At 49.5% G+C, this 136,140-nt stretch overlaps 2 protein-coding genes across 5 annotated transcripts; one reads left to right on the top strand and one right to left on the bottom strand.

Annotated features, from left to right (window-relative positions):
* Window positions 1-22,938: 22,938 nt before the first annotated feature.
* Window positions 22,939-87,763, top strand: WWP1 (WW domain containing E3 ubiquitin protein ligase 1; the record flags this gene model as incomplete). 3 transcript variants are annotated; one of them, XM_081111035.1, is made up of 23 exons in its annotated part: window positions 22,939-23,014; window positions 41,489-41,627; window positions 42,482-42,606; window positions 51,175-51,312; window positions 51,395-51,458; window positions 54,487-54,674; window positions 62,417-62,744; window positions 65,057-65,152; window positions 66,333-66,507; window positions 70,399-70,453; window positions 70,537-70,621; window positions 70,739-70,867; window positions 72,899-72,974; window positions 73,076-73,147; window positions 74,578-74,666; window positions 77,343-77,502; window positions 78,980-79,113; window positions 79,199-79,339; window positions 81,666-81,786; window positions 83,500-83,604; window positions 85,430-85,526; window positions 85,700-85,772; window positions 86,421-87,763. In XM_081111035.1, the coding sequence occupies 23 exons, from the start codon at window positions 22,939-22,941 to the stop codon at window positions 86,518-86,520; spliced, it is 2,766 nt and encodes a 921-aa protein (XP_080967161.1). In that variant the 3' UTR covers window positions 86,521-87,763. The 3 variants fall into 3 exon arrangements, with proteins under 3 accessions (XP_080967161.1, XP_080967160.1, XP_080967159.1); XM_081111034.1 differs by lacking the exon at window positions 22,939-23,014 and adding an exon at window positions 36,623-36,692; XM_081111033.1 differs by lacking the exon at window positions 22,939-23,014 and having other exon boundaries at window positions 41,495-41,627; window positions 86,421-87,762.
* A 1,333-nt stretch (window positions 87,764-89,096) lies between these two features.
* Window positions 89,097-121,512, bottom strand: RMDN1 (regulator of microtubule dynamics 1). Of its 2 annotated transcripts, none has more exons than XM_081111039.1 (10): window positions 121,340-121,512; window positions 113,359-113,476; window positions 106,971-107,067; window positions 104,201-104,360; window positions 97,822-97,911; window positions 95,628-95,683; window positions 94,977-95,064; window positions 93,702-93,732; window positions 91,096-91,229; window positions 89,097-90,716 (listed from the first exon to the last, which is right to left on the bottom strand). In XM_081111039.1, the coding sequence occupies exons 1-10, from the start codon at window positions 121,466-121,468 to the stop codon at window positions 90,666-90,668; spliced, it is 954 nt and encodes a 317-aa protein (XP_080967165.1). In that variant the 5' UTR covers window positions 121,469-121,512; the 3' UTR covers window positions 89,097-90,665. The 2 variants fall into 2 exon arrangements, with proteins under 2 accessions (XP_080967165.1, XP_080967166.1); XM_081111040.1 differs by having other exon boundaries at window positions 91,096-91,190; window positions 121,340-121,496.
* Between the last annotated feature and the right edge of the window lie 14,628 nt (window positions 121,513-136,140).

Below are 136,140 nucleotides of genomic sequence, written 5' to 3' on the forward strand. Positions count from 1 at the left end.
ATGCTCCATATCAGGGTACCCGCCAAGCTGGGCCCACCAGACTCCTGCACTGGACTCCTGCCATCTGAGCCCACCCCAATAAAGAACTGCTGGTATTGTATTCCTGTCCAATGGGAGCTGCACAGCTACATCCTTGTTTGCATTTTTACCAACCAATCAGAGTGTATCCATAACAACCAATGAGAACACATGATTCTGATATTTGAACCAATCAAATTGAGCAAATTTGGATTCTTCATTTGCATAAAAGTGGACCATTCAGAGCCCGGGCAGGAACTTTAGATAAGGGGTGTCGCCTTGGTCTGGAGGAGCACCTCACCTTTGGTTTCCTTCAGCGGCTGTGTCCCCTCAGTTGGCAAACTGTTCACCTGAATAAAGTCTCTCCTGGTACTGCACCCCAGACTGGGGACTTTTGTTGGCACTTGCTGGGTGGAGAGACCTTCTGCTGACAAGGTCAGCTGGTGAGTAACGTGGTCTCCACAGACTTCACTGCAGGGTGGCCTATGTCTAAAAGCAACACGGAACCTACAGCACCTGTGTTGTGTGCAGGTGGGGATGCCAGGCCCTGCCCCCAGGGCTGACCCGCGCCCTTGCTCCGTGTTTGTCATCCTACTCCTGCGGGCGGTGCAAGGCTTGGTGCCTAGCGACAGCCGGCGGGTGGTGCTCCGCTGATGCCGTCATTTACTCTGGCGATGTGTCCCCACGCCCCGCGGGTCACGGGTGTTTACTGCGAGCCTCTACCTGTGCTGTGGAGCGTCCAGGGGAGCGCCAGGCCAGGTCCTCCCTGGAGGTGACGCACTGTCCCGCCCCTGCCGGAAAGTCACGTCAGCGGCGCGCACCTCCGGCCTGCGGAGCCTCTCCCAGTTTCCGCCCTCCGCGGCTCTGGCCCCGCCCACGACCAAGACCACACCCACCACGCCCAGGCCCCGCCCCCACGGGCCGGGCCACGCCCCCACGTCCCATTGGCTGGCGGTCCGCGTCCACCGAGCGCCCCGAAGACCCGAGGAGCGGACTCCCCGGCGGCGTCGCGAGCCCTGGTGCGCATGCTCGGGCAGCGGGTCCGCTAGCGAGCGGCGGGTGGGCGGGCGGCGCGCTCCCGGAGGGGGTGCGGCCGGCGGGGCGGGACGGGGAGGAACCGGCGGCCGCAGCGCTTCCGAGCGGCTGCGGGCGGCCTGGCTGCGGGACGGCGCCTGCGGCGAGATGGCGGTCCTGGGCGCCGAGGGCTGAGCGCCGCGGGGACGCGCCGCTGCGAGGCCGGGAGCCGGTGAGGACAGCGGGGCGCGGGCGGGACTCCGAGGCCGCGCGCTCGGCCCGGGCGGACCTCTGCGGGCGGGGGCGCGGGGCCGCTGGGTGGCCTTGGCACAGGCCGAGCGGAGTGTCCCGGTGACTCCGCAGCGCGGCCGTCCGGCTGCTCACCTTGCCCCCTGCCCCCCGGAGAAGCCGGGTGCACTTCCTGCCTCCGCCCGGCCCCGCCACAGCGCGTCCCGGGGAGGGGGTGCCGGGCGCCGCGGGTGTCACCCGTCCCACTGGCTCTGCAGCCCCCGCGAACCCCACTCCACCCGTGACCCGCCAGGTCCCAGTGACCTTGCAGTTTTCGCTGATCCTCATCCCCGCCCCGGACCGTCTGCCGCCCTTTCCTAGACGTTAATTTCGTGGTTGGCCCATCGTTTTGCCACCGTGGAGGGATCCGCGTGTGCCGGTCCGTTGGGTCCAGTCTTTACCCGGTGGGCCGGAGTGGACCTGCCTTCGTCCCGTGGGGACCAGACGAGCCCGCGGTCTGTCCTGTGGACATTTTACTCTTCGGGGCTTGACGGGCTGGCTTGCTCTGTTGGGTGAGTGCTGTGTCCTCGTGCAGCCTGGTGTGCAGAGGACTTGAGTGTGTGCTGTAACCTGCTCTTGGTGGGAGTGGTGGCGGAGGGAGATCTAAAGTTGTCTCTCCCCCTTGGCGTTTTTGCCTGAAACACCTAGGGAGCAGTTTGCATGCAGGTTTTCGCAAGAGTTCACACTCGTGTGTAAATCCACCTTGTCTGTGGCACTGAGTCTCTGTGTGTGTTACACAAGCAAAAGGCACTTTTTAAAAAAGGCATTCTGCTGTGTGTGACTTGTTTGTAGCCATCGAGCAGTAAATTAGCTGTCACTGGAAATGACCACTTTTCATGAGTAGGTAATGTTTCTTCCAACTGACACCGCAGTGCCCGAGTGCTGGAGCTGCCAGAGTGGTTGCGGCCGTTCTTTCAGGTGGAGCTCACTGGCATTTTCTCGGAGTTCTTCCCGTTTTAGCAGAGAGTAAGGGCTCTGTGTCGTAAGCCTGGCGCGATAGAGGATAAAGTCCCAGGCACAGTCTGCTGTTCACTCCCCGGAAGTCTGACATTTCTTTTACTGCTGTGCAGTTATTGAGCACCTACTGCATGACTGTGTGGGGTGTTTGGGTAAAGATAAGGATGAGGGTGGGCACGGCCTTCATGGACTAGGTGGGTGGGTAAGACTGTACACCCATGCCTCATTGGTTCTAACAGACAGTTATGGGACTGCAGAATTCGAATTCACAGGCGGTAGAGCTCACATCTCACTTGGGAGGTGGGTTTCCTGGCTTCTGGAATCTTTGTTTTGAGGATGACTAAGAATCTTGACAGGCTGGGAAAGGTCATCCAAGCAGAGAAAGGGGACGAGGAGCACAGAGTTCATACATTGGGGGAGACACAAGTAATTGGATGGAACATCAAGTATTTGTACCCGTAGCGAGGATGATAAAGCTCTAAGTAAAAATGGACCAGTTTGTGATTGTTTTGAATGCAGGCCAGTGCCTTTGGCTTCGGTAGATGGTGACTTTGAGTTGGGAATGTAATGATTAAAGCTGTTTTCAGGGGTTAATCTGGCAGCTGTGCAGTGTGGATTGAAGTAGAGAGAACTTAGAGGCAGAGAGACCTTCTGGTTGCTGTGGTAATAGGTAGTGAGGGGCTGAGCTGTGGCCATAATTATAGGAAAGGAAAGGAGGAAGGCAGTGGATTAGACAGAATTGATGATGAGAGAAAATGAAGAGACTAAAAATAACTGAGGTTCCGATCCAGGCTGTTTGGGAGACTAGTGGTACCGGTTGGAGCACGTCCATAGAAGCTTTATCTTCGGCATGCCTGTTAACTTTGCAGTGGAGTTCTCAGTCTTTTAGAGCTGAGTAAACCTTGGTGAATTTAAAGAAGTCTGCCTGGAAAATTTCCATATGCACCTGTGTTTTCTGGTTGTAATTTTGGAGAATCTGTGGGCTACCTGAAGCTTATCCATGGAACCCATGGGCCAGGGGGTTGGCCTGGAAGCAGCTCTCAGAATCACTGGGGGCTTTAGAATAGAACCTTCAGATTCTTCCATTCACTGCTAGGAAGCCCTGCTGTCTACACATGCTCTGTATCCACTCAGGGACACGTCTGTTGTGGTTTACAGTGAATTTTGACTAACTTATGTTAGTTGCTACTATATTATAGAACAAACTAGCCCAAGAGGTTAAATGATTTGTCCTAAGTATTTCAATTAGCAAGTGGGTAAAATGGAATGAGGGGTTGATTTCCTTCTCGTATAAAGATGTTTGAAACTGAGTCACCATCACTGGGTGTAGTTACTGCCTTTAGTGACCTCATCAGTGAGAACTAGACAGGCCTGGGAGTTCCTTCCAGTTGCTAACAGTTTGTGACTCTTGGCTCTTAGGTTTTCCTTGGACTGTCTGCGGACCCGTCTCGGTTCCAGGTGCCGCAGCGCTGGTGAGGCTGAGGGATGAATTGGGTGCGTGGAGAGCAGGTATCAGGCCAGCCATTTCCTTATTTCCTTTGTATCTCTGTCTGGACTCGGGAGTGGGGGTGGGGAGGGACATAAGTGAAATTAGAAACTTTTAAAACCTTTATTTTCTCTATTCAGGTATGCCCTACATCACTCCTTCCTCCATCAGGAGAAAGCCTTTACCAACTAAAAATGTAAACTTGACAAAATAAACGGAGGGCTGGGACATAGTGCGTTTTCTCACCGGATGATGTCGTTAACGCTCCCCAGTATGGTTACAGCATAATTTGATTAGTAAACAGTTGACTTTTCTGCATCTATAGGAATGTCTTCTTGGTAGAATCAGAAAAAGTTATTAGTATCTTTTTTAGCTCTAGAAATTTTGATTCCATAATTATTAGAAAGAGGGGGGTCTTTTTTACTCTTTCTGTAAAAATATGTAATTATAACAAGCATTAGAAAAAACAATAAATTGGTGTTGATAGTGGTATGTATTCTGAAGTAACTGGTATAAAACTTAAAGGAGGAAAAGTATCTGAGAAAGCACTACCTACATGATTCTCTGCTCTGCTGGCATCAGAGCGATACACACACTATTGTTTGGTTCTCATGACCACGGAGCAGTAGGTGTGGCAGGAGGTAGTCATTGCTTTTCAGAAGACACCGAGGCTCAAATAAGTTAAAAAGGTTAAATTCCAGGGTATTGGCTAGTCAGTGCCAAACTAGAACTGGCATTATAACCTATGCTTTTGTTCCCAGGTCAGTATTCTTTTCCCACTGACTCGGTGCAGCGGTAACTGAAGGCTGTGGGCCAGGAGTGTAAACTTACCTGTTTGGAATCTGTTACACTTTTGTACTGTGTGGATCTGAACTTGTCTGTTTCCTCCTTCGTGTTAAAATGGTAATCTCATTGCAGTGGCTTTTGGTAGGTAATTCTGAAATTTGTAACAATTTATCACAAAATAGTTATCATCCTGTCAAGGAAAAAGCAAAAGTTGACCTCTCATCTGAAAATATATACTGGTGAAAAGTAGGTTTTAGTTTCCTTTTGAAAACTTATGGATTTTAATGCAGTTGCTACAGGTGAAGTTTGTTCTTTTATAAAGGCCTGAAAATTTGTAGTTTTGGAGCAAATAAATCAGGATCTGATTTCCAGAAGTCTATATCATGGTATTTCATGATTTTTACCATTACATAAAAAGCTTAATCATTAAAAAAAAATGATTTACCATTAAAACACTGTTAGCAGGGGTTAAGGGGGGGGGGGGGATAGGATACATCTGTAATATTATCAACAGTAAAAAAAATATTAAAAATAAAATTAAAAAGAAACCTGTTAGTATACACTCCAAATTCGTGTTTAAACAACTTTTGGGGAATAAATTATGTAAAACCATATGTTAAATAGTTCCTCGTGTGTAAGGAAGACTAGCCTTTGTCTCAACACTCCTAAGACCTATTAGTTCCCAGCACTGCCCGGTGCGGGCCCAGCGGCAGGCCCGCGGGGCCTGTCCTGGAGCTCGGGCTGGTGGAGCCACTGTCAGGAAGGACAGAGGGACAGACTTGATCTTCTGGGATTGTGTGACTGTTTGGAATTACAGAGACAGTACAGCTCGGAGATGCTGTGGGTTTGGTCCCAGACACCACAGTAAAGTGAGTTATAATCTTTTTGCTGGTCGAGGGTCTTGTTTTCAGCAGAAACAACACCTGTGAAGCGCAATGAAGCGAAGTGTGTCTGTAACTACACTCCTTTTCTCTGGGTTTTGAGAAAATTATGCAAAAACACAGGGAACCCAGCGAGCACTGTTTTGGCTCTTTATTGCTGTCTAGCAAAAACTCAATGACTTTAGACGGCGTTTGTTTGTTTTGTTTGTTTTGCATTTTGCTCACAGCTCTGCTATCCGGGCTGCCAGGCTGGGCTCATTTAAACAGTTCTGCTGTGGTCGCTCTGATGGACACATTCAGCTGGCAGCTCAGCCGGGTGCCAGTCTCTCTGTCTGTCTGTTTCTCTTCCTGTTGTACCATATAGTCTTTTTAAAAAAGATTTTTTATTGATTTTTAGAGATTGGAAGGGGGAGAGAGAGAGAGACACTCTCTATATGGATGTGAGAGTGGAACATCCATCAGCTACCTCCTGCACGTCCCTACGAGGGATTGAGCCTACAGCCCGGGCATGTGTCCTGACCGGGACATAAACAGTGACCTTTCAGTGCACGGGACGAGGCTTGTCCCATATGGTCTTGTTGTCTCAGCGCCCCTGTCTTTGCAGAAGGATTGCTGGCCTTCCTTGGCTGCTTAGGGCTCACAAGAGTGCAGAAGCAAAAGTAACCAGAACTCCTTACGCCAGAGGCTGGGACCAGCACAGCATCATTTCTGCCACATTCTGTTGGCTACAGCAAGTCACAGGTCAGCCCAGGTCCAGGAGACAGGACCAGATAAGAGTGTGCATCCAGGATTGCACCAGACAGCTGTATTCTGTATTACATAATGGGGCTGCTGGGAAACTCCGGGGAGCAAGACCTGAGCTGCCTGGTACTTCTAGTGCTTTGCACCTGGCCCTCCTTAGGGAACCCAAGGAATAGGTGATGCCCGTCCCGTTCTGCCTGCTGGGTTTTCTCCCTCATCTCCATCACTTGTCTTTATGTGACTATCCCTTTATTTTAGTCTCAGCAGCTTTTTTTTAGTTCAGGTTTTCTAAGTAATGTTAGGGCTAACTGGCATGAAGGGAATGAGTGTTTTGTTGTTGTCACATCATCACTCCTGAGTGCAGTAATGAAGCTACATACCTCATGTACAGAACACAGGTGCAGCTTCAGGGCCCTTTGGAAGCGCGTCATGCCCACTCTGCAGATCTGCACATTCTGAAACGAGCACACGGGCTGCTGTGGGAGGAGTCTGCTGCCTGAAGGACTGAGAAACATGACCTTGTAAATAGGAAGGGCTGGGTGCAGAGGAGGGGCAGATAGAGTTACCGGACGCAGTTCTGGAGGGCTCTCCTCTGCTTTAAGTTACTCCGCAGTTTAAAAACGTCCTGGCACTGACAGTCCCGGGCGTGAAGCTTTTACTTCTCTAAGGAATACAAGTCTTCTGAGAGCTGTTTGGTCTCCCGTGGTCATGAGTGAAGAGGCTGGCGGGAGCACACTGGTGAGTCCTGGCTGGAGACGTGTGCTGGCTGTGTAGCAGCCCCACGTGCCAGCAAGCCCTGCTCGCTCTCTGCATTTGGTTAGTGTGGGGAGGAAGGGGTAGTTCAGTGAACTTACTTTATACATTAGGACATACTTTCCCTAAAAGTAGATAAACTAATTGACCCTACTCTTACAGTTGAAGAATGAGAGCCGGCTGTCTTGTGGGGTAAGAGTGGTGGCTTGATCGTAAGGTGGTGCTGAGCCCTCAGCGCTGCCTCCTGGCCGGTGGCCTCACTTTCATCTTCTGGAAAATGTCAAAAGCATCTTTCCTGCTGGGTCTTTCTAAGGGTTAATTGAAATAATGTTGGAAAGCAGAAAGTGTGGTCCCTGGGACATAAGCAGCCCATAGACCATTTCTATTACTTATAACTCCTTATTATAAACTAGAGGCCTGTTGCACAAAAAGATTCGTGCAATAGGCCTTCCCTTCCCCTGGCTGCCGGCACTGGTTTTCCTCCGGCACCCGGGACCCAGGCCTTCGCTCTGGCTGGAGCTGCCTTTAGTCTACACTTTTCCGCTTCGTGCCTACGTACGCAAATTAACCGCCATCTTTGTTGGTGGTTAATTTGCATATCTCACTGATTAGCCTATGGGAGGTGTAGCAAAATTATGGTAAATTACCATGTTTGTCTATTATTAGATAGGATAAGGTGAAATTAAAATAAGTCCGCTTTTCTGGGATTCACTCATTTCTCATGCCGTTGTTTTGGCATGAGCAGAGCTGCATATTAAATCTCACCTCCTAAGAAGGAAGTTGCTGAAGTGAATCTGAGAAAGAAACCCCACGTGGCAGAAGAGGGGTGGGGTGGGGGGCTGTGCAGTCTGGGAAGGAGGCACTGTGGACCCCATCATCACAGTCCTCTGGGTGTGTGCAAGCATGGGGATGGCTGATTTCCCTGCGAGGTCTGCGGGCTGGTCCTTGACAGCAGGGCTCAAGAATTTCACGTTTAACAAGTAGCTCAGGTGCACGTTCGTTTGAGAAGTGCTGTTAGAAACTGAGTGTTAGCAGGGATTCTGGTGCTCCCTGAGACACTTTCTAAGCTATAGCCCATGAAGCACACATGTGACATGTAAATAGAAAGAGATCTTAACATCTAAACCTTCCAGATGTTTAAAGGGGCTTAAGGTAAGTGCCAGGAGCTATCCAAAGAGACTCCAGACCGATGCAGGGCGGTTTCAGTAAGAAGCTGGCAGGCGGCCCTGCTCCCGACAGACAGTGCCCCTGCAGGAGAAGACACTCCGTGGAATGCTGACATTCACTTTTAAAAATGCCTATGGAAACAGCTAAGTTAGATATTGGGATTAGATATCAGATCATCTGCTTTTATCTTTGCTAAGATAAGCTCCTCAAAAATGGAGACTCTGAGTGAAGTGTGTCTGATTAGAATGTGGTCTTCAGGTGGTAGAGGTGGGATGCCATGCTCCGTCTGCTGGGGGAAACACCACTGCATAGCGGAGGGCCTCGGCCTGGGAAGAAAGTCATGAGAAAGTCTCAATTCTATACCCATTAATGAAGGAACCCCACAACTTGAAACTGTTTTCTCTAAGTCTTGCTTAGGACAGTCTGTGTTGGTGTCACTTAAACCCTTTCCAGTCCCGTGATCACAGCTGTCATTGCAATGGCAGATCTTTCAGCTGGGGCTGTTAGTGGAAAAACTTAACCTACGTTTATAGCAACCATATTTTTATGGTGTTAGTACATTTTGTGGTAAAAAACAGCAACCAAAAACATCCAACCCTGACTCTGTCTCAACGTGAGTGGAAAGGATTAGTTGGCATTTGTTTGAGGAGCCTATTGTTTTGTGTGTGTACACTGACTTTGTGGCCAGTACTTTGAGGGGAAAACTATATAATAAACTCCTCTCTCTTTGCCCTATGAGTGGTGAAACGTTTGATATTTAAATGTGAATACCCAGAATGGAAAGTGTACGTGGTGCTCAGGAATTTAATTTTCCTAGGGTAAAAGTTTTGGTAATTATAACTTTTTAAAAACTTTCTTTGTGATCAATTTTCCTTTAAAGTGTTGGCTATCAAAAGAGCTTAGGTTTTACATCATCCCATGCACCGAAAGGTTGCCGGTTCCATTCCTGATCAGGGCACATACCTAGGTTTCTCTCTTTCTGCCTCTCTCTCTAAAAAAATCAACAAAAACATATTAAAAAATAAATAAAAGCGCTTAGGCTTTAAAGTAGACAAACCCAGCTGTGAATTCTGGCCCTCAGCTTAGCGAGCTCAGTCAAGTGCACTTTAGGAAAAGCCCTCGTTTTAGCGTTTGTAGACAGTATTCACATGTAAAGTGGTAGTAATATTCATCTGCTGTGTGCCTTAAACCTGGCGCTCAGTAGTCAGTAAATATTCACTTGGATGGGTTCATAATAGCTTGTCGTTGATGGCAGGCATGTTTCAGGATCATTATTTCCTAGTGTCAGAAAGGTAACACACTCCATGTGCTATGTTACTCAGCACCCCAGGGAAGTCGCGGCAGCATCCTGCGCTTTCCTTGGCAAATGTTCAAGTGTTGTAAATAAGGACACAGAATAACCACCTGTCTGCTCAGAGTTTGCCGCCAAATAAGTTATGAAGGAACTTGAGTTTTTATAGCTTTGGGGATTTTGTTGGATTTATGGATAAAGGATTGTGTTCTTGTATTTCTACTTTATTTTTTTAATATATATTTTTATTGATTTCAGAGAGGAAGGGAGAGGGAGAGAGAGAGAGAAACATCAGTGATGAGAGAAAATCTTTGATCAGCTGCCTCCTGCACGCCCCGCACTGGGGATTGAGCCTGCAAGACTGGCATGTACCCTGACCGGGAATCGAACGGTGACCTCCTGGTTCATAGGTCGACGCTCAACCATTGAGCCATGCTGGCTGGGCTCTACTGTATTTTAAACTTGAGAAGAAATGTTGTATTCTAGGAGTAAAATTTTAGCCGTTTAATTGATTTTCTCATTTTGGAAAGTTTGTTTTTTTAATTATAAATGTGCCTCTAAGTTGAAAGTTTATATTATACTTAGCAGCATGCTTTAAAGTTCTTAGGAAGAGTATTTGTAAATAATAAATTAACACTGTATGTCTGCTACTTGAAAAGCTTTAAAATACCTTGAAATTATCCTATCTAATAAAAGAGAAACATGGTAATTGGCGTATGACCACTACCCTTCCCATTGGCTAATCAGGGCAGTGTGCAAATTAACTGCCAGCCAAGATGGCGGCCGGCAGCCAGGCAGCTTGAAACTAACATGAGGCTTGCTTGCTTCAGTGACGGAGGACTCCAACGTTCCCCGCCTGCCGCTGCAGGCCTCTGAGCTGCAACTCTAAGCAACTATGTAACAAATATAGAAGCTAAACAAAACCCCAAAAACCTGCTTTAGTCCCGGGCTTCAGCCAGCAGAATCGTAACATTGTAAGCAAAGGCCAGAAACCTACTTTCAGCAGCAGAGGCCTAAGAGCTGGAGCCAAGCCTCAAAGCTAAAGCTGGCCCTGAATAAAAAATAAATAAGAGAAAAAAAGGAGCAGTTGGGAGCTTCAGTCACCCCCAGCCTGAAAATAGCCCTCAGCCCCTCACCCAGACTGGCCAAGCACCCCAGTGGGGACCCCCACCCTGAAGGGTGTGTGACCAGCTGCAAACAGCCATCATCCCTTCACCCAGGCTGGCCAGGCACCCCAGTGGGGACCCCCACCCTGAAGGATGTGTGACCAGCTACAAACAGCCATCATCCCCTCACCCAGGCTGGCCAGGCACCCCAGTGGGGACCCTAACCCTGATCCAGGACACCCTTCAGGGCAAACCAGCCGGCACCCACCTGTGCACCAGGCCTCTACCCTATATAGTAAAAGGGTAATATGCCTCCCAGCACCGGGATCAGTGGAGCCGCGAGGCCTCCCGGCACCGGGATCAGTGTGACAGGGGGCAGCGCCCAAATCCCCTGATCGCCCTGCGGCTCTGTGTGTGATGGGGCGGGGCCACAACCTCCCTATCCACCCTGCTCTGTTCGTGACAGGGTGCAGCGCCCCAACCCCCTGATGGGCCCTGCTCTGTTCGTGACAGGGTGCAGTGCCCCAACCCCCCTGATGGGCCCTGCTCTGTGAGTGACAGGGGGCAATGCCCCAACCCCCCTGATGGGCCCTGCTCTGTGCGTGATGGGGTGGTGCCCCAACCCCCCAATCGGCCCTACCCTGAGCGTGACTGAGAGTGGCATCACAACCTCTAGATCGCCCTGCCCTGTGCATGACAGGGGGCGGTGCCCCAACTCCCCAATCGGCCCTGCTCTGAGCCCAACCAGGGGCTGCACCTAGGGATTGGGCCTGCCCTCTGCCACCCGGGAGCAGGCCTAAGCCAGCAGGTCGTTATCTACTGAGGGGTCCCAGACTGCGAGAGGGCACAGGCCAGGCTGAGGAGCCCCCCTCCCCCTCCCCCCCGAGTGCACAAATTTTTGTGCACCGGGCCTCTAGTGTATTTATAACAAAAACTTCAGCAGTAGGGTATTCCTCTCAGGCGCTAGTGTAGCTTGGACCTGACTCTGCTGCAGAGGTGGGGCCGGCAGCGTGGCGGGGACTGCCGCCTCTGTGCGTGTGTGAGCGTGGCAGGGCTGTGGTGGAGCTCGGGCCAGAGCGGTGCCTGAGCCAGGGAATTCGCTGGTCCCGGTGCTGGAAGCAGTGCTGGTTTCCCCGCGTGGCAGCATCCTCGTGCTGCACACAGTGTGGTGTGCACTCAGCTGCTGGAGGTGGAGCCTGGACCCAGGGCCGAGGCCTCTGACAGCTGTCTCCGCGGCACCTCAAGCAGCGCGCTCTGCTCTTCCAGGGCGAGGAATTGGAGGGTTAGCAGGTCTCCATAGGCTACTTAATGCTGGCAGATTAGAATTCTTAATGTATTTGCAAACGCTAGGAAGTGTTGGGGTGGCCAGTGCCGTGCGGAGGACAGCGACTGGCCCGCAGGCCTGACGCGAGCGCTCCTGTCCCTGCGCAGGTGGCCCCCGCGCAGCGTCAGCCCGGCTGTGCGGCTGCCGGCTGCCATCCGGGGCGGTGTCTGAAGAATATCAAAACACTAAAAACTTGGAGTTTGAAGGGAAAAAGTCTGGTAAGCAAGTATTATGTTCTTAAAATACCAAACTTTGAAACAAATGGCCAATTACTTACGGAAATGTTTGTGTCATTTTGAAATATGAGATTGTACTGATGTAATTATGTGAAGTTTGATCTTCGCAAAGTAAGAATGTTATGTTGCCCCCATGTTTTTCCCAGAACACATGGACATGGTCTTAAACAGTCCCTGCTGCTGACCTCTCCCTGCTCATGCTCCACACTTGGACACATTATCTTTTTAAGAATACTTGTTCTTTCTCTCTCAGCCATAAGAAAAAGCGTTTCCAATAGCTAGGTCGAAAAGCCCCACAAAACCATCGTACTGTGAATCCTTAAGTGGAAAAAATAAGAGAATAGTAACATGTGACTGATGTGGCCAACAGTTCAGTTTAAGGCATGGGTTTAGCTCAGCATTTCTTGTTTTATAGTCTGTTTTGCAGTGCAATGCAGTGAAAAGGGTGTTGGCTTTGAGCCCAAGAATTCTGGGTTCAGAATCCTGTGTCACTAGTTTTGTGGCCCTGGGCTCATCCAGTTCCTGAAACCCAGTTTTCCTCTGTCAGGAAGAACTCTAAGGACTCTGAGGGTAACGGTTGACGTTAGAGGTGGTTTCTTCTGTGCAGTAGGCACCCAGTAAGTGCTCCCCATTGTTCTTGCTGTTTTTGGAGTCAGAGACCTGACTCGGATTCCAGGTGTAAGACTGGCTGTGTTTCTGCGTCACTTAGACACCCTGTGAGTGCAGGTGGTCTCAGAGAGGTGGGCTCCGGCGTCTGGGAGGAATCACACAGCTCTCCTACATGTTATCTCCAGTGGATTCCGTACGTTTGAAACCCACGTTTTAAGATGCTCAGTGTTACTTAAAACTTCTTAATTGTCATGCAGCACAAGAGTGGGAAACCTGCTGTCTACTGATCATCACTAAGGCCTGGTGAAAATTACAGTATTTGCTTGGAAAGTTTTGGTATTTTGCCATTGTAAACATAATGCTGCATATTATAAGAAATTGAGGAAATAATAGCAAATTAGAATGAAATGATCTGATTCTCATTGCTGATATCATTTTGGCATTCTCCTTTGTTGATGTAAAAAATTTTCGTATCCTTTTGAAACAAATAGCAATCACCTCCCTAAATTAACAATAATTACGAATAATAAAGTCCAATGCATGACAAGTAAAAACATATTTCATTTTTTTATTATGATCTGAGGAGGAAGGTGATGGAGCAGGGAATGAAGGAGAAATTAGTATGATAAAAGACAATAATAGTGTCAAGTCCTGTGTTTTTGTTTTGTATTTAGGGACCATTACTCTTTACCTTTAAAATTAGAGTAGTTGCTGCTAAAATTGATTAACATATTTCCCTCCTCACTAATGTTTTCTAGTAAAGTACAGACATTTTTGACAACCCTTACTTAGAGTGAAGGAAAACTTGTTTTTTGGAAAGTTGGTACGATGTATTTAATTACATTTTTTTAGCTGCATTTTTTGAGCAACATCACCATCTTGTGGCTTTCTAGAATATTGTTGCCAAACCTGTGTTTTACAACTGTAAGCCTAAATTGCTCTGATGTTGGCCAAGGGATCAATCAAGTTCATAATGGGCAGTTCTTACTGTAAATGGAGAGTAGGGAGTAGAAAATAAAATTATTGTACACTAGGGTTGCAACTTTGTAAGAAAAAATGTGTATTGAGGAAAATCATAGTATAAAATGAAAACAGTTGTGAGTTAGGTTGTGTGATTATGGATGATTGCCACTATTTCATGTTTTCATGAAACATGCAGTGATTTTAGTCAGCTAATCCTAAAGTAGAAAGTACCATGTACTTTGTGCTCCATTTATTCATTTTAAAAAATATATATTTCTTTATTGATTTCAGAGAGGAAGGGAGAGGGAGAGAGAGATAGAAACATCAATGATGAGAATCATTGATCAGCTACCTCGGCATGCCCCCTACTGAGGATCGAGTTTGCAACCTGGGTATGTACCCTTGACCAGAATTGAACCTGGGACCCTTCAGCCCTCAGGCCGATGCTCTATCCACTGAGCCAAACCGGCTAGGGCTCCATTCATTCCTTAATAAGGTTATCCAGGCCCGAGAATTCAGATGCCTTATCTCACCAGCCAGTTAACAAGGCTGCTTTTGCCTGGCAGTGTTATCTAAGCTGGTGGCTCTTGGAGGAGTATTTTCTATGTGGATATCTGTACCTTTTTCCCATCTTAATGACAATTTTAAAGAAAAAAGTCAATTTGAGAAGTATGGTAGTTCATTGAACAAACCACCTGAAACTAAATGAGGCTCTTTGGCTTAAAGCCTGCTTGTTGTTTTGAGATTCGATTGGCACTAGGGATCCTTCATTAGCAGACCCTCGTGGGCACCAGGCATGTGGATGCAGTGGTGAGGATGTGTGCTATACTTTCGGAATTTACAAGCAGTATGCAGTGATGAACACGAAAGTGGGATCGGGGATTCTGGATAAGAATAGGTATGTGTCAGGCACCGTGCCAAGTGCTTATTCTTTGTCATAAATTTCTTTTGGAATTTTGCTTGATTTTTGCGGGAGCAGTGCATATGCACATAAATAGTATTTGTGGCAGCCCTGAAACATCTCTGTGGAACAGTAGGTTTCCTCGTACTATACAAGTGATTCAGCTGGTATGGGTCTGGTAGGCTTTGCTAGCTCACCAGCGTTTACAGTGTTTCTATGGGATCATTTGTACTGTGTTCTAAGCAGCCATAGTTCCCCAAGACTTTTAGAAAAGTCCAGTTGATATAAAATTTGGGGATTAGTATATGACTTCTGAATTATTTTGAATAATTAGTGCTAGAGAATGTCTCATGTCTAATGAACTTTTCTCTTGTTTATATACTTTTGGCCATTTGAGTATTTAATAAGTCAAACAAGCATTTTATATAACATTTATCCTTTACTTTTTTACTGGACATTTTTGTTTGTTTATTTGTTTTAAATTTTTAAATCTTACTTGTTTAGAGTATTACAGATGTCCCCTGTTTTTCCCACCACTGCACCCTCCACCCAATTCCTGCCCCACCCCAGGCCTTCACCACCCTACTCTCTGTGTCCATAGGTGAGATCTTTGGTTAATCTCTTCCCACCTCCCCCCACCCCCTTCCCTCTGAGATTTGTCAGTCTTTTTCATGCTTCCATGCCTTTATTCACCAGTTTATTTTGTTCATTAGATTTCTTGTTCATTTATTTTGATATTTAGATTCAATTGTTGATAGATATGTATTTGTTGCCATTTTATTGTTCATATTTTTTATCTCTTCTTTTTCCTCTTTTTCTTCCTCTTCCTTGTCTTCCTTTTTTAAAGAATATCCTTCAACATTTCATGTAGTACTGGTTTAGTGGTAATGAATTCCTTTAGCTTTTTCTTGTCTGTGAAGCTCTTTATCTGACCCTCAATTCTAAATGATAGCTTTGCTGGGTAGAGTAATCGTGGTTGTAGGCCTTTGCTATTCATCACTTTGAATATTTCTTGCCACTCCCTTCTGACTTGCGAAGTTTCTGTTGACAAATCAGCTGACAGTCATATGGCACTTCCCTGTAAGTAACTAACTGCTTTCCTCTTGCTGCTTTTAAGATTCTTTGTCTTTAGCCCTTGGCCTTTTAATTATGATATATTATGGTGTGGGTCTCTTTAGGTTCCTCTTGTTTGGGACTCTCTGTATCTCCTGGACTTGTAAGTCTATTTCTTTCACCAGGTAGAAGAAGTTTTCTGTCATTATTTCTTCATATAGATTTTCAATATCTTGCTCTCTCTCTTCTCCTTCTGGTACCTCCATAATGTGAATGTTGGTATACTTGACGTTGTCCCAGAGGCTCCTTACACTATCTTCATATTTTTGTATTCTTTTTTCTTTTTGCTCTTCTGAATGGGTGTTTTTTGCTTCCTCATATTACAAACCATTGATTTGATTCTCGGAATCATCTACTCTACTGTTGGATCCCTGTAAACTATTCTTTATTTAGTGTATGCTTAATTTCTGACTGGCCTTTTTCATGTCTTTGGTATTCTTACTAAGATCCTTGAAAGTCTCATGAAGATCCTTGGGTAACCTTATAACTATGGTTTTGAACTCTGTATCCAGAGTTTGCTTGCTTCCATTTCTTTCATTTGTTTCTTTATCTCCACAGGTTGGCTGCTTTTCTGTGTTTGTTTCTATGTATTAGGCAGAACTACTATATCTCCTGGAATTGGTAGAGTGGCCTTGTGTAGTAGGTGTCCTGTAGGTGTCTGGTACCTCCATAATGGGAATGTTGATACACTTGAAGTTGTCCCAGAGGCTCCTTATACTATCTTCATATTTTTGTAAGTCACCTGAGTTGGGCACTCTAGGTGCGCCCCTGTGTGGGCTATATGCACAGTCTTGTAGTTGAGCCTTGATTGCTGTTGGCATCACTGGGAGGAGTTGATTGACCTCCAAGCCAATTGCTGTGAGGACCAGCTGTGACTACAGCTGCTATGCAGGAAACACCCCTGTAGAGCAGGACTTGCTTTAGTGGGGCTTTGGTGCTCACTGAGTGTGTCATTTATGGATGTGTAGAGTTGTAATCTGCTATGGTCTGAAGCTATCCACTGGGTCCACTGGCTCTAGGGCAGTGATGGCGAACGTATGACACGTGTCAGAGGTAACACGCAAACTCATTTTTTTGGTTGATTTTTCTTTGTTAAATGGCATTTAAATATATAAAATAAATATCAAAAATATGTCTTTGTTTTACTATGGTTGCAAATATCAAAAAATTTCTATATGTGACACGGCACCAGAGTTAAGTTAGGGTTTTTCAAAATGCTGACACGCCGAGCTCAAAAGGTTTGCCATCACTGTCTAGGGCCTCCAGGGAAGTGCAAAGTCAGCCACTGCCTGGGGCCACCCAGCAGGAGCTACAGGGGGATCTGTAGACGGCTGCTATTTGCTATTCGTTTTGGGCTTGGAAGTGCCCAGGAGAGGTCCAGCTATGAAGCAAGGCAGGTTGCTGCTAGTGCTGGGTCATGGGACTTTTATTGATAGGTTTGAGTCATGCTGTCACCAGCTGCAGCTTGTTTGAGAGATTTTAGCAAAGCCTGAAACCTGAGCCAGGACAGGCCATTCATATGGAAAAGCATCTGGAAACAGCTTGGGTGGGGCTGCAGATTGGATGGGGTGGGGTCTCAGGGAGTCCCCAGGGTTGAGCAAACAGTATATTACAGGCTGATGAAGTCTCAGATATGGCTATCAGTCAGCCCTGCAACAGGGGAGGTCAAAGCACAGGATCAATGATCCCTGGGAGCACCCCAGTTTGGGAGAAAGCCGCCCCCGTGTTCCTTCCCTGATGCCAGACAATCCAGTTCCTCCCTGAATGTGTCTGGGTCCCTGCCGAAGCTGGAGCTTGAAAGAAGCAGGACTGTGTAAGTTTGTGCGCGGGCCCTTTAAGAGGAACACTTGATGAGATTCCAGCAGCCTCCACAATCCACACTGGTTTTATAGCCTGTAGTTGCGGGAACTTCTCTTCCTAGCTCTGGAACCCTGGGGAGTGTCTGGTGAGGGGCTATACCCTTTGCTCCTCACAGGCAGCCTCTGCAGAGACTATCTCCCATCCGTGGGTGCCAGACCAGCCCATTCCATGCTTCTGCCCCTCCTATGAGTCTCAGTGTGCTTTCTTCTTTACTTCTCTAGTTGTAGGACATCCATTCAGCCAGCTTTCAGGTGGTTCTGCATGATGGCTGTTCTGTATTTTAGTTGTAATTTTGCTGTGGTTTTGGAGGTGGCGAGTACCAGTGTTTACCTATGCTACCATCTTGGTTCTCTTCCTAGAATCCATCAATCCATCTACTGGACATATTTTTATCGAGCGTTTATTTTGGGTTGTGGATATGAGATCGCATTGGTGAGGTGACTATGGACTTGGAGCTCAGAATCAGCAGGGCAAAGATGGGAAAGGGTATAGGTGGTTTATAGTCTCACTTGTGCAGGATTTTGTTTATACTATTTTAATTTTATTAAAGTTTTAGTTCTATGCTTTATACATACATTTTTTTTAAATCACCCTAATTTTACTGGGTTAATTGTTTTATTAATTGTGAATCTTCTTTTAATACCTTTATTGAATAGTTAGTAAAAACTGAAAACTAAGCTAGGGGCTGGAATTATAAAGATGACTTCTACCCCCATAGGTGGATTCAGCAGGCACCAGAGCCCCAGCACAGAGAATCCTGCTCCCTGGCATCAGCCTCTGCACAGCAGCTCCTCTGCTATAGTCACAGCCATCCCTCACAGCCAGTCAGCCTGAGGGGCCGTCCCTTTCATTGAGGTGCCAGCAGTAATCATGGCTCAGCTACAACAGGAGGGCACACACAACCCACACAGGGCACACACCTGGCGCACTAACTCAGTTGACAGGCAGACTACCACTGACCCCCCCAGGACACTTACTACATAAGGGCACACTGCCAAGACTGGGAGATGTAGCACATCTTCCTAATACATAGAAACAAACCCAAGAGTCCCCCAAAATGAGGAGACAAACATGTCCCAAATGAAAGAACAAAACAAAATTCCAGAAAAAGAACTAAACAAAATGGAGACAAGCAATCTACCAGATGCAGAGTTCAAAACACTGGCTATAAGGATGCTCAATGATCTCAGTGAGAACTTCAACAAAGAGATAGGAAATATACAAGTGGAGATAGAAAACATAAAAATGAACCAGTCAGAAATGAAGACAATAATTATTGAAGTGAAGAATACATTAACAGTATATTACATGAAGGAGAGGATCATATCTGCAATTTGGAAGACGAGGTAGAGAAAACACCCAGTCAGAACAGCAAAAAGAAAAAAGAATTAAAAAAAAAGAGGCCCTGGCTGGTTTGGCTCAGTGGATAGAGTGTCGGCCTGCGGACTACTGAAAGGTCCCAGGTTCGATTCCAGTCAAGGGCATGTACCTTAGTTGCGGGCACATACCCAGTGGGGAGTGTGTAGGAAGCAGCTGATCGATGTTTCTCTCTCATCGATGTTTCTAACTCTCTATCCCTCTCCCTTCCTCTCTGTAAAAAATCAATAAAATATATTTAATAAAAAAAAAAAGAAGATAGTTTAAGGGGCCTCTAAGACAACATGAAGCCTAACAACATTTACATCATGGGGGTGTCAGAAGGAGAAGAGAGAGCACAAGGGATTGAGAACCGATTTGAAGAAATAATGACTGAAAACTTCCCTAAACTGATGAAGGGAAAAGATATACAAGAATAGGAAGTGCAGAGAGCCCCAAACAAGGTGAACCTAAAGAGCCCACACCAGGGTACATAATGAAAATGGCAAAGGTTATAAACAAAGAACCTTAAAAACAAGAGAAAACCAGTTAGTTACCTGAGACTGTCCGTTGATTTCTCAACAGAAACTTTGCAGGCAGAAGAGAGTGGCAAGAAATATTCAAAGTGATGAAAAACAGAAACTTACTACCAAGATTACTCTATCCAGCATGGCTATCATTTAGAATCGAAGGTGAGATAAAGAGCTTCCCAGACAAGAAAAGGTTAAGGAGTTCACCACCACCAAACTAGTATTACAAGAAATGTTAAAAGGTGTTCTTTTAAGAAGAAAAAAAAGATCAAAAATATGAATAATAAAATGGCAACTACATATCAACAATTATTTTAAATGTAAATGTATTAAATGTTGCAATCAAAAGACATGGCTGAATGAATAAGAAAACAAAACCCTTACATATACTGCCTATAAGACCCACTTCATATCAAAAGACATATACAGACTGAAAGTAAGTAGATGGAAAAAGACATTTTATGCAAATGGAAATGAAAAAAAAAGGAGGAGTAGCAATACTTATATCAGACAAAATAGACTTTAAAACCAAGGCTATGACATGAGACAAAGAAGGACCCAGCAAGTTCACTTTTGGGCATTTAAAGAAACCCAAAACAGCCCTAACTGGTTTGGCTCAGTGGATAGAGCATCCGACTGCAAACTCAAGGGTCCCAGGTTCGAGTCCGGTCAAGGGTATGTACCTTGGTTGCGGGCATATCCCCAGTAGGGGGTGTGCAGGAGGCAGCTGATCGATGTTTCTCTCTCATCGATGTTTCTCACTCTCTATCCCTTTCCCTTCCTCTCTGTAAAAAATCAATAAAATATTTTTTTTAAAAAAAGAAACCCAAAACACTAACTCATAAAGGCCTGTGTACCCCTATGTTCATTGCAACATTTACAGTAGCCAAGATATGGAAGCAACCCAGGCATTCATCGATAAAGAAGATATGGAATATGACTCAGCCATAAAAAGGAGTGAAATCTTGCCATCTGCAATAACATGGATGGACCTAGAGATTATTATGCTGGGTGAAGTGGGTCAGAGAAAGAAAAGCCTTGCAATTCTTCTTATATATGGAATCTAAAGAACAAAACAAACGAACAAACAAAACAACAAACTTACAGATACAGAGAGCGTTTGGATGATTGCCAGATGGGAGAGGGTTAGGGGAACTGGGTGAAAAAGGTGAAGGGATTAAGGAGTACAAATTGGTGCTTACAAAATAGTCATGGGAATGTAAAATATAGCATAGGGAATTTAGTCAACAATATTGTAATAACTATGTATGGTGTCAGATGAGTACTAAACTTATTGGTGATCACGTTATAAGTTAAATATATGTATAATCATGATGTCATACACCTGCAACTAATATAATATTGTATGTCAACTGTAATCTAAAAGTTGAAAAATTATTAAAAGATGAGTCGCAATAAAAAATGTACAGTGTAATAGGGAGATAGAGAAATAAGCAGGGTTTCAGTGCTGTGAAACAGAGCCACTAAGGAGAGAAAAACTGGAAAGGGAGAGATGACACTTGAGCTGAATGTCAAAGGATGATGAGCAGTTGTGTTGAGGAGCAGTGAGGAAGTTAGCTTTAGGAAGTTAGTGGGCAGCAGTGACGAAGGTGGTACAAGCCATGGGTTATTTAAGGTGGCAAAAGGTTGAATTCAGCAAGTCTTTTAATTACTGCGGTGAAGAGCACACGATAATAATGCAGATGTTTGTTGATCTCATAAGGGCAAGGAATTTGTATTCATTATATCACTGATAGAGTAGAGTAATCTTGGGCTATAGAGTAATCTTGAGAGCAAGGAATTCACATAGTTTGGAAATGGTTGAAAATTGGCAGTGAAAAAGGAATCTAGAAACGGACCAAGATTTAGAACTGTTAAAAGAACGGGAGTATTAGAATTTTAAGGGCAGCGGCAGTGGGGCGCACTATGGAGCATGTGACAGAGGGGTTCTGGGAGTTGCTGCTGGTGCCCTGCTGAAGATGCCAAAGATGCCAGACTGAGAGGAAAGCAGTTCCCAGACTTCGTGCCTGTGGACGTCAACACAGACACCATTCCATTTAAAGATAAAACCAGAGAAAAGCAGAGGCTGAAACAGCTGGCAGCAGAGAAAAGAGAAAGCAGAAAATGAAGGGAGGAGAAAATTCGTAAAAAATGAAGCTTGGTCGAAGCAGAAGGCCAGAAGGGAAAAGAAAATTAATAAAAAAAGGAAAAAGGAGGTGGGTTCTGAAGTTGAGGATGAGGACATGGAGGAACTTCTGAATAACACGGCTACTGAAGAAGTGTAAAAACGGCAAAATCACTGAAGAAGAATTTGAGGAGGGGGTGCTGATGAGTGCCCAAGGGTCCATCAGGCAGCGGGTTTGGGGACCTGGGATGTGGAGGGGGACAGCTGATTCTGGAGCTTCAGGTGAGCAGCGGGAGTGCGCCCACACGTGGCAGCTGCCTGCAGCGCCTTTCTCTGCGAACAGGACCTCAGCCCACATGCTGTCCTTTCAGGCTGGGGACATAGGAGGGCTTGCACATGTATGAATGTTTTACTACAAGCATACCAGCCGTGAAGTCCAACAGAAGATGTAAATTATTTGGCATAAATAATAGATGGGTCGCCTATAATTAAAGAGCTCATTTTTGGGGGCTTATTTTATACATACACTAGAGGCCCAGTGCATGGAAATTCATGCACTGGAGGGGGATCCCTCAGCCCAGCCTGCCCCCTCTCACAGTCCAGGAGCCCTCAGGGGTGGGAAGCTACCCAGTGATCAGGGGAAGGCGACGCCCCATCACACCTCTGCTGCTGCCACTACCGGCAGCGCAAGCCTCGCCGGCCCTGGTTACCTGAACCTTGGGCAGCCCTGGGCAGCTGGGGGGCTGAGGGGACTGGGGGACTCTGGAGGCAGGCGCCCCGGCAGGGCTGAGGGGACTGGGGACCGCCATCTTTGAGGGCGGGGCAGCCAGTTAGCATATTCTCTCCTTATTGGCTGTGGGTGCCGCCATCTTTGAGGGCGGGGCAGTCAATTAGCATATTCCCTCCTTATTGGCTGTGGGTGCCACCATCTTTGAGGGCGGGGCAGTCAGTTAGCATATTCCCTCCTTATTGGCTGTGGGTGCCGCCATCTTTGGGACAGCGTGAGGGTCAATTAGCATATTCCCTCTTAGATAGGATATTAAATATCTTTTTATTAATTTCAGAGAGGAAGGGAGAGAGAAACATCAGTGGTTAGAGAGAATCATTAATTGGCTGCTTCCTGCACGCCCCACACTGGGGATCGAGCCCACAACCTGGGCATGTGCCCTGACTAGTTCATAGGTCGATGCTCAACCACTGAGCCACACCAGCTGGGCTATACTTATTTTTAATAGACATACTGGTGTGGGCTTGATTTCAGGCTTTTTCAAGTTCCCTAGAGCATTCCCTACTGCATTCTCTCTTCTTGTTCCTGCAGGTTGGATTACCCACTTCCCCGGGCACCCCCATGTGCTCCTTCATGTTCTCTCTGTTTCAGTAATGGTCACCTGAAAGCTCTTTCTTTGTTTGCAGGTTCATCTCTGCACTAGACTATGAGCCCCTTGGCAGGAGGAGTCGGGTCGTACTCATCTCTAGGTCCCCAGCATCCCGTGCAGTTCCTGGTGCAGAGTGAGTGAGTGGCAGCTCTTTAAACTGAGACCATGTTTAACCGTCAGATTCCATACGTATTGATGACTGACTATGCCTGTGTGGGCCCAGCAATGGCGTCATCATGGAAAACAGGGCTGTAGACTTGCACTGCTTCTGTGCTTGGGGTCGCCCTGGGTGAGACAGAGCCGCGCCCCCTCACAGGGCGCTGTCGTTGCGCTCAGATCCCAGAATGTCTACAGCAGCCGCTGTCGAAGGGCCACACCCCTTCGTGTGTGAATGAGGAGTGGGAACTGTGTTGACATTGACCATTTTAGTTGCGGTGTCTGTCCCCTTTCAAGGAAGACAGTGCCGTTTCCGAACCATGTCTGTCATGTCTCACAGTTTAAGACGACAGCTCCTGGTCATCGAGGCATGCACTTGGAGTGGGGGGTCTTGGGGGCCAAGTGAAGGCGGCAGCAGCCTGGGCGGGAGCTGGGGACCCAGCAGTAGAGGGAACGGTCCTTCACTCGCTGGCCCAGATTCCCAGTCTGCACAGTGTTTTCTTATTTTTGTTAATCCTCACCCGAGGATATTTTCCATTGGTTTTTGGAGAGAGTGGAAGGGAGCGGGAAAGACACAGAGAGAGAAGCAGTGATGTGAGAGACACAACGATTGGTTGCCGGGGATCAAGCCTGCAACCACGGTTTGCTCTTCACTGGAATCAAACCCAGACCCTTCAGTCCGTAGGCCGATTCTCTATCCACTGAGCCAGACAGGCTAGGGCCTGCAGTGTTTTAGACATCACAGTTCTTCTCGAAGAACTGCCCCTGTGCGTGTTTGTCTCTATTCTCTACAATGACCCTTCTGTCTGATTCACTAATCATGTCCCTCGGTTTTCTTCTGATCTCCTTCCACGCAGATGACTGTCTTCACCTGGCCGTGGGTCCTCAGTCCTGCGCAGGAAGGAGTGTCTTTTCCTTGGCAGACTGAGTGCACGCCTCCACGAAAGCTGTGCCTTTCTCTCCTTGCTGACCTCCCATCCCCCAAGGGTACTGACCCGCCCTGGCCTGCACCATCCTCGCCTTCTGTCATTCTTCAGATTTTTAAAGTTCGTAATTTGAGCATTCCGGTTCATATGTAATATATGGAAGTTAGTAATGAAAGCGAACATTTGGGAACTAACCACTCCCCTTAAGAGCGAGGTGAGTCCCCGCACAGTTAGAGTTGCCGTGAGTGCTGCTATGACCCCGCGAGCCTGTCTCTCCCCAGCCCGGAAGTGACTGCTGTTCTGAACTGTTTTCTTAAATCTCCTCTTTTTATAATAGTGTCCCCACAAATATGTTTCTTTGTTTCGAGTTTTATAATTTTTGTTTATAGGCTTTTTAAAACTTGCACAAATAGTATTTTATTATGGAGGGCAGTAAAATTTACAAATGTTTATACAATTTAAGAAAACACATTCAAACATCATAAAAGAATACATAGGAAAATCTCTTCCCCTCGTGTTGGTCTTCCTGGTCAGCTTGGCGGGCAGCACACTTACAGCCCTGACCTTGAGGGCTGCATTTTTCAGGTGTCGTTGGCTCAGGTGCAGGTTTGGAGTCCTGATCCTCTGCCACATTTCCTTTCAGACTCCTCCATAGTCCTTATCCCCCCCTCTGGGACCTGCAGGAGTTCCCACTTTGGGGACACGCCCCCACCTACTTGATTTTCATCTTCCCAGGTTGGTCCTTCCTGAGATGGTTGAGCCGGAGCCACTTCCCCACCACTCGGTGGATCTCTCCTCTGGCCTCAGGCAGGATGCACACATAACCCACCCACCCCCATCCACCCCCCTTGCTGGAGGGCCAGCCTTACTGTGAGCAGCCAGTCAGGTCTGGAAGGCTCAGGGGTGGAGAGGCCAGTCTTCTGCTTTCCTGAGGATTCACCTTCCGGGGACAGCTCACTCTGTCCTTCGAGCCCTCTGGTCTGACCTCTGACAGATGGGGCTGAGGTCCCGGTCTGAGATGACTCACTGGTGTCCAGGCCGCTCCTGAGCCCGAGTGTCTTCACTCTGCAGGCTGTGTTGCTGAGGCTGGCGTGCTGGTTTTGGTTCATCCAGCCGAGGCTGCGATTCTTCCTGGGCCTCTGCCGCTGCTCTTATATTTCCCGTCCTCCCCGAGCGGGTCGCAGACTCTGTCCTCCACAGATGAGCAGCCAGACCAGAGGCACCGGAGGAACAGTCCTCTTCCAGGAGAGCTCTGAGGCTCTGCTTAAACTCAGGGTGTGGGGGGGCCTCTGTCATCAGCCTGCGAGCATCTGGGAGTAGTCATCTTTGGAGCTACTTGACCAAACATCCCACCTGTCGTGTTGGTCTCTCTACCATTGGCTTTCTCGGTCGTCATCACCCCTGTGGTCCACTACACAGCCTGTCTGCCACCGTGTGTCCTAAGTCATCGCGTCTGCCACAGCCTCTGCAGCCTCACTGGTCAGAGTAGTCTTGGCACCCTGTTGTGTGGCTTAGTGGTTGAGCAAGGACCCTGGAACCAGGAGGTTGCCAGTTCATTTCCTGGTCAGGGCACATGCGGGCTCCATCCCTAGGGGCGTGCAAGAAGCAGCCGATTGATGATGTTCCTCTCTCATCATTGATATTTCTCTCTCTCTATCCCTCTCCCTTCCTCTCTTTCTAAAAACCAATAAAAAGATACTTTTTAAACAAAAATAGTCTTGGCCTCCATAACCATCTCCCTGCTTGTGTCAAAGGTGCCGTCCCCTCTCCCAGGTGCATACTCGTTAGAGCTGTCTGCGGCAGGGCGCTGCCTCCGCCTGTGTTTGGTCGGAATCCTGGTTTCTTGCTATGTTTTTTTCGGAATCCTGGTTTCTTTCTTGCTGTCTTTACTCAGCCATATCCACACGGTTCTGTTACCTGGAGACTCCGCATGAGGCTCAGGGCACTGCTCACGGTGCTGAGCGGGGGTCCAGGTTCTCAAACTCAGCGTCATTGGAACCTTTCAGGTTTTCTGAAGCAGCAGTCGCCAACTGGTGGTCCGCGAGGTCCAAAAGGTTGGCGACCGCTACTCTTCACTGGTGATCAGGCCACACGGATAGCTCGTCCTCCGAAGAGCCCCCCGGGCAGACTGTCATGCTGCAGGCAGGGTTCCTAGAAGAGCCATGCAGGATGGCTGTTTGGGAAGATGGCTCTGGTGGATCCTGGGTTCCCAGGCAGCCTGGGGAGCGGCGGGCAGCGTGCAGTGGGCAGGGAGCTGCCTTATGCTGGGTGTCATCGTTCTGTGCCAGGCAGTTGAAACACCTTCCTGTGACTGGTCGGGACATAGACGCTTCCTTTCCTCACAAGTGCGACCATCAGCCAGTCTGTGGGGAAGACAGGCGTCTGGAGTCTGTTGGAGCAGGGGGGCGGGGTGGAGCGCAAAAGGAGGCTGTTTTTAAGCCTGCAAATGGGGAGTGTTGTCTGCTTCCTGAATTGAACCTTGTATCATTTCCCTTGTTCTCCTTAGTAATGCTATCTGCTGTTGTAACTAATCCGAGTTCTTTTTCTGTTTATATCTGCCTGGTTTGTCCCTTTCATATTTTTGCCTTCATTCTATCAGTATCTTTATTTTGTAGGCGTCTCCTATCTCCTGAATTAGTCCCTGTGCCTGGTTCTGGTGGTTCTATATTTGGACCCTTACCTTGTGCTTTCTGATGGTGGCTATGTATTTATTCCTGTTTTCCCCCAGCCTATTTTGATGGATCGAGTTGGTTTCTTGTACTCTCTCCTTTGCTACTTGTTTGAAGGTGTTCCCCTCTTATTGCCGTCTTTTGTGCTTGCACAGTGTCAAGTTAGACCCTGTCCACCTGCTGAGCAGTGCTGGGTCCCCACCCAGCTTCCGCCCTCGCTCTGGCCTCCTCTGTGTGCTTCTGTTCCTGTTCCACGTTTTGATGGTGTAAACTCTTTGTTTAAACATTGTAATAAGATGTTGCAGTTGCTTGATTCCCACAATGTTTATTTAGATTTTCTTTTGTGCTACGAGTTTCTTCACTGTCTGTCCCTCCTGTATCTCAGATCATCTCCTGTGGGAAGTTTTACTCTGGGATGGTCCGTCTTAGATTGTCTTGAGTAAAGGTCTTGGCTTTTGGCTCCCCTGGCAAAGTCCAAGGAGTTTGGTGATGCAGCTTTGCCTCGGTCCCCTGTAAGTGCATGTCCTGCCGCCCGTGCTCCTCCTGCTGTCCCTGTGAGACTGCTGTCACATCACTCCTCCTCACTGCTTTTGCATGGTGTCTGTTTTGCTGTCCTGCAGTTTCAGCACTGTGTCCCAGGTGTGGATTTGTTTCTCTAGCCTCTTCTTTTTTAAAAAAATACGTTATTATTGATTTTTTTTAAAGAGAGGGAAGGGAAAGGGAAAGATGGAAACATTAATCGGCTGCCTCCTGAATGCCCCCTACTGGTGGATCAAGCCCACAACCTGAGCATCCAGGAATCGAACCAGAAACCTCTTGGTTCATGGATTGCCACTCAATCCACTGAGTCACACTAGCTGGGCTCCAGCCTCTTTTATATGTTGTGCTTCTTAGAATTGTGCATAAATGTCCATCATTAGTTCTGGAAAACTAAGTTATTTTTCTCTCTTAGTATGACCTCCTTTTTCTTCATTTTCTGGGACTATGACTAGACAATATATGTCAGATCTCATTTTTTTCTACCTATCTTTTACAATCTTTGGTACTTTCCATTTGTTTATTTTAGCACTCCTAAATGATTTTTTTCAGATTTATATTCAAGTTAATTGATTATCTTATGTTTTTATAATCTGAATAAACTATGGATTTTAGTTATTGATGATATGTTGATATTGACTCATTAATGAAAACAAATGTTGCATACCACTGAAAGATGTGATAATATGGGGAAGTAGGAATTGGCCCTATGAGGAGTCTACTATCTTCACAATTTTTCTGTAAATCTGGAACTATTCTAAAATCTAATAGCTCTGGATGGTGTGCTCAATGGTTAGAGCGTTAGCCCTCACACCAAAGTTCAATTCCTGGCCAAGGTTCACGTACCTGGTTACAGGTTTGATCCTCGACCCCAGTTGGGGCACCTGCAGAAGGCAACCAATCGATGTGTCTCTCTCCCCCTCCCTACCACTCTCTTTAAAAATCAATGGAAAAAAATATTCTCTGGTGAGGATTAACAAAAATAATAATAATAAATAAATAACAAGTAAATTCTATCTGGTTCTTTTTCAAATAATGCAATGCCATTATTCATAATCTCTTTATGCTTAACCATGTTTTAGTTGCTCTTTTATTGCTAAAACTAATTTTAAAAATTTATGTTTGATAATCATAATACTTAAAGTCCTTGTAGGGTTGGAAACTTATTTTTTTTTGTTTCTGTTGACTCACTCATGGTGGCTTCTTTCCTTCGAGCTTGATTTTCTAAATTATCCTATCTAATAATAGACAAACATGGTAATTAACCGTAGCTCCAACACGCTTCCCATTGGCTAATCAGGGCAATATGCAAATTAACTGCCAACCAAGATGGCGGCCGGCAGCCAGGCAGCAGAAGCGAACAGGAGGCTTGCTTGCTCCAGTGAAGGAGGAAGCCAAGGTTCCCCGCTTGCTACTGCTGGCCTCTCAGCTTGCACTCTAAGCAACTATGTTGCAATTATAGAAGCTAAACCATCCCCAGAAACCTGCTTTCAGCCAGCAGGACCACAACAGTGTTACAATTATAGAACCCAAACAAACCCAGATCCCTGCTTTCAGCAGCCGAGGTCTCAGAGCTGCTAAAGCCGGCTCTCAGCTCCAGTGACAACCATAGAAGGTAAATAAATCCCAGAATAAAAACAAAAAGAAAGAAAAAAAGGAGAAGTTGGGAGCTTCAGTCGCCCGCCAGCCTGAAAATGGCCCTCAGCCCCTCACCCAGACTGGCCAGGCACCCCAGTGGGGACCCACCCTGAAGGGGGTGTGACCTGATGCAAACAGCCATCATCCCCTCATCCAGGCTGGCCAGGCACCCCAGTGGGGACACCCACCCTGAAGCAACAAGATGGCGGCTAATTTGCATACTGAAGGTGGGCGGCAGGGGGCAAGGCTGTCCGCGGTCCGGGACCCGGATCCATGGCCTGGCGGGCGGGGAGCAGTGCTTGAGGCTGTCTGCGGTCTGGGACCCGGATCCATGACCTGGCGGGCGGGGGCAGCGATTGAGGCTGTCCATGGTCCCAGGACCCGGATCCGTGACCTGGCGGGCAGGGGGCAGTGCTTGAGGCTGTCCTCGGTCCTGGGACCCGGATCTGTGACCCTGCCGGGCGGGGGGCAGTGCTTGAAGCTGTCCGCGGTCCCAGGACCCGGATCTGTGACCCTTCCGGGCGGGGCGGCAGCTCGCACAGGGGCGGATCAGCCGGGGTTGGGCAGGGTAGGATGCTTGGCTACCACCCAGCCCCAGTCACTCTGGGCAGGTGAGCAGCACAGAGAGCCTCTGGACAGGGGAGGCAGGCCGGCAGAGGGCGGCCTGTACTCCCCACATGGCGGTGGTGATAGCTGTGAGCATGCCAAGCAGAGCCTGCAGGCTGAGCTGAAGTAGCGCCTGTAGGCCATCAGTGCCCAGGAGTGGCTGCGCAAGATCCGCCTCCTGGCCCAGAAGGTGCAGGATCGCAGGGACAGCCACCATGGCGGGCCAGACTGACGTCCTCCTGGCCGCACCATGGGGGTTTGCGGACCTGCAAAGCCAGAGGCCTCCGGTGTGCACATCCCCCCCTGGCGTGCGAACATCCCCCAGCACACTGTCACCCTCCCGCGCCTGCAACAGTTGCAACCCGAGGCGTGCACAAGTTCCCCCCCGGCTCTCCATCGCACTTCCATCAACCCGGCATGCCTAACACTCCCACAGGATGTGCACACATCCCCTCGGATGCGCTCATGTCCTTTGGAGAGTGTCTGGGTGTTCTGGGTGCTGAGAGTGGGCGCCTGTGAGATGACAGTAAGAGGGTGGAGTGGTGATGCCCTGTTCCCATGGAGGCCAGTGCAGCTACGAGATCACCTCTGGGGGGTTAATGCAGGTGCTGAGGCAGGAGCAGGTGCAGACAGACACACCTGGTGGGCATGGGCGGCCCTCGCTGAGATGCCTTCAGTCAGCATTCAAGATCAAGAACCCAGAGGTGGAGAGGAATTCCGTCCTCTCAGTGAAACAGTGGGATAGTCGGGGCGACTGTAGAGGAGGAATGTGCACTTTGGGTGCCAGCACCCATGAGTGAAGGCTGCCCTGACTGAGCCTCGCTTGCTTGGGGTCTAGAGCACTCCTGCCAGGCAGCGGGTGACAGGACGTGCTTTTCCGAATTAATGAGAGAAAACGTTGATTCTCCTGCTGCCCACGAAGGTGGAAAGTGAAGTGAGGAGACATGTGGGGAGTGAGCGAGGTTCCCTGTCTGGGGGTTCCAAATCTGCTGTTGGTTTCTTTCACTGCTGACTAGAGATATACAGGGTGTCCCCCCAAAATGTATACACACTTTGAATACCTACTAATTCCAATGGTTTTAAGCATAAGAAAGAAACAACAATGGAGCTGTTATCTGTTAAAAGTGTGGGCACAAACAGGTAGTTGGACATTCCCTGAGGGGTCTCAGATTGGAGAGGGTGAAGGCCAGACTGAGGGGCCCTTCCCCCCCCCCCCCAGCCCCAGTGCACGAATTTCGTGCACCAGGCTACTAGTCTATATATATAAAAAGGCAGTGACCATGACGACCGTGACGACTGTTCGACCGGTCACCATGTGGTGCTAGCATAGATGCATAGACACAGGTAAAGTCTATGAGTGAACTAAGAATGAACAAGACAAATGCTTGCCTTCATGGAGCTTGCACTGTAAGAAGGTTAGGTCAAGGATGAGAATTCAAAATTGCCACCAGCACAGACCTGAGGTGCCACTTCTCAGAGTGACCAGAGATACACCCGGTAGTGGACTGGGGGCATGACTGAAGGGCTGGTGCCGACATGAAGGCGGGCCATTCTGGAGCCAATGGCAGCCTGGGAGGTGGAGCTTTTGACGCCTACTGGCATAGAAACCAACCAATCAGAACCAAATCTGGATGAACTGCAAAGGCAGAACCTAAGGTGGGGGGTGGGCTGAGGAGGGGTTTTAAGGGCAACAGCTGTTTGGTGTAAGGTGTAAGAAAGTTCAATTTTTTAATAACAAATTTGGCAGTATAGTGCATAAGGCTGGCTATCAGTCTAGATAAAGGGGTTATGTAGTTTTGTCTGCCAAGAGCATCTCCTCCTGATGAAAAAGCCCCCCCCCCCAATTTAAGCAATCTTATCCTATATAATCTATCCTATCTAATAAAAGAGAAACATGATAATTGGCGTACGACCGCTACCCTTCCCATTGGCTAATCAGGGCAATATGCAAATTAACTGCCAGCCAAGATGGCGGCCGGCAGCCAGGCAGCTTGAAACTAACATGAGGCTTGCTTGTTTCAGTGACGGAGGACTCCAACGTTCCCTGCCTGCCTTGCCGGCCTCTGAGCATGCAGTTTAAGAGACATTGTAACAACTTTAGAAGCTAAACAAAACCCCAGAAACCTGCTTTCAGCAAGCCCAGGATCTCAGAGCTGGAGTTGATACAGAGTTTCGATTATAGAACGCAAATAAACCAGATACCTGCTTTCAGAGCTGGAGCCAGAGCTAAAGCTGGCCCAGAATAAAAAAGAAAAAGAAAAAAAAGGAGCAGTTGGGAGCTTCAGTCAGCCTGAAAACAGCCCTCAGCCCCTCACCCAGACTGGCCAGGCACCCCAGTGGGGACCCCCACCCTGAAGGATGTGTGGCCAGCTGCAAACAGCCATCATCCCCTCACCCAGACTGGCCAGGCACCCCAGTGGGGACCCCCACCCTGATCCAGGACACCCTTCAGGGAAAACCAGCCAGCCCCACCCATGCACCAGGCTTCTATCCTATATAGTAAAAGGGTAATATGCCTCCCAGCACCAGGATCAATGGAGCCGAGGGCCTCCTGGCACTGGGATCAGCGTGACAGGGGGCAGCGCCCAAACCCCCTGATCGCCCTGCGGCTCTGTGTGTGACAGGGGGAGGGGCCACAACCTCCCTATCCGCCCTGCTCTATTCATGACAGGGTGCGGCACCCCAACCCCCTGATCAGCCCTGCTCTGTGCCTCATAGGGGGGAGCTCCCCAACCCCCTGATAGCCCTGCGGCTCTGTGTGTGACAGGGTGCGGCATCCCAACCCCCTGATCAGCCCTGCTCTGTGTGTGACAAGGTGCGGCGCCCCAACCACCGCCCGCCCCCCCCACGGGCCCTGCTCTGTGTGTGACGGGGTAGAGCCATAACCTCCCCATTGGCCCTGCCCTGAGTGTGACAGTGGCGGTGCCCCAACCCCCTGATCGGCCCTGCTCTGTGGGTGATAGAGGGCGGCGCCCCACCCCCTGATTCGCCCTGCTCTGTGTGTGACGGGGCGGTGCCCCAACTCCCCTATCGGCCCTACTCTATGAGTGATAGGGGGGAGCTCCCCAACCCCCTGATGGGCCCTGCTCTGTGCGTGACAGGGTACGGAGCCCCAACCCCCCTGATGGGCCCTGCTCTGTGAGTGACAGGGGGCAGCGCCCCAACCCCCTGATTGGCCCTGCTCTGTGCGTGACAGGGTATGGAGCCCCAACCCCCCTGATAGGCCCTGCTCTGTGCGTGACGGGGTGGCGCCACAACCTCCCCATCGACCCTGCCTTGAGTGTGACAGGGGGTGGTGCCCCAATCCCCCAATCGGCCCTACCCTGAGTGTGACTGAGGGTGGCATCGCAACCTTCCAATCTGCCCTGCTCTGTGCATGACAGGGGAAGGTGCCCCAACTCCCCAATCGGCCCTGCTCTGAGCCCGACCAGGGGCTGCACCTAGGGATTGGGCCTGCCCTCTGTCACCCGGGAGCAGGCCTAAGCCAGCAGGTCATTATCTCCGGAGGGGTCCCAGACTGCAAGAGGGCACAGGCCAGGCTGAGGGGCCCCCCCTACCCCCCTCCGAGTGCACAAATTTTTGTGCACCGGGCCTCTAGTCTATACTAATAAAAGGGTAACATGCTAATTAGACTGGGTTGACTGGCCATCTTCTGGACGTCCGACTTCCTTCTGGACAAAGCCATGGCAGTTAGGGGCAATCAGGCCGGCAGGGGAGGGCAGTTGGTGACCAGGCCAGCAGGGGAGGGCAGTTGGAGGTGACCAGGCTGGCAGGGGAGGACAGTTGGGGGAGACCAGACCAGCAGGGGAGGGCAGTTGGGGGTGACCAGGCTGGCAGGGGAGGACAGTTGGGGGCGACCAGGCCAGCAGGGGAGGGAAGTTGGGGGCAATAGACAGGCTTGCAGGTGGTGGTTAGGAGCCAGTGGTCCTGGATTACGAGTGGGGTCCTGGATTGGAGAGGGTGCAGGCCAGGCTGAGGGACACCCCCCCTGCACACGAATTTTGTGCTCCAGGCCTGTAGTCTATATATATAAAAGCCTAAGCAACTGAACAACTGTTTGGTTGCTATGACGTGCAGTGACCACCGGGGGGCAGATGCTCAACCCAGGAGCTGCCCCCTGGTGGTCAGTGTGCTCCCACAGTGGGAGCCCTGCTCAGCTGACTGACGGGTGCCAGACACCGGGCTCATGGCTAGTGAGCGCAGCTGCGGAGGCACGAGCGGCTCCCACCTCTGTGGCAGCATGCTACTGAGCTGCAACAGCAGCAGGCACAGTGGGGCCATGATGTGTGGGAGCAGCGGGACACTCGGCCCAGGCTCGGGCTCCTCCCCGGCTGCCTGCTGCTTCGCGCACTACTACATCCCTCAGGAGATGTCGGACAGCCGGATTCAACCCGATCCCCACAGGCCTGTGGGGATTGGGCCAAAATTGGCAGTCCAACATCCCCTGGGGGTTCCCATATTGCAAGAGGGCACAGGCCAGGCTGAGGGACCCCACCGGTGCACAAACCCTTGCACCAGGCCTCTAGTAGGATCATAATTGGTTTTCTTCATTGTGGGCGATACCAGTGGCTTACTGGGGTGCCTTCCTGCAAGCATGTGCCTGAGCCACTGCTGTATTTGGAGTTCTAGTGGACCTGGCTGGCTTCCTGGGGCTCAGCCCTCACCCCATGGCATGCCCAGGGCTCTGTCTCCCATCCCAGTGCTCCTGTCAGCGTACACATGCAGGCCAACGCTCTGATTTAAATATTTTTTGCTCAGTGCTCACCATTTCCTCTGTTACTTCAACTCACTTTTAAGAAGTTTTGGGTTTTTTTGGGTTTTTTTAATTGGCTACTATAATATGGGTGAGAGCAGGCTTGATAATTTCTTGAGAACATAATAGTGTTAGAAAAGTGCATTGGTTTTAATTTATCCAGGATTGATTGCATTAAAGCAGAAAGACCTTTCAAAATATCTATCTACCAGACTGCTGGAAATAGAAACCTTCACTGTCCATTCTTTCCTCATGTTCATGGCCTCCCCTTGGGGTTCTCCCGTGAACGTGCAGCTGGTGCACCTGCAGGAGGTGTCATCCTGGAGCCCATTGGCTCAGCTGCAGGAGGAGTGGGCCTGATGCAGCTCCAGAACTGCAACTCTTAATTAAATCAGTTTCTCAAATAGTGAGCAGCTGTTTCTCTTATCCTTTTACACACACAAGCATGCATGTGCACATACGCAGATCACATAACATGTGCTACTTTGAATGAGTGAAGAGAGTATAATGATTTTAGAGTGTTGTCTCCTTGAATTTGGAGAAGGCTATAAATGGAGCATGGAAAAAGCTACAAATGGAAAAACAAGATAGACATTAATATTTCTCAATCTTGCCCAGTACCTTCCACTTTATCTTCAGTAATTAAGAGTAGATAAAAGGTTAGCCTTAAAATATTTGTCATGCACTATGCATATCCTACATAATAAAGAGCTAATATGCTAATGGTCGTGACACCCTCACACCGTAATGACCATTCAGCAGGAGACTGTGTGCGCAGCTGGGCGGAGCCACCACCTTGCTCTGGAGACAGGGTGGAAGCGGGGAGGCGCCCGAAGGAGGCGGGACCAGCCCAAGGCGACTCACGGGACCGAGGGCAGGGTTTGAAGCACCCAGAGAAGGCCAGAGGGATCAGGGGCAGGGCCAGGTGCGCTCGAGCTCTGGATGGAGAGGTTAGGGTGTCAAGGCGGGTGGGCGGGGCCACATGATTTCGCACGCTGGGTCACTAGTAAGTATATAAGTTCTTTGGTTTATCTCTTCTTGTCCTGCCAACCCCATATCAAGGTATGTCAGTCTGTTCCATGCCTCCATGCTTCAAGTCTTATTTTGCTTGTCACTTCATTTTGTTCATTAGATTCCACAAATAAGTGAGAGCCTGTGATATTTGTCTTTCTCAGATTGTCTTATTTCACTTAGCATATTTTTCCAGGTCCATCCATGTTAGTGAAGATGTGGGGGTGGGGGCACCAAGGGGCTGGGAGGAGGGGGGTAAAGGGGGGGAAATGGGAGACATCTGTAATACTATCAACTATAAGAAAATATACTAATGACCAAAAAAAATAAAATAAATGTGTTAAAAAACATTTGTCATGCGGAAGAAAGATGAGGTAGCTCTGCTTTGTATTTATTTAAAAAATAAAAATTGGGATGGAGGAGTGAAGTAGAACTTGCAGAAGAGTATCTCCAAAGAGAAACATGCAAGCCCTGGCTAGCGTGGCTCAGTGGCTGAGCGTAGTCCTGTACACCCAAGGTCACCGGTTCAATTCTAGTCAGAACACATGCTTAGGTTTCAGATTCCATCCCCAGGCAGGGTGCATGTAGGAGGCAAATGATGTTTCTCTCTCTCCCTTTCCCTTCCTCTCTAAAATCAATAAAAACATATTTTTAAAAAAAGAAAGATGCAAGATTGACTGGGGACATGACAATTAATGCAGCATATAGACTTGAACTCAACCCTGTGTTTGAAAATTACAATAAACGGCATTGCCCTAACCAGTTTGGCTCAGTGGATAGAGCGTTGGCCTGCGGACTAAAGGGTCCCAGGTTCGATTCCGGTCAAGGGCACGTACCTTGGTTGCGGGCACATTCCCGGTGGTAGGTGTGCAAGAGGCAGCTGATCGATGTTTCTCTCTCATCTATGTTTCTAACTCTCTATCCCTTACCCTTCCTCTCTGTAAAAAAAATATATTAAAACAAACAACACGGCATTGTTGGGACGGTTGATGCAATACAATATATATTAGGTAATAATAACATACTAGTTACATTCCTGAATTTGATCATTGTCCTATCATTATTTGAGAGGATATTTTTATTCTTAGGAAATGCACACTAAATATTAAAGGGTATCGAGCAAACTACTGAGGTGGTTCAGGAATACATACATGCATAAATAGTAGAATATGTCATAAATGGGCAAATGAACACGTGACCCAGGATCCTCTCTCATAGTGATTCAGACATGGCTCATGGCCGTACTCACCTGTAATCCTTATAGTACTAAGTCTCAGTTCTAAATGGTGGACAGCTGACTGTATCAGCATGTGATGGGTTGACAGTATTGTATCAGTGTGTTTTCTTAATTGATTGACTAGTTTTAATCATATGGAAAATTACAATCTCTTGTTTAACACATGAATAAATTGAATTTTTTATAGGTTTAAGCTGAATTTTGGGACATGGCCACTGCTTCCCCAAGGTCTGACACTAGTAATAACCACAGTGGAAGGTTGCAGTTACAGGTAACTGGTAAGTTACTTCCATAATAGTGTAAAATAGTGGTTCCCAGGAAAATCTTTCTTTCCATCTGAATTCAGCAGATTTATTCCGTAAGGATCTCTTCCTTTAGATTCATGCTATAGTGTATTTGTTGCAACAGGCCTCCATGGTAGACACCCTCTAAAGGTGTTTTATTTGTCCAGTAATTATTTATGGGACCTATGCTGGGTGTGGAGAAGATAGGTCCCCTTTGGTAGGAGAATTTGGGTACTGCAACTAGCATCATCGAGTTGGCCCTTAAATGATTATTTGGATAGAGAAGGAAGCTGAAGGCCTTTTTCATCCATTTAGCCATCCATTCAGTCATTGCGTAAATGTTTGTTAAGTAGAGTTACCCATGTGGAAACATAAGCCCTAGTTCTCCAGGGATTTGTGGTGGGACAGTTACCATGCAGAGTGGTCGTTAACTGCATGCAGTGAGGACCTAGAAGAAGGTGTCTTAGGTCCGCTTGGGATTGCAGGGGCCTATGGACATACAGAATGTATAAGAGAAGGACTCAGAGAGGGTAACACTTGAATTTGCGCAGGAGTAATCGGAGTTCATCTCCAATTAGGTTAGCAGGAGAGAGCATTAGAGGGAACAGCATTTGCAAGAGCATGGAAGAGCCTTGGTTAGGGGACTTTAGATAATTCATTCTTGTTAGTTGGAATGCATGATCCAAGGAAGAATGGTCCTTAAGCCAACAGTTTTACTTCTAGAAATTTATTTTGGAGAATTGATATTGCTTACATAATTATAAACATTAGTTTATGGTTTAGAAAGTATTATATAATTTTCATAATTATAAATAATGTATAATTTATGTAATTAAGTATATTTATATTTGTTTATATAAATAATATAAATTTCTGCAAGGTAATTTCCTATGAGTAATGTATATATGTTTTGTAATATACGTGTTATATATAAATATGTGTAGAATTTTTAGTATGTGTTATGCAAATATATATATATATAAATTATTATAAATGTGTATGTGTATATATATACACACGTACACACTCAGTGGAATTCTAGGTAGACAATGAAATGAAAGAAATGAGTATGTGTACCAGTAGGAGCCATGTTCTAAGAGAATATTGTTAATTGAAAGAGCAGGGCATGGAATAGTGTGTAATGAGCTACCACATGGATGTAAAACAGGAGTGGGTGTGTATGCAGCTCTATGCCTCGACCACTAGAAGATTTGCCTCAGGAGCGGGGAAGTCAGGCAGGGTAAGAAGGAGATGCCCTGTGGTTCCCATGGCACTCATCACTGTGAGGTCAGTGGTTTCTAGTTTAAAATGAACAGGTAAGGAATGCTTCTTGTCTTAGAAAGCAAAGCACAAATCCTGAGTTTGTGCTGACATCAAGTTAGCAGAAAACACCCAATCAGAACAGGGGAAAAAAATAAGAATCTAAGAAAATGAGGATAGTTCAAGGAGCCTCTGGGACAACATCAGGCATAACTACATCTGCAACAGAAGGAGAAGAGAGAGAGCAAGGACTTGAGAACTTATTTGAAGAAATAATGACTGAAAAATTCTACCACCTGGTAAAGGAAAAAGGAAGTGCAGAGACTCCTAAACAGGATGAACCCAAAGAGACCTAGATACATAATGATAAAATTCCAAAGATTAAGACAAAGAAAGAATCTTAAAAGCAGCAAGAAAAAAAGCAGTTAGTTACCTACAAAGGAGCTCCCATAAGATTCACCTGATTTCTCAGCAGAACCTTGCAGGCCAGAAGCGAGTGGCAAGACATATTCAAACTGATGAATAGCTAGCCAGGGCTTACAACCAAGACTACTCTACCCAGCAAGGCTGTCATTTAGAATCAAAGGACAGATACATAGCTTCCCAGACAAGAAAAGCTAAAGGAGTTCACCGGCACCAAACAAGTATTATAAGTGTTAAAGTCTTGAAAAAGAAGGAGGGGTGAAGGGAGGAAGGGGAAGAAGAAAGATAAAAAATGTGAATAATAAAATGGTGAAGCTGCACACCTATCAACAATTACTTAAATGTAAATAGAATGAATGCCCCAGTCAAAAAAACATACCGTGGCTGAAGGGATAAGAGAACAAGACCCTTATCTATGCTGCCTGCAAGAAACCCACTCCAGATCCAGACACACACAGACTGAAAGTAAAGAGATGGAAAAAGGTATTTCATGTAAATGGAATGAGAAAAAAAACAAACTTGAGGTAGCAGTACTTCTGTCAGACAAAATAGACTGGAAAGCAAAGGCTGTGGGGCAGAAGGACCCAGCAGTTCCACTTCTGGGTATTTATCCGAGGAATCCCAAAACACGAATTCAAAACACCTGTGCACCCCTGTGTTCATTGCAACATTGACAATAGCCAAGATATGGCAGCCACGTAAGTGCCCATCAGTAGATGAATGGATAAGGAAGAGGTGCCACATGTATACAATGGAATGTGACTCAGCTATAAAGAATGAAATTTTGCATCTGTAACAACATGGATGGATCTAGAGCAGCGGTTCTCAACCTGTGAGTTGCGACCCCTTTCGGGGTCGAAAGACCCTTTCACAGGGGTCGCCTAAGACCATCGGAAAACACATATATAATTACATATTGTTTTTGTGATTAATCACTATGCTTTAATTATGTTTAATTTGTAACAATGAAATTGGGGTCACCACAACATGAGGAACTGTATTAAAGGGTCGCGGCATTAGGAAGGTTGAGAACCACTGATCTAGAGGATATTATGCTGAGTGAAATGGGTCAGACACAGAAAGGTAAAAGCCATGTAATTTCACTTATGTATGGACTCTAAAAAACAAAATGAACAAACAAACTCAGACACAGGTAGTATTTTGATGGTTGCCAGAATTCAGGCTCATTGGGGGCTGGATGAAAAGGGGGAAGGAATTAAGATGTGCAGATTGCCAGTTATAAAAAGTCATGGGGATGTAAAATATAGGAAATATGTCAATAATATTGTAATAACTATGTCTGGTGTCAGATCGGGTGATCACATAGTGTAATTGCTATGTTGTACACCTGAAACTAATATATTGTGTGTAAACTGTAACTGAAAATAAATTATTTTTTAAAAAGAAAGTAGGTTACTACAGTTAACTCTTGAACAATTTGAGGGTTAGGGGCGCAAATCTCCTAAGTAGCTAAAAATCCAAGTATAACTGGGTTGTTGTTTGTTTGTTTTTAAGAGATAAAGAGAAACAGAGACATCAGTTTTTATTGTTTAACTTATTTTTGTATAATTGGTTGATTCTTTTTTTAATATATTTTTATTGATCTCAGAGAGGAAGGGAGAGGGAGAGAGAAACGTCAATGATGAGAGTGAATCATTGATTGGCTGCCTCCTGCACACCACCTACTGGGGATCGAGCCCGCCACCCAGGCATGTTGTCCTTCACCGGAATCAAACCCGGGACCCTTCAGTCCTCAGGCCGACACTCTATCCACTGAGCCAAACTGGCCTTTGGTTGATTCTTGTATGTGCCTTGACTAGGGCTCAAACCCACAACCTTGCTGTATTGGGACAATGCTCTAAGTCAGAGTTGAGGAATCTTTTTTCTGCTAAGGGCTATTTGGATATTTATAGCATAATTTGAGGGCCATACAAAAGCATCAACTTAAAAAATTAGCTTGCTATATTTGGTCAAACATTTACAAGTAATTAACTCACCCCTAATGCCTTGGCAGGGCCATATCAAATGATTTTTTAAAAATATGTCTTTATTGATTTTAGAGAAAGGGGAAGAGCGACATAGAAACATGGATGATGGAGAGACATTGATCGGCTGCCCCCCACTGGGGATTGAGCCCACAACCCAGGCATGTGTCCTGACTGGGAATCGAACTAGTGACCTCTTTGTCCATGGGTGGATGCTCAGTCACTGAGCCACATCAGCTGGGCCTATGTATAACTGTTGACTCCCCCAAAACTTAACTACTAATAGCCAACTGTAGACCTGCAGGTTAACACATATTTTGTATGTTATTTGTATGTATACTGTATTCTCACAATAAAGTAAGCTAGAGAGCTTAAGGTCTAGCGTGCTCTGTCTTAAAGACAACTAAGAAAACCATAAGGAAGAAAAAATACATATACAATACTGTATATGTTTATTGAAAACAAACTAAGTGAACCACACGGTTTAAACCTGTATTGGTGAAGGGGCAACTATAGTTGCTCAGGGCTGGGGAAAGGGGAGTTGAGAAGAAAGGGGTGTTTTTTGGGGTGGTGACTATTTTTAAAAATTGATTATGGTGGTGGTTGCACAACCACCATGAATTATATACTTGAAGTGAGTAAACTATATGGGTATGTGCAATATATTTTAATAATACTGTCAAAATTCAAATGGTTCTCAGGCATTATCACATTCATGTTTTGGGTTTTTTTTGTTTGTGTGTTTTTTTCTTTTTTAAAATATATTTTATTGATTTTTTTCAGAGAGGAAGGGAGAGGGATAGAGAGTTAGAAACATTGATAAGAGAGAAACATCGATCAGCTGCCTTTCGCACACTTCCTACTGGGGATGTGCCCACAACCAAGGCACATGCCCTTGACCGGAATCAAACCTGGGACCTTTCAGTCCACAGGCCGGCGCTCTATCCACTGAGCCAAACCGGCTAGGGCTATCATATTCTTGTTGTAGTGGGGTTTTTTTCATTCTGTCAATGAAAAGAGTTTGAGTTGCACAAGTAGCACCGTTTCATTTTTACTGATTTGTTAGTATAAATACTGCTTTCTGGCTACATATATTCACAGTGATTGTCATGTTTCTGTTAGTTTCTAGTGCCAAACTAAAAAGAAAAAAGAACTGGTTTGGAACAGCAATCTATACAGAAGTAGTTGTAGATGGAGAAATTAAGAAAACAGCAAAATCCAACAGTTCTTCTAATCCCAAGTGGGACGAGCAGCTGACCATGTGAGTACCGCAGAGGGGACACGGCCTTCAGAGGGAAGTGCGCTGCTTGGAATCTTAAAAATTAGGATCTCGTAGGAAAGCTTCATGGTAATGACTGCTGTGTTCCAGTATGAATAGTCAATTCAAAGTGAAAAAATTGTGGGTTTATTTCCTTTCCTTTACAGAAGAGGCGAAATAATCCTTGCTTTAGCTTCATAAAGTATTTTCATGTAGCCATATTTTCTCTTCCTGTCTTGCAAAAAGAAATAAAGCAGAAATCAATTATTCTTAATTTTGGCATTTCTGAAGTACAGTGTTATAAATTTGTGTATTAGAACCAGTGCCATCAATTGTCTTAAATGTTGAGAAATTTGTTCAAATAGAAATAGTTATTGTGAAGCCTTAGACTCTTTTTTTAAAAAATATATTTGTATTGATTTCAGAGGGGAAGGGAGACAGAAAGAGAGACAGAAACATCAATGATGAGAGAGAATTATTGATTGGCTGCCTTCTGCACGTCCCCTATTGGGGATCGAGCCTGCAACCCAGGCATGTGTCCTTGACTAGAATTGAACCTGGGAATCCTCAATCTGCAGGCCGATGCTCTATCCACTGAGCCAAACCAGCTAGGGCAAGCCTCAGACTCTTGATGTATAGGTGGTATTTTGGTTTGCTAAGTACAAAAATCCTTATTTAGCTTTTAAAGTGCTGATGTACTTGAAAGTAAGTATTGTTTTTGTAATTCAAGTAGTTTACTGTTTCATACAGTATTTTTCCCTCAAACTGAATCCTGGCTTTAAAAAGTAATTGAGGTAAGTGATGTAATAGCCATGGGCACTTGAGTGATGCATGTCCTTGCTTTGCTCATCCCGCAGGAGTGTGAGCGCACAGAGCACGCTAGAGTTCCGGGTGTGGAGCCATCACACCCTGCGAACGGATGCTCTGTTAGGAAGAGCAGCTGTGGACCTGAGGCAGGCTCTGTTAACACACAACCGAAAGTGTAAGTTTGTTCTAACATTTGCTTCTGTAAAGTCTCTCTAGACACTTTGAACGTATCTTGGAACCCAAAGGCTAACAGGTAGCTTGTGTTTCTGAGGGAGAAGTCGTCATGCCTGGGAGTGGTGTCGCTGACCCGGGAAATGCTGCCCCAGGTCACAGGTGTGTGGGTGCTGGCCTGCTCAGCACGGGGGCCTGCGGAGCTGTGACTGCAGCACAGCCTCTGAGTCCAAGGGGCTTGATTTTGATTAGAAGTCACAGGAAATTAATAGGACCCTAGACAACCTGACGAATTTTAAAAATACACTTATGATTGATTACATTCTTGGCTGCCTTTCATTCAGCCTCTTGGCTTAGCACGTGGCTTGGGTTTTTGATAGGCATCAGTTGAGTGAGCTCTAGTTCAATTTGGGGGGTATTGTGAGATTAATTTTTATTATCATTTTTAGACATTTTTATTGATTTCAGAGAGGAAGGGAAAGGGAGAGAGAGAAAAAATGAGAAAGAATCATTGTTTGGCTGCCTCCTACACGCCCCATACTGGGTATCGAGCCCGCAACCTGGGCATGTGCCCTGACGGAATTGAACCATGACTTCCTGGTTCGTAGGTTGACGCTCAACCACTGAGCCATGCTGGCCGGACAGACTTATTTTTAAAAAGAAAACTAACAAAAACTGCTTATGAACCAAATAATCCAACAAAGATATTCCTGTCACCACAGTCAAACGAGAATTCACTCACTGGCCTAGGGGAACAGGTTATTAATAAAAGGGTCTTATGTTTTGGAGGTGTGTTATATCCAGAAAGTGTTTGATGATCGGCACCTGTGTGAGTGGAGTCTGCATGTCCCGAGGCTCAGGTGCAGGGCTGTGCGGCACTGCTTTCACTTGCCACAGAGAACAGGTGTTCAGGGTGCGGTCGGAGGGGAGGGAGCTGAGAGAAGGAGCAGAGAACAGACTGGTGCCGGGCACCCACGGACGAGCCCTGGGCCCACGTGTCTGCAGAGCCCCGGGGCTTCCGGCAGGACCCTGGAAACTGGTGTGAGCGAGGGGCAGCCGGGATGTGGTCCTCGGCGGCAGGCTGCCCTGGGGGGGTGGTCACTGGAGCCAGAGGAAGCACTGTGGGCCGAGATGTTCTAGAGCAGCGGTTCTCAACCTGTGGGTCGCGACCCCTTTGGGGGTCGAATGACCCTTTCACAGGGTCGCCTAAGACCATCAGAAAACACATATATAATTACATATTGTTTTTGTGATTAATCACTATGCTTTAATTATGTTCAATTTGTAACAATGAAAATACATCCTGCATATCAGATATTTAAATTACGATTCACAACAGTAGCAAAATTGCAGTTATGAAGTAGCAACAAAAATAATTTTATGGTGGGGTCACAACAACGTGAGGAGCTGTATTAAAGGGCCGCGGCGTTAGGAAGGTTGAGAACCACGGTTCTAGAGTAATTTTAGGGACAGAGGGACACGGTATGTCCTCGTGGGGAATATTGTGAGAGCGATTGGAGATGACATTTATAAAACTGTAAATCACAGACTTAATAGGATTTGTAAGCAGCTTGAAAGGTCTCTCTGTTCATCTGGGTTTGCACTGCTTTCCACTGTCCACAGCCAGAGGTCAGAGTTCAGTAGAGCCTCACATGCAGCCTGGCTACACGTGAAGCTGGAGCAGCACTGGACACGTGAGCACACACAGGCTCACTCATGCCCTTGTCCCCAGCAGCTCCCGACTTAACCGCTGGGGAACCTGTTTCTTACACATCTGAGTTCATATCCCCTGTGCTCCCCGGTGTTTCATGGCACTGAATTTCTGATCATGGATGAGTGTGGCTGTTCCACTTACTCAGCAGCGCCCCCTAGTCTTGACAATGAAGCAGGCTGTGGGCTGGACTCAGTATTTTTGTCTAAATGCTATTGGAATGTAACTTTTTCTAAACTACCCTTATCTTTCAACATAAATTTATTTAAACATGCCCTAAAGCCTTTTTGGTACAGGGTGTAATACACAGTTCCCAAATAAAAACATAAAGTGTAGTAACCCCTGTAACTGAAGAGGCTCCGACTGTCACTCTGGTGTAGGGATGACCAGTTTTCTGTAGATCGTGGTCCACCTCTCTCATCCTGAACTGTTTTTGTGTGTGTTGTATGGAGCTGAAACGACTCTCCTCACCTCATTCTTTCATTAGTAATGGTGCTCTCTGTTAGCTCTTTGTCTTTCCTTGGACAGATATTTATAGTAGAATCGCCTAAAAAAGGATGAGCTACAAAGACTCTCTCAGAGAAGGCAGAGGAGGAGCAGAGGGACCGGGTGATAACAGGTTGCACTTCCTGTTGCCCCCCGTCCTGAGCAGAACTCACGCTTCTCATCTCCGCTCCCAGGGCCGGGTTATGGCCATGCTGGTCTGCTGGGGGGAGTATGTCGTTCTCTCCTGGCTTCAGAGTGCAGAGTCCGCCTGGCTCACTCACACGGCTCTCCGGAAGCTGTTGTGGCCCATGGTCGTGCTGTGCCGTGTCTGTGCTGCGCAGGGGGCGGCACTAGGCACAGACACAGTGAGCACTGAGCGAGGCTGGTGCAGCTGAGGAGCCGGCTCTGCATTTCACCGCATTTAATTCATGTCCATGTCTGCAGCCCATGGGCCGCTCCTGCCTGCTCTGTGGGCCTGCAGCCCGCACTGTTTTTATTATGTTGTGTTTCAAAACCAGAGTCCATTCCTGTTTGTTTTTTAAAAATAGCTTTCCTTTATTTTTGGTTGTTTACTTTGCGTGTTTCTTTTGTAGCATTTTAATTTTTCAGAGTCGGTATCAGATTGGCTTTCTTGTAAGGGTCGATTCTGGAAGCTGCTTAATTCATTTTCTTAAGTGCTCGTCTGAAATCTGTGTTTTGCTTTAGGAAAATTCCCAAATGTAGCTGCTTCTAAGTTCCTCTCACATTGGGATCCCTGCCATTCGCTGCGCCGTATTCCTATGATCGTCCTTGTTTGTGGGCGTCATCTCGATTCTGCTCGCGTGGCCTCCCTTCTGTTGGTAACTCCTGCTTTGCTGCCTCCACTGTTGTTTTTTACGTTTGATGTTTACCATTGTTTCTAGCTTTCCTCATAGCATATGCGAATCAATGTGTCTTATTGCCTTTACTTTAGATCTTAGAAATATTCCATACAACTTAAGGATTTATTCTTTTGACCTCTGCAGTCTTTTAAATCAGACCTTAGTTGCTCTTTATTTTTCCATTCACTAGCTGCTTATCCTCCTATTCCTAGTTATTTGTGATTTTTAAAAATAAAACTGCCTGTGTTGTTTTGATGTTCTTGATATGCTTGGTGCAAAGCTTTCCATCTTCCCAGAAGTGGCATATTCTACCTGTGGGCTCTGATAACTTGAGGAAAGTTAGAAACCCATAAATTAATTATATTCTTACTTTCTTAGATCTAGGACTTTCCTTTGTTAAATAAGCATTTATTGAATGTAAGGGAGAAACAGAACAAACGGAGTACACTGTTTCTGACCCCCGCCCCTCCTCCGCTGTGATGTGAACCCAGCAGTCTCCACATCAGGATGTGTTTGTCCTTGTCAAGGTCATCGACCCACTTTAGGTTTATGAGGCGAGTTCCTTCCTGTCCTCGAGGCCCTGACATTTTGTTCTCAAACATTTCTATTTCCACATATCCTTTCTCCTGATGTATTTGGGGGAGGGGAGGAGGGTGGATTGATTTGAGTAGGTCATCTCCTGCTTTTGAGGACGTTCACCTCTTCAGTCTTCATGGTGTAGTGTGAACACCGCCACCCACAGCCTTCCTGAAGCCCACAGCCAAGCCAGCGTCGGATCTGTGTGTCCCACGAGGATCCCTGCAGCTTCACCTCAACCCCAGGGGCTCCAGGCCCAGGCCTCCTGGCTTCAGGAGGAGCCTGGGCGGCGTGTCCAAGGCCGTGGCCCAGACAGCCCTCTCAGACACGGAACGCTTATGGTCTAAGCCTCGTTTTTGCCCCAATTAACCTTCAGTTGCGTGTGCAGATCACGTGAACACCAGGCTGAATGATGGACGTTCTTTCACTGGCTCTGCGGATACACGTGGTGGTGTAGCTTTCTTTTCTCTGTGTCATCAGGATTAGACACCTATGTCTGAGGTGATTTCTCCCTCTCAGCCCCACCGGTTCTTAAATTGCGAAGGAAAATGCCTCTGTTGTCAGCGATGACCAGAGCCAGAGGGAGGTTCCCATCAGCACTGCACTGCACAGGCAGGGCCAGCCTACCTGCCTGCCGTGCACACAGATGTGCTGTCTTCAGAGGGAACGAGGGAGCGGGGGAGGAGTGTGGCTCAGTGAGGTCGGGGAGGTGGGTGCAGGAGGCAGCTGGTCAATGATTCTCTCTCATCATTGATGTTCCTCTCTCTCTCTCTACCTTCCTCTCTGAAATCAATAAAAATATTTTTTTAAAAGATTTTGCTTTTAGCCTTATTTACCAGCTGATACTAGTTATTTGTTTAGGTTACTAAGTCTTAAGTTCTCTTTTTAGAAATTTACTTAGCGTCAACACAAACGAAGATACTTTAAAGCCGAGGTATAGAACAGACAGTGTTTTATATCTGGTGATATGAGTGCATTTCTTTGTTAGATTCATAGGATTGAAATGATCAGGTCAGGGGGAACGGGTGGTTGTCAGGCTCGGGCTGTGGCTTGTCCTTCCTGCCAGGCCGTCCTCACCTTGCACGGGCGGGAGGCCCCCACGAGTGTGTGCACCCTGACCGACACGAGGAAGAGCTTTCTTCTCAGCACTGCTCAGCATCAGTGAATCCAGGCCCTTGTTGGTCATTTCTCTTTCATCGTGCATGACTGTCTTACTCTTTGCACATTTTTCTGTTGGTTTGCTGCTTTTCATTCACTAACTTAGAAGAACTCTTACTTTTTACCTCCTAGTTAATCATTTGCCTCTTTTTTTATCCTGTTTTAATTTATAGAAGTTTAATATTTTGATCATAAAAGTTAATTCATCTTCCATTATGTTTATTCTCAGAGAACCCTTCTAATCCTGTATTTGATAGTTCTGTTTTCCTCTTGCACACTCATTACTTTGTTTTTTCTGTAAGGTCTTTTATAGATTCTGAGATTTATCTTGGTACCTGATGGGCAGGGAGCCCGACGGGCTGTGAGTTGGGGCGCACTGGCTAGGTCTGTGCTGGCAGGGCCTGGAGTCACAGCCCGCTTTGTTCTAGGGCCCTGCTGACTGCCTCGCTCATTCTGGGTGTGCATCGGTTGCCCTCACATTTACGTGTGTCGGCCAGCCTCCTGCTTCGGTGTCCCTCCTGCGTGTGGTCTGTGTGATGAGTGGAATGTGGCCACGAGGCACGGAGCCCCCTGGGGCTGGGCTGGACGACAGTGCAGCTTCTGCCTGGGTCTGAGGCTCCTCACAGGCGCTGTGAAGCCGGAGAGGCTGTGCCTGCAGCACCCACGGCCCTCCCCAGCCCCTGAGCACAGAAACTGAGCAATAAGAGGCGGCGGTGTTATTTTCAGTGACTGTATTTTAGGATAATGTAATACTTAGCAGTAAGTAATACAGTGTGCAAGCATTTTTAAAAATAGGTTCAGATGTGACTCTGAGCTAAATTTGAAGGGTGAAATGCCTTAAAAACGATTTTTGAAGACACTTTTGTCTTCTGTGGGGACAGAGTGTGCGTTTTCGACAACTCCAGGATTCCGGGATACTGCCCTGGTCTGTGCCCGGCTCTCAGAGACCTCGACTGTTCCGTCCTGTGAGCACTGAGGAGGGGTTTCTGGGAGAGTCGCTCCCAGTTCCCTGAGGAAGCACTGCCTTCTTCATCAAGCACCTGTCTGTGTCAGAGTCTGCGATGCGCCATTGACGGCGAAGACAGGGTCTCTGTGCTGTCCTGGGGGCTGCTATGTAGTTGAGAGGGTAGGACCTGCACCCCCAGGCAGAGCCCCTGCCCGTGGCCCCTAGGGCTGGTGTTCAGTGCAGGGAGGGAGGGATGAGTGGGAGTGAAAGGGGGAGCCCACACCCCCCCCAGGGCTGGTGTTCAGTGCAGGGAGGGAGGGATGAGTGGGAGTGAAAGGGGGAGCCCCCCCCCAGGGCTGGTGTTCAGTGCAGGGAGGGAGGGATGAGTGGGAGTGAAAGGGGGAGCCCACACCCCCCCCCAGGGCTGGTGTTCAGTGCAGGGAGGGAGGGATGAGTGGGAGTGAAAGGGGGAGCCCCCCCCCCAGGGCTGGTGTTCAGTGCAGGGAGGGAGGGATGAGTGGGAGTGAAAGGCGGAGACCACGCCAGGCGGCCAGGGCGCATCTGCTCCCACAGCCCCTGCACACAGCAGGAGCTTGCTGTCCATGGATGGAGAGATCTGAGCTGGCAGATTGCACTGTAATAGATTCCCCCCACACATACAGTGTAGATGAGAATTGTCATGTGATTGCCCCAATTGTATGATTCAAAAATGGTAGAGCCCAGTGTTCCATGTTCAGAGTTGTGAGAGAGCAGAGGATGTAACACACATGCATACACACTTACACACACACACCACACCACACCACACCAACCCGGCAGAGCAGTCAGGTGTTTGTAGCAGTGGTGATATTTGCGGAGGCCAGGTGATTTCCAAGGCCCCCTTTCTTTAAAAAGGGGGCCAAAGACAATGAAATGCTAAGCAGCTGTGTAAAAGAAGGATCTCTTACCCTATGAGACAGCACAGAGGGACCTGGAGAGCACCATGCTAAGTGAAATAAGCCAGTCAGATAGGGACAAGTATCACATGGTCTCACTTGTATTTGAAAACTAATGAACAAAATGAATCAACCAACAAAATAAGACCCCAGACATGGAACAGATGGACAGATCTCAGAGGGGGGTGAGAAGAGATTAACCAAAGGACTTACCTGCTTACATGCATAGACCATGGACACAGACAGTAGTGCGGTGAAGGCTTGGAGGGGGAGGGTAAAGGGGAGAAAATTGGGAGAGGACATCAGTAATACTGTGAACAATAAAATACACATGTTAAAAAGCAAAGGGCAAAGCAAAGCTTACACACTGAGGGAGAACTGTGAACGATGCTGGTAGCAGCTTCAGGGCACTGAGCTGGGTCCGGGCTGTCCTCACGCAGCCAGACGAGCACGCCTAGGTGATGGTCAGCATGCACTCGCCACCAGGGATGGTGGTACAGGCACCAGCCGGGCCAGCAGGGTGGCAGCCTTCCTGGGAAGGCAAGAGTCTGCTGCTCCCATGCGGCTCTGCCTGGGCGGGTGGAGAGGAGTGAGTGTGGCTGGCCACTCACAGGCAGTGGTGAACCATGGAGTGGAGGGTGGAGCCGAGGAGACAGCTGAAGAGATGGTGGCCAGGGAGTGACTGTCCCAGGCCATGTGGTCGAGAGAGGTGCCTGGTCACGTGCAGGGACAAGCATGACACCAAAGGCAGAGGCAGCTCCAGAGGAAAAGGCATCTGCAGAGGCGTATCAGCTAGAGTTTGGAACTGGCTGTGCCAGGAGCAGACGGTGGGGAACACCTTCACGCTGGGAGGTGCGGTGGCAGTGTGAACTGCAGGCCAGCGAGTCTGGGGATGGGCCAGCAAACACACACGCAGACCCGCACAGAGGCCTGCACTGAGTGCCGCCTGCAGGGACTCCGAGCCTACGCCTCGCACGGCGGTGCAAACGGCTAAGTGTGTTAGGACAAGAAGCTAAGTCACCAAATTGCAGGTACTTTGAATGGAGAGAGGGTAAGTGAAGTAGAATGGAGCCAGTCTGGGTTCTTCAGGTCTGCACCGTTAGCCTAGGTAAAGCCGGATGCCTGCTTTGTAGGGTTCTTGTGTGTGTGTTTTAGCTTTTGTATTTTCTCAAGTTTCTCGAGTCATGTTTGTTGTTGTTTGTGATGTGGAGTGGAAATGCGATCTATGTTGGTACAGATGTTTGGGGTGGGTTTTCTGCAAGATTTTCTTTGATCATGAGGTTTACATATTCTGTGGGATAGAAGAAGGTGCAGCGAAATGACCTCGGGTTCAGGAAGAACTAGGTACCCTCATGCAGGAAGGACACAGTCGGCCTTGTTTAGAGGAGAAGTGTTGTCACAGAGGGACCACTCACTGAGCGCGTGTGTCAGGCATGGGCCATGTGTGTTGTGTGCCCTTGCATTTGGACCTGTGACAGTCCCTTTGGTGTGATGCTCTTACTATCTCCATTTTGCCTGGAGGAGACGGAGGCTCGAAGCAGCCTAATTGCTCACTCACCACCCAGCTGGGTGCACAGCTGAATCAGGCCACACTGTCCGACTTGGCAGGAATGTGCTGCGGGCACAGGTCTGAGCAGCCTGGGCCAGGAGCCTGTCCGGGCGAGGCTGGGCCTGTCCGCCACATGTCTCTGAGGTTCATGCTGAGCAAAGGGCGCTGACGTGCTGTGGAAGCCTGTGGTGGGGCAAGCGGGCGGGAAGGAGCGGCCTGGGTGGAGGGCCGGACGCAAAGGACCCTCCCCGCGCAGCCAGGGGCCGTCAGTCATGCTGCACGTGCAGTTCTGGTTTCTGAAACATTTTTGTATACAGCAAAAGCTTTCAAATTAGGATTTTCTTTTTCTAGTGGAAAGAGTGAAAGAACAATTAAAACTTTCCTTGGAGAACAAGAACGGCGTAGTGCAAACTGGCGAGTTAACGGTGGTGCTGGACGGATTGGCGATTGAGCCAGAAAATCTGACGAGCTGCAGCTCGGCCCCAACCAGTAAGCTCCTGTGTGTCTGCAAAATTCAGGGAAACATCAGCAGGAGGTATCAAATCCAATTTCTCTCTTTCTCATTGTTCAGTAGAAATACAGCAGAATGGTGATGCCGTACGTGAGAACGGAGAGCCTTCCTCCAGGACGAGCAGGTAGAAAGCGTCTTCACGCTTGCGGTAAAGTACTGGGCCGTCCCCCTGACTGAAGGCTTCCTGGAGCCTCAGCTTAGCGTTTGCCTTAGAACTTAGAACGTCATGTTGATTGACTTCCTGAGAAAGCAGTTTGAAAACCCGCTGTATTGAGGTATAATGCACATCCCCCAGTAGCCCTCAGGGGGACACCAGCGGTGGGCTGCAGAGCTGGGGCCGTCTGTCCGTCTGATTTCACAGCGCACATCACCCGCAGGGAGCGCGCATCTCCACCCGGCCCGGCAGCCTCTGGTCTGCTTTGCGTCCCCGGGGTTGTCCTGTGTGGACGTACAACATGGGACCCTCGGTGTCTGGCTCGCCCGTGTTGTAGCTTGTCAGAGCTTCATTCTTTCTTACTGCAAGTGGGCTTTTACCGCCTGCCTGTAGACCGAGTCATCAGGAAGCAGGCTGGCTGGGCGGGGACTGGGGACCTTCCTGCTGTGGGAACCACAGCTCCCTGTGGACCATGGAAGAAAACACGGGGTCTTTCCCCAGAAACCAGCCTGCCATTTCTCATCCTCGCCTGCATTTACATTAGATGGTAATTAAGAGAGGCTTTCGGTGTGCAGTCATCAAATAGGAATAAAAGCATGTAATAAGTGAAATATAATGGAACAACCAGAACACCTGAAGGTAGACTGATTGCTGTGAATGGGCCTGCTGGGTGAGAGGCACGTTCCAGCACAGGGTCACCTCACTAGTCGCAGTCACAGCTCTCCCTGCTCCTGCAGGGCCCTGAGCAGCGAGAGTTGGCTTAAGTAAATGTATTTAGTGTCCATGTTATAATTTACTTGGACAAAATTAAGGACTGAAAGAGCACCACAGTTAGGTTCATTAAAATGTATTTGTGTGGTTATGGTGAGAAGTCTAGATCTCACTCCTGGTACAATGGCTTTTAAGGGGAGGGGTGGGATCTGACTTACATTTAAAAAGAAAACCTAGCTGAGGCTGTTAGAGGCACCTCTCAGGGACACCAGAGAGGTGATACCAGACAGGAGCGCCCCTGAGCCAGTGGGAGAGCTGCCCCAACCTCATCCTTGTCTTCTCATGTAAATGGATTTATACAGAGACCTTGACTGCACTGTGAGCGCCTATTGTTAAAGCAGTTAGACATGTGCCTTTATTGAAAAAGCAAAGCCAGCAAACCTATGCGTCTGGCTTAGGAAGCACAGATGGGCTCTCAGCTCATCTGAAGAGCAGGTGGGGTGCGGGGTTGAGGCGTTATACACCCTCCTGTCTATAAAACTCCTTCTGACTCTTTGGGTGCAGATGAATTCTCAAGGTCCCTTTTACTTTTACTTTGTGTGGCCTTCCCAGACTTCAGGAGAAGCCCCTGGCAGCCTTATCTTGTCAAGCCTGAGGCTGCAGGCTTCTCTGCCTAGGGGTAAAATGGCCCCTTTTCCTTTCCCCTCCCCTCCCTCTCCATCCTCCCCTCAGGGAGGTTTTTCACCACTTGCTGTGTCCTTGGCTGGGGGAGATAATGGCTTGTTAGTTATAGGCTGGCTGCCCATTGCCTCCCCTGTCTGGCCCTGTTTTAACTTTCCTGCCTCAGTGTCCCTGTCCTCCTGTCCTGGGATAGCAGCCAGGCTGCTCTGTGGGAGCGGACGGAGGGGAGGTGTGGTGGGACTGCTCTCCCTCCAGGACTCACAGTGTCACCCACGCCGGCCACTGGCCACTACCAGGGAGGGTCTCAGTATCTGCTTTCGTGGGTGTGGTTTCTGTTTGTTTCTAGTTTCTGTTTATTTGCAGTTTTCAAATGTGGATTGTAAATTATTATTACTAAGCACTACAATTATGAGCTTCTTCTGATCAATAGAATTACAATAGTTTGAAATTGACTTTTTTCCACAAGCATTTTGAAGATATTTCAGAGCATCTCTCTCTCTCTCTCTCTCTCTCTCTCTCTCTCTCTCTCTCTCTATATATATATATATATATATATATATATATATATATATATGTATATATATATATATATGGCTAATATGCTAAGTGTCCATCTGGGTAATGATGTCACGTAGCAACACGCAGCTTCCTCTCCCTAGCAACTTGCCTCCTTGCAGTTTCTTCAGCCCAGGAACATGACTTGCTTTATAGCCAGATGGAAACATTTCACACTGTAACCAAGTGTCTGTGAAGTGTTTTCCCGTGCCTCATCTCGTGTGATCCTCACAGAAGTCCTGGAGTAGGTAGATAGGAGACTCGGTAGAATCCTATTTTCTTTTCATTAGCTGGAAAACAGAGATTGAGAAAGCTTAGAAACTTGACCCAACTGAAAAGAAGAAATGGTGGGTCTTGAAAATGACTTCAGGTTTTCTTACTGCACAGAATATAATCAAACACTGCTGCTGTTAAATATTTCACCCTTTGTTCTCCCTGTGTGATCTACAATAATAATCTGCTTCATGTTGATATTTACTGTTGTGTTGCTGACAATTACCTGAAAGAGAAGTTGGGGTGCTTCACTGGGCTGCAAAAAGTTTAGCTACATCAGAAAGCAGGTCTAATTAAGCGAGTTTATCTATATATGTAAACCTCTCGCTGGCGCCAATAGCACGCATGTGTTTCCATGTCATTGTCGATCATGAATTTGGTTGACACTTCTATTATAGAGAAAGTGATATTAAAATATTTCTTCTAATTAATTTCCTTTCAATGTGCACGAATTCGTGCACCGGTCCACTAGTTTAAAATAAAGATTTGTATTCTTAGGCTTAAGTGTTTAAAATGTACAATTTGAACATTATTTTGAGGGACAGAACTTATTTTGATTTAGTATAGTTGTATAGATTTGTCTGGTAGTATGGGATATGCTTAGAACCAAAAGTAATTTAAATCTTTACGTAAGAAAGCATGCCCTGTATTTGTTCATTGCTCTCTCTGTCATTTTCTTTAAATGTGAAGAACTCGGTAGCTGTTTCTTATGGACATTTTGAGGAGAAGTTGTTGAATTGTACTGAGCTCATTGAAGTCAGGCATCTTGCTTCTAAAGGTTGGCTGCTGAAGGTGCAGGTGGAGCAGACAGCCGAGCGCCCACCCACGCTGTGGTGCAGAACTGCTATTCCCGTGTGGCGAACGGAGGCAGCGCACCTTCCTCTCCGGCTCCGGCTCCGGCTGCTGCCAGACCAGGAAACACACCAGCTCCCAGACCGCGCACGGCTGAGCCCGCCGGTGACACTGGTAAGCTTGTGAATGGGCGCGAGTGCGCGGAGACTCGGGGACACTGCCTGTGCCCGCTCTCCCTGGTTGCAGTATTTCCTGTCCTCAGCTCCACGGTAGCCATTCAGATTACAAGGCCTGAGCTTTTTGATCATAATTTTGAATTTTCTAGATTACTTAGGGAAATACGCCAAAAGTATATTAATTTAGCAATCACAGCACATTTCACTAAGCAGGTACTATGTGATAGCTAGATTTTTAGACTTTATAAAAATACGATGTAATTCATAATACGAAATATATTTCAAAAGAACCTAAGTGACTTTATGGACCTGTCAGTAATGAATGGTTCCTGTAACTATAGTCTACAAATATTTATTTCTTGGCATGTAAACTAGTAGGAAAGTGTGCTGTCAGAGAGTTTTATATTTTTCAAGAGTAAGTGTTATGTTATAGAAGGAAGATTTCTCTGATCCTGTTTTTCAGTGGAATCAGCTGTAAATTCCATGAATTCTTTTTTTTATTATTATCTTTATACATTAACTCTTCCAGACAAATCTCTTAAAACGCGAACATTTTAGGACTTGCTTAGATGGCTATTGTGTGCTGGGCTGGAGTCGGGTCTCTTGGTCCCAGAGCCTGTGTTTCCCCTGTGATTTCTGTTTATGGCAAGTTATTCAAAAGTAGAAGCACGTAGAGAAGCCACTCAGTGATTAAATGAAAACAGGTAGCTTGATAGATGAGACAGTCTGCATTTACACTCACGGTTCGGGGGTACTCACCATGTGTTATCCTGAAAGTTTTTGTAAACATGAATTTTTAAAAACTTAATTGGCCTATGAATGCTTCTCCCTTAAAAATATATAAACTTGTCCTGTCAGTGGCTCAGTCTGTTGGAGCATCCTCCCGTGCACCAAAAGGTTTCAGGTTCAATCTGGTCGGGCCCAGTACAGGAGGCAACGGATCGATGTTTCTCTCCCACACCGATGTTTCTCTCTCCCCCACCCCCCCCTTCCTCTCTCTCTAAAATCAATAAAAACATCCTCAGGTGAGCATTTAAAATATCTGTATGAATGAATGGACTTAAAGATCCTAGGTACCAAAATAGGTAGAACTTTTTAGTCATTAATTTCAGGTGGCTGGAAATGAAGAGACAATATATATACCCAGGGTAAAGGCAGTGAGTAGACACATTCATTTTCTGATTCTGGCAGACTACGTAGTAAAAACATTTGTCTTGGGTTTCTGCTAGCAGAGGAGGAAAGGAAACGTCATCTTAGATTATCCAGAATTGTCTGTAAGTGAAGGACAGCTCAGTTAAACAGCTGTTCCTGGGATTCCAGCTGTGGACCTGAGTGAAGCCACCAGGGTGAGCGGCACCCTCGCTAATTCCAAGAGTAAGTGCAGCAGAAAGCCTCCTAGACTCCGCCCTGTGTTACCTACCCTGATTCAAATATTGCAGGTTCTGTTTGTTTTATTTTGTTAATTCTAACCCGAGGATATTTTTTCCATTATTTTTTAGAGAGAGTGGGAAGGAGATAGGGAGAGAGGGAGGGAGAGAGAGAGAGAGAAAGAGAGAGAGAGAGAGAGAGAGAGAGAGAGAGAGAGAGAGAGAGAAACGTGGAGATCGGACCTACAACTCAACTACAAGCCCTTGACCCGGAATCAAACCTGCAACCCTGGTGTGCAGGCCGACACACACCAGCTAGGGCAAATATTAATCTTTTTAAAATTGCCTGAGGACATAGCTATAGGAAGGACCAAAATTTTGTTTTTGAAAATTATCAGCACATGGAAAAATGGTTTATCTGAATACCAGAGTCCTTCACAGTAAAGCATGAATCCAGGGCTTTGTGGCTAGAGGGGTTTTTGAGTTAGGTATCCATACTAAAAACCATGATGAAAAACACCTAGCTACCCACCCATTAAAAATTATATCTTAAACAATGTAACTCCCTTGCAAACTCTCCAAAGAGGCTGTAAAAATGACAATAATGCCTGTGTAGGTCCACCCATTGTTTCCGGGCGTAATTGGATGGCAGGACCACGCCTGCGTCCTGAAGGGAGGAGGATGTGAGCGCTCGCTGGGAAGGCCTGCCTTGCCCTCACCTGGTGCTGAGTGTGGCAGCACCGTGCTTCCTGCTGCTGCACTTGGCCTGAGCACAGCGCTGCAGGGACCACTGGCCTCGGCACTGGCACGTGTTGTGTGGGTGCATTCAGGTGTGGGTGCCAAAGGGGGAGTCTCTTCTTTACACCCACAGCTCGTCGGCTACTTTAGAGATCTTCCCATTGGGAATAATTCCCCTTGATTGTCCTTGTGGGAAATCCCAAGGTGAAACTCAGACACACATGTGAGAACTGGAATGAAGGCTCCAACTTCAGTGACCCATTCCCAGGACATTCAATAAAGAGAGGAGCCCAAGGCCGTCCGAGGTGCCTGTTCTGGACGTGTGCCCTGTTTCCCCACAGAACCGGCACCGTAGCTGCAGCGATACCAGTGCTGGAAGAGTGCACGGCTAGGGAGGGGTGCAGGGCAGCCCCCAGCTCTGCCTCCACCTGTCCTCAGGTCCCCTCACCACAGAGTTGTGCGGTTTGTCTTCTATGCCTTGATGGCCTCAAAACAACTTTCCTCCAACCGGCGCAGTGACGATCTCACCTCTGATTATTGTTGGTGGCATCTGACGGAACAGTGCACTGCGTCGTTCCATTGGCCAGTCTGCAAAGCTTCCGGAACCTGCTCTGTGGTGGCCGCCACTGCCCATGTCTTTCCTGCTGTCTGTTATCCCTTCGTGGGAGGATGGATTCACGTATTTTTTCAGGGAATGGTCATCTCTTTTAAGGTATTAGTGCAAAACTTGTATTCCTCTTGAATGAAGGACTTGGAAAATCAGTTTCACTACTGGAGTGGGGGCAGGAGTGTGCATGTTCTGTGTCCATCACATGACAGGTTTTAATCCCTTACCTGCAACAACCTCAGTCCTTAAACCTTTAAAGCCAAAAGGTGTGTGTTTTCACAAGCTCATTTGCTGGCAGAATGGCTAGCACTGGTTGGAGCGTGTTCTGAGTTTGCCGTGCTTAGGATGAGTACCCTGTGTTTTGTGGCAGTGTGGGCCCCAGGTGTGCTTGGTGTGAGTGTGGTGTGCGTGGGTCATGTCACCATCCGGAGTCCACAGAGGTGTGAGGCGTGGACACCAAGGGACTGGCCTGTGCTAAGAAGGAGCTCGAGACAAAGGGTTTCCCAGACAGAAGGTGCATGCCGGCTCCCGCCTTGGCTCTGCGCCTTGAGTGAGCGATCGTTCGATACGTTTAGCTGCTGTGAACATTGGTCGTTGTTTTAAGCTAAATGGTAGGAGTCATGATGTGGTGAAGATTAGACCTGGCTTCTCACAGGACGAGGGTCAGATCCCAGCTCTGCCGCTTAACACAGTGACCAGTGTGTGTGTGACCGTGGACAAATTAACTTGCCAAAATTCAGCGCCTCTGTTTCTGAAAGAGGGTACACTCAAGTCACTTCTTACAGGATTCCTTCAAACGCAGTCTAAAACCTCTCCCATAGTCCCTGGACAGTGGGAGACTTTAAGAGAAATACTGTTTTCTACTTCTTCCCTCTGTCCCTAGCCTGTAGTGGCAGATCACTTTTTCTAATATAGAATTACTAGAGACCCGGTGGAATCCCTTGGCCTGGCCTGCGGGGATCAGGCCGAAACCGGCAGTCTGACATCCCCTGAGGGGTCCTGGAGTTCGAGAGGGCGCTCTGCAAAGTTGCTGTCACTCAGCAGCTGCTGCATTGAGCATCTGCCCCCTGGTGGTCAGTTGCATTATAGCTACCGGACAGTTAGCCTGTCAGCCGGTCGCTTAGGCTTTTATATATATAGACTAGAGGCCCGGTGCACAAAAATTTGTGCACTCGGGGGGGGGGGGGGTAGGGGCGGTCCCTCAGCGCAGCCTGTGCCCTCTCGCAGTCTGGGACACTTCGGGAGATAATGACCTGTTGACTTAGGCACGCTCCCGGGTGGCAGAGGGCAGGCCCAATCTCTAGGTGCAGCCCCTGGTTGGGCTCAGAGCAGGGCCTATTGGGGAGTTGGGGCACCGCCCCCGTCATGCACAGAGAAGGGCGGATCGGGAGGTTGCGATGCCACCCTCAGTCACGCTCAGGGTAGGGCCAATTGGGGCGTTGGGGCACCGCCCCCTGTCACACACAGAGCAGGGTGGATCAGGGGATTGGGGCGCCGCCCTCTATCACCCACAGAGCAGGGCTGATCAGGCGGTTCGGGCGCCGCCACTGTCACACTCAGGGCAGGGCCAATGGGGAGGTTATGGCTCTACCCCGTCACACACAGAGCAGGGCCCGTGGGTGGGGGGGAGGGGTTGGGGCGCCGCACCCTGTCACACACAGAGCAGGGCCCATCAGGGGGTTGGGGCGCCGCACCCTGTCACACACAGAGCCGCAGGGTGATCAGGGGGTTGGGGAGCTCCCCCCTATGAGGCACAGAGCAGGGCTGATCAGGGGGTTGGGGCGCCGCACCCTGTCACAAACAGAGCAGGGTGGATAGGGAGGTTGTGGCCCAGCCCCCTGTCACACACAGAGCCGCAGGGCGATCAGGGGGTTTGGGCGCTGCCCCCTGTCACGCTGATCCCGGTGCCAGGAGGCCTCGTGGCTCCGCTGATCCCGGTGCTGGGAGGCATATTACCCTTTTACTATATAGGATAGAGGCCTGGTGCACAGGTGGGTGCCGGCTGGTTTGCCCTGAAGGGTGTCCTGGATCAGGGTGGGGGTCCCCACTGGGGTGCCTGGCCAGCCTGGGTGAGGGGATGATGGCTGTTTGCAGCTGGTCACACACCCTTCAGGGTGGGGGTCCCTACTGGGGTACCTGGCCAGTCTGGGTGAGGGGCTGAGGGCTGTTTTCAGGCTGGCGTGTGACTGAAGCTCCCAACTGCTCCTTTTTTTCTTTTTCTTTTTTTTATTCTGGGCCAGCTTTAGCTCTGGCTTCAGCTCTGAGGCCTCTGCTGCTGAAAGCAGGTATCTGGTTTGTTTGGGTTCTATAATCGAAACACTGTATCAACTCCAGCTCTGAGATCCCGGCTGGCTGAAAGCAGGTTTCTGGGGTTTTGTTTAGCTTCTATATTTGTAACAATGTTTCAAACTGCAGGCTCAGAGGCCGGTGGGGAACATTGGTTTCCTCCGTCACTGAAGCAAGCAAGTCTCATGTTAGCTTCAAGCTGCCTGGCTGCCGGCCACCATCTTGGCTGGCAGTTAATTTGCATATCTCCCTGATTAGCCAATGGGAAGGGTAGCGGACGTACGCTAATTACCATGTTTCTCTTTTATTAGATAGGACTAGAGGCCCACTGCACGAAATTCATGCATGGGTAGTGTCCCTCACAGTTGCCGGCTGCCGGCTGGGGCCTTCCTTTGTTCCACACTGCCCCCTGGTGGTCAGCACATGTCATAGTGAGTGATCAAACTCCTGGTTGGTTGAATTCCTGAGAGGACACTTTGCATATTGGGCTTTTGTATATAGAGATTGTTTTATTACTAAAACAGACCATAGTTCAGCATGGTAAGTTTTAGGCATGACTAACTGGTTTCACAAGTTTATTGGACTTCTGTTTTTAGCATTTTGTTTTGTTTTGCAATAATTATCGATTCACAGGAAGTCGCAGTGATGCCCAGGAAGGTCTCCCACTCCTTCCCCCACCTCTCCATGGAGCTTCTCGCAGGACTGGTGCAGCGCTGGGCACGAGGGCATGACGAAAAGTCCGGTGCCAGGCTTCCAGGAAACACAGCGGTGCCTTTTGTTCTTTTTTTTTTTTTTTTTTTTAAATATATTTTATTGATTTTTTGCAGAGAGGAAGGGAGAGAGATAGAGAGCTAGAAACATCGATGAGAGAAAAACATCGATCAGCTGCCTCCTGCACACTCCCCACTGGGGATGTGCCCGCAACCCAGGTACATGCCCTTGACCGGAATCGAACCTGGGACCTTTCAGTCCGCAAGCCGACGCTCTATCCACTGAGCCAAACCGGTTTCGGCAGCCTTTTGTTCTTTTCGTTCTATTCTTATTGAATCATGGTCAGAATGTCGCCTCCTGATTGTAGAATTGGGGACTTTGTTTTGGCCTTTACAAATGTCAGATTTTCCAAAAATTCTTAGTGTGTTTGGGTGGAATATATATATAGTAGAAACTCAAAACTACCTCTCTACCTCTGTAATTTAGGTCAGGGGTATTGATTGTGTTATTAAATCCTTCATATATGAATTATATTAGTATTTCAAAATTATTATTTCTAATTACATTTTAAATATTATATTTCTACTAATGGTTTGTTATCTGCATAGTTTTGAAAGAGGTATGGTTAGTTCTTTTTTGATTTGTCTTTAACTTATTGGTTCAACAAGTATTTTTTGTTTTCATGTGCCATGCACTTTGTAGCTGTTGGGAATACATAAGTGAGAAAATCTGACCAATTTTTTGCACTTTAATGAAAAATAAATAAACACTAAGAAATAGAATATTCACAACCGAGAAACCCACATGTAACAGGGAGGCGGTGGGGCAGCAGGGACAGCGCTGGCTTAGATGCTCCAGACGCCGTCCTGACGGCGCCACTGAGCAGGCCTCTCCTTGTGGGGAAGCAGGCTCCTCTGAGACTTGGAGACCCACAGTGCAGGCACAGCCCTGGGTGGGAGGGCAGAAAGACCACTGTGCGGTCAGGTGTGGCCATGGGACAGGTGTGGAAGGGACCCTGGCTGGAGGGAGTGAAGGTGGGCTAGTCTGCGTCTGGAGAGTGGGCCGTGGTGGGATAAGGCAGGAGCTGTTGCTGTCACCTAAGCAGGAGTGGCGGCCGGGGGAGGTGGCACGCTGAGCACACTCGCTGTGGCTCTTGCAGGGCTGCTGTCTGCTCCACAGGTCCCAGGCCCGGGCGGTTCTTGTTCTGGTTCCCATTTCATCTTGTTCTGCTGGGAAGATGCTGCCGCGTTTTCTGTGTGAAGGAGGGCTCACTGCTGAGGAGCACACATTGAGGAGGAGGCTCCTGAGAGCACAGGGGGAGGGGGGGTTGGCGGGGGGAGCAGGGGTGTCTCTGGGCATGTCCTGTCTCCATCCTCTCGGACATTGTCGAAACACTGACTGTGAGGGTTGTTCCTTGTCCTATGCTGCCTGTATCTTCCCCAAAGCCATTCTCTCCCACACCTGGCGCAGGACGCACTGACCTGCGATATGCACTTAGGTCTGACCACTGGGGAGCCCGCTCGCCCCACTCCTCCTGTCTGCAGGCCGGCCTGGCACCCGTCAGAGCTGTGGTGTGTGATCTTCTCATCGTTTTGTTCAGCAGTCTGTTCTCTGCAGTTTTTCTTATGTGCCTATGGTTGAAATGGACCCAGTGCTGGGCTGGGTCTCCAGAACTGGTGGGGGGGGCCCGGGCACTGGGCAGTCCCTGCAGCACTGGCTGAGTCCGGGCCCTGTGTGCCCTCCCCAGCACCTGCAGCAGAGGGTCACCCTAAAGTTGATGCCCAGGCAGACTTTCAGAATTGATCATTTGGAGGAAAAATATTATCCTAACGGTTTCTCTTTCCTTAAGGTTTTTTGTATATAAGTACTTTTTTTCTTAAATTTTTATTGTTCACATGTTTACCTCTAAAATGTGAGCAACAGAAGATGGAGTCTGTCCTGTTTTATTTTTGTCCGTCCCTGAGGCCCCACTGTGTGCGCTGGGCTCTGCCTTGTCATTCGAGTCACATGGCCTATTCGTTGCCTTTGCAGCTAATGGAGAGTCGTCCTCACCGGCAAGGGCACCGCAGGAGGATGCTCCGGCCCCGGAGCAGGCGGGGGTCCCTGAAGATGGTGCCTGGGCCTCAACTTGCCCTGGACCCACTGGGGAGCAGGCCCCGGGCCCAGAAGCACTGGCGCCCTCAGAGCGCAATGGCTGCGTCCCCCCTGATGGCACGGCACTCGGGGCCGGGACCTGCGACCTGGATGCTGCAGCCTCTGCCTCTGGAAGCAGCTCGGCCTTGGAAGCAGCCAAGTTGCGGCAGCCAGGTGGGAGTGTGGAGCCTGGGAGGAACACCAGCCCAGAAAGCCTGCCCTCGGGGTACGTCCCGTCCCCTCCCCTCCCCTTCCCTCCCCTCCTCTTCCCTCATGTGATGGCCTCTGATGCTGACCGAGTGTCAGACTTCCCAGTGATGGCTCTGCAGGTGTGATTCAGGCTGTTCATTTGTGCAAAGCCAGTGCCTGGCGGGTCAGAGCACACAGTCCCCTCCCTGAAGCACAGACAGAGGGCAGAGAGGCAGCTGCATCACCTGGCAGGCCCTCCTGACCCCTCTGCATGGAGTTCCCTTTTCCTGAGCTTGACCGTGGCTACCGAGCGTGGCCTCGTCTCCGCACCCTCTGAGGTCCGCCCCTGCACCCCAGCTCGAGAACAAGCAGCCTTTCCTCTGAATCCTGAGTTGGGGGGTCCCCCAGCACTGACGGTGGTCAGCTCCAGACCCGGTTCTCGCAGCTGCTCCGTGGTTTTTGATACCTGCTTTTCCCACAGTCACACTGTGCAGGGAAGAGTCTGCCTCCACCTGTGTCTCCCTCCCGTGTCCTACAGCTGCTCACAGGGCTGCTGGCTCTGAGACACTAACACGAACAGGTCCTGCCTTTGCTTTTGTGAGAATTTGAGTGCATTTGGGGCTGAAGAAAAAACCCCAAGCATTTCCAGGGGTTAGATTAGAAAGGGGCAAGCAGGTGTCAGCGGCTCCGAGTGGCATCGGCCACTCAGAGGCCACACACAAAGCTGGAGGCGGCGGCCAGTGCCCCCACTACTGCGGGGCCTGGGTTGCACCTCGAGTTCTGTCCAGCGTCCTGCAGAGGCGGCCCCTGAGTTCTGTCCAGTGCCCTGCGGAGGCAGCCCCGAGTTCTGTCCAGTGCCCTGCGGAGGTGGCCCCTGAGTTCTGTCCAGTGCCCCACGGAGGCAGCCCCCAAGTTCTGTCCAGTGCCCCGCGGAGGCAGCCCCCGAGTTCTGTCCAGTGCCCCGCGGAGGCAGCCCCAAGTTCTGTCCAGTGCCCCGCGGAGGCGGCCCCGAGTTCTGTCCAGTGCCCCGCGGAGGTGACCCCTGAGTTCTGTCCAGCACCCCACGGAGGCGACCCTGAGCTCACCGAGTTTCTGCCATGTCCTTCCTTGGCAACCCCAGGATCTTGTTCTCCAAAACCAGGTGGACGAGTCCCCACAGTTACTGAGGACAAGGAGGAGAGGTGGGAGGCAGGCCTGCTCCTGGCTCAGCTGCCAGGAGGGTCTTCAGAGTCTTGTAAGGAAGGGCCCTGCCCGCCTGTGTGTGCGGCAGCTGGGAGGAGGGCGAGTGTTAGAGTGTGTGCGTGTGCACGTGTGTGTGTCTGTGCACTCATCAGGGAGCAGCTTCAGTAAGTGTGGGCCTTGCATGGGGAAATCAGCAAGGCCTCCCTAATCAAAAAGAAACCAAATTTACTGGATCCTTGTGTTTTAGACAAAGAAAACTACTTTCTGTTCTTTCAGATTGTAAACAAGCATGTTAAACTCAGGAATGCCAGGTCTTTATTTTGTATGTTTAAAATGTGTCTTATCTGCCATTACGGAAAGACGAGAGGAAGAAGCAGGGAGCACGGAGGAGAGCATGCGATGGGGAGTAGAGTCTCGAGTGGAACAGGGAAGACACAGTGGGGTGTCTGCAGGCCAGAGCGGGACAGCTGTGCACAGAGGCGACCCTGGTGCCCAGGAGGGAGGCCTGCAGGGAGCAGGGGTCCTGGCTTCTGCAGGCGGCACCTGCTGGCAGCTTTCAGATGCGTGGTTTTGAAATCGCGGGCAAAACTGGCTGTCACTGCCCTGACATTTGTGCCTCGGGCTTGCTAGACTGAAAGTTCCTCTGCCCTTGATTAAATGTCTCCTCTGATGATTTGGAACTCTGTCAATCAGTGTCTTTTTAAAAACATTACATATTCTGCCCTAGCTGGTTTGGCTCAGTGGATAGAGCATCGGCCTGCGTTCTGAAGGGTCCCAGGTTCGATTCTGGTTGAGGGCACATGCCTGGGTTGCGGGCTTGATCCCCAGTAGGGACTGTGCAGGAGTCAGCCAATCAATTATTCTCTCTCATCATTGATGTTTCTCTCTCTCCCTCTCCCTTCCTCTCTGAAATCAATTAAAAATATACACTTAAAAAATAATAAAAATAAAAACATTACATATTCTGTCTTCTGCTGACTATACTTACAGGTTTATGAGAAAGGAAAAACTTAAGAAAGGCACTAGGAACTGAGAAAAGAAATAACAATATGATATATATATTTAGACTTTTAAAGGGAAACCTGTAATTCCTTGGTTATAACGGGGAGTCATGTTTCAGATTGTCTCATTTGTGGTCTTATACTTATACTTTTGTGTTTTTTAAAGGTGGGAACAGAGGAAAGACCCTCATGGGAGAACCTATTATGTGGATCATAACACTCGAACAACCACGTGGGAGAGGCCACAGCCTTTACCCCCAGGGTAAGGTGCAGCTTACCGTCTCCAGCTGCTTCTCACACACCTGCCTTCACGTTTTCTTCCTGCGACAGAACTTGACTCTCATTCTGCAAATGGTTTCCTTTCGTTGGCTTAAAGGGCTTCCTATGAGATTGTCAAACACTGTCTTGAGTTACTGAGGGTCCGATGTCAGTCCCTGTCTAACTGTTTAAGGAATGTTCTCATAGATAGTGATCTGAACTCCGTTACTCATGGGGTTTATTGGCAGGTAGAGGCGTGGCTCCCAGTGATGGCCCAGAGGTGGTCACAGTGGCCTGCATCATGTGGGGTGGGCATCAGAGATATTTCGGTCGCCCCGTCCCCAAAGGCCATTCACACTCACGCCCCCGTCCTTGGTTTTGTGTCTTCATCTCGTGAGCACGCTGTCCACTAGCCAGCTCGGGTACTATTCAGTGTCCACACTCGGCCTGCAACCTACACTTCTCCTCGTTCTTGCCACTGGGAGCTCTGGCCACCAGTACAAAGCGCATCCCAGATCCCAAAAGCTCACGGCCAGGCATGCTCTTTGTGTGAGACTGGTTGCTGCGAGCATTCGAGATTGTCCTGTAATTAATGCCTACAGCGGGTTGCAGGTGACTTGGGGACGGGTGTGTCCAGGTGTGAGATGGGGAAGGGCATTCTTTTCTGAGGGGCCAGGCGGGAGTGCACATGGCTCCATGTGGGTCCCCGGAAGGAGCATCGGGGTGTCGGGCACTGAGGCTGGAATCGGGACGGGTTCGTGCTGAGCTGCACCTGAGAACTTGGCAGGTGGGTGGCGTGACTGCCTGCAGCGCAGGTTGGCGGGCAGAGCGCCCTCAGAAGCCTGGCGTCCACGCCCTGATGTGGCAGTGGCTGTGGGCGGTTGCCAGGTGCGCAGTCAGCACTCGGGAGGTGAGCGCTTCCCAGAAAAGGGCCTGGATCCCGGGACAGTCCGTCCGTGGCCCCTTTTTGAGGCCGTGCTTAGAAATCACGGAGGTATTTATCCAAAATAAACAGCAAGTTCCATGTGAACCGTTTTTCTGAGGAATATAACTCACAGTGCTAGAGTTATTTTATCATGGCTTGGACTTGACCTTTCAGTCATTTGCTTGAAGTAAAATGACTGCTTCCCAGTGCCTTCTGCTGAGAGGCTCTGTCTGTTTTATTGTTGCTGTCCTGGCGGTAGCTGGGAGAGAAGAGTGGACGACCGGGGCCGGGTCTACTACGTGGACCACAACACCAGGACCACCACGTGGCAGCGGCCGACCCTGGAGTCCGTGCGGGACTTTGAGCAGTGGCAGTCCCAGCGCAGCCAGCTGCAAGGCGCCCTGCAGCAGTTCAACCAGCGCTACCTCTACTCGGTGAGCAGCCCCGGCCGCCGCCCGCCCTCCTTCCGTTCTACCGCCTTCCCTCCCACCATGTTCTGTTCCGCCCAGTTAGAGGGCACTTAGGATTCGACCTTTGACCTAGTGTTTCTGCTATATATAACCACTTTGAGCCATTTAAAAAAAAACTCCAGCTTACTAACATAACTTACAGGCTCAGCATTTGTCCTTATTAAATGGTAGCTTCATGAATGCAGTTTCTTCCTAAAATACTGTCTTTACATGTTCCCAGCCTTCGGCCTTTCCTATGATCGTTTGGCTTTAAGTAAAAGCCCGGAGCCCCTGGTTTCACTGAAGGCCAGCCTCGCCCACGCGAGTCCTCTGGCCCCTTGCCCGGTTCTGCAATAGCCCGTGGCTCTCTTTGGCCCCTCAGAGATAGATTTTCCTGGGGTTGGGGACACTTTTGTCCCCAAACTCTAATGCACCTGAAAATTTGGTGATTTATTTATTACTTATGGAGTCCCTGCTCCTCACCCCTGGCTCCCCCCACATCAAGTCCTGCTCCTCACCCCTGGCTCCCCCCCCCATCAAGTCCTCCTCACCCCTGGCTCCCCCCCCATCAAGTCCTGCTCCTCACCCCTGGCTCCCCCCCCCATCAAGTCCTCCTCACCCCTGGCTCCCCCCCCCATCAAGTCCTCCTCACCCCTGGCTCCCCCCCCATCAAGTCCTCCTCACCCCTGGCTCCCCCCCCATCAAGTCCTGCTCCTCACCCCTGGCTCCCCCCCCCCCATCAAGTCCTGCTCCTCACCCCTGGCTCTCCCCCCCAATCAAGTCCTCCTCACCCCTGGCTCCCCACCCCCATCAAGTCCTGCTCCGCACCCCTGGCTTCTCCTCCCCCCCCCCCCACCCCCCGCCCCATCAAGTCCTGCTCCTCACCCCTGGCTTCTCCTCCCCATGGAGTCCCTGCTCTCACCCCTGGCTCCTCTCCCACCCCCCACCCCCCCATGGAGTCCTGCTCCTCACCTTCATCCTGTGCCACTGCTGCCCTGGGCCTCACTCCCCAGTCGAGGAAGGAGGACAGGACTGAGAGGGACGTGGCGTGGAAGGGAGATGGCTCTTTCTAGCAAGCGCTCGCTCTTTTACTTGGAAAGGGAGGCCCTTGACAGGCCTCTGCCCACCCCTCCTTGGCCAAGGGCCATCCCACCAGCCCTGCTGCTCAGGGTCGGGATGGAGAACTTGTAGCCACTCAGCGCTGCCCCACAGAGCAGCGGCTTGCTGAGAGGGGGCGCCGAGTCCCTGTGGTGGCGCCTGCTTGGAGCGCCCACGTGTTCACCAGGACGCGCACACGCCATCACTGGGAAACAGCTTCTCCCGTCACGGTTTCATGTTTGTCCTTCTTTTCGAACTGAGGGTGGAATGTTTACTTACGTTTGCTCTCGATACATTTCTGGGCTGTAATGGGGCAGCACAGTACGTTATATGTGTGCGAGTGTATGAAAGATCGAATGTTCACATAGTTTATTTGCATAATGATGATACTGGGGTCTACTGGACCTTGTTTTATTTTATTTTTAATTAAATCTTTATTGTTCAGATTATTACATTTGTTCCTCTTTTTTCCCCCCATAACTCCCCTCCTCCCAGTTCCCGCCCCACCCTCCGCCCTCACTCCCCACCCACTGTCCTCATCCATAGGTGCACGATTTTTGTCCAGTCTCTTCCCGCATCTCCCACACCCCTTTCCTCCCCCAAGAATAGTCAGTCCTTTCCCTTTTATGTCCCTGATTCTATTATAATCACCAGTTCATTCTGTTCATCGGATTATTTATTCACTTGATTCTTAGATTCACTTGTTGATAGGTGCATGTTTGTTGTTCATAATTTGTATCTTTACCTTTTTCTTCTTCTTCCTCTTCTTAAAGGATACCTTTCAGCATTTCATATAATCCTGGTTTGGTGGTGATGAACTCCTTTAGCTTTTCCTTATCTGTGAAGCTCTTTATCTGACCTTCAGTTCTGAATGATAGCTTTGCTGGATAAAGTAATCTTGGTTGTAGGTTCTTGGTATTCATCACTTTGAATATTTCTTGCCATTCCCTTCTGGCCAGCTGTTGAGAAATCAGCTGACAGTCATATGGGTATTCCCTTGTAGGTAACTGAGTTTCTTTCTCTTGCTGCTTTTAAGATTCTCTCTTTGTCTTTTGCTCTTGGCATTTTAATTATGATGTGTCTTGGTGTGGTCCTCTTTGGATTCCTTTTGTTTGGGGTTCTCTGCGCTTCCTGGACCTGTAAGTCTATTTCTTTCACCAGGTGGGGGAAGTTTTCTGTCATTATTTCTTCAAGTAGGTTTTCAATATCTTGCTCTCTCTCTCATCTTCTGGCACCCCTATAATTCTGATGTTGGTACGCTTGAAGCTGTCCCAGAGGCTCCTTACACTATCTTCGTATTTTCGGATTCTTTTTTCATTTTGCTTTTCTGGTTGGGTGTTTTTTGCTTCTTCGCATTTCAAATCTTTGCCTTGATCCTTGTGCTCCTCTGGTCTGCTGTTGGGAGTCTGTATAGTATTCGTTATTTCAGTCCGTGTATGCTTAATTTCTAGTTGGTTCTTTATCATAACATCAAGAGTCTCATTAGATTTCTTGAGGATCTCACTACATTTATCGGCGGCTTCTAGACAGTTCTTAAGAGACCTTAAAAGTGTGGTTCTGAACTCAATATCCTCCACTGACAGTTTTGTCCTGTTTCTTTGTCTCCGCATTTTTTATGCTTTCTTGGTGCACCCCCTAGTGGTCTTTGTGCGCAGTCTTGTTGTAGTTAAGCCTTGATTGTTGTCGGCAATACCGGGGGTGATTTGACCTCCAGGCTAACTGGCTATGAGAGTCAGCTGTGTCTGCAGTGGGAGAGCTTCTGTGCTGGATCTCTAGGGTGGTGCTAATCTAGCGTTTGCCTGAGGCTATCTGGCAAATGGCTCTGCACAGGGCTTGGGCGGGGAGGGTCCCAGGGGATCTACAGGGCTGGTGGAGTGAGCAGTTATGGCTGCTCTCAGTTCCGTCCCTAGGGGCTCTGCCTCACAGAGTCCCAGCAACCGCTGCAAACCTCAGAGAGAAAGCTGCCTTCGAGTTCCGACCGAAGCCAGACAGTCCCGCTTCTCCCGTTTGAGTCTGGGTCCCTATAGACTCGCCCGATTGAAAACAACAACTGCGCCCTCCGCCGCCAGCCCGCTCCGCGCGCACTCCGCACCTGAGTATTTCACTTCAGCACTGCGCCTCCTCTGAGTCTGGGTATGATATTCTCTTTCCTCCTAGTTGTAGAATTTCCACTCAGCCAGCCTTCCTGTGGTTCTGGATGATGTCCGTTCCGTCGTCTAGTTGTTTTTTGAAGTGGTTGTTCGAGGCAGCAGTCTCCGGCGTTAACCTATGCCGCCATCTTGGTTTCCCCCATCTCGTCCTTTTCTCTTTATCTCAAAGCCTACATCCAAGCCAACAGAAAACCCTGTTGGTTCTGTTTGTGTGAAATATATTTCAAATCTGACTGCTATTTGCCACCTTCACATCTACCACTGTGCTCCAAACTGTCTTTCTCTTCTCCCTGGACCTTGTTTTAAAGATAACTGGTAATCGTTCTGTTTTTTAACAAATCCTGCCGCCCCGCCTAACATCACAGCTCTGGTGCGCCGTCTCCTCTGGTGCCTCTGGCCAATTGCGGGGGGGGTGAGGGGGGTTGGGGGGGTGACAGTGCTGAGACCTGGAGGAAAGTCCTAGCCAAGCGACCCCTAAGCCATGGCCTTTCAGCGCGCAGAATCCTGCCTGACTGCATTCACACTCCATCATGGCGGCTTCAGAAAAGGGTTAGAAACGTGGTTCTGCCAGTGCCTGGTCATCTCTGCTTCTGTGTTAAGACCTGCTGTCTTATTTCTCTCCCATCAGGCTTCAGTGTTAGCTGCAGAAAGCGACCCGTATGGGCCTTTGCCGCCAGGCTGGGGTAAGCTAATGCGCTGTCGGTAAAAATATCTGCAAAGTATGTATAGAAATGGTTATTAAATGCTGTGTTCACTCTGTTTTTAGAAAAAAGAGTAGATTCAACAGACAGAGTTTACTTCGTGAATCACAACACAAAAACCACGCAATGGGAAGACCCGAGAACTCAAGGGTACGTCGTATCCCAACCTGGCCTCCGTCATCTGCACCCTGTATAGCTAGAATTGGGGGACCCTTGACCCATGTCCTCAGTGCCTGGAGGGGTTGCCTGATGGTCCCCGTCTTTCAGCTTACAGAACGAGGAGCCCCTGCCGGAGGGCTGGGAGATCAGGTACACGCGGGAAGGCGTGCGGTACTTCGTGGACCATAACACCCGAACCACGACATTCAAAGATCCACGCAATGGGAAGTCGTCTGTGTGAGTGACAGCCTCAGGCTCTGAATGCTGTTTCCTCAGGACGTAGGTTAGCCGCCAGCTTAGCCTCAGATTGTACCTTTGGATCAAGAAAACCTACTGAGGAGCGCCCCAGTGCAGCTGTGCTCGCGCGGCCTTCCCCCCGCACGGCAGCCACAGCTCGGTTTGCTGCTGCCTCCCTCTTCCGGAGCAGACAGCCCAGGAGCCCTGGCTCGTGCCGTCAGGCAGGCCGGCTGGTTTCAGAACCAGGCAGTCTGTCCCCGTGTCCGTGCTCGTCGGGGCTGCGGCCTCGGGGGAGATGCTCAGCAGGACTGAGTCCTGCAGATGAAGCGTCTGACAGGCCTGCTCCAGGCGCTCCTTCCTCCTCCTGAGGGCGAGGGCTCAGAACAGAAGCTGCCATGAAAGGCCTTTAGCAAATTCCTACCATCACAGGAATTGTCTCCCCCCCCCCCCTCGCACCCCGACCCTGCCAGTGACCTGTCCCTGCTCCTTTGCGGGGGGGGGGCACACCCCTCCTCCCGCTCAGGTGCCCCGCAGTGCCCTCCTCCTGTGCCACAGCACCAGCTTTCCATCTCCTCCACGTTGTTCTCTTCAGCTAGGTCTTCTGGATGAAAAACAAACCAGATCCACTCTTCACCTTACAGCTCCATTCAGTACACATCTGTTTTTATTGCTGCTCTGTCAAGGAAAAGTACCGGGAGTTGTCTTTGTATTGTTTCTCATTTCGGTCTAGACCAGCTCTGGGACGCCCCGCTCCTGTACCTGCTGAGGGCAGCCTGCTGCCCGTGTGGGCGGGCTGTGTCCTGTCTCAGGGCTCCCAGAGCACTTGACCCAGCACGTGTCGGGCAGGAGCAGGTGGGACTGGACATCCTGGGAGCCTGTGCCACCCTGGCCTCCTCTCCCCGGCCTCCTAATGGCCAAGGCCCCGCGCTCCGACCTCCACTGCCCGCACTCCTCCTCCTGTGGCCTCTCCCACTGCCCTGCTTTTCAAAAGTGCCTGTGCCTCACACACCTTCCTCTCCACGTTTGCTGCCTCTGCTCAGCGGCTGCCTGTTATCTCTGCTGTCGCCCCTTCCTGACATTCCTGCAGCGCCTGCTCCTCCAGGGGTGCTGCCGGCGGCGCCATGTCGGGGTGTGTGGGCTGGCACCTCGGGGTCCTGAGTCCTCTGTCCTTCCCCGGCCCTCAGCCCATGGCACCTGCAGCTCCTGCCCTCGCTGCTCCCAGACCCCGCCTCAGGCCACCGCATGCAGCTGTCCCTGCGACCAAGCCCTCTGCTCGGGCGCCCGTTCCCCTGTCCCCACGGCTGTGCCTCGTGTCTCTGGTCAGAGGTTTCTCAGCAGGAGACGCTCTGCTGCCTCCTGCCCTTCCCACACCCGCAGGGAGCCCTGCCCCCTCTGGAGACACGCACGTAGTCTCCGGGTCACCTCTCAGCTCCAGAGCAGCCCCGTCTGTGTGCTCAGCACATGGCGCTCTCCCTGCCCAGGAGGGGCCGGCGTGCCTGCTTCTCATCCTGCGGGCTCAGTGAACGCCCTTGGACCCGGCTGCGCGAGAAAACCTCTGTCCCAGGTGTCCCCTCCAGCAGGCGGGAAGCTCTCTGTGCTGGTCTCAGGCTCACTCAGCAACTGGAGAGCCAGGCGCGCCCCCGCCTGCTCTCCACTCGGCCCCCCTCCCTGGCCCCTGAGCCACCCGTCCAGGCTCCCGTCTGGCTGTGCTTACGTCTGTTTTCATCTCGGCTCTGGGCTCAGATGCAGAATTGCCTCCGTGTCCCTCTGCCCAGGCCTCTGTCCCTCAGGGTTAAGGTTACCAGAGGCTCCTTTGGAACCGTCTGCAGTGGACGTGGGTGTGTCACTCACCGCGTCCCTAGCGCAGCCTCGGTCCGTGTGCAGGGTCGGGGTCCTCTCTGCTCGAGCCCCTGCCGGCCCAGCAAGCTCCCCCTTGCTCTCCCGGCCAGTGCTGTCCTGTCCCTCCTCGCCTCGCTGAGCGTACAGAGCCCACCCTGGCCCGCGAGCTGACCCCTGCTGTTCTCTCTCTAGAGCTAAAGGTGGCCCGCAGATCGCCTACGAGCGCAGCTTTCGGTGGAAGCTTGCTCACTTCCGATACCTGTGCCAGGTACGAGGTGCTGACTGGGGCTCCCGTCTAGCATGTAGTCCCTCCGCACACGGTGCTGCTTCCGAGCTTACGTGACGCCACGGTGTTGTTTCTGTTTTCAGTCCAACGCGCTCCCCAGTCACGTAAAGATCAACGTGTCCCGGCAGACGCTGTTCGAAGATTCCTTCCAGCAGGTAAGGCTCCATCAGAAGCCCCAGCAGGCCTGACCCTTGTGAGGAACGGCAGGCTGTAGACACCATCGCCACGCAGAAGGCAGCTGGCCGTGACCATTGCCCTGAGCCGGGCGCTGGCATTTCACTCGCCCCACGCACCCTCCACCTGACGGGCGAGGTGCGGGCTGACAACCATTCATTCGGCCGCGGGCGAGGTGGCGGAGGGAAGCCTCAACGGCTTCTGGGACATTTTGACACTTAGCTAAGACCTCCTAACTCAACAAAAGTCTTGGTAATCCTACCAAGTTAAAATTGACTAGGCAAAGCTACGCAGCTATTTGCATACGCCTTTCCTAACGCTGCGGCCAGTCCGGTGTAAATGCCATGCTCCCAGGGGCCCCCCAGCCCTGAGGCACTGGCTTCTGCCCGGTGGATGGGACTGCCACTGGGTGGGAGCACAGCTGCTCGGCCACTGCCACGGCCGGCGCATAGCAGGTGTGCAGAAGTACGTGGTGGATGGGTAAGCGAGGGGAACATGTCTCCTCCCCCAAGTCCCCCACAGAATATGTAAGGACAAAGTCAGAGTCTTGTCAGCTCTCTGTCTGTGATGAGGTGGAGAGCTCCTCACATACGTCTGTCCTGTCCCCGCAGAGCACTCCCGCCAGGACCCAGGGGCCTGTGCGCCAGATGCCCTTGTCCCGGCTCTCTGACCGCTGTGCGTGGGGCAGGGCTCTCCCTGCAGCTGCCACAGGTGGTAAACGAGTGGCAGAGGGCCCCGTCCAAGCTCTGTCTGAGCTTTATTTCGGGGAGTGTGCCTCCACACTCAGGCTGCCTTGCTCTGGGCTCGCCTGAGGCAGCCATGGCCTATGTGACGTGCAGCCGTGGCTCGGTGCCCGCCTGTGCTGGGCCTGACCACGCGTGCAGCCACGGCTCAGATTCTGACGTGGGACGGAACTCACTGCTCCCCAGAAGGCAAGCCTGTTCCCTGGGGACTGTATCGTAAGCCAGAGATTGTTACGCAGGCGGTTGGCGGTGGTGATTAAGACTCACCGTGGTGAATGCACGTCTTCCACGCCCTCCTGCTCCAGCTGAGCCCTCCTCCTGGGAATGGAGTAGGCGCTGGACAGAGCAGGGCTCAGCTTCTCCCTCCGTGGCTCCGCCCCTCCTCCAGGCCTGGGTGGGGCTGGCGGGATGTGAGGGAGGAATGGTCTCCAGCCTCCAGGCGCTCTGGGTCAGGCTGACCCGGGTAGAGCACCTCAGCGCGGGGAGGGGACCCCGAGGAGAGAGCTGAGCTGCACTCTGAGCCGGCCGCTTGGTCTGCAGAGCGCAGGGCATTGCTGGGTGACATAAGGAAGGGTGTGATTTTGAAAATACAGATGAAATTTACATTGAATTGTTTATAGAAGAAACGTGCTACATGTTTGTGTTTAAATGTCCCTGCTTCTTTTTAGATTATGGCATTAAAACCCTATGACCTGAGGAGGCGACTCTACGTAATATTTAGAGGAGAGGAAGGACTTGATTATGGCGGTTTAGCAAGGTAAGCTAAGGCGTCTGCTTTTAGATAGTGTGTCTGCACTTATGCAAGGGGTGTGTTCTTGAAAAGATGTGTTTTTAATAGCAATCCAGTATTTTTATAAATCAAAATGAAATGTGTGCACAGTTCTAGCGGTAACCACTACTGTTGCTCCCGTTGCCAATTGGTTTCTCCGCACACGTGTACGTTGTGTCTGCATGTGTGCCTGTGCCTGCTGTGTTTACCTAGTGGACATCTCTCCTCGTCCCTGTGGAGCCGATCCTCTCCTGTGGCACTGCCCTGCCCACGCTCCCTCCTGCACATGTGCCATGACTCACGGGTCAGCGTGCAAGGCTGTTCCATAGCGTTCACTGTTGTAGCAGTCGGTTGGTTTGTGTTGCTAATCCAGTCTGAGTCCTGCTGAGAATTCAGCTGTCCACATTCACTCTACATACTATGAACAGTAGACACTTGGGAAGCTGTGACTGAGCCATCCTGTCAGTGTTTTTCCCTCGATTGCTCTGTGTACCTAATTTGACAGTGATTTCGTTTTTAGCAAATACTTCCATTAAGTCTTTCCAAAGAATTAAACTTGCTCTCATAAAAACAGCTCTCTTTCTGACCGCAAGTCCACGGGGCCAGGACCACCAGTCACAGCAGGAGATGGGCCTGGGTGCCCGGGGGCGGGGGGGTGTTAGAGAGGGGGGCATCAGCTTTGGTTGAATTAGCCTATTTTCTCAGTAAGGTTTTTCGGAAAAGAAACACTACCTATCACAATAAGTGTCTGTGTTACGTCTATTGTGTTTCCCAATGTCAGAAACGCTGACACGGAAAAGGATGGCGCGGCTCAGAAATGAAATGGGGAGTGGTTTTTACAGGGTCCGACTGCATGGCAGTGTCTGAGCCTTCTTTACCGCAACTCGGTTGGTTTAGTTTTACATTTTGACAGCGTTACTGCGTGTAGTCCGTCCCTCTGTACATACTTTTCTTATTCCCTGATTCCTTGTTTTGACTGGTGTGTTGCTTTGGCTTATTCAGCATTCACAGGGTGGTTGATTCCTGCGGTTTTCAGAATGTGCCTTCTGTTGCTCTGGTACACAAATGGCAGCCTGGCCAGAGGTGGCTTTCTCGCACGAAGGTCGTGTGCACGTGCCTCCTGTCCCTGGCGTGGAGGTGAGGGCCGCCAGCACGGGCCCTCCGCGGAAACGGTAGTCCTTGTGCTTGGGGTTCAGTGACGTCTGGCTCAGTTTTATAGAGAAAGATGGCTCAGGAGCACAGGCAGGTCTTCCTTCCTGTCAGGGACATTTTCTCCATTACGTGTTTGAACCTTCTTTCTGTCCCTGTGTCCTGGGCGTGTGGCGTCTCCTCTGGTCTCGGGCGCTTTCTCGTGTTCTTTTCCATGTTCTTGGTGTTCCCACCTGTCCCCACGCCGTTCGCAGTGCTGCCTGCTGCTGCCTCTGCTGTGATTTCCTTCTCTGGGCTCCGCTGGCCGGTCTGCGGCTCGTGGTTTTCAGCCTCTGTGTCCTCAGTTGTTGGGCGGGGGGAGGGGTGTGCTGTATGCCCGCTCTCGCTAGCCTCCCTCCTCCCTGCTGTCCAGCTGCCAGCTGCCAGCCCTCCTGGTGGAGGCCCTGTTCTCCAAGCTGTGTTTGCTGACAGTGACGCACAGCAGCCGGGACCTGGCTGCTCGGTTCTGGGGCCGAGCCCTTCTCAGCTTGGCCCCTCCTGGTGCCGCGGGAAGTCGCTGGGCGCAGTTGGTCAGGAATGGGCTCCTATCACTTCTGAGCTGATTTCGTCAGGGCTCCTTCTCTGTCCTAAAAACATTTGTAAACGGGCTGCCAGGTTGGGTCTAGCCTGCATCGGGGTAGCCCCATTTTTATTTTAAATTTTTAAAATTACTTGATAGCATTAAAAAAAATTACTAGAGTATGCTTAAGAATCAAGATTTCTGGCTTCTTTTTTAAAAGCACTAGACTCACGATTTGACGTTATCACGTATCGATTGGCTGAATCAGAGGCGCTGCGGGAATTATAGCGGGCACTCACTCCCGTGCCCACTCTGCCTGTCATAGGACTGATTATATGCCCAGAAATCATTGTTCTTTAAACTGATAAAACTTCGATGAGGGATACAGTGGGGAGGGGGGGTTGTGGCCCCCTGTGCCCACTCACCAGCCACTGCGGTTGGAGCTGCTTTAGAAGAAATTGAGCTTGCTTTGTCATATAAGTTATTAATCTTTTATGTAGCTGCATTTCACCTATTAGACTTTTATAAATGAGGCAAAACAGAAGGTAATAAGTTAGAGAATGTTTATCACATTTAAAGATTCTGCCTTTTAATTTTAGTTCCATTTTTAATGCATTGGCGGTGAACTAAGTGTCCCACGGCAGCCAGGCTGTCTCAGTGCCACAGCATATGGCCCGCCCTCCACTATCTGTGAGTGAGGGTCACGGAGGCGGCCTTCCTGGCGAGGAGCTTACGGTCTGGTAGGGGCAGGTCACCTGCTGCAAAGACCTGCAGGCTGCCGGGCGGGACCGAGGGAACGCGGGCTCTGCCGAGGCGGAGCTGGACGGCCGGCAGACAGGGAGCGTGCAGGTGGCGGCACGGCCCTGTGCTCGCAGCCGCTGGCACGCTGTGCGTGTGTGGTGTGTTTCGAGCCCCGTGCGTGTGGACGCTGGCAGGGACTCACCTTGTCTCCCTAGGGAATGGTTTTTCTTGCTCTCCCACGAAGTCCTGAACCCCATGTACTGCCTGTTCGAGTACGCGGGCAAGAACAACTACTGCCTGCAGATCAACCCCGCGTCCACCATCAACCCGGACCACCTCTCCTACTTCTGCTTCATCGGCCGCTTCATCGCCATGGTGAGCCTGCGCCGACTCCGTCGCTGAAACTGCTTCAGAGGCAGCAGACGGCATTGCTGTCCTTGCTTGTGTCTGCTCATCCGAGCACAACTTGTAGCACGAACTTCGGGGCAGAGGGAGCCGCAGGGCAGGGCTGCGGAGTGCAGTTCTGACCCCTGTGGCCTGGCTGGTGGCCTGGCTGGCACCCAGCGGTGTGGGTGTGGTGGGAGCCTGTGGTTGGGGAGGCGGGGCACCAGGCGAAGTGGGCAGTGCGGGGCAGGGAGGCCGAGTGGCCTGTGGGTGGGAGGGAGGGCGTCGCTGTGTCCCCTTGCAGTCGGCTTCCTAAGGGGACTGGGTCCTGGCAAGAGCAAGCCTGGGAGCTGGGGCATCAGATGCGGGTTGGTTTGCTGGGTGTCAGACACCAGTGGACCTCCAGGGGTGAACGGGTAGCGGCAGGCCGATGGCAGGAGGGGAGGCTGCGTGCACATCCAGGGAGCAGGTGTGGCCAATGGGAAGCCCGAGGACCTGTGTCAGGGAGACGAGCTGAGAAGGAGCCAGGAAAGCGCCAAGGAGGAGGGGCCAAGTCCAGTAGGACTGGTGCCCAGGGAACAGGGAGCGGGAGGACTGTCCCCCGGCTGCGCGGCAGGTCTGAGCAGGGCCGTGAGAGCAGACAGGGGCGAGGAAGTTTGCTGCAGGGTCAGAGAGGCAGGCAGTGACAGAGCTGATGTGGGGTCGAGAATGAGGGTGCCAGCATCCCTCTGCTGCTGCCGATGGAGCAGAGTGCGAGGAGAGACCTAGGGGGCTCGTGGGCGCAGAGGAGCCTTGCGGAGCTGGGCGCGAGCTGTGGGGACCTGGCACCCTCTGAGGCTGGTCCCGGGCAGCAGAGCCACCGCCGGCCCCATGCGAGGCAGCTCCAGGCAGGCGCTCTGCGTGGCCCAGCACCATTCTGGCCTGTTCCTCGCCGGCCACAGGCTGGAGGCTGAGCTGGGTTTCCCAGGCGTGGGGTTTGGAGGTGTGGTGTCTAACTAAGGTGAGAGAAGGCTGCAGTTCTGGGGCTTACGGCTCCGGGCAGAGGTCTTGCTGTGACCGCCATAGGTTCTGAGCCCTGTGCAGGCAGGGGGCACCAAGATGACTCAGGAACCACGGGAGCCACGACCACAGCAGCCCTGGCAGGTGCTGATCGCGTCACTGAGTTCAAGTCCCTGGAAGGGCCGAGAGCCAGGCTTGGGAAGCTCCCCGTGTGGTGCTGGGACCCGCAGGGCCTGGGTCGGGTACAGACCCAGCTCTGGGCCCAGACAGCTGGGCCACCGCCAGGTGCAGGGGCGCCGAGCAGGGAAGGCAGGATGTGCGGGCGCCCCGGCTTAGAAAGTGCGTTAGTGGGGGTGGGCGCCCTGGCCCCCCTCTGAGCAGGTGCAGCCTCGGGATCCCGGTTCCTGGGTGCTTCTCAGTGAGAAAGCCGTTTGTAAACCTTCAAATCAATGCTTTGTTTTCTCGGCAGGCGCTTTTCCACGGAAAGTTCATCGACACTGGCTTCTCCTTGCCCTTCTACAAGCGCATGCTCAGTAAAAAGCTGACGATCAAGGATTTGGAGTCCATTGACCCTGAGTTCTACAACTCCCTCATCTGGATAAGGTTGGAAGGGTTATCTTCTCAAGGCCTTTTCTGGAAACCAGTTTGTCTGTCTTGTTAGTCAGAGTGTATGTGTTTTTACCACCAGAGACAACAACATTGAAGAATGTGGCTTGGAAATGTACTTTTCCGTGGACATGGAGATCTTGGGAAAAGTGACCTCGCACGACCTGAAGCTGGGAGGGGCCAGCATCCTGGTGACCGAGGACAACAAGGACGAGTACATTGGGTGAGGCTCCCACAGCACCCGACCGCACTGGCACTAACCTGTCTGCGCCGCTCCCCCCGGCTCCTCGGGGAGCACCCGATCACCCGCGTTTTCCTTCCCTTCCCTCTCTCCGTGGCACCGGTAGGAGTTCCCGCCCTGCAATCACTCCCGCCTCCTGTGTCCCTCCCCATGGCCCCTGGCTGTGCCCCTGCCAGTCAGTGCTCAGCCCATGGCCTCCGCCTTCCCCACAGGAGAGCGAGGCTTTGTGGGGGTGACGTGTCCGCCCTGACTGACCAGCAGGGCTCATCTCCCGGGGCATCTCACCTGCCCTCGTGCTCTGTCCTGTCAGGTGCTCCCGCGCCGTTTCAGGCTGTCCTCTTGAACTCTGACCCCACAGCTCCCCCTGCTGCCCTCCCTCCCCTGTGCCGCGTCCCACCACAGCTTCTGTCCCAGCGTTGTCCTTCCAGCTGCTCTCGAGGCGTCACCTCCCGCCCCCCTTGTTCTGTGCGAGTCCTCGCTGAGCCCCAGAAACGGTGCCGTTTGCAGCCAGGTGAACGCAGACTCTTCAGGCTCAGCCCACACAGCCCGCCCGCCACGGCCCCGCGGGGGCACAGGCAGCCGGACAGGAGGCAGGAGGTGCCAAGTGCGCTCAGCAGCTGGCTTTTGTCGGGTTTCAGATCATGGACTATTATTCTTTTCAAATTTTCACCATTTTTTAAATTAAAAATGTAAAGACTGTTGAGCTCACACGCTGTACAAAAGCAGCGCACAGGCCGATGGCCCGCGGCCCCTGCACCGCTCCTGCCCTCCCACCGCCTCCTGGGCCTGTTTCTAGTCCGGGCCCGGGCCCTCCTTCCGGACTTGGGTTCTCGGTGTCCTCCTTGCTCCTCCTTTGAGATCTTTCGTGTTTGCTTTTTCTTCTTATATATTTTTATTTGTATTGATTTCAGAGAGAAAGGGAGAGGTAGACACTTCAGTGATGAGAGAGAATCATGGATCAGCTGCCTTCTGCACCCCCCCCCCCCCCCCACTGGGGATGGAGTCCACAACCCGGGCATGTGCCCTGACCGCGAATCAAACCCTGACCTCCTGGTTCATAGGTTGACCACTGAGCCACGCCTGCCAGGCCATTTTTGCTTTTTATAATTGTTTCCAAAATGGGATCCTAGAGTATACATTATTCTGTAGCTTGCTTTTTCCACCTCAGGAGAGCTGGATTCACTCACTTTTTTTTTTAATCCTCACCCGAGGAATGTTTTTATTAATTTGAGAGAGAAAGGGGGAGGGAGAGAGAAACATTGACTGCCTCCTATATGTGCCCCGATGGGATCAAAACCACGACCTGCACATGTGCCTGGACCAGGATCGAACCCGCAGCCTTGTGGTGCATGGGACGATGCTCAACTAACTGAGCCCCTGGCCAGGCTGCATCGCTTTCTGACCGCGAGGGAAATCACAGTTGTCCACGCTGCATTCCTCGGTGTCACTCCAATCAGGTCTAGCTCGGGCCCCTGCAGACCAGCGCATAGGCGCAAGCCCAGCCCTGCCGCTCTGTCCCCCAGGGGAGCGTTCCCCAGGGAGTTCCTCGTCCAGGACTGGAACAGACATGCCGTGGGCTCTCGTCTTACCCTGCGGTCATTAAGGTCCTGTGCCCCCTCCTCCTATCCCAGTGCCTGTCCCAGGTCACTCACAGCCTCACTTCCTCTGAGTGGGTGTCCCCTGAGGCGACTGCTGTCCCTGTGCTGGGCCTGGGAGCGTCGTCACTCTGAGAAGAGCAGTCGGAGCCCTGTGGGTGCAGCTGGGCAGAGTTGAGGGCCTAGGCACAGAGGAAGGGAAGTTTGGAAGCAGCTGAAACGTTGCCTTGGAAACGAGTCAGCCCTCCTCCAGCAGCAGGGGAGGTGAGAAGCGGGGCCAGGGTGCTGCTTCCCGCCCTGGCCAGTGTGCCTCCTCTTGCCACCCTCCACAGCTGCCTGTCTCCTCCAGCACTCTGTTCCTCCTCCAGGCTTTCTCCTCTGGATGTTAGGAAACCTCCAGGAAATCAGCGTGGGGCTCTAACAGGGACACAGGGTCTGTCCCAGCACGTGCCCTGCTGTCTCTGCGGAGAGCTGAGTCAGGAGGAGGGGCCCTCTGGTGGCCACACCTTGTATTCCCCCCATCCCACCCCGCCCTCCATGCTCATGCCTCCTGAAAGGCACCCTTTACAGCTGCACATGTGCTGGTCCTGATGTCCTCAAGGAGTGGACGTGTTAACTCAAAAACTGCCCACGTACACGTGTGTGGAGGCTGTAGAAGTGCTGGTGTTCTAAGCCGCTCCCCACACTGCGGCCCGTCTGACCCGTCTCTCCAGGCTGATGACCGAGTGGCGCTTCTCGCGTGGCGTGCAGGAGCAGACGCAGGCCTTCCTGGACGGCTTCAACGAGGTGGTGCCCCTGCAGTGGCTGCAGTACTTCGATGAGAAGGAGCTGGAGGTGAGGCTCCGGGATTGTGTCCTGGGAACGGGAAGGGTCTTGGCCTCCACAGAAGCACGTCCACAGGTTCTAGATGCTGCGGCACAGCCGGACCCGTCTCCCCCGCAGGCGGCCCTGCCAGGGTCTCCCGCTCTCCAAGCCGAGAGGGCTGGGCAGTCAGCAGCCAGGCGCAAGGGGCCTCCCCGGTGTAGCCGCGTGCCTCGTGGGGGGCCTCCTGAAGGCCTGGTGTAGCAGCGAGTGATCAGATTTTATTTTATTTTTATTGGTTTCAGAGAGGGAGAGGGAGAGGGATACCTAGAAACATCAATGATGAGAGAGAATCATTAATTGGCTGCCTGGAGCCTGCAACCCAGGCATGTGCCCTTGACTGGAATCGAACCCGAGACCCTTCAGTCCGCAGACCAACGCTCTCTCCACTGAGCCAAAGTGGCGAGGGCCATAGGCATTCTTCTGTCAGCTGCATGCCAGACTTTTGTCAGAGTAACTTTCCAATGACGTATGTGCCCACGGTTCTTTGCTCTTCCTTAAAGAGGCGGAGGCCGTGTGTATTCTCTTTGTTGCTGGACTGCTGCCCTCAGATACTGAGGCCTCCTTCAGTCACTGTCCCAAAGGCCCTTGTGAGCTGGTCCTGACACATCCCGTTTGAAAGAGGCGCCCCTTCTGCCTTCTCTGCACGGCACTCCCCAGAGGCAGCTGTTTGTTTACTGTCTCCCTGTGTGCAGAGTAGTTCTGAGCAAGATGAGCCCAGCCGTAAAGAACAAGCAGCACAGCCTGCTGGGACTGCCGCATACATTCAGGGACGACACCACGTTTCCGAGCCTGGTACCTGAAGAGGGTGATTTCATTCCTGTAGTCAGGGTCTCCTACCCAAAGCCAAGCTCCGAGCGTGGTCCCCTCTAGATCCTCCCTAAATGGCCGCACCGAGAGCAAGGAGGAAACAGTCCCACTTGCCCCAAAAAAGAACTATTGAATCTCAACCAGCAGAGACGTGTCGAGTTCATCTCGGCCAATGCTTTGCACAGGAACGAAGTGGTGATGTCTCGTCCAAGACCCAGCAAGGGTTAGGGACACAGCTGAGACTCGCACCCAGCCCTCGCCTCCGACCCGCGGACCCTTTCAGCCCCCCTCGCCAGAAGTGACTGACAGACGGAGCCTCGGCTCTCCTTCCCGTCCACTGACGGGCCTCGAGCTGGGGAAGGAAGGTCTGCGGAGGGCCCAAGGATCTGATTTTAAAGTCATGAGTTCCTAGCGGCCTCAGCTGCACTTAGACTTGTTAGAAGCCTGCCAGCACATAACTCACACTTGCCATCTCGGCCACTGGTCAGTGTTCACATGCTCACAGTATGACACAGCAGATGGCCAGAACTTCCATCCTGAAAAACCGACGCCCATTGAACACCTCCATACTCACGCTCCCCAGCCCTAGCACCCTCTGCTTCCTGTCTGCCGGCTCTTGCCTGCATAAACGAATAAGTGTGTTTTTAAGGAAATAAGAGCATAAATTTAAGAAAGCAGAAATTTGTTTGAAACTCAATAACTTGGGCCCCTCCTTTAGGGTGTTTACAGTAGTGGAGGTGCCCTTGCAGCATAGCTGACTGTTTTCTTGAAGTTGCCCTGGTTCAGTAAGCATGGCTAAGCTAGTGCAGACCCTGCCGGATAAAACGCCGCGAGGCTGCGGGGCGTCCCTGTGGCCTGACGGAGCCTCGCCCCCAGGTGATGCTGTGCGGCATGCAGGAGGTGGACCTGTCCGACTGGCAGCGGAACACCGTGTACCGGCACTACACGCGCAACAGCAAGCAGATCGTCTGGTTTTGGCAGGTGACCGCTTATTTTCCTAAAACGGTACTCGGGGTGCTTTCTAGTGAAACTGGTGTAACTGCAGCTGGCTTCAGACGTGACCAGTGCGACCATGCGGTCAAGCTGGCTGGCTGTGTCCTGGGTGAGAATGAGTGAGTCGCAGGCCCAGTGTCTCTGTGACGGTGCTGGAGCCCGTCAGACTTCAGTCTCCTCCAGGTTCTGTGAGTGCAGGAGGAGGTGGTTATGAGACAGTCTGGGGACACTTAGGCTCGGAGTAGAGCGCCCACAGGGCAGGGGGCTCTCCCCTCTGCCCTCGGCTCCGGGCATCCACGTCCCACGTCCTGATCTTGAATAGACTTTTGCTTTGTGTGTATTTCAAAATATAAAGCGTCTGCACCGGGACAGACTTCACCGAGCCCCGGGCTGGGCTGGTGTCCTGCTCCGTCCCCGGCGCTTGTGTTACTAGAGAAAGACTGTCCTAAGGGCTCGGGTCACGTGTTTACCGCTTAATACTTTGCAGACGTGGACACTTGTAGAAATCGATCTTAAAGATACATTTTGACTGCACAATGGCACCTCCCAGAGCATTTGTTGCAGCGTGATTGGCACACTCCGCAGAGGTGACCCTGAGGGTGTGGGGAGGGGGCTGAGCAAATTAACTTGCCCGTTCTCAGCGCTCTGCCCTGGAGCGGCTCCTCAGTGCAGGGGGACGGGACACTGGAGACAGTGTGCAGAGCCTGGGGGGAGGGGGAGGAGCCTCGGGGGATGGGAGCAGGCAGCTGAGGCTAAGGGGCAACTGCCCTTGCCCCCTGTGACCCTTGCCCTGAGTGCCAGGCGGCCTTTGTCATCCCTCAGGCTCATTCCAGCCCGTTGGTTTGCGCCTGTCCTGTCTAGGCCTGAGGAGCTGAGCCCAGACTTCCTAAGGCCCCGTGACCGTTTCCTGGATGGGGCTGGTGTTGGGGACAGTGCGAGGTTTACACCAGAGCTGCTCACGGCGGTTCCTTGTCTGATGAGTATGTCGGCCACACAGCTGTGCACAGCCACAGTGGCTGGATTGACACGCGTCTGCTCCCACCGCTGGCGAGACCAGCTCAGAGGTGGCCGTACCTTGCCGCTCTGTGGTTGGTGAACTAGATCACTCCGGGTTTCCAAGTCTGAAGGACAAAGGGGATCGGTGTTGGGAGGAAGTGGTTCCGAACCGGCAGGCCATGGTTCAGAGGTTACTCCTGTCCCTTCCTGGTGTTGGAGGACACATCATTTTGCCTCTGGGCCTTGTCTGGCGAGTGCAGTGGAGATGCTAACGGGAGGACCGCCTCCCAGTATTGAGGGCCGCACTCCCCAGAAGCACATGGCGCTGTGCGGCAGGACCTCCCCTCCGGAGGGGGAAAAACCTGGGTCCCGTGGCGGCGTTTCTAAGCTGCCACGTCTCTGTAGTGTTGCTAGCACAGCGCCAGCCCTAATAAGCGGTAAATGCTGCAACCACTTTTATCACTTATCTTTTGAACCAACTTGAGTTAAATTTTCTTCTTGGAGTTCATTTTTTAAAAATACTTTGAAATATATTTTTATTGATTTCAGAGAGGGAGAGGGAGAGAAACATCCATGAGAGAATCACTGATCGGCTGCCTCCTGCACACCCCACACTGGGCCTGCAGTCAGGGATGTGCCCTGACCAGGAACCAAACCATGACCTCCTAGTTATAGGTCCACATTCAACCACTGAGTGCCGGGCTGGGCTTGAAGTTCACTCTTAATTCTCTGGAAGAAATTCGGGAATAATTTTTAAGTATCTACTACGTTCATTACTTAAGATAATCTGGAATTTACTTTAACTCTGACCTGTTAGTTTGTGAAGGAGACAGACAATGAGGTGAGGATGCGTCTGCTGCAGTTCGTCACGGGGACCTGCCGCCTGCCCCTGGGAGGCTTCGCCGAGCTCATGGGTGAGTGCGGGCGCGGGCGGGGGAGGGAGCAGGCCTCTAGATCCTGGTCTTTGTGCGGATGTGACGCTTGCTCCATCACCCGCGTGACCACGTGACATGTTCTGTAGGTAACTAGTTCCAACACCGAAAGGTTTGAAGGACCAGACAAATTTTGTCTTATTTTTCTGGTTTAGGAAGTAATGGGCCTCAAAAATTTTGCATTGAAAAAGTTGGGAAAGACACCTGGTTACCAAGAAGCCATACGTGGTAAGTTGAATCCTAAATGGAAGGTGGAAGCCAGTGTTTTGCCTTTTTACATGTAAGACCCATTAGCATTGCTGACTCATTAGCGTAGGCGGAGTTCCGTTTTGAGAACAGACCAGGACGCAGCACCCTGCAGAGAGCACAGCTCGGCCTCTGGCTGAGCGCCTGGGAAGCATGGCCCTGCCTGAGCCCGCGGGCCAGCAGCCACTGCGCGCACACAGGCCGCCGGGCTCCTCCCGCTCCTGTCCGCTCCTGGGAAAGGCGCACAGACAACAGCCAGGCAGCAGTGCTAGGAGGCGGTGACAGCCGGCAGGGCCTTGCCAGAGTTTGATGGACAGTGGGCTGTGGAGACGCAGGAAGCACATGTTTTGTGCAGGGCTGTTTGCAAACCCTGATGTAAGCAACTGCAAACATGAGGGGACTCGGGAGCGGAGCAGGGCAGAGGGGGAAGGGGGCGGAAACGCAGGCAGGGCCACTGCAGGGCCAGCCTGTGGGGACCGGAAGGGAACAGACCGCTGTCAGAACGGTGTCTGTTAATGCATGAGGTCCGTGTCGGACACTTGGCCACCCTGTCCTTTCCTAATGTGCTTCAAGGACACTGTGCTAGACCCTCAGCCCACTTGACTGAATACTCTGATTCTGTCTGTCCAGTTTCAATCGCTTGGACCTGCCACCGTATAAGAGTTACGAGCAACTGAAGGAAAAGCTGCTTTTTGCCATAGAAGAGACCGAGGGGTTTGGACAAGAATAGAGCTGTGGCCGGAGGCTCTGCGTCCGCACCTCCGCAGACATAAGGGTCCGTTCTCACACAGAACACGCAAAAGGACTCTTCCTTTTCTACTTTATTTATTGTTCCCTTGAACTGACAGACAGGAAAACGATCTCCCTTAAATTTGGAAGTGAGAGACTTTACTAGAAATGAGTATCTCCGTCAGCGGGCTGCAGCGGCTCTAGTTTTATAGAGCTGCTCGGCGACACGCCAGCTCCTGCCCATGTCTGGACGCTCCTCCTCAGCTCTGCCCCCCGTGACATCTCCGCACGGTGTGGGGTTCAGGAAGGTGCCGAGGCCGAGGCCAGATCTGAGGACATAAACTGCGCTGCTGGCTGTTCTGAAGACGGTGCTGGAGCCCGTCCGTCCGTCCGTTCCCATTCAATGCGAGTGGAGAGTGCTCACCGCGCCACAACGCAGTGACTGACACCACACTTACCCGCGTCCCCTGACCAGACCCAGCGACGCCTGGAGGTGTGTGCGTACTCCTCCAGGTGCTAGGATCTGTGGGACTCAAGGAGCTGGCACGCCTGCACTATTTTTAAAAATGTGATGGGCTTTAAGTTTAATTCATAATAAATTGATGCAATTTGATCCTAAGGGACATATAAAGGGTAATGTGAACTTTCCCACTTTTATTTGTGCTCATAGTTTTGGTTCCTAAAACCATACGGATGGAAGAGTTTGTGAGCATCTGACTTCAAACTAATGAGTCTAATGATTTCCTATTAGTGTCTTAATATCTCCATTCCTTGAAAATTGATGAAAATTCTATGTATCTGAATTACATAAGCAGATAAAAAAGTCTTTTGTCCTTCCCCCCTTTCTATATAGATCATTATTTTTGTCCTAAGTAAATACTTTTTAATTATTTTTCATTATCAAGGGCATTTGCTGAACTACAAACATGTATAACAAATTAAAATCTGATGTGAATGACATTAATGCTACTTTAGCAAACGGGGGCTTCCTTATTAATACAAAAATTTAAATTTGTATTATTTCAATATGCACTGTAAATTAACTTAAAATTTTTTATAACCACGGAAGTGACATCTTAGAATGTTAATATATTTCACTGCTGAGTACATATGAAAAATATTAGTATACAATTTAATTTCCCTAAAGTTTGTGTTGCCAAAATTTTATTTTTCTATATATTAGATTGTGTTCTGCATTTTTTCAAAACTCACAGTAAAGATGCAATAAAGGCAGTGATCCACATGGCTGCTTAGACTCCTTTCCCCGCCCTCACCATGACCGTGTACACGACAGAGGGCCTGTCCTCAAGCGCTGCTCCTTACGCCACCCACTGTGCCCACTGCTCTCACTGCACCCAACTCACAGCCAACCCTGAGGCCCCTGGGGAGGTGGCCTGTCCAGACCCCGCAGAGCCCCCTCCCCAGGCTCCTCTGGACAAGCTGCCCCCTCTTGTCAGACAGCCCTGCCGAGCAAAGGACATTTGTCACATGAACCCATGGCCCTCGCCAAAGGCCAGTGAGGCCCAGGCACACAGCCAACACGGGGCTAAAGTGAGCACCACACGAAAGCAAAAAATGCCACCGAAAAACTGTCCAAACGCGGCATCTCCTACATGGCAACACTCCTCGCCCGATGTTAGCCAGGGGCACAGGCCGACAGGCAACACTGGCGCTGCAGTGCTCACTGGGCCCAGCGCCCTCCTCGGCTCCATGGTGGGCTTTCCTGTTTCCCTTGCTGTGATGACGCACTTGCTTTCGAGAGAGGAGAGGGAGTCGGACAGATTCCCACAGAATTCCACCCACGTCAACAGGAGGGAAACTGCCAACAAGAAGTTGAGACGTTCAGGTTCTCCCAGAACAGCAGGCCCTTTGCAAGTTCAGATTCTTGTCAGCCTCAAAAGGGAATGTGTCTGCAGGGAGGTCGCTAACCACCCGCCCCGACAGAACGCGCACTCCTGCGCCCACGAGGGGAAGGAAGGGGCCCGAGGCAGGGCCACCAGGGAGGACATCTGGGTCCGGAAGCAGGTAGAGGTCTGACCTGAGGGAAGGGTGGGCATCAGTCTCCTCAGAGTCAAAAGAGACAGAAGGTGTACAGGACGGAGCCGGGAAGTGCCTCGTCCTGGGGGAGGGAGCCCCCTTAGTCCCGAGGGAGGAGACAGCTCTGGCTCCCCTTCGGCCCAGCAACCAGCTCAGCACCAAAGCCCCCCATGGCCTGATGCCTTCAAGGGATTAGGCTACATGAACGGGAACAACCAAACAATGAAATACAGTCAATGAAAGGAAAGGAAGCACTGGCTGGATTTAGGCGGATCTCAAAGAAATTCTGTGAGTGAACAAAGCCACTCTCCTGAAATGACAAAACGAGAGGCACAAGTCAGGGAGGGGGCGCGGAGTGGGACTCGGACACACCAGGGAGCAGGGAGCTCTGGGAGTGCAGGCAGGCGTCTCCCTGTGCCCAGCTGGCGGGCAGACTCGCCGTTACACTGGGCACGCGAGGCAGACGCACAGCCTCTGCACTAGTTTGCACAAAGAAAACCATAGCTGACAGCTCTACAGAACATCAGCAGACAGACGTCTCCGCAGCAAAAGGCTTTATTACCGAGCAATACCTCACTTCCCAGAGACCCCTCGGCAGAGGGCGGTCTGCCCAGGCCTCACCTCCCACGCTCACCTGCTAATCCCACACAAGGGCTCGCTTCAGAAAGCAGCCTCAGAGCCACTGCAACGAAAGCGTAAATAACGTTGGACGGAGAAGATCCAACATACACAACCAACCGGGCGTGAAGGGCACGGGACCCCTGGTTCTCAAAGTAGGTTCCGTAAGGTCCATTGAACGAGGGACAATCTAAGACTGCTGGCCCGGCCACTTGACACAGTCACTGCTAAGAAAAAAGATGGGAGTGTTTCCGATTTCACAAAACGTAGGTGGGAAAGCAAATGCAAGTGTGACATTTGCATCCCGGCTTTAAAAACTGTAAGACATTGTGACATCTGAGGAAACTTAAAGGTCCGGGTATCAGATGAGGGGGGATGGGGTTAAGGTTCTAGCTGTGGTAATGGACTGTGAAGGGGGTCTGCATGATGCAGTGTTCGGGATGAACTACATCGTGTGCACTTAATTCAAGGTTGAGGAATATATATGAACCCCCCCACACACACACACACACACACACGGAGGCAGAATCTGTGTGTGACCACACACACACACACACACACACACACACACACGGAGGCAGAATCTATGTGTGACCACACACACACACACACACACACACACACGGAGGCAGAATCTGTGTGTGACCACACACACACACACACACACACACACTGAGGCAGAATCTATGTGTGACCACACACACACACACACACACACACACACGGAGGCAGAATCTATGTGTGACCACACACACACACACACACACACACACACGGAGGCAGAATCTATGTGTGACCACACACACATAGGGAGAATCTACATGTGATCACATAGACACAGAGGCAGAATCTACATGTGACTGCACATGGAGAGACACAGTCCACTGTTTCCCTTCGTGTTTGAAAGCACATGCGACACCGCGTGCCCCAGTCACAGGGGCACCACCCCTAACCCTCGGGGAGTCACCCATGGACCCTCATTCAAGATGCTCCTTCTCACAAACAGCGGCAGTGCCGGGCACCAGCCCGAGGGCACAGCATCGCCTGCCTCTGGTTAAACATGTCCCATTCCTCCCTGGCCTGGCTCTGTCCTGTCACAGACCACCCCTGTGAGACCAAGTCCCAGCATGCACAGAGGCTGATGCCCAGCACCCCAGCTCCCAACCTCCTCGCCCACTGCCCCTTCTCTGCAGGGTCTCAGCTGGAGCCACCAACCGGAAACGTGCCCCTCCATCCCATGTGATTGGTCCTCAGATGCCACGCCTGGAGCGCCGGTGCCCCAGACGCACAGTAACGGGCCCCCCGCCCCGGGACACCGCCACCCCTCACAGCAGTTACTGCTTCTGCCTTGTTATTTGTGAAGAATCTGTGTATTTCAGTTGTCACATGGTCACGTCATTGGCACTGAGAGCCAAGACCAGTCGTGTTCACACGCGTACAGTTGGTGGGAGGGCGACACCCTAGGTGCCGTGCGCTGCGTCTCTGAAACGCTCAGTTCCTGCCACTGAACTCTGCGAGCAGCTGTGCGGCTTCTCTCTGTATCTGAAACGAAAAGACAGACGGCACGGCAGAGATCAGCTTGTGGAATTCAGGGTCACCGTGGGCTGCAGTTTCTGTGTCCACACCCAGGACGGCAGGTCGTCGGGACAGAATGTCGGGCAGTGCCTGGGGAGGCGTTCAGACTTCCACAGAACACCCCCTCCTCCCGCCTGCTTGTCACACAGGAGTGACTCAGGATTGCAGCAAGGAATTCATAACATGCCGACAGTAACTAAGCATTTGCTGTGCAGAACTCAGCACAAATGTCAGTGCTTCACGTCTGAAACGTGCACCACTGCTTCCAACAAGCTGCATCACACAGCGTGGCTGGGCCTCCCGCCTCCCGCCTCCCGCCTCCCGCCTCCCGCCGCTGCGGGCACACCTGCTTGTCCTCCTCGGTGCGGGCCGGATAGTCCTTGGCCTTCAGCAGCCAGAACGCAGCGAGCTTTTTGTTCTGTAGCTTCAAGTATGTCTTTCCTAAGAGAAGCAAGTTTTTGCTGTAGAAGTTTGGATCCACTGTTCACAAGAAAGAAAAATTTATCTCAGGCACAATTGTATTGCTCTTATTTTTACCACACGCCCCTGACAGGCTTCCTGTTGGGGGTCTGAATTCCAGTTACCTGTGGTGAATAAATGACTATCCAACTGGGAACCTCCTGTTCACCTGCTCCTCCCTCCAGACAATGTCACAGCCAATCCGGAGCACCTCCGGGTGCGGCTCCCGCTGCGCACTCCCTCGCGGCCTTTTCTCTGCAGGCGCTGGTCCAGGCTCCCAGCACAGGGCCTTCTCCCAGCGCCTGCTCCCTGCTCACCTTACAAGCTAGAACCTAACATGCACTCAGCACGCGTGAAGTCATGACAACACACACACACAGTACATGCCAGACCAGCTTGTGCTGGGTGGGGCTACCCCTAAGCACAGATCAAACACAAGCTCTGCTCTCTGGGAATTTATAATGAAAAGGCAAGAGAAACAGGAGCACGATGAATGTGCTGAGCAGGGAAGAAGGCGCCAACAGGTGTGAGCTGTAAAGTGCGAGGAGACAGGAAGAGCCGCTCCCTCGCGGGGCTGCACGGGCTGCGGCGGAGCAGGGCTGCGCAGGAAAAGGAGACCCATCCGGCTGAGGGAACCCCCAGCACAACGCCTACCAGTGAAAGCTGGGATTCCCTGCAGGTTCCCTCTGACCTGGGCCCGCGGGGCTCACATCCCACTTCTTCCTGGTGGCTGACCTCCCTCTGCTCCTTACCCCATTGTCCTACTTCCTTCGCACAGACTAGGGGCCTCTGCCCGCGGCTGTGCTCACTTCCTCCCGTGACCCCCACTCCTTCCTTCCTCTCTCGCTCAGCAAAGCGGCCCAGAACAGGCCGGCCAGCCCCACCTTCCCTGCAGGTCGCCTCAGAGGCACCGGGCACTCCGCAGCCGCAGGGCCCTGGCGGGGAAGGTAAAGCACGAAGAGGGAGGAGGCTTCCAGCCCGACATGGCCCGCAGGAAAGGCCGCCTCACGGGCCTTCAAGGTAAAACGCGGAGACGGCCACTCCCGGGGATTATTTTAGCTCCGGAGAGTAAGCCCACGGTTTCCTCAGTCCCAGCAAACCTCCCCACTAACGCCCTCCAGGAAACTTCACTCCTAGGCCCCATTCAGAGACGGAAAACCCCATGAGGAGGTGGACAGAGGCCGCAGCGAGCCAGAGCAGCTGTGTGACAGACGGAGACATTCCGACAACTGTTCCGAAAAGCTGCTTCTCTGCTCTGCTGTCCTGAGAACCTTGAACAAGTCCTCCGAGCAGGCCCGCAAACCTAATTTTCTGAGTAAGTTTTGTAGAAATACACTTGCATTTTTTTGGTGTATCTGGTAACATGCTGTGTGTCCCTGACTGCTGTGGTTTTAACTTAGAAGGCCTGGGAGGGGAAGAGAGGGGGGTGGAGGGCCAATGGGGGCACAGAAAGGGGGCCATCTGTAATACTTTCAACAAAAAGACACATTAACAAAAAGGATAAACAGAGGGCAGCGGGGCAGTGTGCGTGTGGAGGCTGCCATTTCCTCAGAGCGAGAGGCACGGAAGGCCGGGCGGCCGGGAAGAAACTCCGGTGAACCAGGCGCCAAGTCAGGCGTGCGGCCAGAGCCTCGGAACCAGCAGCAGGCCCGCTCCAGAGAGCGGCGAGGCCCGCTCCTTATTTCATTTTTAAATCCTCACTCAAGGATTTGTTTCTTATTGACTTTAGAGAAAGGGGAGGGGGGAGGGGGATATCGATCGGTTACCTCCCTTACACGCCCCGATCAGGAAATTAAACCAGCAACCTGGGCATGAGCCCTGACTGGGAATGCAAGCTGCCACCTTTTGGTGCACGGAGCATGTTCCAGCCAGCTGAGCACACGCCAGGGCAGCGGGGCCTACACCTTACTCACGTGAATAAAACCTTTAAAGACTGTCTGATAAAGCCCAGTACAAAGGTGTGTCAGGATAAACTATCTTTGTTTTGAAATTCCTAACTATATAATAAAAGCCTAAGCGACCATTACAGCAGAATGACCAGAACAACCAGTTGCTATGATGCACACTGACCACCAGGGGGCAGACATTCAACGCAGGGGCTCTTCTCTGGTGGTCAGTGTGCTCCCACAGGGGGAGCGCCGCTCAGCCAGAAGCTGGGCTCACAGCTGGCAAGCGCAGCGGCGGTGGCAGTGGCAGGAGCCTCTCCCACTTCCGTAGCAGTGCTAAGGAGCAGCGAGCAGGCAGGCGGTAAGGAGCAAGGATTCCTGGACTGCGAGAGGGATGCCCAACTGCTGGCTTAGGCCTAATCCTCGTGGGGAGCCTAAGCCGCAGGGCAGACATCCCCTGAGGGGTCCCAGACTGCAAGAGGATGCAGGCCGGGCTGAGAGACGCCTCCCCCTCCATGCACAAATTTCATGTACTGGGCCTCTAGTTACATATAAAGCATTCACATAATTTTAACTATATTAGTATCTGAAATAAAAAATATCTTACCTTGCTCTGCCTTTTGGAAGTAGCCTAAGGCCTGTAAAAACACAAAGAATGCAAACATAATGAAAAGGATTAAAATAGATTTAATATTTAAAAATCTTCTCAAACGCTATTCCTATTTTACATACAAGCGAGGAAGTAGATGAAAACCCTTTAAAATAACAGCCCAATCACCAACAGTAAGCGTAACATAGCACTCAAGGCCCTGAGCACAGAGCACATGGGCCCTCGAGCCCCAAGGTCCCGGCACAGCCTCACGCAGAGAAAGGAGGCCGCGGGCAGCTCGCTCTCCTCTCTCTTCTTCAGTCCCAGCAGGGAACACCCTGAAAACTAGACAAAGTGGAAAGCTGCGTTTCCTCAGTGACACACTGGTTGTACCAGGGAGTTTTTAAAGTTCTTTATTATTGAAATTCCTACATAAAATGCTACTGTGAGTCTAAAAGGGTTAATTCTTTATGACTCACTTAAACGGTTTTTATAATACACTACCTACCAACTGATTCTTAAAAACCGATGTGTTAGAGCAGAGCTATCTTTTCTCTTAGAATGCACTGTTTTTAATAGCAATAGGTATTTCCCAGCTGTGTAATTTACACCTCAGTGCACCTTACATCGGATTCCACTATAGCTTTCCAGAAAGAAACAGGCTCTCACTATGACACTAGTATTCAGAAAGCCATTTCAATGGCCTGTTTCCTCACTCTGCACATTTTTTGACAAGCAAACCAAAACGTTTGCCCATAAATCCCCCTCAACATTCTTTCAACAGCACTTAAAAAAGTTATGGAGCCCAGGTAGTGTGGCTCAGTGGGTTAAGCATCGACCTATGAGCCAGGAGGTCATGGTTTGGTTCCCGGTCAGGGCACATGCCCGGGTTGTGGGCTCGATCCCCAGTTGGGGGCAGGCAGGAGGCAGCTGATCAAGCACTGATGTTTCTCTCTCTCTCCCTATCCCTTCCTCTCTGAAATCAATAAAAAAAAATGTTTTTAAAAAAAGTTATCGATGCCAAGTCACGCTTTCTTTGGCATGGCAGGGAAATGACGTACAGAGAGTATGTCCAAACAGCTTGCTAGGAGCAGGTGCTGTGCTTCCTGCCCTACTTGGCATTCACGTGGCACAAGTTTCAAACAGAAAATGGAGGCAGCTGTTTGCCGCGGGCGTCACAAGCCTCCACTAGAGAAATCGACCCAGAGTCACGGACACAGTGAAGGCCGAGTGGCTGCCTGGACAAGTCCCGAGGGAGCCCTGCGAGTGCCACCCCGGGAGGTCAGCACTCACCTCCTCGTAGGTGGAGCTGGGAGGGGCTGCAAACAGCATGTTGGCAATTCTTCTCTGATACCAAGGCATTTCAGCAAACGTGTAGCACCTGGGGAAGTCAAGAAACGTTCATGCATCGAACTGACTGACTTTCTCTTCAAGACAATCAAGCTTCTTAACAGACACACAGGACGCTGGTGCTGCCTGTTTAAGCAGCGTGTGCTGGACATAACCTCAGAGGCTCACTTCCACCCCGAGTTATGCAGGGACTGACTGACACTGCTCCATCGAGGGGGGCTTGTGATCACATGTAAACGGGTGACTACTGGGAACAGCGCTGAGAGGCCGTGTGCAGGGAAGAAGGGCGCATACTCAGGGCTGGGCACCACCTGCGGCGTCAGGCAGCCGCTGGGGCCCTGGGCGTGCGCCCTCGGATGAGAGGGGACCACTGCACCTGTTGCTGAATGATCTGAATAACGACGTCTGACAAGATCACAATCACATTTGTACTGCCTAACTAAAGGCACAGCTGCTGGTTGATTTAATGGTTAAGCAAGCACTCCTGACTGCCAAGCAGCATTTTAAAATAGCTGACATCTTGCTTTTTTAAACACTACAAAATAATATCACACTACGTACCACTGAAATATTTATTCAAAGAAATTTTCTTACCAAATACCCATTAGGTGAATCGAAGTCGCATCTTTAGGGTTCAATTCAATTGCTTTCTAACAAGAAATGAGAAAATCAAGCAGAATTTTACTTGTTTACTGAGGAAGCACAAGGTAAAACAGGTCAGGAAAGCGTCCCTCATTTCTATTTACCATGTGACAGCCCTGTGTGAATTAATGTAAAGTATAAATGGCAATAACTTTAACAAAATCACTCCTTTGATACATTATTTTGTTGAAAACTGCTAAGGAAATTTCAGAGGTTAATGTAGTGCCATTAAAAATAAAAGACCCTTTTTAAAACTGGGACTCCCTAGCGTCTGCTTTTCTGCGCACCCACACTATCGCTTCCAGTCAGGAGTGTGTGCGGCACACACTTTCAAATCTCTGCACTGTTACTAGTGTGGGCTCTGAAGCCAGACTACTGGGTCGCAATCACAGCTCATGCCTCCTAACGTCTTGGCCTTGGGATGTGTCTCTTTTCTGCCTGGGTTTGCTCTTTCAGAGAATTGAGACCGTCACACACCTCCCAATAAGTTCTGGTGACAATGAAATGAGCAAGTCACAGAAGGTGCTTGGCACAGCAGTGTCTCCCGTCACCACTGTTTCCCTTTCTTAGGTCCTGGCATCATCTCTCACAGCGCGGTCAGTGGCAGCGGCAGTCGCAGAAGGAGGCTAACGAGTGTGACTGGCGGAACTCCGGCTCAATAGTACGGGGAAGACGCAGCGCGGATTGAAAATGTGCTTTTCCATAAACATGGTTGCATGAGTTATAGCAAAACACAACTGGAAGTATTTACAACCTCTACTCTAAGCTCCTTCCCTGCTGGAGTCCCGCTGGAAACCACGCCCTGCCAACGCCATGTAAGTCACTGTTTTCTCACCCCGCCAAGGGCAGGGCAGGTCTAGAGAGAAGTTAGCCTCCCGATTCCTGGGCACTAGAGCTCAACCTCTCACAGCAAACCCTCCAGTTTAATCTAAGTCCAGTTAAATAAAGACAGGCACTCCTCTGACTTAGGTAAAAAGGATCTGAAACAATAGTATAAATGGTAAACACTGTCATTTTAAAACACACTGAACACATATACATTTGAAAGCTTATAAAAAACATTGAATTTTAAAATATTATAGCCTTCATGTTCGAAGTTTAGATTAATATACATTAATATATTTTCTGCGATTTTTCACTATTTACGTTGGCAGTTACCTGTCATGTATTTCTGCACACCAAGGCACAGAGTAACTGAGATGCAGCATTAGGCAGGATGCCATAGTCACTGAATCTAAGACACCACAACGTTATCTTACGTACCCTAAGACTACAAAGGAAGTATAAGATACCACTGACTACACAATGCTGTCTGATTTCTAAGACTTACAATGTGAAAAAGACCTATTAAATTGAAATGGATAGACAAGTGTGTCTATACACATGTGTGCACACGTATTACTGAGCCTGAAGAAGCAGCTAGGTCTCCTGACTTGCCATCCAATGTTCTGGTCAACTAGTCATTAAAAAATCTAGAAGCTGAGTCTATGACCATAAAATTCAGACATCTGTTGCCCAGCCTACCTAACATTATCCCTGCCCGTGCTTTCCCCGCCTGTGCCTCCTTGGTAGCTCCGAGATGGTCTAGAATACCACGCGAGAGACGAACATGCTGCAACAGGGCCAGTGTCGGGTGGAACAGATGCGTGGAGAGCCCGGGGCAGCCGAGGGAGCACTTCCGGTGATGCGAGCACTAACTTCAGGGAGATGTGAGCACACCCAGAGGCCACAGCGTACCCAGTGCTGTCCCCAGGCAGGGGCTGCGATGCTGGCCTGTCAGCCTGTGAGCCCCACAGACTCTGGCTTCGCCACATGACTTGTGTGGGCTGACGGGGTATTACCAGGTGTGAGGCAGGTTTGCACACCGAACTTTCTCCCTGGGCCGCCCACTCTTGGAAGCCAGCAATCATGCAATAAAGGAACAGAAACCAATGGAGACGAGAGGCCCCTGTGCACCCATCCCTGCGTGGAGCAGGTGAGCACAGCCCGCAGGAGCTTAGCTGCACCCCCAGAACAGAGCACGGGTGCTGCCACAGACCTGAGACCACCGCCTCTCCAAGGCCAGAAAGTCTGAGGCAGTCTGATCAGCTGCCGGAACAGTGAACCAACCACCCAGAAAGCCCACGCCTGCCCAGTTCACTGGTACCTCAAAATGCTCCTTGATAACGTAGGCATTTGCGATTTTAGCCTTGATGCCTTCGTAATCGCCGACGTCACTAATGCAGATGGCACACCACTAAAAACAGAAAACAGATGTAAGAATAACAACGCTTAATACTGGTCCATTCAACACAGGTAAAACGGAGTATTTATTCCTCATTCAACAAAAGTTACTGCGCATAAACACCGTACCCAATACACTGGGACAGACGGAGAAGTGGACGGCCTCAGGAGCTCAAGGAGAAGCTGGCCCTGTGTGCTCCTAGGCCAGTGGTCGGCAAACTGCGGCCCCTCGAGTGTGGCTCTTCCACAAAATACCACATGCGGGCGCGCACGTACAGTGCGATTGAAACTTCGTGGCCACACTCAAGGGGCCAAAGAGCCGCATGTGGCTCGCGAGCCGCAGTTTGCCGACCACCGTCCTAGACGAAGGTACAAGGCAGAGAACAGCGAGTCTCTAGGATGGTCATCAACACAACACTGTAGTGATTCATGGTGAGGGGCTGAGTATGAATTTAGAAAAATCCGAGATCAGCTATCATCTTACTTCCTCGTCCTTTGTTCTGGGAGTTGCCTCCTCCTCCTCCCACATCTGCACGGTCCTGCTTCCAGTCACTGGCAATTTGAAACTTTGGAAGCTTGCTGAATTAAAAAATAAAATAATATATCTAGATATTTTTGAAATGACGAAATACTGAAATATTAATCTAAATTTGCCTCATGAAAAATCTAGAAGACAAAATTAAATCTATTAATTGATTGTGTCTAGTATTTTTAAAGTTTATTCTTAAAAATATAAGTTGTTGCCCTGGCCGGTTTGGCTCAGTGGATAGTGTTGGCCTGCAGACTGAAGGGTCCCGGGTTCGATTCTGGTCAGGGGCATGTGCCTTGGTTGCGGGCACATTACCAGTGGGGGGTGTGCAGGATGCGGCTGATCAATGTTTCTCTCTCAATGATGTTTCTGACTATCCTTCTCCTTTCCTCTCTGTAAAAAAATCAATAAAACATATTTAAAAATATATATATAAGGTGTTTTTAATTTAAAGAAATGTTAAATATTTGACTTGCCAGCTAAGAGTTTAAAGTTCAAGTTAAATTAAATTGGGAAAAATCATATAGTTGTGGTAAAATTTCAACATTGGTCTAATTAAAAAAGAGGATTAATTCTGTGATCTCAACCAAATTTTTAATAAAAAAACCAGTTAAAATTTAATTGATACCTTTTAATAATTATAAAAAATATATATAATCTTCAAATCATACATACATATATATTTGATGGTCTTTCCAGTTAAATTTCAAGGCTATAACCGAGGGATGATTTTTTGGAAAACTCCAAGGGCCCGGGGTGATTCAAAAAGTTTGTTCTCTCCTCTTAAAGGAAATATTTTTTAATTAAGCCGATCTAATATACTTAAAACCACATGGAAAGCTTTATCAAATAAAAATTAATAAATATATTTTACATACATATATCTTAAATGTTATGAAGGTTTTGGCCTCTAAGGAGGACAAAATAAAGTAGCTTAAATATTTCTTAAAATCCAACAGCAGGATTTTAAGACAGAATAAAGCAAACAAAAGCCCCTAGCCGCCTGCATTTTAAATTAGGCTGAAGGTGGGGCAGTGTTTGTGCCTTGTGAATCAGACGTATAAGTTTACTAAATTTACTTGCTTTGCTTTTTTAATAAAAATACCTACTTAAATTACTTAATAAATTAGCTTTTAAAATATAATCAAGGTCTCATATAAATTAAGTTATATGAGAAGCCAGTATTTTTATAAACAATTTAATCCTAGTAAAGTTTTCTAATTACTGAGGCTTCCCATAATCCCTCTGTATATGCAAATGAGCCCAAAAGGGATACTCTTAAAAATATAATTATAAATATAATAAAAAGGCAAAATTTTAAAATTCTGAAATCTCTTCCACTAATATTTATAGGATAATCTAAAGATTGTTGTTAAAATACCAAATCTAACTATAGTAGTAGTCACCATGATTGTAAGGGAAGTTGTTTAATGTGACATGGCCTGGCACTATCAATCAACATACGAAAAACAACCATATCTGTTTCATTTGTTGTTCGTTGTAAAAAAGAAAGACCAACGCTTGTTTTAAACTCTCTAAGTATAGTCTAGAAATTGTTCTGGAAGAAAATTAGAAAACATTTCCTTCAAATATCTGGAAAACTGCAATTGAAAGTCAATCATTTGTAGTTTTGTTGTTCCTGACAAAGTTTATGTAAAATTACTCAAAAACTAATGACAGAAGTTTAGTTACTATCATGTATTGTCCATAACCTAGGACAAGTAAAGGTAACAATAATAAAAAAAATAAACCTTATTTCAAATTAATTTAAATTAGCTAATTGCTAGAAGTAAACTTTTAAGAAAACTTAATTGTACTGTACAGGAAACTGTTCCTGAAGCATTAACTAATTTTTATTGATGGTTCATCTCCTAGTAAAATTGCTTAACATACAATGAATCATATTTCTATAAAAAAAATTGAAGTTAAAAGTTACCAAAACTGCATTGCAAAATTTCCAAAAAGTCTCCTAATATTTAAATCAAAAAAGGGGGGATAGTGGAATAATGCCCTGTAAGTAAAAGCCTTAATTCTTTTAAATTTTTACTTTGAAAATTATTTTTCACTTGTAATGCTAATAGCAAGACACCCATATAAACACTCATGGTGTCAAAATAAGTCAAAGGAAAATTGGGAAAAATTAAAAGTATCCCAAGTCTAATTTATAAAATGATTCCTTTATTAACCTTTGGTCGAGAATATGTTTGTATATTTCCAGAAAACTCCTCCAAGCCCATGTGGATTCCTGCAACAACGGATCCCAGAGAGGAACTGACGGGACTGCTCCAGCCACAGAATAGCAGTGGCCCCAGAACAGAACAGTAACAGTCCAGAAATGGAGATGGTGAAAACGCCTTGCCATGCTAGCAGTCAGCAGCTGTGTGTAGCTGCAGGTTGCCCAGGACCAAACTAGAGAGGGTCAGACCTGCATTGCCACTGTCTGTCCACCATCCAGAACTGAAATATCATTGCTGACATGTACACTTAAGAACTGTTGGACATTGAAATTGGGACTCTAAGAACTGTCGGCCCAGAAAGAAACTCACTGCAAACTGATTCCTTTAATGCTTGGAAACAATTTAAAGGGACAGGATAGAACTCCGTCCTTCCCATTGAATTTAAAAATCTTAAAACATACATTCTTGTTAAATTTTAAATAATCAAAAAGGGGGAGATGTGGAGACCAATTCTAGAATGACAGCAGGGCTGAATCTGGGAATGGCTGATGGCATTTCCCCAAACCTGAATAGGATGCATTAAATTGATTGTTTGCTGCCACACAGCTCGGGGCATTTTAATCTACATGTTATTGCCTCCTACTGGCCAAACACCTGAATAGCCATAGGCTAATTCTCCCCATTCTGACAATGCCTCTGTATGAAACCCTGACCCTTTGAAGTGTATATTTCTGCCTCGCCTCAGGACAATTTGTGTTAATAAAAAGCATGGGTTCCAGAGATGAGGAGATCTTAAGTTTCCTTTAAACTAGGTTCCTCTGACCCCCAAATGCCTTTCAAAATTATGCTTTGTCTCTGGACTCCTATTTAATCAGCCTTCTCCAGATTTCCTGAACCCTTCTTAATGCTGGAACAAGAACCCCGGCAATTTTGTATTTTTCAATGCTTATTAAGAATAAAAAAGTGTTGTTTAACCCTTTGCGGTCGTATTAAATTTGGACATGGGTGTCGTACTGGTCGGAATTAATTTCCATTGAAAGAGCAGTGATACATAACATGCAAGATTATGAAGGATAAACAAGATTTATTAATTCTTTTCTGGTACTACGTCACTACTAGGAGAATCACTACAAACGTTATCACTTTCTACGTCAGTATTCAAGGTGCCAAAATAAAACTCTTCATCGTTACTTTCAGATTCGCAGTACACTTCTTTCGGTAACTTTCTTTTTGCCATTTTGGAGTATTATTTTGAAATATCTTAACAAGCAAGAATGCCTAATTACAGTTAAACGTAATTTGTAAAGCTTTATTTGAAATTCTGCGAAGTATCTCCGAAGCTTGTCGATTTCTTCACTCTCAAAAGGCGACTGACTCGCCACGGTGTTTTGCATGGCGAGTGTGGAATGACCGCGTTTGTTTATATTGAGTTTCGATATCTCCGATTTGTCAGGGTAATGTTTTGGTTTGTGACAAAGTCGCTTAGACACTTAAGAGCTTTCAGAGAAATTATGAACTGATACATGAATGAATAGAGTTAAGATTCGTACGGTTCCTTGCTGTGGTGGCTGAGAGCAGACATACGACCAGAACGGGGAAAAAAGCTTTGGTGGCTGAGAGTAGACAAACGACCGCAAAGGGTTAAAACACACACACACACACACACACATACACACACACCCCTCTACACACAATAGACAGACTCGAATCAGGTGACTGGAGGATCACGCGGGATCTCACCCGCTGTTCTGACCTGCTCCCAGGTCTCAGGGCTCGAAATACAACCCCCTTCTCTCAGGCACCCACTGTCACCTACACGCACAGCAAACTTCCTCCCCGGTGAGGCTGCATCTTGTGACTCACAGTGAATTACCAATTAGCAAGAGCTGACGGCAGGAGGTGTGATCACGGCGATTTTATTTCTATATTTGTACTTTTTTCTTAAAAATTTGTTATTGGTTTCAGAGAGGAAGGGAGAGCTAGAACATCAATGATGAGGAGAGTCATTGAGCAGCAGCCCCTGCATGCCTCCTACTGAGGATTGAGTCCGCAACCTGGGCATGTGCCCTGACTGGGAATCAAACCATGACCTCCTGGTTCATAGGTCGACACTTAACCACTGAGCAACACCAGCCAGGCTGTATTCTTTTCTAAATTTCCAAAATGTCTATTGTCGATACTGAGTTTATATTATTTAAAAAAGGAAGAAAACTTTCAAATGGATATTCTAGCCAATAAGGGGTAATACACTTACCTTCTTGCCTGAAGCGGTAAAAAAACAAAAACAGACAAAATATAAGAAATAATGACTCTCAAGTCACGCAGTAGGCAACAGAGACTCCTGAGAGGCAAGGTGAGCCTCCTAGCTCCCACCGTCAGAAACAAGACAAGAACTGCCCCCCTCCGCACTGTGCTGGGAGCTCTAGCTAGGGAAACCGGGCAGGACTGAGAAGCGAAAAGAAAGAGCACAACTATCTCTCTTTATAGATGACATGATCCTATACTAAACCCCTAAAGAATCTACAATAAATAAATTTAGCAAAGCTACAGGATATAAAGTCAATACACTAAAACCAACTGCATTCCTATACACTAGCAATGAACAATACGAAAATGAAATTCAGAAAAGAATTCCAATTACAGTAGCATCAAAAAGATAGGCAGGCCGACCGGTGTGGCTCAGTGGTTGAGTGTTGACCTATGAACCAGGAGGTCACGGTTTGATTCCTGGTCAGAGCACATGCCCAGGTTGCAGGCTCAGTCCCCGGTGGGGAGTGTCAGGAGGCAGTCAATCAATGATTCTCTCTTATCATTGATGTTTCTATCTCTCCCTCTCCCTTCCTCTCTAGGAAATCAATAAAAAAATATGTATATTAAAAAAAAAGAGATATGGGAGCAACCTAGGTGTCCATCAATAGACAGAAATGGATAAAGAAGAGGTTGTACGGAATATGACTCAGCCATAAAAGAATGAAATCTTATTTGTAACATGGATGGACTGGTTCTGAGCCACAAAAGAAGTCTCGACAAATTTAAAGTATTTCTATCTGTTTTATCCTGAATATACTAGTAAACCTGTGTGTGTGTATGTGTGTGTGTGTGTGTGTGTGTTGCGGGGGGGGGGGGGGGGGGGCGGATGGGGAGACAGGAGGGACCAGCCCACAAGGAAGCACTGGGAAATGTGTCACAACGGCCTGCGGCTCCACTGGGGCAGCCTGACATGACCAAGCGACGTCCTCATCCACATCGCCCACACGCCTTTTCTCCCAGGGTCCGCTGGGAGCCTGTGCTGGGCCAGGCAGGAAACGCAGAGCTTGCGGAGTCACGTGTGAAAGCGACCCAGACAACAGAGCGTGAGGAAATGAGAAAACGCCTGTCAGGTGCTGCACTCCTGGGGCCGAGATCCAGGGAGCCGTGAAACTGCTCCACGGCGTCCACGGTGCACGCCGGGAGTGGCTCGCCAGGCCCTCACGGAGGAGGCGCTCGAGAACGGAAGGAAGGGCTCGTCGTCAGCCCCTCTCCTACCGTGTGAATCCGGGACGGGCAAGCAGACAGCGGCCCGGACGAGGCGGCCGCTGTGACCTCAGGCGCCTCACCTTGTGGGCCGCAAAGCTCGCTCCGTTCTTCTCCAGCGCCCGCTTCGCGTACTCCAGCGCCTCGTACACCAGGGCCTTTTTCTCCTCCGCTGAGGTGCCGCTCAGCTGAGCCAGGTCCCGGGATGCCCGCGCCAGACGCCACAGCAACTCGGCATCTTCACTAATTTGAAGTAAATAGAAAACCACCATTTTATTGATTTTAGAGAGAAACATCGATGACCTCCTGTATGCACCCCAACTGGGGACCAAACCACAACCTAGCTATGTACCCTGACTTGGGACTTGAACCCGTGACCTTTTGGAGTTTGGGACAATGCTCCAACAAACCGAGCCACTCGGCCTGGATAAAACCACCATTTCAGCTCGCAGTTTGAAAACCGTCAAAGGTCACATCACTAAGGAATACATTGGTCTTTCAGTTCAGTGAGGGTACAGCCAGCAACACAATATCAAATGCCGTTATTCATAACATTCCTTTTGTTATTCTCTCACATGACTTTATTTGCTACAATTTCCTACAAAATACCCAGTATCACACATAGATATTTACTTACCTTAATATCTAATTACACACCTTCCTTCGAACACCTGCCCACGAAGCGCAGCCTGTAACCAGGGCTGGACTGCGAGCCAGTGCTCACAGCACAGCAGGCACAGCGGCCTGACACACAGCGTCTGGTTACGGCACAGCCTGCTGAGCCCGCCCCACGGTCCCTCCGCAACAGGCACCGAAACGTGCATGTCAACGAATGACTGAGGACGACGTAACCTCCAAATGCACCATGTCTGAACCATGGGGAGTGGCATTTCTCAAGTAAGGGCACTCAACTCCTTGAAGAACGGCCACTTACACAGAATGATGTAAATTAAGAAATGGTTAATAAACAAAAGAGTAACCACAATTAAGAGGCAGAAATAGTTTTAAGTAACCTTAAATTCCTTTTTATTAAATGTCTACCTTTAAGTCTACTGTTATATACAGCATGGGGCAAAAGTAAGTTTACAGTTGTTTATGTGGCAAATAATATAATAATTATGAGATAATATAAGAATAAACTTTGTTACCTACTTTTGCCCCACCTCTGTGGGGTTTTTTGGTTAATCCTCGCCCAATAATATTTTTTCCATTGATTTAGACAGAGTAGAAGGGAGGGGGAGAAACAGAGAGAGAGAGAAAACATCACTGTGAGAGAGACACATCGACTGGCTGCCTCCCACACACGCCCCAACCAGGGCCGAGGATTGAGCCTACAACCGAGGTACATGCCCCAGACAAGAATCGAACCTATGACCCTTCAGTCTGCGAGCCGACCCTCTAAACCAGTGGTTCTCAGCCTGTGGGTCGCGACCCCTTTGGCAGTCGAACGCCAAAGACCATCCTGTATATCAGATATTTACATTACGATTCATAACAGTAGCAACATTACAGTTATGAAGTAGCAACGAAAATAATTTTATGGTTGGGTCACATGAGGAACTGTATTTAAAGGGCCAGAAGGTTGAGAACCACTGCTAAACGCTGAGCCAAACTGGCTAGTGTTATTTCTTCTTTAAATATATATATATATATATAATTTTTTATTTTTAGAGAGAGAGGGAGAGAGAGAAACACTGATATGAGAGGAGAACATGGGGGAGCTGCCTCCTATCAGGGATCAAGCCCAAAACCCAGGCATGTGCCCTGACTCTGAATCAAACCCACAACTTTTTGGTGCAAAGGACGACGGCCAACTGAGCCACACCAGCCTGGGCCCACCCTGTATTCGTTAACAAAAATGGCACTAACAGAACTTTAGACTGCAGGAAGCAATAGCATACTATAACTCACTGACTATGGAGTAACACCTAACAGCTTACTGTTCAAGTAATTACTGAAGTCAGTGTACAATGCAAACCAGTCACCTTAAGTTACTGAGGGGACCGTGGAAGGAGACAGGTCCTGTAGATACTTAGGAAGTAGAAGGATCGGGGTCTTGGGAATTCAAGACAAGCAGTAGAAAATGACTCTATCTTTAGTTAAGGATGTGAGGTTGATCAATGACCTGGAAATACCCTGACTTACTTTATAGTCTGAATCCACTCCACCTCTATCTGCCCCCCAAAAAGTATACACTGAAACTCTGGACTAAACATATACTGTATTTTTTATTTTATTTTTAAAAATTGATTTGAGAGAAGAGAGAAACATCGATCGTTGCCCCTGTACACTCCTCCACCAGGAACTGAACCAGCAGTCTGGGTATGTGCCCTGACCAGGAAATCCAACAGGAGACATTTGGTGCCTGGGACAACCAACTGCGCCACACGGGCCAGGACAGGCACTCTATTTTTTAAAAAGGAGGTATTTTTAGTTTCTCTAAAAAACCGTGCTTCCAAAATGACACACAGATACCGTCCAATGGAGACACGCAACTATCCCAATTCACTTAAATCTTATACCAGACACTAATTTCAAGAAATGATAAATATACAATAGAGATGACAAACATATATTCAGCAACTTACCTTTATGATCTAAAACAAAATCACAAAATGGACAAAGTATTTCAAATTTGTACTAGAATAAGTTGGACAACCTTTTCTAAATCAAAATGTAGCATTTTGGAATCATTTAATGTCAGAAAGAAAGAGCTATACGTGAAACTCTAAGAAGTGCTGTTTTGAATAGAAACCTTTAGGAACTATGAAACCTTCTGGAACCGGGACTCAGGCCGAGCGTGAATGTACACGACAATGGAGAGGAAGCCGCAGCCCAGGCCCCGCTGCTCACCTGTCCTTGTGCTGGGTCAGCAACTGGTAGAGTCTCTCCGTCTCCCCGCTTTCGTAGAGGTAGTCCGCTTGTTGGAGGATTTCTTCAACTCGGAAGCCTATGAATAAACAGGAAGTAGGTCTTCCAAGCCACATGGCAACGATTCTAAGCAGCACTTTCATATACAAGCAAAGAAAATTAGAAAGACTCTGATGTATCTCAGTGTGTAAGCATGAAGCTATCGTAGGGATTTACTTAAACCATGGAAAAAATATTAGAAAGCTTGTTCTGCTACTAAATATGATGCATTTTTAAAAAGGAGAAAGGGACCTCCTGTGAGGTGTTAAGGTGCCTCCTCACCCTCCAGTCTTCACTATTCTGCTGCTAAGTGCCAGCTGTGAACCAAGACAGACCACCCAGCCACAGTAACCACCTGCGGGCTGACCCACTAGATCCTCTTTACAACCTGACTCACACAGACACGTTACCGGGAAAAAAGGCAAATGTGTCGTCATCAAAAACTTAGGTGAAATTGACAACAGAGAACCTGAACCATACTTCACTGATCCGTGCTCCGACCACTCATCGACTGGTCTAGGCACCCTTGCCAACCCCTAACCCTTACCCACAGTGCAACGCTCTGAAGGTGACTAGTGATGAACTCAGGATCCCCCAGTGTTACTAGGAACAGACCCTGAATCTTGTCTTCTGTCAGGGTGCTTACTACTCAGTCCTATGAGCCCCACATTCTAATGTGTCCAGTTCACTTTATTATTCATTTTGGATTGCTCTGACTAATCACAGTGCATCGTAGGTTAGAGTTCTTGAAATACTAAAACCTAGATCAGTGGTCGGCAAACTGCAGCTCGTGAGGCACATGCGGCTCTTTGGCCCCTTGAATGTGGCTCTTCCACAAAATACCGACTTCTGCGCATGGGCCACGAAGTTTCAATCGCACTGTACGTGCGCGCCCGCATGTGCTATTTTGTGGTATTTTGTGGAAGAGCCACACTCAAGGGGCCAGAGCCGCATGTGGCTCGCAAGCTGCAGTTTGCCAACCACGGACCTAGATCATCAAAAAAGGGAAACAACTCATGAATTTATGACACAACCATAAAGTATTTTTTAAATTAACATCATGATCTAATCATACTAGTGTAAGAAAAATAAAATAACAGCAAAAAAAACCTAAAATTATAGTGTTTTTTTAAAATTTCTTCTTTAATCCTTAAATCTATGCTAGAGTTTAATAATATTCATCTGGTTAACAGCTGATTAATTTTCTTAAGTTTGCTTCCATTGTATTCTATTATTTTTATCAATGGCTGATTCTTCCAATTTGGATTAGAACAACCCAAAATTCTTTAAAAAGGAGTAAGCAGCAGTCTCGGCACCCTTAGTCGGTACTGGTGGTAGAACAGGCCCCCATCAGGTCCACATCCCGATCCCTGGAACCTGTGAAAAGGTGGCGCTCACAGGTAAAGGGGAGTTAAGTGTACAGATGGATTAAGGCTGCTAATCAGCTAACTTCAAAATAGGAAACCATCTTGGATCTGGGTGGGCCCAAGATCATCACAGGCCGTCAGACGGCGCTGAGGGGGGCAGAAGAGTCAGGAGGTCTGACCATGGAGACAGGCCCGGGATAGGGCTGGGCTGGAGCCAGGGTGGGCTCTCAGACAGGAGTGTGGAGGAAGCCTCTGAGCAGAGGAGCCAGGAGCACTTTCCCTCGAGCCTCCAGAGAACGCAGCCCTGCCCATCCCTGCCGTGAACCCAGCGGGGCCCACTTCCGACTTCTGACCTATGAACTGGAAGGTAGTGCATCTGTGTTGTTTGGAGTCACTGAGTGTGTGGAAACGTGGTACAGTGGTAACAGAAACCACATGATATCAAGTACACTGGTCTGGCAGGTCTGAGTGTGCACATGGCATGTGTAAGCAGCAGTTACACTCAATCCTACTCACACTCATGGAAGCCCTCCCACTCCCCAAGGACCCTGGCAGAGACCACTGTCCCTAACATGACCCAGACTCCACGGTCACCACCCAGGCGATTAGAAGAAACATGTAGAAATCTAGTGAACAATGTAAAATATTTAGCTTCTTTGTGCTTGTTATTCTTCTATATCTTCTTAAGTTACTTACCTCCAGTTCCTTTACTCTACAGCACAGCACATGCACTACATGTCCCGGCTCAAATACGCTTTCCCTGACGCTAACAGCAGCTCTGAAGCCACCAGGGTGTGGTTTGTAAGGAAAGGGGCACTTCCTCTGATACTGCAGACCCCAGCATTGGGTGGGGCATGCAGACACGCACACCTCTGCAAATCGGCTGTAAGTTACTCATTTCGTGCTCTGCACTTCCCCTGAAAACAGTTTAAAAATAAGCTATGTTACTGACAAAGAGACCATCCTCTATAAAAGGGACTCAACTTTTAAAGTAAGTTACTTTTCAACTTCAGTAAGCAATACACATTCCAAGATGAACAGAGGTATTCATTTACCTACAACTGTGCAGTGAAATTTTACATTTAGCCTAAAATGAATATTCGCAGAATCATAATTCTTGAATATTTGAATTTTTTAAGTCAATGACGTGACTGCATGTGTGTGGTGGTCAACTCTGGTGTGCTGGTTCTCGCGCTGAGTGCACCCTGGAGCGTGTCAGAGGCCCCTGGACAAGGATGGAGCCCCCTCTAAGCTGGGAACAGCTCTATTTCTGAAGTTTCTCTGTGGAGGGCTTAGGAAGCGCTGAAGGGTCATCAGCAGAGAAGCAAGATAAGTGGAGAGAGGCTGAAGCGCTCCGCAGGCCGTTGAGGGGAGGCCCTTTCAAGCGCGCGCACACGCACACACGCACGCACGCACACACACACATGCAGTCACATCATTGACTTAAAAATTTCAAATATTCAAGAATTATGATTCTGCGCATATTCAAGAATTATGAGCACTGCACATGTGCTACACACCGGGAGGGGCTTTAGGGTCTGTCCACTTGACGGCAATAAAAACTTTCTCCTGGAGTGCTTCGCCAGTAGGTATCTGGCACAACTGTGTGGTCAATGGAGACGTTGCCATTGAACAATGAGTCCCATAACCCTCTCCACTGGAATGCCAGAGCATACACGCCCTTAGATTAACTTCTAAAAATGTCGCACTGCAAAAAAGTCTCCCTGCAGAACGCAATTCAATTCCAGTAAATGAAGAAAAATTTAACTGGTTTCAATGAGCATGAAGCAGATCTAAAGAGAATTAAACAAAAGCTTTCATGAGTGGAATTATTTGAAGACTAATTTCAAAAAATATGAAAAATAAGAACCACAGCACAGCAAAGCGAAAGGAGAGGACCAGGGAAGCCACATTTTCACATGAACACGGGCGGTTTTCCAAGTTACAAAAACATGACTCATTTTATCAACAACTGATGTCTTCTCAGGGGCTACATCCTAGTTTCAGAAACAAATTACATGAACATGCCAATCAACTGATTATAAAGGGAGGTTTTGTTTAAGAAAACAAAGCCAGAGAAAATGAAGGGAGGTAAATACACATCCACATTCTGTTCTCCGCACTAACTGTCAAGTGCTCTAAATAGGCCTGAAAATAGAGTAAGGTTCTAAAACACAGGAAGGTTTCATTACGATCTGCAATAAAAACAATGAATTCCGTTTTCAGAACAAGTTACACCTGGAATATTAAAATGCTGCTTTTTCCAGGTTTGATCTGTTGCTAGGACTGGCACTGCGTCTAGAGTTATTTCGCATCTGTGCACGTCTACTTTCACATGGCCGAGCAAGTGGCACTCCTGACCAGCTCATCCATGCAGAGGTGGGAGCCAGCCAAAACGAAAGAACCAGCATGTGCTGGGTAAAAGGGTCCGGATTCCTGTAACTTAACACACATCCACCACACACACTGGGGGCCAAAGGACAGCTACACGCACAGCAGGCCAGCACTGCACGTCACGAGTCCCAGCACGTCTTGGCACAGTCGCTCAGGAGCTGTGGAAAGTAGGTCCATCCTGGTGCTGAGTAGACACGCTGGAGAGCTCAGGCGTGCTACGCCATTTCCGTTTCCAACTCGCATGAATTCAAGTTCAGTCAAATGCTTGGTGTATAACCCTGTACTACTGTCTCCTCAGTACGCTCAGAACAGTACGTTTAAATAACGTTAAATCTGAGCTCCTTCAGGATTTCCCCAGGTCTCTCTGCACTTTTTCAGAGAAGCCTCCAGGCCAGGGGTCGGCATCACCTTTCTGAGGTGGGGCCGAAGTACCATTCTCTCCCAGGACACTTACTCCCGGTGGAAGCCCCACGCACTCTCCTCCAATTCTTCACGATGCTTCCCGTCACTGAGCTGGAGAGGGGCCGGCAGCCCAGTTAGGGTGCCTTTCGTTTCCACCCCCCAGCCACAGGGAGCCACTTCTGGTGCACATGCCCACTCTCAGGAGCTCTCTCCTTTCCTTTACCGAGTTCAGATCCTTCAGAGGGATGCCAGCAACGTTTGTGCCTTTGCACACCGTGCTCTGCGTCCCACAACCCCCTCCACTGGATCGTGTCCTCCATGGATCCGTTCACGACAGATGTCAAGTGGATGCCAAACCACTGCCAATAAGAAACGGACACGGGAAGTGTCCAGATTCACCACTTACAGTGACACACACTTTGGGAACACCCCCAGGCGACACGCACGGAAATATCCGGGGATGGAAACAACGCCCAGTCTGCAGCAGGGATGGCACTGAGAGTCATTATTTAAAGATGGACACGTTGTGCCTGATGCTCCTCTGGGGCATGTGTCTGCTGCCAAGATCTCCAGGCTGGAGTCTGCAGGGACAAGGTCACCTCTGCTGGAAACAGGCAAAGGCTGTCTGGCTGAACACCTGCCGCGGCACCGTAACCCAGCGGTCGCCAACCTTTCGGACCTCACGGACCCCAGTGGTCCGGACCACCGGTTGGCGACCACTGGCGTCATCAATATCACAAAGCCAAGTGCACTGCTCAAGCACTTCGTAAGGTGCTGAGGACCAGGCCAGGCCGCACAACCCGGCTCCTGCAATGGAGAGCTCACTGCGGTGAATGGTCTCCTCTGAAGGGAATGCCTCCTCAGCTCACATCTACCACCTGCCATTAGGTTGGGTGTTGCCTACAGGGACAGGGAGCCACCAAGGGTGGGCACCCCCAGCTGGTCCACAGGAGTCCTGGGGTCCCACTCCCCAAGCTCACTCAAGAAGTGGGGTAGCCCTAGCCAGTTTGGCTCAGTGAATAGAGCATCAGCCTGCAGACTGAAGGGTCCAGGGTTTGATTTCGGTCAAGGGCATATGCCTGGGTTCAGGTTCGATCCCCAGTAGGGGGCATGTAGGAGGCAGCTGATCAATGGTCCTCTCTCATCATTGATGTTTCTATCTCTCTCTCCCTCCCTCTACCTTCCACTTTCTCTAGAAATCAACGGAAATATCCTCGAATGAGGAATAACAAAAAAATAAGTAAATAAAAGCTGGTTTGTTCTATTTGCCAAAATATGTCATTGAGCCAGAGGCAAAACCGAATCCTCTATTTTGTCAAAATACACAGAAGTCCTCAATCACCTGCTTTTTAAATAGTCACAGGTAAATAAACCAGTAACTAGTAACTTTTAGCTAATATTCTGAAATTCTTTACATATCGGAACTTTAGTAAGAATGTCTATTCAAATCAAATCTCTGCTTCTTTCCCCACCTCCTTCGTAATGATTAAAAAGTGGGGCTGTGAAAAAAGGCTTAACCCATCAATTAAGAGTTTTTCTAATATGCTGAAATTTTGGCTCTGTCTACACAACTTAACTAAATTTTTAAAATATGGCAACTCTAAATATGTTTATTTAGGTACAGTACGCCAAATAAGAAATTTGATGTAATTTTTCTACTTTTCAACCAGTTATTTGATATTTAATATCAAATTGCATTCTGTTTATAAACTAAATACTTCCATCTCAAAGTAACTGGGCCCTTGGTAACTGTGCCAGGAGGAGTGCGCCACGTCGGCATAAGGGAACGAACGAATCACTGCGCTGCTATGAGCAGGGACTGCCACCACCTTCTCTCCCGGCCCAGAGTCAGCGCGGTCAGCGTGTGGCTCAGATGGTCTCTGTGGGATATTCTCTTTTCCCTCCACAACACCTCAGCCCTTTAAAAATGTATCAAACACTCTTACCCCAAGGATCCTACAGAATTATAACATATTAATAGGATATTTCTCACGGAAGGAGCTATAGTTATTAGAAGAATATATGTCAGACCTACATGTAGAGGAAAGCAGAAAATAATCTAGCCTATAATAATATTAGTTTCAATATCTACTAAAAAATAACTAAGTTATTAACCCAAAAACGACACACATAAATCACTAAGTGTTCCTGATGACTAGCTGGCTTACCTTTGGCTGCGGCATGAACCACAGCAGCTGGAGAAAGGAGCTGATAAGTTTCAAATCCCAAGTAAGACCAGGCTGAGAACATAAGGCTTCTTCTGAAAGCTCCTGGGTTTCCCCTCACCTGTGGAAACATCAAACAGAACATCTGAAAGATTCCATCCCTCTTCTTCAACCCCAAAGCAACCAATCCTAAGATAGTGGAAGCTTCAAATTCACCTCATCAAATTCCTCAGTGAAACGACTGCACATTCCTGCTTTACAGGGAGAGCATATACCGTTAAGAAAAGGAAAATTTGTAACAACTGCTAAGGGTGGCAGCTTATCTAAAACTCAGTCATATTCACTGACAAGTGCTAGACTGAGGAGGAAATTCTACCGCTATGGCTCAATACACGAAACACCAACATATAACTGCCAGTCCTTTTTAAAAACTAATTCTTCTTTTTTACTGATTTCAGAGAGAGGAAATGAGAGAGAGAGAGAGAGAGAGAGAGAGAGAGAGAGAGAGAGAGAGAAGTCAGTTTGTTGTTCCACTTGTTTATACATTCATTGGTTGATTCTTGCATGTGTCCTGACTGGGGATTGAACCCACGACCTTGGTGTATCAGAACTGCTCTAACCAGCTAAGCGACTCGGCCAGGGCAATCATAGCAGTCTTAAGACCACACAAGATGAAAAATATTATCTACTACAGCCGGTGCATGGAAATTCATGCACTGGAGGGGGGTCCCTCAGCCCAGCCTGCCCCCTCTCACAGTCCAGGAGCCCTCAGGGGTGGGAAGCTACCCGGTGATCAGGGGAAGGCGACGCCCATCACACCTCTGCTGCTGCCACTACCGGCAGCGCAAGCCTCGCCGGCCCTGGTTACCTGAACCTTGGGCGGCCCTGGGCGGCTGGGGGGCTGAGGGGACTGGGGGACTCTGGAGGCAGGCGCCCCGGCAGGGCTGAGGGGACTGGGCGCCGCCATCTTTGAGGGCGGGGCAGTCACTTAGCATATTCCCTCCTTATTGGTTGTGAGTGCCGCCATCTTTTGAGACAGCGTGAGATCAATTAGTATAGCCCCTCCTTATTAGATAGGATGATAATTACTTTGCATAAAGGTGTGAATGGCTTTAAGTAAAGATTCTTCAAAAGTGACCCCCGGCCCTGGCCAGTGCAACACAGCTGGGTGAGCACCTCCTGCGCACAAAGGATCCGGTTCAGTTCCTGGTCAGGGTACAATCCCTGGTTGGGGTGTGCCCAGCTGATTGCTTTCTCTCTCTCTCGCCATTCCCCCCCTCTCTCTCTTTCTCTCTCTCTCTCACCCTTCCCTCCCTCTCTCTTTCTCTCTCTCTCTCTCTCTCGCCCTTCCTCTCTCTCTAAAATCAATAAAAACATATTAAAAAAATAAAACAGTGGCATGTCATTAAAAAAAAGTGATCCACAAACCCACAGTTATCAGTAAACAATGAATAAAATGAAGAGTATATCCAAGATACACTAACGACTTCTCATAACTCTGGCCAGAACCCCCAGGACCCCAAGAAAGGAGGCATGTGTGGGTCTCCCCGCCCCCAGGGAAGTGCGCACCACCACCTCCCTTCCTGCTGGCTCAGTCCATCCTATGCAACAAGCCCTGCCCGCTTTGTGAGCTGGGAGCTCCCTCGCCTTAGGGCAAAGCTCACACTGCTCCCTCCTGACTTCACCTCTTCCTGGTCTCACTTTTCAACTTCTCTTTTCAAAACTCCAAAATGCCGTCTGCACTCTTACCCCTCCACCTCCTCCTCCCATTCTCTCGAGCTCACACACACCCACCTGTACCCCACACTCCACTGCAGGTACCTGGCAAGGGCATGCCACTGCCTGTGGCCATTCTCGTCTCCTCTGACTGGACCCAGCAACAGCATTTCACAGCAGCTCCCTCCCTCCCGTTTTTTTCTTAAATCATGAATGGATGCTAGATTTTTTAAAACGAGATATGTGACATACAATAAACAGACCATACATACGTGTATCATTGAAGACACTTAACAAGGCTGTAAAACCGTCTCATCAGTCACGACAATGAACTGCCGCTCTGGAACCACCCAGCCTGGTTCCTGACACCCTCCATGGCTTTGGAAATGCTCTTGAACTCCCTCCTGTTGCAACAATGGCTCCTTCTCTTTTTTTTTTTTTTTAAATATATTTTATTGATTTTTTACAGAGAGGAAGGGAGAGAGATAGAGAGTTAGAAACATCGATGAGAGAGAAACATCGATCAGCTGCCTCCTGCACATCTCCTACTGGGGATATGCGCGCAACCCAGGTACATGCCCTTGACCGGAATCGAACCTGGGACCTTTCAGTCCGCAGGCCAACACTCTATCCACTGAGCCAAACCGGTTTCGGCGCCTTCTCTTTTGTTGGTTCCTCATCTCCAATACCCACCGCCCAGTGTGTCCTGAGCTCAGCCTCAGGCCTCCTTTTGTTTGTATCACTGGTATCACACTTCGTTTCATGACTTTAACCACCACCAACATGCCAAAAACCCCCTGTGACCCGAGCCAGGATGTCTCCTGTAAACCTCAGAATCCTAAATGCAGCTGCCTAATCCACACCGCTCTCCACTTGAAGGATGACAGGAACCTCGAGTCCATCAGCCATGGCAGCTACGGTCCCTAAAACCACTCCCCCGTTTTCCCTTTCATGGTAAATGACAACCGATTCTCCTGGTTGTGCAGCTTAACAAAACACACACACACACCCTGCAGTGGTTCCGCCTCGCTCTCTCCCTGACGCACCTGATCCACATAACTTCTCCTGAGTGTCTGCGTGGGAATGAGGAACGAGCACACTGCAGCTGTGGGGCGCTTTATTTACTTGCTTGCGCATGAGTATTTGGGACATCACACAACTGGATTCAAAACACATCAACAACACTCTAGCCGGTGTGGCTCGGTGGTTACAGTATCAGCCCACAGACTGCAGGGTCAAGGGTTCGATTCCAGTCAAGGGCACGTACCTCGGTTGCAGGCTCAATCCAGGCACATGCGGGAGGCAACCAATGGATGTCTCTCTCAAACATCGATGTTTCTGTTGCTATCCCTCCCTTCCACTCTCTCTAAAAAGCAATGGAAAAAATATCCTCAGGTGAGGATTAACAAAACAAACACACACATCAGCAGCAAAGCAGGAAAAGTAAATTTGATGTAAGCAAATTTTCAACACTGAATTTTCTGGGTTTATTTGTATTTAACAAAGGGAAGCAAGATGGGGTGGGGCAGAGGGTGTGTGTAAGTGTGTGTGTGTGTGTGTGTGTGGGGGGGGGGGGGTGATGGTGTACCTAGAAAAAGAAGAGGAAAAAGACTAAGATTTTATCAGTGTCTCCTAGTTCCCAAGCTCTGGCAGGTAGGTCACATAGCAGAAAAGGCTGCACAGACTTGAGGAAACTATACCTTAGGGTGCTGGGCTCCCTGCTGACATCATGCTCAACAGGCCACCCTCTGGCTTTCTCATAGGGAGAAATGCATGGATGGGCAGCTGATATTTACAGGTCTTATTGTAATTAATGCTGTTAGACTCTTCCCTGTGTGTTTAATGCAAAGCACCTTTCTGCTTATCTCTGGGAAAGTAGATACAATCTTGTTTCTGGAACTAAAATCAATTAAGAGAATCAGGACTCAGTGACATCCCAAGAGCTAAAAACGTATGAGTCTAAGACAGCGGAGTGCGGCTTTCCCCTCGTACCCCAGCACAATGCCTTGCACAAATGAATTCTCAAGAAACATTTTCTGAATAGAAGCAAGAAGCTATCTCTTAGACAAGTGTTTCCTCCAACATTACTTACACTAACTTCTATCTATAAAGACTTCAAAAATGCAAACTCATCACTAGATTACAAAGCAGGAAGGTGGCACACCATCTCCTAACCTCCCGCCAGCTCCTCCCCTTCGTCAATGTTGGCTGGTACCAGGCTTTCTTCGGTCTTACATACCATGGCATTACTACTAAAGTCTCCCGAATCTTATCTGCAGCCCAGACCTGTCCAACTACTGTCTACTCCATGTCACCCTGGCCACCTCATCACACTCACCTTAAAAGCCCAAACATAACTCATCTCCTCCCTGGGCCAGAGCGCCTTCTGCAGTCTGATCCCAGGAATCGGCACCATCACCCCATGCTCGAGCCAGAAACCTAAGACTCTTCCTTGGCCCCTTCCCTCCACCCCCACACACCAAACCTATCTTTGGAGTTCGTACGTTTACCTCCGCAACCGCATCCCAGTGCATCCACTGATTTCCCGGGCCACTGCCACCCCCACAGCTCAAAGGACTGCACCGCTCACCTGTCCATCACACCGCTCACCTGTCCCACCGCATGGCTCACCTGTCCCACCGCACCGCTCACCTGTCCCACCGCACTGCTCACCTGTCCCATCACACTGCTCACCTATCCCACCACCACAGCTCAAAGGACCACACTGCTCACCTGTCCCACCGCACCGCTCACCTGTCCCACCGCACCGCTCACCTGTCCCACCACACCGCTCACCTGTCCCACCACACCGCTCACCTGTCCCACCACACTGCTCACCTGTCCCACCGCACCGCTCACCTGTCCCACCACACTGCTCACCTGTCCCACAGCAATGATCTCCTACCTGGTCTCCAGCACCTACTAGCCCATCTGATTTTAAAAATGTTCAAAACTCTCCCATGGTTTCCTAAAGCCTCAGAATAAAATCGGGTGTACAAGGTTTTCAGAACCTGGCTGTGGTCGGTGACTGCCACAGTGGCCCCAACAGGTTCCCATGGACAAGAGAGCAATGGAGGAGGATCCTGAACATACCTCCTCCCACAGACACACCAAGTCTACACTACAGACCAAATTTCCTCTGAAAGAAACCAAAATCTAGGCAAGTGACTCCTATACATCAAGAAAGTGAGGGGGAAAAACCCATATTGAGACAGATGGGGGAGGCTGAGAGTCTTCCCATAACCCCAGCCTTGACACCCAACCTTCTCCCCAAGCAGCAAAGGGTTTGAACCCCACACCGGGCACCACACTTTTAGACCCACAACTGAGAGACAAGCCCCCAAAACATCCTGCTTAGAAGGCCAATGAGGCTTGCAGCCACGAGACCCACAGGCCATAGCGAACTGAGAAACCGTTCTTAGATCTTCCCAGCCTGGCCGGCTAGCTCAGTTAGAGCGTCGTCCCTATACACCAGGGTTGTGGGTTTGATCCCTGGTCGAGGCACTAAACAAGAATCAATCAATGAATGCATAAATAAGTGGGACAACAAACCGATGCTTCTCTCTCTCTTTCAAGGAAAAAAAAGACTTTCGAAGGCTCATCCACCCCGGAGCCCAGTGCAGAGGCAGCGACTGAAAAGGGCCTGAAAGAGGCTTATTTGCTTTGCTTAGAACTCAGCCCAAAGGGCAGGCATCTAATTTAGCACACGAGGGGCCAACACTGACCCTCTCCAGGCACGATCACTGGCTCTCCTCCCTCTGCCGGGCTCCATGTCACTAGTATCACATCTGGTGCCACAGTTTTTGCAGCTGCTGCCCAGGGGACACCTCTTCATCTGGTTCTGGTGGCCAACGAGACCTATGTTCATGGTTCCCAAGGACCAATGGAACAGTCCTTCATCAGTCACCCTCCCACCATCCCCCCCAGGAGGGCTCAGCACAGGGAAGCACAAGATGAGCCTTCAAATGAGACTCTGCAGCTGAGCAGCTGGATTGAACCTCACGATACCTTTGCTCCAAGCCCAGCCGTGCCAGGCCCGGACTCCTCCCCAGCAGAGACCACGCGCCAGGCCCGGACTCCTCCCCGGCAGAGACCACCTGCTGCAGTCTGTGATTTCTGTACAGTCACAGATAACACTGCACGTGCTGACTTTTCGGCCTTGATTTCTTTCAGTTCACTGTCCCACTCCAGGCTTCAGTCCCTTTCAGGTCCTTAACAAGACTCTTTCCTCTTACCTCAAGGCCTAGCTCATGCTCTCTCTCCTGAAATACTGCTGTCCTCACCTTCCCTTCGCCTGGCTAACCCCTAATCCTCTGTAGCTCCCATCTCTCACTGCTCACACCTTCCCCTTCCTCCCTTCAGGATTAACTTTGCTGCCCTTTTCCCAATGCCCAACACCCATTACATTTACTCAACGGCCACCATTCCTGCTAACCTGTAAGATAAACGAGGTTTGTCTCATGTTCCCTATACCCTCAGCTTAGAACTGAGCCGTGCTTAAACAGTACAAATTTGTTGAAAATTAAATGTTCCAAAATGGGTGTTTTGTACTATAGATAGAAATAGAAGCCCTCGCTGGTTTGGCTCAGTGGATAGAGTGTCGGCCTGAGGACGGAAGGGTCCCAGGTTCGATTCCGGTCAAGGGCACATGCCCGCCTTGTGGGTTCGATCCCCAGTAGAGGGCGTGCAAGAAACAGCTAATCAATGATTCTCTCTCATCATTGATGTTTCTCTCCACTCTCCCTTCCTCTCTGAAATCAATAAAAAATGTATTTAAAAATAGAAATTACTTATAGAAAAGACAAATAAAATGTCTTCTCAGCCCCTCAGAAGTAGCCTCCACTCTCTGCAAACTCCTGGGAAATAAATAGCTCCACTCAACTTACTGGCATTATGCTCAGAGAAAAACACTGTTAAAAACTGAAATTATAAAGGCTTGAAAACACATGCATACTGGAAAACTGGTCATCACAGAAAGTTCCAACTCCCTAAAAACCCAACAGACCAGGAGGGAAGGAAGAACTTTCATTACTGCCTTTGGCTTAGAGTGGATTTTACTACTAGCAGGTCCTGGAATAACGCTGTCGTCACAAGGCTGAGGAGAGGCAGCAGGAACTTAACCTTGTTTCTGTCCGTGAGCTTGCAGGGAACGGGTTTCTTACACAGGTGGGCTGCGGGTCATCAGGCTTCACCGGTGTTCTGATGTTAACAAACTGAAGGTGAGATCCTCCACCAGCAAAAAGACCAGGAGTTGCTTAGGGCGGTGGCCCGGAGCCCAGCGGCCCAGAGCCCGGCGCTCTGCCCTGTCCCCACGTTAAGTCCTGTGCCGTCCGTCCTGGTCCTGATTCCCTGCCCTCTCGGTGCTGCTTCTCTAGCTTCGGCTGTTCAGCACGGGGGCTACAAGCAGCTCATGGGCTCTGCGGTCCACCTGCCTCCAAACCCAACATCTTTCCAGCCGTGAGACGGGGACACGTTACTCAACCGCACTTTGGTTCCTCTTTTAAAAGAATGTTTTTATTTAGTTTTTTAGAGAGAGAGGAAGGGAGAGGGATGGAGAGATAGAAACATCAGTGAGAAACATCATCATGGACTGCCTCCTGCACGCCCCCTTCTGGGGATGGAGCCCGCAACCCGGCAGGTGCCCTGCCCGTGACCTCCTGGTCCATAGGTCGAGGCTCAACCACTGAGCACGCTGGCTGACTCAGTTTCCTCTTTTCTTAAAAAATGGTTAGGTGATAGTTCTTACTCGCTCGGTAGGATGGGGATGAAGATTAGCGGAGGAAACCGTAAACACAACGCATGCTTCACTCAGTCAGCTCTCAGTCCTCCGGGATTCTAACGTCAACGCGCTGCCTCCATCACGGGCGGCTGGCAGTGCCACGCTCAGTGCCGTCCGCCCCGCAGCCCGGCTCGCGCACCGGGCACCTGCTGCGAGCCCATGGGGGCCGGGGTCGAGCCTTGTCCTCACACCACCCGCCCCGGTGGTGACCGCAGCAGCTGGTAAACCTGGAGGGCACGGGGCTAAGCGACCTCCGCAAAGGGGATCCGGGAGCGTAAAACAATAGCACTCCTAGTTCCCATGCCGCCGCGGCGGCCCCCACCCCCAGGCCGCCTCCAGAAATACACCGAGACACGCCAGAACCGGCCACGCCGACATCCGCCCACACCGTCCTCAGCCCCATGCCAGTAAAACGCGCCACTGCAGCCACGGGGACGCGGGCGGAGAGCGGGCTTGCAGAGCGGGGCCCTGCAGGCCGGCGGCGCCTACCTCGGAGCCGCGGACTCGCCCCGGCCCGCCCGCGCCGCGCCCGCCGGCTGCGCCCGCCGGAGGCCGCGGTCCCGGGGCTGCGCCGCGTCTCGCGGGGAGAAAGCGGCAGAGGCGCGCGGCCAGCGCCATGACCTCCTCGGGACCTGACCCTCCGCCCACTTCCGGCCGGCTCTTCTTCCGGGGTACAAGTTCCGGCCACTGGCCGGTTCCGGGCTTGTGGGCGGGGCGCGCCCGAGTGGGTGGGACTTAGCGCCTTCCGCGCCTGCGCAGTGGCACTGGGGCCCTGAGAATCCCTCCTGCCTCAGACTGGGCGGTGCCCTTGGTCCATGGGTCTGTTTGGGATTGGACAAGGAGCAGGGTCATCAGAAGAGAACTGGAAGGTTGGAAGACTAGAGACAGGGCTTGTCATTCCCAGCTCTGCTGCCCCCCATGCAGACCCACAGTGCGGGGGTCCTGGACAGGCAAGTGCCGAGGGAATAAGAAAGAGCCAGGCCCGCAAGCCGCTCCCTGGAGGTGGGGTGCTGGGTGACTCCTTTCCTGCAGACCCTTCACCGCAGAACCTCTGGTCCTGAGCCTAGTTCAGAGCCCACGCCTGCAAAGCAGGGCCTGTTACCTGGGGTGCAGGGAAACTTTATGGGCGAGGAGGCAGGACAGGCTTTAGAAATTAAGTTGCATTTATATAGTCCTTTTACTGCTCTGATCATAGTGAATGATTCCTACTCTTATTTCACTTCATTCAACCCCCACCTGTCCTGGAAAGACTGGATCCATGGAGAAACCAAAATGGCAGCATAGGTAAACACCTGAAATTGCTGCCTCGCACAACCACTTCAAAAATACAACTAAAAGACAAAACGGACATCATTCAGAACCACAGGAAGGCTGGCTGAGTGGAAATTCTACAACTAGAAGGAAAGAGAAAAGCACACTGAGACTCAGAGGAGGTGGGGAAGTAAAGTGCAGAGGTACGGAGGCACACGTGGAAAGTGCTGGCAACTGAGGACACAGTTGTCTTTTTCAATCGGGAGGGAGTCTCAAGCTCCCGACTGCTCTGAACTCCAGTTTCAGGCCAGTCTCTGGGGACCCAGACTTATATGGGGAGAAACTGAACTGTCTGGCTTCGGTCGGAACTCGAGGGCTGCTTTCTCTCAAAGGTGCTTGCAGCGATTACCGAAGAACAGTGAGACCCAGGTCCACTTAGGGTAGGACTGAGGAGCAGCCATAGCTGCTTGCTCTGCCTTGTTGATCCCCTGAGACCCCGCCCCACCCAAGCTGCAAGCAGAGGCTTTTGCATATGAAAGGCCTGGCCCTTTGCAATTTGAAAATTACCTAACAAACTGCAGCTGGGTCAGAGAGACCCAGAACTTCCAAAAGAAGGCCCAAGGCCTCACAGCAGCTTGCCTTGCTTCACAGCTGGGCCTCATCTGGGCATCTTCAAACCCCAAACAAAGAAGAGGAATCTGCAGATCTCTCCATAGCTCCTGCTGGGTAGCCTCAGGCAGAAGCTAAATTAGCACCTCCTTAGAGATCCAAGAGCCGGTGTACCCAGTGGTCAGAGTGGGACCATCCAGATTACAACTCCTCAGATCCATAAGGGACACACTCAGGGGGCAGACTCAGTGAGCACTAAAGCCCCACTGAAGCAAGTCTTGCCCCAGAAGGGTGTCTCCAGCACAGAAGTTCTCCCAATGTAGACACAGCTGATTCTCACAGCCAATTGGCCCGGAGATCAATTCCTTCCAGTGATACCTACAACAATCAAGGCTTAACTACAACAAGACTGTGCACCAAGCCCACATAGGGGTGCACCAAGAGTGTCCATGTCAGGTAATTGGGGAAGCTGAGCCACTGGGCCCTATAGGACACCTAATACAGAAAGCCACTTTATCAGCTCAGGGAAGCATGAAAAATGCGGAGACAAAGAAACAAGTCACAAATGGCAGAAATGGAGGAAAGCAAACGACTGGATATAGAGTTCAAAACCACACTTATAAGCTTTTTCAAGAATTTTCTAGAAACCGCCGATAAATTTAGTGAGACCCTCAAGAAAACTAGTGAGACCCTCGAGGTTATGAAAAAGGACCAACTAGAAATTAAGCATACACTGACTGAAATAAAGAATATTATACAGAGTTCCAACAGCAGACTAGAGGATCGCAAGAATCAGGTCAAAGATTTGAAACACGAAGAAGCAAAAAACACCCCACTGGAAAAGAAAAAAGAATCCAAAAATATGAAGATAGTGTAAGGAACCTCTGGGACAGCTTCAAGCGTACCAACATCCGAATTATAGGGATGCCAGAAGAAGAGAGAGAGCAAGATATTGAAAACCGATTTGGAGAAATAATGACAGAAAACTTCCCCTACCTGGTGAAAGAAACAGACTTACAAGTCTAGGAAGCACAGAGAGCCCCAAACAAAAGGAATCCAAAGAGGACCACACCAAGACACATCATAATTAAAATGCCAAGAGCAAAAGACAAAGAGAGAATCCTAAAAGCAGCAAGAGAAAGAAACAGTTACCTACAAGGGAGTACCCATACGACTGTCAGCTGATTTCTCAACAGAAACTATGCAGGCCAGAAGGGAGTGGCAAGAAATATTCAAAGTGATGAATACCAAGAACCTACAACCAAGATTACTTTACCCAGCAAAGCTATCATTCAGAATAGAAGGTCAGATAAAGAGCTTCACCGATAAGAAAAAGCTAAAGGAGTTCATCACCACCAAACCAGTATTATATGAAATGCTGAAAGGTATCATTTAAGAAGATATAATAGAATCAGGGGCATAGAAAGGGAGTGGACTGACTATTCTCCAGGAGGAAAGGGGTGTGGGGGTGCGGGAAGAGACTGGACAAAAATCATACACCTATGGATGAGGACACTGCGGGGGGTTGGGGGGGGAAAGGGGCAGAGGGTGGGGTGGGAACCAGGTGGAGGGGAGCTATGGGGGGGAAAAAGAGGAACAACTGTAATAATCTGAATAATAAAGATTTAATTTAGGAAAAAAAAGACTGGATCCATGTGTCTAAAGTTGCGTCCCTATGATGGCTGCCTCCCCCCGTCCCTCTAAATCAGCCACATTTCTTTAGGATTTCATCAGTAATTTACTATTTAATTTGTCTTTAAAGTGTGTTTTAAAAATATATAAAGACTCTCTTCCCAACATTTACTGAACCCTAGCCTTTTTTCCCAGAGGGTACCACTTTTACATATTTCTACTGGTAGCTACCTCTGTGTTGCTTATGCCACTGGATGCCACCAAAATCCTGAAATCGAATTTCTGATATTTCAGCCAGAATGAAATTTTTTTAAATATATTTTTTATTGATTAAGATATTACATATGTGTACCCTCTACCCCCCCCCCCCACCCCCCGCTCATGCCCTCACCCCCGCGTTGTCCATGTCCATTGGTTAGGCCTATATGCTTGCATATAAGTCCTTCGGTTGATCTTTCCTCCTTACCCCTACCTCCCCCTACCTTCCCTCCAAGGCCCGACAGTCCAATCAATGCCTCTCCATCTCTGGATCAGTCCTTGTTCATCAGTTTATGTTGTTCATTATAGTCCACAAATGAGTGAGATCCTGTGGTATTTATCCGCTCTCCAGTTCCATCCATGCTGTGGCAAATGGTAAGAGTTCCTTTTTCTTCTTCCTCTTCTTAAAGAATACCTTTCAGCATTCCATATAATGCTGGTTTGGTGGTGATGAACTCCTTTAGCCTTTTCTTATCCGTGAAGCTCTTTATCTGACCTTCTATTCTGAATGATAGCTTTGCTGGATAAAGTAATCTTGGTTGCAGGTTCTTGCTATTCATCACTTTGAATATTTCTTGCCACTCTCTTCTGGCCTGCATGGTTTCTGTTGAGAAATCAGCTGACAGTCGGATGGGTACTCCCTTGTAGGTAACTGACTGTCTTTCTCTTGCTGCTTTTAAGATTCTCTCTTTATCTTTTGCTCTTGGCATTTTAATTATGATGTGTCTTGGTGTGGTCCTCTTTGGATTCCTTTTGTTTGGGGTTCTCTGCGCTTCCTGGACTTGTAAGTCCATTTCTTTCACCAGGTAGGGGAAGTTTTCTGTCATTATTTCTTCAAAAAGGTTTTCAATATCTTGCCCTCTCTCTCCTTCTGGTACCCCTATAATTCGGATGTTGGTACGCTTGAAGTTGTCCCAGAGGTTCCTTACACTATCTTCATATTTTTGGAATCTCTTTTCTTTTTTCTTTTTCGGTTGGGTATTTTTTGTTTCTTTGTATTTCAAATCTTTGACTTGATTCTTGGGATCCTCTTGTCTGCTGTTGGATCTCTGTAAATTATTCTTTATTTCAGTCAGTGTATGCTTAATTTCTAGTTGGTCCTTTTTCATGTCCTCCATGGTCTCACTATACTTATTGAGGGATTCATTAAATTTATCGGCGGTTTCCATAAAATTCTTGAAAAACCTTATAAACGTGGCCTTGAACTCTATATCCAGTCGTTTGCTTTCCTCCATTTCTGCCATTTGTGACCTGTTTCTTTGTCTCCGCATTTTGGCTGCTTCCCTGTGTTGATAGAGTGGCCCTGCGCGCCAGGTGTCCTGTAGGGCCCAGTGGCTCAGCCTCCCCAGTTACCTGGGGTGGACACTCTTGGTGCACTCTTGGTGCCTTGGTTGTTGTAGGATCACTGGGAGGAATTGACCTCCAGGCCAATTGGCTGTGAGAATCAGCTGTGTCTGAAGTGGGAGAACTTCTGTGCTGAAGACACCCTTCTGGGGCAAGACTTGCTTCAGTGGGGCTTTGGTGCTCACTGAGTCTGCTCCCTGAGTGTGTCCCTTATGGATCTGAGGAGTTGCAATCTGGATGGTCCCCCTCTGACCACTGGGTACAGTGGCTCCTGGATCTAAGGAGGTGCTAAATCAGCCTCTGCCTGAGGCCACACAGCAGGAGCCACGAAGAGGCTCAGCTGTGAAGCAATGCAAGCCACTGCGGGGCCTTGGGCCTTCTCTTGGAAGTTCCGGGTCTGCCTGGCTCGGCTGCAGTTAGGTACATTCACATGCAAAAGCCTCTGCCGCCGCCTGGGTGGGGCGGGGTCTCAGGGAGTCAAAGGGCGGGGAAAGCAGCTATGGCTGATTATCCTAAGGAGTCGCGCGTCTCAGTGACCCGACAATTGCTGCAAGCACCTCTGAGGGAAAGCCGCCCTCAAGCTCGCCCGCTGCCCGACAGTCCAGCCTCTCCCCGCATGAGTCCTGGGTCCCCAGAGACTTCCCGGAACCAGAGTTCAGAGCAGTCGGGAGCTTGTGATTCAAAAAAACAGCCGCGTCCTCAGGTGCCACCACCTTTCCGCGTGCGCGCGAGCCGCCGTACCTCTGCACTTCACCTCAGCAGCTCCTCTGGCTCTCAGCGTGCTTTTCTTTTCTTCTAGTTGTAGAATTTACACTCAGCCAGGCTTCCTGTTGTTCTGGATGATGTCTGCTCTGTCCTTTGCGGTATTTTTCAATTGTTGTGGGAGGCGTCAATTTCTCGGTGTTTATCTATGCCGCCATCTTAGTTTCTCTTCTTTTTCAAAATAAAAAGTTTAATTAAAATTTCATTCTGGCTGGAGAGAAACTAAGATGGCGGCATAGATAAACACCGGGAAATTGTCGCCTCCCACAACAATTGAAAAATACCGCAAAGGACAGAGCAAACATCATCCAGAACAACAGGAAGGCTGGCTGAGTGTAAATTCTACAACTAGAAGAAAAGAAAAGCACGCTGAGAGCCAGAGGAGCTGCGGAGGTGAAGTGCAGAGGTACGGCGGCGGCTCGCGAGCGGAAAGGGGGTGGCACCTGAGGACGCGGCTGTCTTTTTCAATCACAAGCTCCCGACTGCTCTGAACTCCGGTTCCGGCAAGTCTCTGGGGACCCAGGACTCATACGGGGAGAAGCTGGTCTGTCGGGCAGCGGGCGAACTTGAGGGCGGCTTTCCCTCAGAGGTGCTTGCAGCCGTTACCGGGACACTGAGACTCGCGACTCCGGGCGAAGAATCAGCCATAGCTTCTTTCTCGGCCCTTTGACTCCCTGAGACCCTGCCCCACCCAGGCGGCGGCAGAGGCTTTTGCATGTGAATGTACCTAACTGCAGCCGAGCCAGGCAGACCCGGAACTTCCAAGAGAAGGCCCAAGGCCCCGCAGTGGCTTGCATTGCTTCACAGCTGAGCCTCTTCGTGGCTCCTGCTGTGTGGCCTCAGGCAGAGGCTGAATTAGCACCTCCTTAGATCCAGGAGCCACTGTACCCAGTGGTCAGAGGGGGACCATCCAGATTGCAACTCCTCAGATCCATAAGGGACACACTCAGGGAGCAGACTCAGTGAGCACCAAAGCCCCACTGAAGCAAGTCTTGCCCCAGAAGGGTGTCTTCAGCACAGAAGTTCTCCCACTTCAGACACAGCTGATTCTCACAGCCAATTGGCCTGGAGGTCAATTCCTCCCAGTGATCCTACAACAACCAAGGCACCAAGAGTGCACCAAGAGTGTCCACCCCAGGTAACTGGGGAGGCTGAGCCACTGGGCCCTACAGGACACCTGGCGCGCAGGGCCACTCTATCAACACAGGGAAGCAGCCAAAATGCGGAGACAAAGAAACAGGTCACAAATGGCAGAAATGGAGGAAAGCAAACGACTGGATATAGAGTTCAAGGCCACGTTTATAAGGTTTTTCAAGAATTTTATGGAAACCGCCGATAAATTTAATGAATCCCTCAATAAGTATAGTGAGACCATGGAGGACATGAAAAAGGACCAACTAGAAATTAAGCATACACTGACTGAAATAAAGAATAATTTACAGAGATCCAACAGCAGACAAGAGGATCCCAAGAATCAAGTCAAAGATTTGAAATACAAAGAAACAAAAAATACCCAACCGAAAAAGAAAAAAGAAAAGAGATTCCAAAAATATGAAGATAGTGTAAGGAACCTCTGGGACAACTTCAAGCGTACCAACATCCGAATTATAGGGGTACCAGAAGGAGAGAGAGGGCAAGATATTGAAAACCTTTTTGAAGAAATAATGACAGAAAACTTCCCCTACCTGGTGAAAGAAATGGACTTACAAGTCCAGGAAGCGCAGAGAACCCCAAACAAAAGGAATCCAAAGAGGACCACACCAAGACACATCATAATTAAAATGCCAAGAGCAAAAGATAAAGAGAGAATCTTAAAAGCAGCAAGAGAAAGACAGTCAGTTACCTACAAGGGAGTACCCATCCGACTGTCAGCTGATTTCTCAACAGAAACCATGCAGGCCAGAAGAGAGTGGCAAGAAATATTCAAAGTGATGAATAGCAAGAACCTGCAACCAAGATTACTTTATCCAGCAAAGCTATCATTCAGAATAGAAGGTCAGATAAAGAGCTTCACGGATAAGAAAAGGCTAAAGGAGTTCATCACCACCAAACCAGCATTATATGGAATGCTGAAAGGTATTCTTTAAGAAGAGGAAGAAGAAAAAGGAACTCTTACCATTTGCCACAGCATGGATGGAACTGGAGAGCGGATAAATACCACAGGATCTCACTCATTTGTGGACTATAATGAACAACATAAACTGATGAACAAGGACTGATCCAGAGATGGAGAGGCATTGATTGGACTGTCGGGCCTTGGAGGGAAGGTAGGGGAAGGTAGGGGGAGGTAGGGGTAAGGAGGAAAGATCAACCGAAGGACTTATATGCAAGCATATAGGCCTAACCAATATACACGGACAGCGGGGGGGGCGAGGGGGGGGTAGAGGTAACGTGGGGACAAGGACACATATGTAATATCTTAATCAATAAAAAATATATTAAAAAAAAAGAAAAAGAAAAAGAAATAGATTCTTTGAAAAGTTGCAGGAACTTTATATTCAGCCATTGTTAATGTTTTGTCACACTTGTTTTATCTTTCTATACATATATTACATGATATCACATAATATTCCTACTATTTTCTGTTGTTGAATCTTTTGAGAGTAGATTCCACATATGACTATGCCTAGAAACAAAGGCGTTCTCATTTAGTTCCCATACAATGATCAATTTCAGGAAATTGACAGAATATTATCCTATCTAATAATAGACAAACATGGTAATTAACCGTACCTCCAACACGCTTCCCATTGGCTAATCAGGGCGATATGCAAATTAACTGCCAACCAAGATGGCGGCCGGCAACCTGGCAGCTGAAGCGAACAGGAGGCTTGCTTGCTCCAGTGAAGGAGGAAGCCAAGGTTCCCCGCCTGCCACTGCTGGGCTCTGAGCTTGCACTCTAAGAAACAATGTTGCAAATATAGAACCTAAACAAACCCCATGCTTTCAGCCAGCCAGGCTTCAGCCAGCAGGACCGCAACAGTGTTTCAATTATAGAACCCAAACAAACCCAGAAACCTGTTTTCAGCAGCCGAGGTCTCAGAGCTGCAGCCGAGCCTCAGAGCTAAAGACGGCTCTCAGCTCCAGTGACAGCCATAGAAGGTAAATAAATCCCAGAATAAAAACAAAAAGAAAGAAAAAAAGGAGAGGTTGGGAGCTTCAGTCGCCTGCCAGCCTAAAAACGGCCCTCAGTCCCTCAGCCAGGCTGGCCAGGCACCCCAGTGGGGACCCCCACCCTGAAGCAACAAGATGGCGGCTAATTTGCATACTGAAAGTGGGCGGCAGCAAGCAAGGCTGTCACCGGTCCGGGACCGGATCTGTGACCCTGCCGGGCGGGGGGCAGCACAGGAGGCTGTCCGCTGTCCGGGACCCGTATCTGTGACCTGCCGGACGGGCAGCAGCACAGGAGGCTGTCCGCTGTCTGGGACCCAGATCTGTGACCTGCCGTGCGGGGGGCAGCACTTGAGGCTGTCCATGGTCTGGGACCCGGATCCATGACCTGGCAGGTGGGCGGCAGCGCTTGAGGCTGTCCGTGGTCCATGGGACCAAAACACGGATCTGTGACTCTGAAGGGCGGGGGGCAGTGCTTGAGGCTGTCCGCAGTCCTGGGACCCGGATCCATGACCCTTCCTGGCAGGGCAGCAGCTCGCACAGGGGTGGATTGGCCAGGGTTGGGCAGGGCAGGACGCCTGGCTTCTACCCAGCCCCAGTCACTCTGGGCAGGTGAGCAGCGCAGAGAGCCTCTGGACAGGGGAGGCAGGCCGGCGGAAGGCGGCCTGTACTCCCCACATGGCGGTGGTGACAGCTGTGAGTGCGCCAGCCAAGCGGAGCCTGCAGCCTGAGCTGAAGTAGCGCCTGCAGGCCATCAGTGCCCAGGAGTGGCTGCGCAAGATCCGCCTCCTGGCCCAGAAGGTGCAGGATCACAGGGACAGCCACCATGGCGGGCCAGACTGACGTCCTCCTGGCCGCACCACGGGGGTTTGAGGATCTGCAAAGCCAGAGGCCTCCGGTGTGCACATCCCCCCCTGGCGTGCGAACATCCCCCAGCACACTGTCACCCTCCCGCGCCTGCAACAGTTGCAAACCAAGGCGTGCACAAGTTCCCCCGCCTCTCCACCACACTTCCATCAACCCGGCATGCCTAACACTCCCACAGGATGTGCACACATCCCCTCTGATGCGCTCACATCCTTTGGAGAGTGTCTGGGTGTTCTGGGTGCTGAGGGTGGGCTCCTGTGCGATGACAGTAAGAGGGTGGAGTGGTGATGCCCTGTTCCAACGGAGGCCAGTGCAGCTATGAGATCACCTCTAAGGGGTTAATGCAGGTGCTGAGGCGGGAGCAGATGCAGGCAGACACACCTGGTGGGTGCGGGCGGCCCTCGCTGAGGTGCCTTCGGTCAGCATTCAAGATCAAGAACCCAGAGGTGGAGAGGAATTCCGTCCTCTCAGTGAAACAGTGGGATAGTCAAGGCGACTGTAGAGGAGGAATGTGCACTTTGGGTGCCAGCACCCATGAGTGAAGGCTGCCCTGACTGAGCCTCGCTTGCTTGGGGCCTAGCGCACTCCTGCTGGGCAGCGGGTGACAGGACGTGCTTTTCCGAATTAATGAGAGAAAACGTTGATTCTCCTGCTGCCCACGAAGGTGGAAAGTGAAGTGAGGAGACATGTGGGGAGTGAGCGAGGTTCCCTGTCTGGGGGTTCCAAATCTGCTGTTGGTTTCTTTCACTGCTGACTAGAGATATACAGGGTGTCCCCCCAAAATGTATACACACTTTGAATACCTACTAATTCCAATGGTTTTAAGCATAAGAAAGAAACAACAATGGAGCTGTTATCTGTTAAAGTGTGGGCACAAACAGGCAGTTGGACATTCCCTGAGGGGTCTCAGATTGGAGAGGGTGAAGGCCAGACTGGGGGGCCCTTTCCCCCACCTACCCCAGTGCACGAATTTCGTGCACCAGGCTACTAGTCCTATATAATCTATACTAATAAAAAGGTAATATCCAAAGTAACCGCCACTCTGCAACAAAGATGTCTGTGCACATAGCCACAAAGATGGGACACTTGGCTTCCTTCAGGCGGGATCCTTGGCTTCCTCCATTGCCCCAGCGATGAAGGAAGCCAAGCCTCCCGCAAGCCCCAGCTGGCCGCTGAGAGCAGGCTTCTGGGTGGCGGCCATGGTGCTGACCTGAGTGGGCGGGAGGCAGCTCCAGCCCAGAGCGAAGGCAGGAGGCAACTCTGGCCCAGAACAAAGGTGGAAGGCAGTGGCCAGAGCGAAGGCCCGGGTTCTGGGTGCCGGAGGGAAGCCAGTGCCGGCAGCCAGGGGAAGGAAGGCCTATTGCACGAATCTTCATGCATCAGGCCTCTAGTAAAAGGCTAATATGCAAATCGGCGGAATGGCAGAACAACGGGTTGTTGTGACACGCACTCACCACCAGGGGGCAGATGCTCAATGCAGGAGGTGTCCCCTGATGCTCAGTGCACTCCCACAGGAGAGCGCTGCTCAGCCAGAAGCCAGGCTCACTACTGTTGAGCGCAGTGGTGGTGGCAGGAGCCTCTCCCACCTCCACCACCGCAGGAGTGCTAAGGATGTCCAACAGCTGGATTAAGTCATCAGTGGGACATCCCCCAAAGGCTCCTGGACTACAAAAGGGCACAGGCCGGGCTGAAGAACTCTCCCCCCACCCAGTACAAATGTTGTGCACTAGGCCTCTAGTTATTTAATATACGTCTCAAAGCTGCCCTTTATAGCAACTATTTTTTCTCAACTCAGGATCACATCCTGATTACATATTGCATTTAATTGCCGTGTGTCTTTAGTCCCTTTAAGTCTGCATTATGTTTACTTGGCTCCAGGCACACTATGTTGACTTTCCTCCAAGGAATCTTGGACCTGTCCATATAATATTCTGTCAGAATTCCTTCCCATCCTCCACCCTGCTCTATTATTCCTTACCTAGCTAATTCCTGTTCATGTTTCAGCTCTCAGCCCAAAAGTCACTTTCTCAGAGAAGCTTTTCTTGATTCCCCAAATATAGTTTCTTTTCCTTTATGGTGCTGATCATGTTTTGTGATTTCATTTTTATACTGTCATTATCTATTAATCGGGTATATTTTGGAGCTGCAGTTGATACGAGCTGGTAATGTGTGCCTTTGCTGTACTGTAAATTCAATGACATGTGTGATGTTTGTCTTATAACAAGTCTGGCACCATTTCTTCATTAATTCAATACACAGCACCCCTGCAACTCTTCTAGTTGTGAATGAACAATTTTAAATGGAGTATATATTCTAGTTGGGGAAAGATAGTAAGCAAGATAAATAATAAAAGATATAATAGATGATGATAAATATTAAAGTGGAAGACAAACAGGAAGGGGTAAAATGCATTCCTGTTTCGGCATTGCAGTGTTAACCAGGGTGATGGCCGCAGAAGGCCTCACTGGGGAGACATTCGAATAAAGACCCAAAGAAGAGGGAGTGAGCCCTGAAGAAATCTGGGGCAGAGCATTCCATGTAGAGGGAAAGTGCAAAGGCCTGAACTGGGAAGACAAGTGGAATTTTCCATGAACAGTAAGTCCACTCTAGATAGGGTTCATTGAGTAAAGGTCAATTGATCAAAGGTCGGAGAGAGAAGGTCAGAGAGGTGTTGGGGACCAAGTACTGGAGCACCTGGTAGGCAATTGTTAAGAAGTTGGATTTTCTTTTTATGATTGTGTGTGACATAACCTAATTAAAATATTAATTAGATCCTTCTGACTGCTTTGAAAAATTGACTGAAGGGGAACAAGTAGCAATGCAGTTACTAGGGTATTAGAATCATCTAGAAAGAAATAGTGGTGGCTTGGACTAGGCTGGAATATATGAGTGATCAGAGACTGGCTATATTTGACGGTAGGGTTGACAGAATTAGCTGACAAACCAGACTAGATGGGGATGGGGTATGAGAGGAGAGAGATAGAGTCCAAGATGACTCCACATGTTTTGACCCAAACAACTGGGAGACTGTGGAGGAATAGCTCTGGAAAGATTAGGTTTTATTTGTACGTTTAGATTCAAAGCCCTTATTAGACATCTGTGGTAGGCAGCCTCCCAGATGGCCAGCGGCGATCCTTTCCTCTTGAGTTTACCTCTTTGTGGAATCCCACCTACATTTAATCAAGGGTGGTCTGTGTGACCAATAGAAGATGGCAAAGGTGATGGCCTCTGACTTCTGAGGCTAAGTCATAGAAGTCATAGACCTTCTGCCTTGATTTTTTGAATTTTTGCCCTGGAGGAAGCCAGCAGCTATGCCCTTAGGACACTCATGCCCTATTGAGAGGACCACGTGCAGAGAAACTGAGGTCTCCTGCCAACACACAGCACCCCTGTGACTTGAAAGCAGGCCACCTTGGGGGTGAATCCTCCACCCTGTGCCCTGTGGGATACCTGACTGCAATGCCATCCTAGTGATGCACCTGAACCACCGCTAGCCACTCTTAAACCCCTGAACACAGACATTATGAGAGGTAATATGACTGTTAGTTTTAAGCCACAAAATTTGTTATAATTAATTGATTTCATGAACATGTCATTCATTTTAACATCCATGAAATTCTCCACCAGGTGTTGAGTCCATATATATTTGTTCTTTGCTTCTTGCACCTTGTTATGCCTGACATAATATGCATTCAATACAGTTGAATAAATGGATGAGTGAACAAGAATTCAAGTACAAGAGTGTGCCATGACAGCACAGCCAAGGGTTCGGTGAGCCTGAGGGGGGTGCAACGAAGGATTAAAGAAAAGACAGACAAAGAGAATATAGCTGGGGCTCGGTGGGTCTCCTGTGCCTGGATGAGGCCACAGAGAAGGATCCAGCAGGCAAGCTGAGGCTTTATTTCATAGTCAGAGAAAAACAAGGTAGTGGTCAACATAGTTACACTATTCTTGTGAGTTTCACTTGTTTTGGCAGCACTTGCTGCATCTCCCACAGCCCATTAGCTGCCCAGGAAGGATCTAGGGGGGCTATAAGGTTAAGCTTAATTATGCTAAGAGGGCTCTGCCCTCTAAGCTGGGACTTGTTTGTGGCTCTGCCACAGGTCAATCCAAGGCTTTAACTCTAGAGCCGCTCCCTACACAAGAGAATTTAGACTATAGCTTGAGCAGCAGGGATAAATATACTTAAATGAGATTGCTTATTGGGCACTAAAAATATACAACCATTTCCTTTTCCGTGCTTCCTCCTATTTTAGTGGAGACAGAGGTCATGAAGGTTAGGTATGAAAATTATGTATTTTGGGAATTGTGAAAATTACAGTTAAATTAGTGGTGCCTGGGGACCTCCATTTAAATGTAAAAGCATAATCAAGAATGACACAAAAGGTTGTTTTTCCCAAACCTTAGTAATTGCAGAACGAAACACTTCTTCCTCTCCACTGTGCTGCAATCACAAAGGCCTGCGCCCGCCCCTGCAACCTGCCAGGTCTGCTGCTGCCTTTGCCCTGCATCATGCCATGGCCCTCAGATCTTCGCATAACTGGCTTTATCTTATTTTTTAGGTCTTAATTCAAATATCACAACCTTAGAACTTCCCTTATCCCTGGTCTAAATAAGCTTCCATGATCCTCAAATCACCCTTTTACTTTCCCCAGGGGCGTTATGGCTACCTGAGATCACCTCATTTGTTTGTAATAACCCAGTTATTATTTGTCTGCCTCTAGGATAGAAGCTTCTGGCTGTCGCTAGTTTATCACAAATCTAGAACCATGCATGGCACCCCCAGGATGTGCTGAATCCTCGCTTGTACTGATCTGATTTAGTTTTCATTTTCTGGAGTAAAAGTAAAGTTTTTAGTTAGGAAAGTCTTCACCTCTTCATTTGTTTCATTTTCCATTTTTTCTGTAATTTAAAAAATTATCCTTTGCCCAGTTTTCTATTTTTTAAAAATCCATTTATACTTAAGATACCAATCCTTTCCTTGACTGTCAGCGTTGTATGGCGAACATGTTTCCCAGCGTGTTTGCCTGTTGATTCTGCCCTGTTTTTCTTGGACAGCAGTGCTAATCCAAGCGGAGCGGTGTTTTCCACGAGGTTTGTTCCGTTGGCAGGGCCTTGGGGTCAGTTTACTTAGAAACGCGACTTTGGGCAAGGAGGCCAATGACTCAGCGAGCAAAACTCAAGTTTCACAATATTTTTTTCTCTTATGAAATGGGGATAATGAATACGTCACAAAAGTGTAGGTTAAATGAAACGAAGGATGCACAATGGCTCAGGCAAGGTGCCGCTGGAAGTGCTGAGTAAGATGGCCATGCAGGCTCTTCCTGGCGCAGGAGGGGTGGGATTTTCTCGCGGTTCGGTTCTTTTATCCTCTAGGATTAATGTTGGTGCACCACACCACTCATTTCAACGCCCAAACGGGACTGGGGGCTTCGGTGAGCAAGCTATGCTCTCAG

Source organism: Myotis nattereri, assembly GCF_964212035.1.
Source record: "Myotis nattereri genome assembly, chromosome: 17".
In the NCBI taxonomy this organism is placed as follows: Eukaryota; Metazoa; Chordata; class Mammalia; order Chiroptera; family Vespertilionidae; genus Myotis; species Myotis nattereri.

What these genes read in the sequence shown, in the direction of transcription:
- RMDN1 (XM_081111039.1), bottom strand. Translation starts at nt 121,468, where the DNA reads ATGGCGCTGGCCGCGCGCCTCTGCCGCTTTCTCCCCGCGAGACGCGGC. An exon ending in CGAGCTTTGCGGCCCACAAG is followed by an intron (nt 97,912 to 104,200) that starts GTGAGGCGCCTG and finishes TTCTGTTTTTAG; the next exon opens with TGGTGTGCCATCTGCATTAG. An exon ending in GCACCGAGGAGGACAAGCAG is followed by an intron (nt 90,717 to 91,095) that starts GTGTGCCCGCAG and finishes TTTTCGTTTCAG; the next exon opens with ATACAGAGAGAAGCCGCACA.